The sequence below is a fragment of the Mercenaria mercenaria genome, chromosome 4 (genome assembly GCF_021730395.1).
Source record: "Mercenaria mercenaria strain notata chromosome 4, MADL_Memer_1, whole genome shotgun sequence".
Taxonomy (NCBI): Eukaryota; Metazoa; Mollusca; class Bivalvia; order Venerida; family Veneridae; genus Mercenaria; species Mercenaria mercenaria.
The window spans coordinates 18,307,533-18,451,711 of NC_069364.1; the positions used below are offsets into that span (position 1 = coordinate 18,307,533).

Below are 144,179 nucleotides of genomic sequence, written 5' to 3' on the forward strand. Positions count from 1 at the left end.
TCTCACTCTGTCCCTCTGGTCAGATCGCTCAATGTGTCTGTACTAGTAGATGATGAATTTCGCGCACTGTGTGGCTGCGTTTGCTATATGTAAAGCGCCTTTAAACGTGTTTATCATGAAAAGGGCGCTATATGAATCTGGTATAATAATAATAATAATAATAGTAGGTGTTTAAAGGTTTCTCCATGTTTACTTCTAGTGGCCCCTAAACAAAGTTGTGCGAACACCTTATAATGGTGCTACGGACCCAGTTTGATGAAATTAAGCGGTTCGTGAGAAAACGTTGCTTAATGTTTATATATTTTTAGATCTAGCACCCCTAAAAGGAAAAGGGAACATGTGCGCCCTTCCCCTCCTGCCCTTTGAACGAAATTCGGAGAGAACCTTACATTAATGTTACAGACCATGTATTGCTGAAAATCCATCAGGCAGTTCATGAGAAAAAATCGATTAAAGGCTTTCATATTTTTAGCTTTAGTGGCCTCTAAAAGGGCCAAAACTCCTCCATTTGAACAGCTCGAGAGAGGACCTTATTATGACGCTACAGACGGACTAGCAGCGCATAAAAGGGGATAAACAATCCCATATGAATATCTTATAATGATGCTACATACCAAGATCTATCAAACATATCATGCGAAGAAGTTGTTTAAATACTTTTTTTTATTAGTTGCCTTGAATAAATTTGGGACAGTGTCTTAAAATGATGTCTCAGACCAAGTGTGATGAGAATCCATTCAGAACTCTTTTAGAAGTATTTCTATTTTAAGCTCTAGCAGCCCATAAAAAGCAAAATGGTCCCAAATAGATAAACTTTGGGGAAGACATAGTTACAAAACTACAGACCAACAGAAGTTGTTTACAGCTGTTTTTTTAATTTAGCTCTAGTGGCCAAGCACACCCATTTGAACAAACTTGAGAGATTAACTGACAAAGCTTGATGAAGATCCATCAAGCGGTTCATAAGATAGTCTTTTAAATGTTTTTTTCTCTCTCTAGTTTTTCCTCCAGTGGCCCCTAAAAGGGACCAAACGCCTCCATTGAACTTGAGAGAGGAACTTATAAATGATGCTACATACCAAGTTTGATGAAGAGCCATCCGGCGGTTCATGAGCAGTCGTTTAAATATATTTTATTTTTTTTTTAGCTCTAACATACCCTATAAGAGGCTAAGCATCCCCATTTTAATAAATTTGGGAGAGGATCTTATAATGATGCTACATTACAAATTTGATGAAGATACATCGGTTCATCAGAGGTATTTTTGTTTTTAGCTCTACCGGCCCTGATAAGGGACCAAGTTCCCCATCCCCGCCATTTTGAATCAAAATGGAAGAGGACTTTATGATAATTTGGGCTAATTCTAACTTATAGTTGCAGAGAGGATGTTTAAGTTAACATGTTGACATCGGACGCCGGACTATCCACCTATACTTAAACTTGGGAGAAGACCTTATAATGATTCTATAGACCAAGATTGGTGAAGATTCAGGAGAAGTCTTTCAAAGGCATTTCTATTTTAGCTTTAGTGGCCCCTACAATGGGCCAAGTGCCCCCATTTGAACAAAATAGTACCTTATAATGATACTACAGGCCAAGTTTGATGAAGATCCTTTAGGCGGTTCATGAGAAGTTTTAATTTTAGCTCCAGCGGCCACGTAAAGGAGCCAAGTGCTCCATTTGAACAAATATGGGAGAGGACCTTCTATTGATGTTACAGGCCAAGTCTGATGAAGATCCTTCCAGTGGTTTATGAGAAGAAGTCGTTTAATGGTATTTCTAATTTTTGCTCTAGCGGCACAAAAAGGGCCTATTTGAACAAATTTGGGAGAGGACCTTATAATGATGCTGCAGACCAAGTTTAATGAATATCTGTGAAGCGGTTCATTAGAAGAATTCTTTAAAGTTTTTTCTATCGTAGCTCTTGCGACCCCTGAAAGGGGCAAATCTGAACCATTTGAAGAAACTTGATAGGGGTCCATGCCCGGATGCTTTTTGACCAAGTTTGGTGTAATTCTTACCTGTAGTTTCAGAGGAGAAGATTTTTAAGTAAAAATGTTGATGTAGGACGATGGACGCCGGACCAACCACCTATACTAATAGCTGACTCTGAACTAAGTCCAGGTGAGCTAAAAATGCCGAAATAGAGTTATGGAACCTGTGGCATACAGGTCAGCTCATCACAAGTGTCAATCCATTCCCAGTAATGGGTACTGAGATACCAGTTAATGTGTAAATGAGGTAGATCATTATCAATATTTTTCTATGATTTTTTTTTCGACCTCAGGTGCCCCATTTTTGAATTTGACATAGATTTAATAACGGAATATTATGACAAAGTTTTATAAAGATCATGCAGAAAATGTGACCTCTAGAGAGTTTTTTCCAATAATTTGACCTAGTGACGTAAGTTTAAAAGGCTTGGCCTAAATTTCATACAGACATTCTAATAATGTTTTGTGAAAATAAGGTAGAAAATGTGGCCTCCAGTGTTAACAAGGTTTCTTATGCTTTGACCTAGTGACCTAGTTTATGATTCCAGGTAACCAAGTTTTGAACTTTTGAACTTGACCTATTTTTCATGGAGACAAACATTCTGACAACTTTTTTATGAAAAGCAAATGGAAAATGTGATCTTTCTAGTGTTCATAACGTTTTTGTGATTTGACCTAGTGACCTCATGTTAACCAGTTTTGAACTTAACCTAAAGCTGATAGAGACAAACATTCTGACAATTTTTATGAAGATCGAATGGAAAATATGGCCTCTACAATATTAACAAGGTTGTTCTATGAACTGACCTAGTGACCTAGTTTTTGCATCAGGTTCTCCAATTTTAAACTTATTCTGTATTTCATTGGGACAAACATTCTGATAAATATCTATTATGATCAAGTAGACAATGTGGCCTCTAGAGCGTTAACAACGTCTTTCTATAATTTGACCTAGTGACCTTATTAAACAACTCAGGTAACCCAGTTTCAAAGTTGACTCAGACTTCATAGAAAAACTCTGTGCCAAACATTTATGAAAATGAAGTTAGAAAATGTAGCCTCCGAATGTTATCAAGATTTTCTATTGACCTTGTGACCTAGATTTTGATCTAAGATGACCCGGAAACGAACTCGTGCGAGGTTTTATTGAGAGTACATTCTGACCATGTTTCATTACGATCTGGCCAAAATTGTGACTTCTAGTGTAAACAGTAAAAATCTCGATGACGGACGACGCACGATAGACGCCGGATGACCTTTGACCAACTGACCCCAAAAGCAATAGGGGTCATCTACTGACCACGGGCAATCATACTGTGCAGTTTGACGTCTGTATGCTTTAGTGTTCTCCAGTTTACCATCGGAAACCTTTTTCAGTCTAAACCTTGACATTTGCATTTGACCTATTGATCCCAAAAACAATACTGACCACAGCAATCATCCTGGGAAGTTTGACGACTGTTGGCTAAAGCGTTCTCCATTTATCCATCTGAAACCGTTTGGAGTTTCAAAGTTACTGCGACCTTGACCTTTGACCAACATAGGGATCGTCTACTGACCACAGGCAACCATCCTATCAAATTTGACACTTGTAGGCATTAGCATTCTCCAGCTGCCGATCGGAAACTGTTTTCAGTGTCAAGGGCCTTGACCTTTGACCTACTAATCCCAAAAACAACAGGGGTCATCTAATGACCACGGGCAATCATCGTATGAAATTTGACACCTGTAGGCCTTAGCGTTCTTTAGTTATCAATCGCAAACCGTTTTCAGTTTCAAGTTCACTGCGAACTTGACCTTTGCCCAACTGACCCCAAAATCAATAGAGTTCCTGTAATTACCGCAGGCAATTCTCCTGTAAGGTTTGATGCCTGTAGGCCGTAGTGTTCTTCAGTTATCAATCGGAAACGAAACGGACAGGTGGACGAACTTTCTAACGAACGGGCCTTTTTCCGGGTATTTCTTTTGTTATAAAATACCCAATAAGCTGCACAGAATAAATAGAATTTACCGTTATCTATTGTCCTAAGTACCAAACAAATGTTCTCTCGTTAGCTCAGACGGACGGACAGATAGACGGTAAGACTATTATATGCCGCCCCAATGGAGGAGCATAAAAAATGCTCATTAGACAAGGGGCACAATTTTGTAACAAGAGGACCATGATGGTCCTGAATCGCTCACCTATCCCCACAAGACCCAGTGTTGAACTGAGTATGACGTCGTTATTTCTATTATTTGACATAGTGACCTAGTTTTTGAGCACATGTGACCTAGATATCATCAAGATAAAAAATTCTGACCAATTTTCATGAAGATCCATTGAAAAATATGGCCTCTAGAGAGGTCACAAGCTTTTTCTATTATTTGACTAATGACCTAGTTTTTGAAGGCACGTGACCCACTTTTAAACTTGACCTAGATATCATCAAGGTGAACATTCTCACCAATTTTCAAGAAGATCTCATGAAAAATGGCCTCTAGAGAGGTCACAAGGTTTTTCTATTTTCGACCTACTGACCTAGTTTTTGACCGCACATGACCCAGTTACGAACCTGACCTAGATATCATCAGCTGAATATTCTCACCAGTTTTCATGAAGATCCATTGAGAAATATGGCCTCTAGAGAGGTCACAAGGTTTTTCTATTTTTAGACCTACTGACCTAGTTTTTGACCCCACGTGACCCAGTTTCGAACCTGACCTAGATATCATCAAGGTGAACATTCTGACCAATATTCATGAAGATCTCATGAAAAATATGGCCTCTAGAGAGGTCACAAGGTTTTTCTATTTTTAGATCTACTGACCTAGTTTTTAACCCCACGTGACCCAGTTTCGAACTTGATCTAGATATCATCAAGGTAAACATTCTGACCAATTTTCCTGAAGATCCATTGAAAAATATGGCCTCTAGAGAGGTCACAAGGTTTTTCTATTTTTAGACCTACTGACCTAGTTTTTGACCGCACGTGACCCAGTTTCGAACTTGACCTAGATATCATCAAGGTGAACATTCTGACCAATTTTCATGAAGATCCATTGAGAAATATGGCCTCTAGAGAGGTCACAAGGTTTTTCTATTTTTAGACCTACTGACCTAGTTTTTGATCCAACATGACCCAGTATTGAACTTGACCTAGATATCATTAAGGTGAACATTCTGACCAACATTCATGAAGATCTCATGAAAATATGGCCTCTAGAGAGGTCACAAGGTTTTCCTATTTTAGATCTACTGACCTAGTTTTTACCCCCACGTGACCCAGTTTCGAACTTGACCTAGATATCATCAAGGTGAACATTCTGACCAATTTTCATTAAGATCCATTGAGAAATATGGCCTCTAGAGAGGTCAAAAGGTTTTTCTATTTTTAGACCTAATGACCTAGTTTTTGACCCCACCTGACCCAGTTTCGAACTTGACCTAGATATCATCAAGGTGAACATTCTAAACAATATTCATGAAGATCTCATGAAAAATATGGCCTCTAGAGAGGTCACAAGGTTTTTCTATTTTTAGACCTACTGACCTAGTTTTTGACCCCACGTGACCCAGTTTCGAACTTGACCTAGATATCATCAAGGTGAACATTCTGACCAATTTTCATGAAGATCTTGTGAAATATATGGCCTCTAGAGAAGTCACAAGGTTTTTCTATTTTTAGACCTACTGACCTAGTTTTTGATGGCACGTAACCCAGTTTCGAACTTGACCTAGATATCATCAAGGTGAACATTCTGACCAACTTTCATAAAGATCCCATGAAAAATGTGACCTCTAGAGTGGTCACAAGCAAAAGTTTACGGACGGACGGACGCACGCACGCACGCACGCACGGACGGACGGACGACGGACGACGGACGCCGCGCGATCACAAAAGCTCACCTTGTCACTTTGTGACAGGTGAGCTAAAAATGCAAAACAGAGTTATGGAACCTAAGCAATGCATGTCAGCTCATTACTGTGTGTTAAGTTTCAATCTATTCTCATCAGTGGGTACTGAGTAACCAGCTAAAAAACAAAAACTTAACAAAATCGGGACAACACCAATGACGCCACTGAAAGGATGAGTGCAATAGCTCTACCTCTTCGGATTGTTGGGCTAAAAATTAAGACAAGAGGTCCAAAATGGCCTAAGTCGCTCACTTAAAGAAAACCTTAACTATCTGATTTTACTTCTAACTGCGTTTGGTGAAAATCCTTTGAGCTGTTCATTTAAAAAAAGTTATTTAAAGGTTTTTTTTCTATATTTTGCTGTCACACACTAAAAACGCATAATCATCAGAAGAAATCATTTAAAGGTATTTCTATTTTGACTCTAGTGGCCCCTAACATGTCCCAAGTGCCCAAATTTGAACAAGTTCGGCATAATACCTCATAAATATGTTACAGACCAAGTCTGATGAAGATCCACCAAGCGGTTCATGAGAAGAAGTCATGTAAAGGCATTTCTATTTTTAAATCTAGCGACTCATAAAAGGGGTCAAGCACCCCACAATTGAAAAAAAACTGTTTTGGAGAGGACCTTATAATGATGCTGCGGATCAAGTTTGATAAAGATCCATTCAGTGGTTCATGAGAAGTAGTCGTTAAAAGATATTTTTATTTTTAGCCTTAGCGGCCCCTAAAAGTTGCCAACTACCACATGTAAATAAAGTTGACAGAGGCCTTTTTAATGATCCTAAGACCAAGTTTGCTAAAAAACAATCCAGCCTTTAATGAGAAGAAATCGTTTAAAGGTATTTCCAATTTCAGCTCCAGAGGCCCCTAAAATCAAATTGGGAGAGGATGGCATAATGATTCTACAGGCCAAGATTGATGATCCATTAAGTGGTACGTGAGTTTTTATAGGCATTTCTATTTCTAGCTCTAGTGGCCCCAAAAAGTGGCCAAGTGCACCCAGGACTCTAAATATCAGGACTCTAGATTATATACTTTTAGAGATAAGTACAACACAAAATTAGGGAAGAAGCATTACAAACATACACACAAGCACAAAAACAGAGACACTCATATACTGATGGACAGACAAGGGTGTAAAATTATTTTTTGAACCATCCTACAAGTTTTCAACGCAATATATGTAACGGGTTTTGTGAAATTGTCATTTTTGTGAATTTTCAATGGCTTTAAAAAAATCTTTAAAATGCTAATTTCTTCAAGGTCAAGGTTGCTAGAGGTCCAGGTCTCACCATGGGTACGAAAAATGACTTAATCATTCTACAAGGTTTCAAAGCAATATATATAACAGTTTTTGAAAAATTTTCATTTTTGTGAATTTTCAAAGGCATCAAAAATTCTAAACAAGAGCACCACAATCGGAGCAATATACGCCCGAAGGTATGACCTTTGACCCCTAAGTATGACCTTGACCTTGTAGCTAGCCATCCAGAACATCCGCTCTGCACATCGTCTTGATGTGGTGAACATTTGTGTCAAGTTTCTTTAAAATCCTTCAAGGGTTTCAAGAGTTTCAGAGCGATGACCTTTGACCCCTAAGTGTGACCTTGAAGCGAGCCATCCAGAACATGCGCTCTGCACGTCGTCTCGATGTGGTGAACATTTGTGTCAAGTTTCTTTGAAATCCTTCAAGGGGGTCAAGAATTACAGAGCGGATACGAAACACACTCATATGACCTTTGACCCCTACGTGTGACCTTGATCTTGAAGCGTGCCATCCAGAACATGCGCTCCTCACGTCGTCCTGATGTGGTGAACAATTGTGTCAAGTTCCTTTGAAATCATTCAAGGGGTTCAAGAGTTACAGAGCGGACACGAAATTGCTAACGGACAGACGGACACTGGGGTATAACATAATACGTCCCTTCGGGCCTATAATATGTTTTCTCCAAGGTCACGGTCACTAGGGGCCCAGGACTCACCATGGGGGTGTAAAATTAGTTTCTTAATCCGCCTACAAGGTTTAAAAGAGTAACAGTTTTTTTAGTTATTCCCAATTGTTGACGCCATCGCTGGACGTAACTTCCACTAAAGCTTTTTTTCATTTTAGACCTAGCGGCCCCTACAATGGGCCGAATGCCCCCATTTGAACAAATTTGGGAAAGGACATTCATGATAATGATGCTACAAGCCATTTAAATGTATTTTTAATTTTAGCTCTTGTGGTCCCTAAAAGGGGCCAACTGCCCCCATTTGAACAGAATTTGGAGTGGACCTTTTAATGATGCTACAGACCAACTTGATGAAGATCCATCTAGCTGTTCATGAGAAGCCATTTAAGAGTATTTCTAATTTTAGCTCTAGCGGCCCTTAAAAGGGGCCAAGTGCCTCCTTTTGAATAAAACTGGAAGACGACCTTATAATGATGTTACAGACCATGTTTTATGACGATGAATCGATCAGTTCATGAAAAGAAGTTTTTTTAATTTAATTTTAATTTCTATTTTTAACTCTAGTGGCCCCAAAAAGTGACCAAGTGCCCTTATTTGAACAAATCTAGGAGAGGACCATATAATGATGATACAGACCAAGTCTGATGAAGATCCATCTAGCGATTCCTGAGAAGAACCCATTTAAAGGTATTTCTAAATTAGCTCTAGCGGCCTTTAAAAGGGGACAAGTGCATACATTTGAACAAAATCGGGAGAGGGACTTATAATGATGCTACAGACCAAGTTTGATGAAGACACATCCAGCAGTCCATGAAAAGAAGTTCTTTAAAGGTTTTTTGTATTATTAGCTCAGGTGGCCCCTAAAAGGGGCCAAGGTGAATCATTTGAACAAACTTGATTGAGGTCCATGCCAGGATGCTACTGACAAAGTTTGGTGTAATTCTGAATAGCAGTTTCAGAACAGATGTTCGAGTAAAATTGTTGACGCAGCATATAGACTATCCACCTATACTAATAGCTCACCCTGAACAAAGTTCAGAACTGATGAGCTAAAAAGATCCTTATTTTTTGCCACTAAGTCTGATGAAATCCAACATGTAGTTCATGACAAGTCGTTTTAAAGGTTTTTCTATTTTAAGCTGCCTTAATTCAGGCCAAGTGCCCCCATTTCAACAAACTTACAGGATATTATGCTGATACTACACAAGTTTGATGATCTATCAAGCGGTTCAAGAGAAGCCGTTTAAAAAACTGTCTATTTTTACCACTAGCAGGCCATAAAGAAGCCAATCATCCCCTTTGAACTCGTGTAAGAGGATCTTATGAAGATGCTACAGACCAAGTTTGATTAAGACCCATCTGGCAGTTCACAAGAAGTTCTAATTTTAGCTCTAGCAGTCCCTACAAGAGGTCAATTTCCTCCATTTGAACAACACTAGGAAGGGACCTTATAATGATGCTACAGACCAGTTCAAGAGAAGAAGTCATTCAAAGGAGTTTTTTTCTATTCTCAGCTCTAGTGGCCCCTACAAACTTGACAAGAGGACCTTGCCAGGATGCTACTCACTACATTTGCTGTAATTCTGACCAGCAGTTTCAGAGATGATATTTATGTAAATAGTGGATGATGGACGCCAGACCATTAAGTGCTCCTTAACACAAATGGGCTTCGAGGAGAACTTTGATCAATACCCACCAATCTATTATAAGTCATGGCGTATTTCTTTTATAGTCAAACAATATAAATAAATATGATAATACAAACTTGTAAGCAACTATCGAGAGAGCACATTTCAACGACTCAAAACTACATAGGCATATCAAAAACAAACAATGCTAATTTTTAGAACTTTAATAAAGACAAAAAAGTCGAACAGCACTTCTTTATGCGAACTTTTACAAATTATAAACAGACTGACCATAAGACAAGAACATATGCATAATGACGAGTGTTATCTTTCCAGACATGACATCACTTATAGCATAATTATATCCACCATGTAACTGCAGTTTACATAAACTTCCCAGCATGAAATTAATATCATTAATAATAACATTATCAAAAACAATTTGAAAAAGAAAAACAACAAGTTTTAATCTGTCAACCCTATATTTTTCCATCATGGACACCTCCATGTTATGGAATAGTTTACTGCCAACAATAAGGGCGACAAGACTCTAATAAGTCATCAAAAACATCTAAAGTCGTTAACTTTATGATCAAGAAAAAAACATTATATGCATATATATACAGAACTACAGAGTGTCTGTAGGAGAGGTGTACAGAGGAGACTGGTGCCCGCACTCCCTGTGGCTGCGCCGTTATATGTTACCATGTTACTTCTTAACAACGCAATAATAAATTTTCTTATTACCTTGTGTTGGGGCTGTGAAGCTCCTAGTCAAATACTTTTTGTGATACATGTGGCACAAACTTTTAAGTCCTTAGTACATTACGTTTGACTAAGTCAAGGGCCATAACTCTGGTCTTTTGAAGTTGAGTACAAAAAATCTAAAACAAAACTCCAGGTGAACCCTAAGTCAAATCCTCTCTCGATACATGCGTCAAAAACTTTCAAGCCCTTTAACTGTAGTTTTATTAAGTCAAGGGTCATAACTCTGGTCTGGCTGAGTAAAACCATAAACAAGATCTAAGGTGCACAACTACACATTGTTGAAAAACAACCTTATATTCATTCATGACTCCAGGTCAAATACTTGACAACTTTTAGCCCCAATGTGCATATATTTGACTATGTCAAGGGCTGTAACTCTGATCTTACTGAGTGAAATCCCAGAAAAAAACCCAGATGCACAATTTTACATGCTTTTAACAATCCTTCAAAGTAACATGATAAAAGGTCAAATACTTTTTGAGGTATGCACAACACAAATCTGGGCATACACCTGGACAGACGGACAGACAAAGGTAAACTTTAAGCACTCTGCATTCCAAAGTTTTGGGGCCCACATAAACATTAATTTTGTGTGTTTGTTAGAACAACTTCACACTCTAACTACACAATAATATTTTCCAGTTTAAACAGATACTTTTTGCATGATAAAAACATCAAAAGAATACATTTAAAAAATACTTTCGTAATTACAGAAGAAAATGTAATTAAATGATTACATGTATTATGCACACACAAAAATATACTTTGCTGTCAAATTAATATAACATATATGCACCAATATTTTTGTACATATTAACAATGGAATATTTTATTTCAAACAATTTACATTTTAACAGAAAATTAATGCCTTATTGGACAAGAGACCAACTTTTTAAGTCATTTGGGTAAACCTTTTAATTCCCTTATCTCTAAATTAAAGTACAAATATAGACTATAAACAAAATAATTACAACTTCAGAACTGTCATAGCATAATTGAAATGAGTTAATTGATATTCTTTAATTGGATTCATTCATCAGTTTTTTGAATCAATAATTATGGAAGCTGTATTACCATGACATTGCTTGGAACAAGAACAGTGAAAGTTCAAATAAAATGAAACATCATTCACAGAGTTTTTCCCCACTGACATAACAGATAGTTAGCTTCTGCTAAGACTAAATACCAAATGGATTATTTCAGAAAAAGTTTTCAGACTGTTGGAGGTAAATCTATAATTCATACTGTGTCAATGAACTCATATTGTGTCAATGAACTAGCTTTTCTTTTGCGCAATAAAAATGAATGAAAATAAACAAAGAACGATCAGTTTTGCCTTGTTCTGCATTCCAACCAAGTGATTTCAAGGACAAAAATAGTCACACGATATCAAATATCACCGTCTGTGCGACAAGTCATGTTTATTTCATGATTTCACATTGTAAATATATTGTTTATCATGATATTCTAAATTCCAAATACAGGACCATTAGAAATAAGTTAACAAAGACCTAAAAATCTGATAAAATCCTAAGTATTTAAAAACTGATCTTGCAGGAATTAACTTCTCATTTCTCAACTTGTTTCTTATCAGTCTGTATTTATGATATATAGAATATAATTTACAAGTATATCATTTAAGCACAGAGCTCTATATAAATCAAGTAGCATTTCCTTATTAACTGTCAGAAAAAATACATTGAGGAAATAAAAATAAAAGCAAGTTATCACAATTTATTACATATATGATATACTACTGTAATTTTTTAAAGGTTCTAGCCCATACTTTTGGTTAGAGTTTTTCAACATTTTCATTTCCACCAAGTCTGGCATAGAATACATACACAGCACTGAAAAATGATACTGTGAGTGAAAATAAAGAGTTAAATATTGGGTTCACTCAAATCACCTGTTCACAATATATTTGGTTATTTATTAGGATACCTTGCAAATATCATGTATAAAAAAGTTTGTATTGTTGATCACATTTTTAAGTACTTATGAGATACTTTTTTCCCAGTAAATGTGCGAAAGAGTCGCTTTAATATTCATTGTGGACTAATTATCCTTGGTTTTTGTGGCTGTGTTAATCATTCAAATGAAATACAGGCGAGTAAGCAGATTTTCCATTTATATTTTTATTTTAAAGCAAATGTCTGATCAAGTGGCCAAGAGCATCAGATAAAGAACTGTATTTGAAAAGTGGACAACCGCAATGTCATTAATGTTAATAACAGATGCAACAAATATATTTTACATAATTAGAAATAAACAATGACAGCACTATTCTGTAAAAATTCAATTTTGCAAAAAAATGAACAAGAAAAAAATGCACCAATACTAATTTCCCTTAAAATACCTCCGACAAAAACTAACTGACACATAATAATTACATAATTATATTCAAATGAAAAAAAAAAACAAAAACAACAAAATGCAAGAGGTTAATGTAAATTTACCCAAAGCACTTGCATACATAAAATATAGATTTCTCACTCTTGACAGAATAAACTGTCAGCTTGAAATATACATGCAAAATGTGTCATCTGCCCTAGTTTTTACTTATATATCTAACGTTTAACAATACAAGCAGAGTATATAGTCAATAACTCTTATTTACTTGCTTAATTGTACTTTTTTTATTTATTTTAACTTGAATGTGGAGAAAGCTTGAAGATTTTATGAATCACTCAAGTCCACTTTGTGAAATAACCAATTCTTGTGCCAAACAAGAAGGCATGTACTAGCTCCACAGCAGGGTTTAAACTCGCCATGTCCAGGTTGACCGACTGGCTGGTAAGTTATTCACTGCACCTATCCACACAATGCAGTGCTACCTGACAGACTTTTACTAGTTTGTACTAATTTATTTTAGCGCGCTTCTAATAAAGCTTGAAGCCAATCTGAACGATTGATTCTGCCTTTGCGACCAGTGTAGATCAATATCAGACTGCACATCATGATCTACACCGTTTGCTATTCAGTCAGTGTCTTTTTGATAAGCTTCCCTTTTAACCTTTAATGGTACTGTCCAAACTGGAAGATGGGCAAGTTCATTATAGAAATTTAGCAGGGTAAGGATTAATAGAACTGACAGGATGATTTTATAACAGACAAACAGAGTGCCCTCAGAGTTCCAGACCAGACTGCATAATCTTTGCAATGACTCACCAAAACATTACTCACTGGGTTTCCAATAGGGTTCCGGCATTCAATAATATGTTAGGATATTTTCTATCTAGACTTTCAGTTAATACTTTTTACTTTTTTTTCCAATAACTATCTTGACAATTTTTTTTTTAATTACATATGGAATTCTGACTGAAACAGTAATTAATACAAAATGTCATTATGTCATGTGAAACTAGAAATACTAAATGAAAGTGCACATGAAATAAACATGTATTTTGTCTCACACTCCTATTAAACTAACATTTGCCAAATAAAGTAAGCCTAAATTAAGCTATGAATTCAACAAGTCACATGTTCAAATGTTTATATTAACTGATTTCAAGTCCAGTCTAAATTTAACCCAAACGAAAACTTAAAATAGCAATGCCGACAAAAGACGGCATATCATATTTTGGTGTACGAACACAAAGAAATAGCTCAAGTTCAAAACATGGTATTATTTTGTACTTAAATGCAAGGCCAGCATGGAAATAGTGTCTGACTAAGTCCATTAGTGGCAGAGTGATAACTTTTGACTGTCCCGGTTTTGTTTAGAGAGATAACAACTATAAAAAATATCAAATTAATCACTAAGCCATCTAAATAACCTGAATGAGTAAAAGTGCATATTTAACTGCACAAATATTTTCAATGTCTAAATAAAACGTTTTGTATGTCAGCTATTCAATTACATATTCTAAATGTCAAAAGAAATGATCAAAAGCTGGTTTTGAAAAGCGTTTTTCAAAAAACTGTGACACGGCATTGCTCAATCGCATACTGCGAACAGTACATGTATAAAAAGATAACTGTATTCCATATCCAGAAATAAACTCTCCTATCCCAACCTAATAAATAATTTGCTTTTGGCCTAAAAGCAAAACTTGATCTTCAAACAAGAACTTTTTTTTTTGCAATGGCCTTGTACAAGTTTGACACCTGTACAAAAATGTAACTGGTAAACAGTTGTCAAGTTCAAGGCCAGATGATAACATTTAGCTGTAAACATGCCAAGTTACAGCTATATTTTTGTCTCCTCAGCATTTTGGGAAGCTTTTCAACAAGCTAATATAAAAAAAACAACATTGCAGCAGACAAATTTAGTTGTAAATATAAATATTTATGAGAATTTGATACCTAAATTCATCAATATATTTAGACATCCAGCCAGAATTCAGAAACAGGAAAAATAGGTTTAACTTAAACTGGTAATAAATACCTTTCAAAAGCAGAGAAAAAAAACTACATAATTTATTATTCTAAATCCATAAAATTAATGTCAAATATCTCGGCAAGGACTAGAAAAAAAAACAGTTGGTTTGTCGTGCAATGTCACTGAACGTCACCTATCATGACAGCTGCAGGAACATTTTATCCTTGTCTTGTAAGGGTAATATCATAAATGTACCTATATTGCGACATAAATTCACACCAATACTTATCTGTGTTAAAACTTAGCTAGCGAAATAACACTCCCGATATTGATTCTACTGTCCTTGAACTAGATATTTTGTCCGGTTTGAGGATACAAAAACACTTGTTATCACTTCATTGACAAGGACCTATATTCACAGGCATCACACTATTAAGATTTTCTCTTTTTTTCTTTTAAAATTCATTTTACATCCGTTTTCATGATTTAGGTTACATTTTCACTGTACAGTAAAATGGAATATACATGTAGTGATCATCCACATATTTTTATAAAGAAATTCTTAATCATATGTAAAATTTGTAAAAAAAATGTCAAGATTTAACTAAGAAGCTTTTAAATATGGACCCACTCTTGAACAATTTTGTTAACACCTGTTTTTTCTAGTAATAATGCTGTGCATAAGCAGAGAGGGTATCTTGGATTTCTTGATCAAGTAGCAATTTCCTCTCATAATACAGTGGTGGGGACAATGTTTATAATGGTATCGAGACAATTTGTGAATACACTCAGGGAACTAATATGTAAACTATGTACTGGTTTTCAGACACTCTAGCTACTACTGACTGGATAGTCCAATTAGTTGATTGTGTCAAAGAACATATTCGAAAGTCAATGTGTTATTTCTTTCATCTTGGTTTTTTTCTTATTCCAAATTCAAACAACTTTTCCATTTAATTTTCTATCCATCATGTTTCAGTAATAACGCACCTAGGAAAGCATGCTGATTAAAACAAGAGCTGTCTCCATAGGATGACATATGCCCCTGATGGCACTTTGAATGAGTAGTTATGGCCGATGTTAAGAGTTTAGGACCTTTGACCTATGGAGCTGGGTCTTGCGCGCGACACGTCGTCTGACTGTGCCACACATTCATGCGTAGTTATTTTAAAATCCATGCATGAATGACAAAGATATGGACCGGACACGCCCATCAATGCACTATCATGAAAAATGACCTTTAACGTCTAAGTGTGACCTTGACCTTTGAGCTACGGACCTGGGTCTTGCGCGCGACACGTCGTCTTACTGTGGTACACATTCATGCCAAGTTATTTGAAAATCCATCCATGGTTGACAAAGATATGGACCGGACACGCCCATCAATGCACTATCCTTTAATGTCTAAGTGTGACCTTGACCTTTGAGCTACGGACCTGGGTCTTGCGCGCGACACGTCGTCTTACTGTGGTACACATTCATGCCAAGTTATTTGAAAATCCATCCATCGATGACAAAGATATGGACCGGACACGCCCATCAATGCACTATCCTTTAATGTCTAAGTGTGACCTTGACCTTTGAGCTACGGACCTGGGTCTTGCGCGCGACACGTCGTCTTACTGTGGTACACATTCATGCAAAGTTATTTGAAAATCCATCCATCGATAACAAAGATATGGACCGGACACGCCCATCAATGCACTGTCCTTTAATGTCTAAGTGTGACCTTGACCTTTGAGCTACGGACCTGGGTCTTGCGCGCGACACGTCGTCTTACTGTGGTACACATTCATGCCAAGTTATTTGAAAATCCATCCATCGATGACAAAGATATGGACCGGACACGAAAATTGCGGACAGACTGACAGACTGACAGACCGACAGACGGTTCAAAAACTATATGCCTCCCTTCGGGGGCATAAAAAAACAGTTTCCAGCTGTTAATGACACAAGTGACAACCATTGCGTGGAATTAAATGGTTCTCATCATAAATATTGAATTTGTGTCACGATCAATAGAAGGTAAGTATACGTCTGAAGTGATCTGACAGTGTTTACTGTGGCCTATCAAAACAATGTAATACAATGCAATAAAAACAGAAATATACACTAAATTGTCATGCAGGGCCTCAAAATAGTGCACTGGTTTTATCCCATTCAAATCAGTAAATTTCGAAAAGCAAGTATAATTACTGCATCACAGGATGGATATCTTTAAAATATGAAATCAGATAGCAGGATTTCCTGCAGAAAAAAAAAAATTAACAACAGCTTATACTAGGCCTATTAAAGGCACAACTTTAACAACTCAGACTGACTACCTGTTCTGAAAGTGCAAATTTATTCTACCTTTAGGATTATAGTAGACTAGCCACTAGACTGGTAATAAGAACTTGTCTCAAAAATTGAACTTTTATTCTATGTAATACTAATAGTGACAAATGCCAGTCTATTTTAGAGATTTTCTCATGATACTGAATATAGACTGGCTGCATTCACGAAGTTAAAAGGATAATAAATCACAGTATAGGAGCTAGTCTAGGTTTACAATAATTTAAGTTGCCATACAACACTTTAAATGAAATTTTACTTGCTAAATTCTCGAAAAGCTTATACCTTTTAATATAAAGTATGTATATAAACGTATATTTTTTTGGACAGATGTTTTAAAACTCTAAACAGATAAAAAAAAACCTTATTACATAGCTTATGACAATACAAAGATACCAGCAAATAAAGGGAATAAATCTCTTAATTTTTTAACAAAGTTTACAGCTAAGGGCATGTGAACCCCCTATACCCCAAAATTCCACTGTTTAAGAAAAGTGTTGTCATCAGGACATAAGTTTTGTTTTATATTTGTCTATATACTTATAAAAACCTTTCAAGATTTTTGGACTGCTTCACTGCGACTCTTTGAGCTTCACAAAATGAAAAAACTATTAATTCTGTTTTAAAAACAAAACAAACTGACAGTAAACAAACTAGGTATTTCATTGACTGATATACTGCTGTATTGTTTAGATACCTACATTCAATGGAATTTATTTTATTTATAAGGAAGTAAACAACAAGAAGTTTCAATTACTTGAAGAGTCCATCTTAAACACTGCTAAATAACTTATCTATAATTAACTTTTCATCATGAACTACTAACATTATATTCTGTTATCAGACTGTGAGACCTACTCTTAAGTGTTTAGAATACAAGGAAACTTTGACATATAACACAACATGGAGTAGAATGAATTTACAGGATTACAGTTATAAAATACTATATTAATTCAATGCACCAAATTTGCAGAAATCTGCAATAATACATAACTTACAAAAGCATATAAAGCATAGTCAAATTTTAAAAAAAGTATGAACATCTATTGAAAGAAAAAGGGAGACCAAACTATTTTCAACCAATGGCATATGACAGTTAATGCAAAAATGATTCAACAAAACAAACTTCTGTACATCCTTGAATGAAATGTTCCCTTACGTAGTGATTTCCTTGAGACACTTCTCATTATCACATTTATTCTTCACTTATCAAACATATGGTCAGATATGGTCAAATATAGTTTAAAAGCAGTAAGGTTATGTAAAAAGCTGCACAGAAAATATCACTGCATATGTAGTTGCCCTATAAAGTAACTTAGTGGATATATATGCTATGCTTTAATTCCATATAGACATCTTCATGGCAAAGGTTTCGCAAAGAGGTCGAATGAAATGGTAGTCATACGCCTTGCAATACGGACATGGTATCATATGGCTGTACTCACTGAAGTATGGTAGACCACTTGCTACATCCACGACAGCACGTCGGCAATGCTTGCAGGAAAGACGTTTCTGACAGCAGGGCATTGCAGCAAAAATATCGTATGAATACATCGACCCCAACAGGAGGGAGCTGCCATCCCATTTACGTTTGCAAGCCACACAACGCACATCATTGCCTCCCTCTAGACAAGAAACGCAGACAGCGTTGATATACTGAAGGCGACCATCTGAAATGACTTGAAGTGCTTGATTGTCATAAGCCTGAGGTGACAAGAATAAAGTTCCATCTACTAATGGGTAACGATCGAAAACACACAACTCATTCTTGCACAATAGACAGCGGAGTGATGTGATTTTGTATGAACTCAAGTGGTTAAGAACGAATGAATGAACATCATCGTTTCCATTCAACGCATCATCCTCCATCTTTATATGATACGGATTCTGCTTGTGCTTTGGAAGAATGCTGAAGGCTGACAAATCACAGCGTTTTGCAAACATACCCATCAATGTCCCATTTAGTGGACTGTTATCAGGACTGGACACCGGCTCTGAAAAGTTGAACTTTGACTTGTTCACTGGTCGTATAACTACGGAATTCTGCGGAGACGGAGGCACTGGTGAATCAGAACCTGAGGTTACAGATGAGGCAGAATTTGGTGGACTACTTCCAGTACTGCTTATACTGTTAGCACGTAGACGTTCATCATTGCGGTTGTTTATGATAGTTATACTAGGGCTAGCCTTTCGTATATGAATAGCATTTCCATTTATAGCATCTGCGTTGTCAAATCTGCCGTTTGTGACAGCACCATTAATCTTCAAGTTAGCAATATTAGTGTTCGCATTTGTGTTATTATTACCAGATGGTCTTCTCTCACGCGGAACAACAGTGCCCGTATTCAGCTCTGGTTTGCTGGTAGGAGACTTTTTCTTATGTTTCTTTTTACCAGCTGCATTATCCACGACAAGCGGAGGTATATAATCCAAATCCTTTCTCAGATGCCCTTTACTACAGTTGCAATCGCATGCTTTGAATGCAAGGTCATATCCTTTCTTTGTCCACAAGTTTTGCAATCGTTGTTTCTCACTCCAACTACGTGCACGGCCGCACGAGCGCAGATAGGCCAGCACGCTTTCCTCGAACGATTCGAAACAACTTTTATGCATCCAGTTCCCTTCAGTACAAGCTTCATTGTTACAAACAACGCGAACTGCATCCATTACATTCTCGGTATCTATCATTTCCTCCTTAACTGGGCAAATTCCAGGAAAACTACATTTCTGCATACGCTGGACATTCTGGCCTTGCCGCGGAGCGTGGTTATCAAGATTTGCCTGCACGTTGTTGTTTGTGTCCGCCCTGGTCGCATTGCTGCGATTGTTCTTCGCATGCTTTTGGTGAGGCATGGTAGAAAATATCCACAAACAACAGTTCCAACCTTTCGAATAAGTTGTCACTGAAAATTTCACTAAATATAAGCCTTTTATATTGCATACATGCGTTGAATCCCGGCGAAATGTTTGTTATGTTTTGCTCATTCAATGACTGAACATATCGAGCTTTCTGATTGGATGTATTCTGGAGCAATGTCGTAATGTCAATTCTGATTGGTCAATGGATAACCCTGACCTTGAGGTCAGGAACTTTTATTATGATAATAAGCGCGAGCGGTGAAGTTGTTTACTACGATTTAAAGTAGGTCGATGGTGTAGAATTTGTTTATAATTTAAGGTAAATTTTTATTGATAACATGTACATTTTTAATGAGGATCCGTTACTTATATTAACAACGTAATAGATTAGAACACAAACTTGCAAAAGTGCAACCGGCCTAAATAATTCGGAGGCGCTCTAGGGGTGCACAATGAACTTTCAGAAAAAAAATATTTAGGATTATTATGGGGCTTGCATTTTGATAAATGTGATAAAATACATGTACGCCAAAAATACGTTTTAAACTAACTCACTTGTATGTGATTTATTGTGTCATAAATTCATTCTTGCGATATCTCTTTAAACTATTATTAATGGGCTTTCCAATTAATGCCAAAAAAAAAATGAAGCTTTTATTCAATCACCAAACCTTAATTGATTATATATAAAGATATTGATTTATGACTTCTTTATATATCGGGATATCGTACAGTACAATTAAACGTGACAATAAATATCATTTTTTACGAATTTTATATTACTCTTAAAGGCACCATATAGAACTATTGTCACTGACATCCTGTACGCCATATGCAAGAAATATACAGTGTATGTATACAGTTAAACATGTATCAAGCAGCCAGCCGAAGGTGCGATACAGTCTGGCTGCTTAGACAAGTGGATGCTTAACACAAATTAAGATTAGAACACATAGTTAATTTGGGAAGTTGAAGTTAGCTTGCTGCTTAATGTATGCAAGTGGCTGCTAAATACAGACGGCTGTTAAAGCAGGTTCGGCTGTAGATTTTATTTCATCAAAATGTATTAATTCTTTTTAATGTATCAGTAATTCATTCATTGATGTCAGTTAAAGAGATCTAGAATAATCATTTACCTTTTCAATAATATCCTGTATTTGAAAGACCCGGCTTATACTAGTGTTTGATATTATCAGGGTGATGTATTATTTCACAAGTAAACTGTCAGTTACGATTCTGTTTCTTATTAATTCTTAATTTATTATCAATTCCTGGCAAAAATCAAGAACTTGCGTCTAGAGTTAGGTAAATCATGAAATAGTCTAAACTGAAATACGCATTAGGTTTGGAATGAATTACACGTTAATATACTTAATGCATGATAAAATATCAGTGACTGCAAAACTATAGGCTTGAATTACAAACCAGGGGTTTTACAAACCGCACCTACCATACTTCATTGACCTTACAAGCTTATATGTTTGTTCAATTTTTTGTCATCTTTATAAATCATTTATTGACATTAGAAAATACGTCTACAGTTAAAGTGATATCAAGAGGTATATTAAAACAATAGCGTGTTATTGTATCATAAAATAGGAGATCACAAAACAAAACAAAAAAGAAAGGTAAAGTTCTTTGCACAAGTTCAACTAATTTAATAAATCTGTCAGAATAGAAAAGTTACATCGTGACGTTCATGTTGTTTTGGTAGACTCTATGAATTTCATAAATTTGGTACAAATGAAAGCTGCTTGTTCGAATGGAATCCTTGCCAGTTTGGCAGAAGTTTTAACAGTCTTACTTAAAACATGAGGAAAGGCAGTAAGTACAGTGTATCTAATTTAGCATTGGTTTGTTTGTAATTAGAAGCATTTTGATCAGCTGTGTGGTTGAAAACATGCCTCTTTTTTGATATCGGGTAACTATATACTTTTGCGACCGGTATCTAGTTTAATTTAAAATTAGATATAAAATGTGTCAAGGTAATATTACAAGTCTGTCAACAAATGTACAACCCTTCAAGTAATAATAAGCATATCCACAAATAATAGCCACTGATGGGCAAAAAGAAGAAAAGAAAAAAGTTCAGCAATATTTAAAGTGCTCGATTCCGCTGTTCTAATAGTTTTTTTTTTAAAGAAACCCAAATAGCACCGTCAAGTAAGGTCTTTCATGTGCCACCTCAAAATATCGCGATATTTTTATGTAAACGCTGCATTTTTTTTTATCAGACACGGTGTGTGAACTTGGAGTTTTGTTTGAATAAACCCTTGTTCTAGATTTCTTCCTTTACCTTGACTTTGGTTGCAATTAAGGCCGTAGCGGTTCAAGATTTGTGTGCGTTAATATTAGAATTATCTAAATATTGATCTGTAAAACTTTGTGATTTTTACATCGGATATTGTCGTAAGTAACTCTTCCTTTATTCCCCATCATTAAATGTTCATTTTTCGCTGTAAAGAACGCAGAATTTCAAGATTTGATTGTTTCCGTTGCTGCGGTTATTTATAGGAGTTTCAGTTTTGATGAATATGGGAAGCCGTTCTGGACGTAAATGTGCAATGCTTTCTCTAGTGTAATTAGAATACATCAGTTCGCAACTTCGCACTACCGGTACTTAGTATAAACATTTTCTGTCCACTGTGATGAATTCATAGTTTGAACGAAAATAAACAACAAAGTCAGACTTTATCAAAGGTAAAAAACGATAAAATAGATTATATTTACTGTTCGACATACATTCGGCGTCACAATATTTGTGTAGGCCTACAACTGAGTGTCTCATAAGACTTCCTGGGAATTATTTCAACATTTTTGAATTCAAGTTTGCCAAGGATAGATGCGGCGACATATGTTTCCTTCAACGATTACAAAATGAAGTTCTTACAAATAAATACAGTAAGTTCAGTATTCTCCCCCAGATGTATCCTGGCAGATATTTTGATACTGCGTTGTCCTGTAAATTTTCAATATTTTCTGTTTTCAGCGACTGAAATATTTCATTTATACAAATTAATTCTCTGCTTTAAAAACCACGTAGACACCGCTATATTTCCCCGGTATTATCGCAATTTCGGTCGTGGCCCAGGATAATTTTTTAATAGGTATTACCCAATTTCGCCATTCTGACACTCATTTGTTGGGGACGAAAGTTATTAAATTTTTATTTAAACAATACTCAAGTATTTACATCGCTTGAAAGTAGCTCTTACAAGCTGTACGTTTCTTGCGAACATATTTGATATCAACGTAATATACATGAAAAACAATGGGTAATTCTTTTATTAAGAACCATATAATTGCACGTTTTTAACTTCACAATACTTTTGACAATTTCTTCATATACATGTACTAATAATTTCAGAAAATGTGTCAGTTGGATTGTTCTGTATAAATTAGTTTATTATCTAGTATAAGTGAACCAGTTGTCAAGTAAATGTTATGGTTGTATTACTGACATATCATTGTAGGAATGCGTTCATCTTTATCAGTTATAAATAAAGACCATATTAATATCAATCTACTCGACTGCCACGTAAGCACGTGGTATTCTGTTTCATACGTGCAAACGTTGCCATATCTCGTGTTAGAAATGAGGTAAATACATGGCAGAAATGGCCTTCCATATATTAATGTAAACATTTCATGACCTAGTTTTGTACGAGTGTTATCTCACGTTTACATACTCGGCAAAAATCGATATAGCAAAAATATATATAGAAGTGCGAGGGCGTAGCAGTTAGACAGTATACGTACATCCCCTCGCATATACATATTGCTTATTATTAATATAAGCTGATATGCAATATTAAAATTTGATAAAAGGGACTCTGCACGTCCGCCCGAGATGATATTTAGCGGAGTTTATATGGGCTCTGTATGGGTTTGAGTCCAGTTTTTGGCGAGGTTTAGGCAAGACAATGTCAGTCCAGACAAAATATAAACCGATATACAGGTCAGCTGTTCATATTTTATTTCTCTAAAGGCATGAACTGAAATAAATGAAACTGCATGTAATAACACAAAATTTTAACGGAGAAGTATTAATTATATCAACATCAGTTTAGTTTCAGTGATTCTTTAAATAAATAAGGATCATACTTTTTCTGCAACCACATTAGCCGCAAGGATAAGATATGTAATAAACTTTAAATAGACAGTTTTCATTAAAGGTGGTTAACCAGATTTTGGTCAACTAATGTATTTGACTAATCATTTACACTTTTTTTTGTGTTCTCAATACATGTTATGTTTTCACTGGAAGTATTTTAAAATTTGATTTTCCTATCCTGGTTGCTCAACCAAGATAGCGTTATTTTAGCAAGTATGAATTCAATAAACATATTTTATCTAACATATGAGCCGTGCCATGAGTAAACCAACATAGTGGGTGTGCGACCAGCATGGATCCAGACCAGCCTGCGCATCCGCGCAGTCTGGTCAGGATCGATGCTGTTCGCTTTTAAAGCCTAAGTACTGCAATTAGAGAAACCATTAGCGAACAGCATGGATCCTGACCAGACTGATGCGCAGGCTGGTCTGGATCCATGCTGGTCGCAAACCCACTATGTTGATTTTCGAATGGCGCGGCTCATATGTCTAATGAATGATATGAATTTAAGCACTGTTGTGTTTAAGTTGTCAACGATTTACACTGACAAGTATATATTTTGCCAAAATTCATTAGAAATGCAAGTTTGTGAAATTAATATTACCTCCCTTTGCCTAACCAAAATAATAGCTATACAAGAGGGCCATGATGACCCTGGATCGCTCACCTGAGTAATATGAGCTACATGTTTCAAATGTCAAACTGATGATAAAATGTTAAGAAAGTCAGTAGGTCACATTCATGGTCAATGAAATTCAGTTTTACGATTTGTGTGCAAAACTGTGTATGTCATCAAAATTTCAAGGCTGTATCTAAAAGAAAAGAAAGTAGGTCAGTAGGTCAAGGACACAGTCAAGTGACATCATATTATTTGGGGTCATCAGTTAATTACAATTAAACAGTCTTGGAAATATGATCAGATGATTTTTTAAGTATTTTCCTATATAACTCACATAATAACTAAGTGACCCCAGGGCGGGGCCTCTTTTGATCCCAGGGGCATAATTTGAACAATTTTGGTAGAGGACTACTAGACAATGCATCATACCAAATATCAAAAGCTTGGGTGGTATGGTTTCAGACAAGAATATTTTTAAAGCTTTTTCCTATATATATAAGTCTATATAAAACTTGGGACCCCCAGGGCAGGGCCTCTTTTCACCCAAGGGGTACAATTTGAACAATTTTGGTTGAGGACCATAAGACAATGATACAAACCAAATATCAAAGGTGTTGTGGTTTCAGACAAGAAGATTTTTAAACTTTTTTCCTATATAAGTCCATGTAAAACTTGGGACCCCCGGGGCGGGGCCATATTTGACCCTAGGGGGATAATTTGAACAATCTTTGTAGAGGACCACTAGATGATGCTACATACCAAATATCAAAGCCCTAGGCCATGTGGTTTTGTACAAGAAGATTTTCAAAGTTTTCCCTATATAAGTCTATATAAACCATGTGACCCCCGGGGCGGGGCCATATTTGACCCTAGGGGGATAATTTTAACACTTTTGGTAGAGGACCACTAGATGATGCTACACACCAGATATCAAAGCCAAGTAGGCCCTGTGGTTTTGGACAAGAAGATTTTTAAAGTTTTTCCTTTCGGTTGCCATGGCAACCAGAGTTCTGCATGGAAATCAATGTTAAAGTTAAGCGTAGTTTACCGCAGACCCGTCCGTGCGCTGGGCAAGTTGCAAGGCGCAGTAAAATGTAATTCAACGTAGTACCTCGTACCTATCCGTACTTATTCGCGTCCTGTATTGTTTTGTTTGTTTCCTGTTTCTCATTATTTTTCCCGTACTAAGACGTACTGCTCCGTTGTAATACACCCACAGACTAATCCTATCCGCACCGTACCTCAACGCACGGACATACCCGTATGTGTGACTGCAGCTTTAGGTATTACCTGGCTCGGCCCGATTAAAATATTGGACATTTTGGACTAGAACAGGACAGACCATGCAAGGATTAAAACAAGACTGGAAGTTAAGCTGCATTTTACACGATTGTAAATTTTGTGGCGGGCACCTGCAAGGCGTATATAGTTCAAGTTCGAAATGGGTTATCTGCGGTCCAAAAATAGGTCAGATCAGATTATAGAAAACACTTGTTAATACTAAAGGCCACGTTCTATATACCATTTCAACTCCCGGCCTGGTCTCCTGCTTCACGTATAATGGTTGGCCCGGTGTTCAACGCAGATCTATACCATTTTCTTTCTCCGAACTTAGGTCTGAAAACCAGCTTGGTTATCACTTGTAAAGTGGTTCAAGTAAACTTTTTTAAAGTGCTTAATACTTTTTTATGATCTTAAAGTTTGAGATGATGTGGTATTAAGCCCGTCGGTTGGTTTGTATAGTAGAGTTATACCCCTTGCATTTCAGACGGGCGAGTTATATGCTACTTGCCTTATTTAACTTTTACACTTCTAAAATTTCAGAATTGTCCGTAATGAGTTCAGAATGGTTCAAGAACATGTGCGGGGCCTCACTAGACGACGAGGCGATGCAGAGGGTGCCAAATCCTAAGTTAGAATTAACTACGCACGTTACCATCAAAACAATACAAAGTTTCGGGCTACTGGGAACCATTCTAGTTGGTCCAATTGCTGCAGCTGCGAAGAAGGAAACCAGAAACTGGCCGGGGGTTAAACATAAAATAACCCGTTGTGGAAGAGGGGGCTTATTTTTGGGGGTTGTAATGGGACCTGTGATAACATACATGAAAATCAGAAGCGAAGAAGATTCTTACAAAATATGGGACAGATGTTACAGATTACGTTATAACCGTGGTCAAGTGTTGGTCGACCAAGCTTCGGTAATCGGAGGTGTAGGTGGCGCTGCTGTGGGTGCAGCGACATCAAGCGGTGCTCTATTTGGCGGGCTTGTGGGGATGTCGTCTGGAATTTTGGCGGCGGCGATTGTGAACAACACTATGAAGAAAGAAAAGTGATCCAGTATGTTTTAAATTTCAGACTTACTTCAGATGTCATAATATTATAGAAATGTCATAATGCATTAGTTTTAGATTTAAAATACATACATGTGTATTAGATTAATATAAGAACCCCATCCGAGAAACGAGAAAATATAATGGTGTCCATATTAGGTTAAGATGTCGGAAGAGAGGAAAGAGGTATCGAAACGGTATATAAGCGTCACCCTTTCTGGAACAAGTATGTCAAAATGTGCAATACATTTAGGAGAGGAGCGATTTTTGTACAAAATCATTGAGAAAAATCCTTGCAGATTGTGAAATACCTTCATTTTCAAATTGAAACTATTTTATTCGGAGGATGTGTGCTTCATTTGTGTAATCGCATTTGGTGGAGGCTGCAAAATGATCAACTGTTGGCGTAGAGAATTGTATTGAGAGTTGTCGCTCATTCTATTAAAATGGGACATTGTCAGTAAAACCACAATCCTGTTGTTGTAGATTACTACAATTTTCATTGAAATAAATAGATTCAGTTATTTTTTAAATATAAACATAACGTTATATCAAACAATTTCAGAGACATTTAACGAGAGTATTTCGAAATGTAAAAGAAAATTACCTCCCTTGTTGCATAATTCAAATGTACTTATTTTATATGAATTTGAACAATTATAGCTATGGAATGTTTCAGTGGGTTTGTATTGCATTAACAGTCCAGCCAAATACTAAAATGACCTCTTTGAGCAGCTGCCCTTACTTCGACACTAACCCTATTTTGAACGTATGATTGATATCGAATGTGTACATTCAATATCTTTGTACCGATCCATGCGCATGTTGCACACGATTGCTAGAAATGTACTGATATAAGAATATTTCGTGTTTTCGGGATGGGTCACTTCAAAAGTCAGTACCGTAATTATATAAATATCCTGTTTTTGTAAGACTGTTTTCAGGTTATATTACCATCATTGATATATTACAAACTCCTGAATATTTTTGGAAATATATTACGAGATGTGTGGCGGTCAGTTAGAAATATACTCCAACAACTTTTCTAACTCCACACTTGCTTTTTATATTATTATTTAGATGGAAGTTTGATTATTTAGGTGATCTAAACATAACAGTTGTATGTTAATTAATTCCACCCTTCATTCTTGTGATTCAGCCATATTTTATGAACATCTGTCCAGCATGTTGTGTTTAATTGATCCGATATATGTAATTTATAAGTCTTATGTACATGAAATACAAAATAATCTGAGATATTCATTAGGATTTGATTTTATTGTGATGCATGCGATGTTGACTCATACAGCGACAGATGGCTAGAATGAATCATTGCAAATACGTTCTTTCGCCACAGCTGGAAGAAGTCATTTACACTACATAGACCTGTATAAACATAGTTCATGTGGGTTGGGTCATAATCCCAACCATGAAAACAAACAACAAACGTAATTAAAACGCGGCTCGAAATGAAATACCAAAAGATGAATGAAATTGTTCTTAAGTACAGTAAAATACCACATGCATGCAAGCACAGTTGGGATATTACTTGCGTAATACTATACAAAAAAAAAAAACTACTTCACGCCCCAAGTTACGTAGCACTGAGCTTGCAACTGCTGGATGACCTCGCAGAGGGAAAAATATACAGCCATATGAATATGAGTATTTCAGAGCCTTTAAGTGTATCGCTGGCGTTCCCCAGAATTCAGCAAAGACAAAATATGATTCCGTTCAGTACTGTTAGCTGGACTTTTCTCTAGCTCTGTCTCTCTCTACATTTATGTAGGGATGTGTGTGTGAGGGAGTGGGGATGTGGGGATGGGGGAGAGGGCTTTAAATTCTTTTGCTTTGATCCTCTTGTCAGATTTTCCTGTATCTGTACCGGTGAAGGATCAATTTCTTTTTTCAGAATTTAGCATATAAAGCGCCTTAAGAATATATGTATATATTTTTTTAACAGTTGGTACATGTATATAGTACAGTCTAAACAACTTCTGTTGCCTTTAATACGTATATGCACAGATATATATTAGCTATTGAGGGTTAATATAGCAGTAGGATTTATTAAATCTTTTGGACGGACAGACGGACAGGACGTCAAGTATATGCGCCCAGACTTAACTAGATTTTACCGGTGATATAAGTTTTCACTGAAATTGCAAGAGCGCTGTATCTTTATCTACATGAATACAAAGCCCCAAGTTTATGAGATTTGGCCAAAACTTACAGAAATGTATCACTGAAGTGACCTTGCTCAAAGGTCAAGGTCACAAATCGAGCTCAAATGCCATTTTTCCCCTTTATATTTCGTGTCCGGAGCACGACTTAAAAATGACTTGAAAGTTTGAATATAGGTAGGTGATGATAAGACGATGTACAGCGTGAAACAACCCAAACTACTTGCCCTCCTACCTCCCCGCCTCCAGTAGCCCGACCCCATCCGCCTACCAAAATCACCTTTGATATTCTTGATATTCCGTCACCGCCACCACACAAATCCCCCCTCCCGCCACCCGCCAAACTCATTGTAACAACATTGTATCTGCTATTCAGTATGTAAGAGACATAACTCACTTAAATCCCTGTTAATTTATCTCCCACTTTTCACTTTGTTTCGCATAATTTCATTAATATCTTTTATAGATTTGAAGCTGGGAATTAAAACTTGATGTAATGAAAGGACTGTGTAGATACATTGTAAACTTTACCCTGCTAAATTTCTAAAATGGACTGGTCCATCAATCAATATGGGCAGTACCACTTATTATTCAAAGGAATGTTCATTGAAAATGATTAGTGCATGCAGATCTTGGTCTGCTCTGGTCGCAAAGGCAAAACCTCCTGCCGCCAGCAGGCTAAATCTTATCAGCATTAGTTGCCAAAGAACACCCCCTTTCATTGTTTTTATCTTGTAGGCAGATATTGGCACTTTCTGTTTTACTAGTAACTGGTAGCCTTTAGACAAAAATATAACCCCATATCTTAAATTTTCACAAGCCGTCTGGTGTTGATACGGTGTAAGATGTTCATAACACATTTTTTTCACACTTTTTGGTTCGTACTTATTTTTTACTCCGCACATAGTATTGAAACTCTGAAAGGATTCATGTTAATTAATGGTAGTGAGAGGAAGTTCAGAGCGCAAGTTTCATAATTCTGTCTTGTCTGTCTATTGAGTTATCTCCCTTTTTGTTTTCGTTTAAATAGAGAATTGAATGAAAATGAAATAATAATAGGTTGCATAGATAGGAAGTGAAAAAAACTTATGCATTTGAAATGCGATTAAGTGTAATACATTGTATAAATTTTAAACTTTTAAAGCTACTCGCCCACAGTTGGGTTGAAATATTTCATTTCAACTTGCTATATATACATGACACTGAAAAAAAACGTGGTGAGTGAAAATAGGTCGATGTGAGCCCAACCCTCCCTTTGTTTGTGTTGTTTTGTTGAGTTTAACGTCGCTCCGACGGGTGTCCCTCCGCGTATTATTTCATAACTCATCTTTTTATCTGTACGCACTTACAATGTCACTTAAATATGATACATACATGTAGTTATATTTTGAAAATATCTTGATCTGCCTGGGTTTAATATAGGGCTTCTTATATTTGCTCCTCGTTGCGGTTGATGTGTCAATAAAGATGTATTTGAATACCTGCGTTGATAAGTTATGAAATTTTACCTTCACATTGGAAAGTAATACACCAACAGTAAGTGTTTTCTTCACAATAGTTTTCATTAGTTTTGCACGTAAATGTTGCATTAATTATAGGAGCGAGTTAATTCAGAACAGGTCAGTGACCCCGAGTGTACTGACTCGATACTTTGTCACAGTTTTTGTACGATTTTAAGTTATAGTAGGTGAAGATTATCTGTTTGTTCTAATTTCTTGTTTGGTGTCGTCAAACACGCCAGACATATATCTTAGTTACATTAGACTTACTTTCAAATGCGAAATGTTGGACGACAGACTTTTCAGGTTACTCGATGAGAACATACTTTTCAGGTTACTCGATGAGAAAATAAACCAGGTTTAAATGCCACACATGTATTTACTTTTTAGCTCACCTGAACTTTGTTCAGGGTGAGCTATTAGTATAAGTGGATGGTCTGGAGTCAATCGTCCGTCGTCCATCATCCTGTGTCCTGTGTCTACATTTTTGCTTAAACATCCTCTCCTCTGAAACTACTGGTCAGAATTACAACAAAGTTTAACTTGTTCAGTGGTATGCTCTAAAAACATTTAAAGAACTTCTTTTCATGAACCACTTGATGGATCTTCATCAAACTTGGTCTGTAGCATCATTATAAGGTCCTCTCCCAGTTTTGTTCAAATGGTGACACTTGGCCCATTTTAAGGGTAGAGCTAAAATTAGAAATGCATTTAAAAGACTTCTTCTCATGAACCGCACAATGCATCTTCATCAAACTTAATCTGCAGCATCATTATAAGGTTATATCCTAATTTTGTCCATATGGGGACGATTGGTCCCTTTTAGGGTCTACCAGAGCTAAAATTAGAAATGCCTTTATATGACTCCTTTTTCGTGAACCACTGGACTGATGTCCATCAAACTTGATTTATAGCATCATTATAATGTCCTTCACCAACTTTATACAGTTGGGGGCACTTGGCCCCTTTTAGGGGCAGATAGAGTCAAAAAGTAGAAATAACTTTAGATAGCATCTTCATGAATTGCTTGATGGATCTTCATCAAACCTTGTCTAGAGGGTCCTTTCTCAAATGTGTTCGATTGGGGGCACTTAGCCCCTTTAAGGGTCCACTAGAGCTGAAATTAGAAATACTTTTAAACGACTTCTTCTCAAGAACAGCTAGATGGATCTTCATCAAACTTGGTCTGTAGTCCTCTAAAAATGTATTCGAATGGGAGCTGTTCTTTTAGAGGCCACTGGAGCTAAAAATAAAAATACCTTTAATGACTACTTATCATGAACCGCTGAATGGATCTTCATCGCATTTGGTCTGCAGCATCAGTATAATGTCCTCTTCAAAATTATTTGTTCAATTGCGGTGGGAAAGGGTGGGTGTGGGTGTGGTGGTGGTGGTTGGGGGGTGGGGGGGTGGGCTTGGCCATTTTTAGGATCCGCTAGACTTAAAAAACAGAAATGCTTTTAAATGACTTCTTTTCATGAACCACTTGATGGATCTTCATCAAACTTGATTTGTAGCATTATTGCAAGTTCCTCCAACAAATTGTTCAATTGGAGACACTTGGTCCCTTTTATCAAACCTTGTCTGGAGCATCATTATAAGGTCTTTTACCATGTTTGTTCAGTTGCGGGCTCTTATTTCCTTTTAGGGGCCGCTAGAGCTTAAAATAGAAATACCTTTAAAGTACTTCTTCTCCATGAAGCGCTTGATGTATCTTCATCAGACTTGGTCTGTAACATCATTATAAGGTCTTACACCAAATGTGTTCAAATGGGGTTACTTGGGCTCTTTTAGGGGCCACTAGAGTTAAAATAGAAATATTTTAAATGATTTCTTCTGATGGTTATGCGTTTTTGATGCGTGACAGCAAAATATAAAGAAAAGAACTTTTAAATAACTTTTGTTTTAATGAAAAGTTTAAAGGATTTTCACCAAATTTAGATAGAAGCAAAGTCAGATGGATAAGGTTTTCTTCAAGTGAGCGACTTAGGCCCATTTGGGCCTCTTATGTTAATTTATCAACTATCATTGAGAATTAGGACCTCTCCTAGCCTGACCTGTCTGGTCCGGTCCGGTCCGGTCCAGAATTGAACGGGCTTGTTGGGCCGGACCAGAGATAAGGACATGCTATTGAACCCTTGGGTACCAACCAATCCCTCGGGATTCTGCAGATGTTATAACACGAAAAATCATGCGTTATCCCTACAGTCATGAATAATATAAAACTATTAAATTTGGACATTTCCGATATATTTATGTCTATTCAAACTATGTTACCCACTACATACGTGCAATCCATAGTGAAAGAGCGTCATATATGTCCAAATATATAGAGGATATTTGTTTGTTTCAGTGCGAGATTGAAACATCTTTCACGAGTGAACACCACAATATGCAATATGTTTACGAGTGGCACCACGAGTGAAAATGTAAGATATGTTGTTCATGAGTGAAAGATATTTTGATCTTGCAAGTAAAACAAACACATTTTCTTTTTATTTCATGTTTGACTAACTTTACCCATTTTATAGTTTCTTACCAGTGAAAAGTATATCTGATATTTTTCAAGGAGAAAGTACCAGATATTTTTCACTCTAATAGTTTGATTATTCACTGAAAAACGTGTAATAATGAGCCATATTCTACACATTATATTGCAAATATTACTAGCTGTTTCAGAGAACTGATATAATTTTCCTGGATAAATTGTATTTGTACAAATAATGTTTGATGACCACCAAGTCAAAGCTTACTGTAGGTCATATCTGGATTTATCGATAAGTCCTATCTGGAACACAAGCCCTGTCTGGAATTTACAAAAGAAATATATATAAAATCGGTATTTACTGCAGGTCTTTGTCAGTGATATTAAACGTTCATTTTATGTTCCTTTGTTCATAAAATTTGTTGCATTGGTTTCCAGATGAATAAAAACTGACACGGATTCTGGCAGAATAAACGTCGTCAATATTCCCTGGCTAGTACTAGTACGTTGCTGAAAACTATTTTTTGCTCATTTTAGACTGTGTGAACAACAATATGGGTGGCGAATGGATCAAAAACATGTGTGGCGCAAAGCTGGACGATGAAGCCATGCAAAGGATCGGGCATCCAAAACTAGAGTTATATACACACGTGACTGTAAAAACTGTTCAAAGTTTCGGTTTACTGGGAACCGTTCTAGTTGGACCAATTACGGCTGCAGTTCGACCAGAGACCCGAAACTGGGCAGGGGTCCAAGAGAAAATGACCCGTGCTGGTACGGGCGGGGTAATTCTAGGCGCCGCAATGGGGCCTATATTAACTTATTTAGCAACAAAGAATGAGACAGATGGTTATAAAATATGGGACCGTTGCTATAGACTACGATATAATCGATGTCAAGTGCGGGTTGATCAGTTATCGGTAGTTGGGGCGGCGACTGGCGCGGCAATAGCGTACGGAACGGCTCAAGCCGGCGGTGTTGTGTTTGGAAGTCTCGTCGGGATGTCTGCCGGAATAATATTGGGGGCTTTTTATAACGCGGCATTGGCTTAGTTGTGAAAGCAAAGATGTGTGAACCACAACTAAAACTTATATTTGCTGAGACCCTGGGACCATTCAGCGGTGATGCAAAGAAACGGACTTGCAGCGTTTTAGAAAGACACAATATAGGCAGACATATTTGAAAATAAATTGTTAGATTCGGCAATTATAGTGTTTTATATATTTTTTGTGTGTTTTCAAAACAGTGTTTCTATATTTGTGAAATAAAAATTAGTTTTGTTTCTCGTTGTTTCCGACGTGAAAGGACCGCATGTCACTTGATCTTTATCCTCGGAGCGTACTAACCATTCATTCAAGTCTGACCCTCATTTGACCTTCTTGTTGTGACTCCTTGACTTAGCCTGACCGTGAACTCTGCGTCGGATACAACATAATTCCTCTTGTTTACTATGTTTCATGCATCATAACAAAGAAAATTTATTGAATTTCCCCACGGAAGCCTCGCGTTCAAGGCCATGTTTGTTTTTAATTTTTCGCCGCCGCTTAACATTGGATAGTGGCTAGAAAAATCGATGTTACTTTGTTGGGCAATTTATCAACTGTACAAAAATCGATGTAAAAATTAAATGAGCAATACGGTATTTTCAGCACCACGAATGTGATCGGTGTAGCTAGTTTGAATACAGTGCGCCCTCTCTACAACGGCCCTCTGAACAACAATGCCCTCCTTGCAACAACACTTGCAACCGACTCCAAAACGTGCTTATTGTTCTTTATTTTACCTCTCTACAACAACTCTCCGAACAACAACCAAAATTTCCGTCTCCCAAAAGGTGTTGTTGTAGAGAGGAAGCACTGTATTTTATTGTAGTCTTTCTCCGAAGTAACAGATTTGAATAAAAAATAATCATTTCCGCTGTGCGGAGAAAGATCATAGCGTATTTTTCAGGTACCCTGCAGCTGGACATATAGCCGCTTTTTTGACTAGCCGCAGTGATTTGACAAAACATTTTTTCTCCTTATTGAAATTCTTTATGTATAGTCAACAAATAATCCATTCGGTTTAAATGGTTCTTTAAAATATCCAGAATTTGCCAATAACATATTTTTTAAATGTAATCGGCAACTTTTGAATATTTTAAATCAAAAGCTGCGGGTTATTTGGCGACTATAAATGAAAAGAATTTCAAATGGTCAAATCACGAGTGGTGCTTCATTATCGGGCCGCAGAGTACCAGTGGCGCTACCTTCAGTTAATGGCGTGTACCGTATTGACAGAGCATGCATGCAGCTTTCCGTAGCCTGTATGACAGGAACACGACATTATGCTCGATATTGCCCTAGTTAAGTTCGACCCCGATCTGGAATTAGCCCATGATTGAATAAATATTGGTAGTCCAAAGATTCCATTTAATGTGTGCTCCGCCTAACGGGGTTGGCAAGCAGAATATGAAAGGGTAGTAAAATGGGCTTTAAAATTCTTAATTCTTAGGATGGAGTGTAGGAAAGGGGATTCTAAGAAACAGTATCAAGAAACTTAACAGAAAGAACAAAAGTTTGAAAACAGGGGCCATTACTAAGGATATGTCCCTGCTATTACACTTACTTACTGATTTACAGTCCGTCTCTCGGATGTGACCTTGACCTTTAGCCTACAGACCCAAGAAAGAATATAGATCCTAAAGTAGTGCCAAGTAATGCTATGAATAGGGATTTTCCTCCAGTAGTACTCAACCACCTTTGTATGAAGTTTGAAAGCTTTGTGACTTAATTAGTATGGAAACTATTTTCAGTCTATGGGTCACTGTGACCTTGAAGTTGATATTTGACCCCTAAAACAATAGGGATCCTCATCAAATAGTGCCTACATTTCCTGTAAAGTTTGAAAGCTGTAGCTATTATATTTTCTTCAAGAGTCCGGAAAAAGAAATGTTGACATTCAGACGGACACTATGATTGCCATTACACGGTCTTTTTTTTTTCAAACGGGTGTATAAAAACTGCAATTTGCAAGAAGCTGCATCTGGACAGATTTAGCAAGGCAATGCACTGCATCTAAGAGCTAAAGCTTGTGAAATTCAAGTGGTCTTCATCGCTTATAGGACTTAAATGTTGATCTCTACGAGAGACAAAATGTCTTCTGTGTGAGAGGACTCGAGACGTCCGCAGTCATTCTTCCTCCACCTCTGGTTAAAGTTGGGAAGTTGTCAGGTTCTCGAGATAGAATTCGGACACAGCAACAGATCGACTGCCTTTACGTGCTAAGATTTTTTGTTTGTTTTGGGCTTATGGTTACACCGATACAATTATAGGTCATACGGCGACTTTACAGCTCTTGATGGTGGCGAAAGACTCCAGAAACCTCTCCGTGTATTATTTCGTCACGGGCGAGCAACTGGGTAGTACCACCAACCTTCTGTTGGGATACCCATGAAAAGAGCCTTAAATCCACAACAAACGGACAGAAACCTTTTGTACTTATTCGGGATTTCTGAAAGATGCACGGTTCTCTCGACGATACTCCATAAAAGGTGGTTCATATTAATCAATGAATGCGTTTATCCCGATAATAAAGTGTTTTTTTTTTACCTCCAGAAAAATTAGTGTAAATAGTTGTAAATAATAACAATATTAAACTTTTGTAAACAACAATTTATTTTGACAAGAATTTATGTACAGAAGGTTACTCCACCATAAACAGATGAACATGCATAATTATGCATAGAATAAATACATGTATATATCTGAAACTCAAAGAAGCAATTTCCATATTAATTGTTTTTGTAATCGACGCTTTTCAATGACAAAACATACATTTTAGTGTCAACAAATTGAATTTAATTTACTAGAATTCAGGAAATAAAGCATTAACTGGAAATTGCTTCCTTGAATTTTACATAAAATTAAAACAGAATATTGCCATCAAAACAATATGAGCCGTGCCATGAGAAAACCAACATTGTGGGTTTGCGACCAGCATGGATCCAGACCAGCCTGCGCATCTGCGCAGTCTGGTCAGGATTCATGCTGTTCGCTATCAGTTTCTCTCATTGCAATAGGCTTTGAAAGCGAACAGCATGGATCCTGACCAGACTGTAGATGCGCAGGCTGGTCTGGATCCATGCTGGTCGCAAACCCACTATGTTGGTTTTCTCATGGCGCAGCTCATAATAACAAAAGAATAGAAACATACTATCACAAATTGTAATACTGATAAATCTGTAATGGTTAAAGAATACAGACAAGAATTTTGAAATATGTACCAGATTTTACAAAAGAAAACATTTTAATAGATTCATTAATGATTTCTGAAAACTTCGATACTGCTTTTATATATAAAATCTATTCAATAATCAGCTTTCATAAAGAAGTAAAATGTATTGAGCACTTGAGAAATTACTTATTACCCAAGAATAATTAGTAAATATCAAAATAAAACATATTATTCACAGAACATGTCAAATAACAAAAAGTTAAACCCAAAAATAATATAGCACTTGATACTTTCTTAGTAATCCTGCTATATAGCCTGGCCCTGCATGTTTTTATCCAGTGTCAGTGGTGCTAAAGTGACTGTCATACAGATACAGCTTTCAGTCATGCTCATTCTATGATAAACTGTTTTTCTGTAGTTTCGGATGTAAACAAGTCCTCCAACAATGCGTACAGTCATCATATGGCTAAAGTCTGTTATTTCTTCTCTATATACTGTTAACCACAAATAAATAAACACAACAAAAAAGTTTCATAAAGATCAGCTCAGTTATAAAATATATATTGACTAGGGTTTTTCTCTCTTTCAAAATGAGTTTGTTCACTCACTAATTAATACTGAACTGATCTTATATACTTACCATTTCTAAGACTTTTTGTTATTCCCAAATGTTAATACCAAGTAATATCCCATAGATGCCTTTCTGGCATGAAATAACTTAGTTAAGAGCTACCAAGACTTATTAAGTTTCCATCTTTGGAAATCTACAAGTCTTGGTAGCCCTATGGATAGCCCCAAGCCTTTTTCAAGACTTGATAACTTTGAGTAACTCTTCCATATTCAAGCCTAGGAGATTGCAGTGTTGCAATACGGCCTGAATTGTCTCCCTTCCTGAATTTCCTAGTGTCATCTGGTACATCAAATACTGAAAGGAAAGGTTTTAAGCTGTCATTAAAAATCATAAAATCAGTGAAATAATGATCGAAAGAATTTTCACACCAATAGTTGTACTGTCATTATAGTGAATAAACTTCTGACAACAGAACTGCACGAGGTTGAGATTTCTACACTTGTGTAACCATAGTAACATGATGAGAATGATGACAAAACACTATGTAAGCAACAATACAGGCATCCCTCACCCAAGTTACTCACTCAGCTAGTATCTTCTGTCATTATTCAAAGCAGTAAATGAGCTCTTGATAAAAATTATCGAAAGACTATCAAATGTCTTATGATACTTTATCAACGAGTAGGTGAAACATTTGTACGAGATCTCGACCTACAGTTATACTATACGAATACGAAGTGCTACAAAGACATGGAGCTTACTATCATGTTTACAAAGGTTTAACATCAATGAAAGCCAGTAACATATAAGCATGCATTATTTTTCTATTACAGTACAGTAACTATAAATATGCTATAAATAGTAATGAAATTTCAGTATTAAAGCAAGACTGATCAATGTGTGTGCACACTAAATAACACTCGACAATCAGTGACTACAATATCTAAACAAGAGCACCGCCTATGGGTGCCATCACTTGTCTGCAAGCGCTGAACAATATGTAAGAAAAGAGTTATTATTTCAGATTTTCTAAGTACAAAAAAGGGCCATAAATCTAACATAATGCAGGTTAGAGTTATGGCTCTTGGCCTACATAGTCCCCTAATGATTATAAACATGTGTACAAAGTTTAAATGCTGTAGCTCTTGTAGTTTTTGAGAAAAGTCGGACTTAAACAAAAATTTTAACCAAGAAACCAAAATTTTTTAAGTACAAAAAGGGTCATAAATTTGACTAAATGCAAATCAGAGTTATGGTTCTAGGCTTACACAGTTGCCTTATGAAGATTAACAAGTATGCAAAGTTTCAAAGCTGTAGCTCTTACAGTTTTTTGAGAAAAGGTGGACCTAAACAAAAATTTTAACCAACGCCGACGATCAAGTGACAATACCTCGTAGATTTTTTCCAAAAATCAGATGAGCTAAAAATGCACATTTTGATGTTTCAGATAAACTAATTAATGGAAGAAATATTAAGATTTTACATCTTTCCAGATATTCAGACTGTAAGGCACTGTTTGTACTGCTTTCCGGAACAACTTCTCAATCTGAAAGCACAACAAAACAAGCTTTTTTTTCCAGAAGAAACGTATATTGTCAAATCATGCAATCCTTATGCCAGAACATACATTACACTGTCAATTCATACAGTACCAGAAAATGTTCCTATATCTAAAACAATAGGCAATTTAGCAGCTTTCAAATTAAAAATATCCAAGGTATTAGACCTCTAGTGATGTGTTGTTTCATGGAATATTTCAAATGTTTACAGCTATTGGTAACTCATTCAAGTTTAAAGGAAGCTTTGCAATCCCTTCTCCCTTCCATATAAAACAGGTTTTGTTTCTATGAATCTAATTGGATTTAGAGGAATATAATACCACCCAATCCCCGATTTAGTTTTTCTGCAAATCAAGTAACAAAGAGAACAAGAGGACCATGATGGTCCTGAATCGCTCACCTATCCCCACATGACCCAGTGTTGAACTGAGTATGACGTCATTATTTCTATTATTTGACATAGTGACCTAGTTTTTGAGCACATGTGACCTAGATATCATCAAGATAAAAAATTCTGACCAATTTACATGAAGATCCATTGAAAAATATGGCCTCTAGAGAGGTCACAAGGTTTTTCTATTATTTGACCTAATGGCCTAGTTTTTGAAGGCACGTGACCCACTTTTAAACTTGACCTAGATATCATCAAGGTGAACATTCTCACCAATTTTCATAAAGATCTCGTGAAAAATATGGCCTCTAGAGAGGTCACAAGGTTTTTCTATTTTTCGACCTACTGACCTAGTTTTTAACCGCACATGACCCAGTTACAAACCTGACCTAGATATCATCAAGCTGAACATTCTCACCAATTTTCATGAAGATCCGTTGAGAAATATGGCCTCTAGAGAGGTCACAAGGTTTTTTCTATTTTTAGATCTACTGACCTAGTTTTTAACCCCACGTGACCCAGTTTCAAACTTGACTTAGATATCATCAAGGTGAACATTCTGACCAATAATCATGAAGATCTCATGAAAAATATGGCCTCTAGAGAGGTCACAAGGTTTTTCTATTTTTAGATCTACTGACCTAGTTTTTAACCCCACGTGACCCAGTTTCGAACTTGACCTAGATATCTTCAAGATAAACACTCTGACCAATTTTCATGAACATCCATTGAAAAATATCGCCTCTAGAGAGGTCACAAGGTTTTCCTATTTTTAGACCTACTGACCTAGTTTTTGACCGCACGTGACCCAGTTTCGAACTTGACCTAGATATCATCAAGGTGAACATTCTGACCAATTTTCATGAAGATCCATTGAGAAATATGGCCTCTAGAGAGGTCACAAGGTTTTTCTATTTTTAGATCTACTGACCTAGTTTTTGACCCCACATGACCCAGTTTGGAACTTGACCTAGATATCATCAAGGTGAACATTCTGACCAATATTCATGAAGATCTCATGAAAAATATGGCCTCTAGAGAGGTCACAAGGTTTTTCTATTTTTAGATCTACTGACCTAGTTTTTAACCCCATGTGACCCAGTTTCGAACTTTACCTAGATTTCATCAAGGTGAACATTCTGACCAATTTTCATGAAGATCCATTGAGAAATATGGCCTCTAGAGAGGTCACAAGGTTTTTCTATATTTAGACCTAATGACCTAGTTTTTGACCCTATGTGACCCAGTTTCGAACTTGACCTAGATATCATCAAGGTAAACATTCTGACCAATATTCATGAAGATCTCATGAAAAATATGGCCTCTAGAGAGGTCACAAGGTTTTTCTATTTTTAGACCTACCGACCTAGTTTTTGAAACCACGTGACCCAGTTTCGAACTTGACCTAGATATCATCAAGGTGAACATTCTGACCAATTTTCATGAAGATCTTATGAAATATATGGCCTCTAGAGAGGTCACAAGGTTTTTCTATTTTTAGACCTACTGACCTAGTTTTTGAGGTCACGTGACCCAGTTTCGAACTTGACCTAGATATCATCAAGATGAACATTCTGACCAACTTTCATAAAGATCCCATGAAAAATGTGACCTCTAGAGTGGTCACAAGCAAAAGTTTACGGACGCACGGACGGACACCGCGCGATCACAAAAGCTCACCTTGTCACTTTGTGACAGGTGAGCTAAAAAGTTAACCATACAACAAATATCTTAACACCAACCAGTTTTATTGACCCAAGCAAGTACCACGTATAAAGGCAATTGTAGTTCCATACAGTTTCTAAAATGCTTTTGCAATTTGGAAATAGATTTACCTGGGTGTGTGACCTTTGTCTGATGGCCAAAGTTGTTGCACTGAAATCATAGCAACTAAAACTGTGTTATACTAGTACATTGTATTGTATGCAAATGGCATGGCAGATCAATCTTTCACAAAATTATTTTATATTTTAAATATCAGACGACAAGATTGTTAATATTTCACAATATATGCTGTTCACAGCAAATTAATTTTGATGGAGTATTTAGTCTAGAAATTCTGTTTGTGAGTGAAAACTTTAGAAAATTTAATTTTCTGTGTGTTTGAATGACTTGTCTTTGTAACTTTGACTGAAGACAGACAGAGGAATATATATTTATAGGTAAAGATGGTAAAACTGGTATTACAGTTTCCAGATGTGTGTATTTTGTGTCCCATCACAAAGTAGAGGATAACACAGACTGAGTGCTCTCTGGTCATCTCCATGTCGCAGATATTCCTCACACAACCTGGTATTATACAACATTCAAACAGAGATTTCTTTATCCAAATACAAAACCTGCAACTATTTTTATGTGTTAGCAAAATATTTATACCAATGCAATAAGCCAACATTTAACAAGAGCACTGCCTTGCGGGTGCTGACGCTCATCTGATTTTTTTTGTATAATAGAAATATTGTCCTACCCATGATTTTCTAAGTCTAAAAAGGGCCATCACTCTTGCAAAAAGCAGGATAGAGTTATGTTTCTTGATGTACAGTGTCCACTTATGATTGTGAAAAACTGTTGCAAGTTTTAAAGCAATAGCTTTGATAGTTTATGAGAAAAGTTGACTTAAACATAATATTCAACCAAGAAAATGATTTTTCTAAGTCCAAAAGGGGCAATAATTATTGCAAAAAGCAGGATGGAGTTATGTTGCTTGCTGTACAGGGTCAGGTTATGATGGTGAACAAGAGTTGCAAGTTTTAAAGCAATAGCTTTGATAGTTTAAGAGAAAAAGTTGACCTAAACATAAAACTTAACCAAGAAATCTGATATTTTCTATGTCCAAAAGGGGCCATAAATCTTGCAAAAAGCAGGATGGAGTTATGTTTCTTGCTGTACAGGGTCAGCTTATGATGGTGAACAAGTGTTGCAAGTTTTAAAGGAATAGCTTTGATAGTTTAGGATAAAAGCTGACCTAAACATAAAACTTAACCAAGAAAACTGATTTTCTAAGTCCAAAAGGGGCAATAATTCTTGCAAAAAGCAAGATGGAGTTATGTTTCTTGATGTACAGGGTCTGCTTATGATGGTGAACAAGTATTCCAAGTTTCAAAGCAATAGCTTTGATAGTTTAGGAGAAAAGTTGACCTAAACATAAAACTTAACCAAGAAATCTGATATTTTCTAAGTAAACAAGAGGGCCATGAAGGCCCTGTATCGCTCACCTGACCTATTGACCTAAAGATCATCAAGATCAACATTCTGACCAAGTTTCATTAAGATATGGTCATAAATGTAGCCTCTAAAGTGTTAACTAGCTTTTCCTTTGATTTGACCCGGTGACCTAGTTTTTGCCCCCACATGACCCAGATTCGAACTTGACCTAAAGATCATCAAGATTAACATTCTGATTAAGTTTCATGAAGATACAGTCATAAATCTGGCCTCTAGAGTCTTAACAAGCTTTTCCTTTGATTTGACCTAGTGACCTAGTTTTTTAACACACCTGACCCAGATTTAAACTTGACCTATAGATCATCAAGATTAACATTCTGACCAAGTTTCATTAAGATATGGTCATAAATGTGGCCTCTAAAGTGTTAACTAACTATTCCTTTTATTTGACCCCCGTGACCTAGTTTTTGACCCGACATGACCCAGATTCGAACTTGACCTAAAGACCATCAAGTTTAACATTCTGACTAAGTTTCATGAAGATATAGTCAAAAATGTGGCCTCTAGAGTGTTAACAAGCTTTTCCTTTGATATGACCTAGTGACCTAGTTTTTGACTCCATCTGACCAGATTTAAACTTGACCTAAAGATTATCAAGATTAACATTCTGACCAAGTTTCATTAAGATATGGTCATAAACGTGGCCTCTACAGTGTTAATTAGCTTTTCCTTTGATTTGACCCGGTGACCTAGTTTTTGACCCGACATGACCCAGATTCAAAACTGCCCTAAAGATCATCAAGTTTAACATTCTGACTAAGTTTCATGAAGATATAGTCATAAATGTGGCCTCTAGAGTGTTAACAAGCTTTTCCTTTGATATGACCTAGTGACCTAGTTTTTGACCCCACCTAACCCAGATTTGAACTTGAGCTATAGATCATCAAGATTTGACCAAGTTTCATTAAGGTATGGTCATAAATGTGGCCTCTAGTGTAAACTAGCTTTTCATTTGATTTGGCTTGGTGACCTAGTTTTTTATCCTACATGACCCAGATTCAAACTGGACCTTAAGATCATCAATATTAACAATCTGACCAAGTTTCATGAAGATACAGTCATAAATGCGGCTTCAACAGTGTTAACAAGCTTTTCCTTTGATTTGACCTGGTGACCTAGTTTATGATCCCAGATAACCAAATATCGAACTCGTCCAAGATTTTATTAAGGGTAACATTCTGACCAAGTTTCATTAAGATTGGGCCAAAAATGTGACCTCTAGAGTGTTAACAAGCTTTTTCTTTGATTTGACCTGGTGACCTAGTTTTTGACCCCAGATGACCCAATATCGAACTCGTCCAAGATTTTATTGAGGGTAACATCCTGACCAAGTTTCATTAAGATTGGGCCAAAATTGTGACCTCTAGAGTGTTAACAAGCTTTTCCTTTGATTTGACCTGATGACCTAGTTTTTGACCCCAGATGACTTAATATCGAACTCGTCCAAGATTTTATTGAGGGTAACATTCTGACCAAGTTTCATTAAGATTGGGCCAAAAATGTGACCTCTAGAGTGTTAACAAGCTTTTCCTTTGATTTGACCTGATGACCTAGTTTTTGACCCCAGATGACCCAATATCGAACTCGTCCAAGATTTTATTGAGGGTAACATTCTGACCAAGTTTCATTAAGATTGGGTCAAAAATGTGACCTCTAGAGTGTTAACAGTCAAATTGTTGACGACGGACGGACGGACGGACGGACGACGGACGACGACGGACGCCGGACACAGGGTGATCACTAAAGCTCACCTTTGAGCACTTCGTGCTCAGGTGAGCTAAAAAGGGGCCATAAATCTTGCAAAAACAACAAGATGGAGTTATGTTTCTTGCTATACAGGGTCAGCTTATGATGGTGAACAAGTATTCCAAGTTTCAAAGCAATAGCTTTGATAGTTTAGGAGAAAAGCTGACCTAAACATAAAACTTAACCAGGCAACACCGACGCAGACGCCAACGCCGACAACAGCTCAAGTGATGACAATAACTCATCATTTTTTTTTCAAAAAATCAGATGAGCTAAAAATGCATTACCATATGCACTACCGTAAACATTTGAATATATTATGCCTGTTTTTTACGATTTTTTAAAATTTGTCACGAAGGGGTGCGTACTGATTGATTTTCGTTGCATTATTATATTCAAATGTATGTATTTCCCCAAGATTTTGACATAAGATCGGGGATGCGTAATATACACGCTAGCATAATTTATTTGATTTTTCACGGTAATTTCATGCGTATTATCAATATTATTTGTATAAATTGGTTAGTCAGTTGAAACAACAGCATTCCCGAATTTCTTACTAGTACCAACATGTTCACCAGAAGGAACAGAAGAGTTGCATCCCTTGTATTTGCCATATTCATGCGAAGTTTCATTAAACTCTATACATGATTTACAAATAGAGGGCAAAAAGTAATTTCAGCATTTCAAAATCTAAGATTCATACTTGAAACATTAATTAATATGGGCACATATTCAATGATAAAAGCTCGGAGAATACTTCTGAAAATGACACTATTACCTTAACACTAGTGTGATGTTATTGGGCATCATGTTGACTACACGTTCCAACGTCAATGTCTGTTGCTCCGGTAACAAGTAACATACATAGCCTTCAATCACAGAGTTAACTGGTCTATAGTCTAGCACTGTTTCAATGTTCCAGTGTTCAAGTGGCAACTTCACAGGCATGGTGATTATACATCGATGGAACAAATAGTTCATCTTGCGATGCTCTACAGTTTGCTGTGTAATATTTTGTGCACTATTTTGTAACTGTCTATACTGGAACGCTATATACCTGAAAGTGATGGTACAGTTTGCTATGTTCGTTCTGTATCTGTTTATATTTTCAGTTCAATTAAAGAAGCAGCAAAAATGGACCTAAAGAACTTGACTATTACTTCTTCTTCTAACTTCTGATTCATTCAAATTTTTAACTTTTGTTCATAAATTTTCATTCCTACAAACTGAAAATGGAATAAGATTCAAATGTTAAAATGAAAAACCAAACTAACAAAAAAAAAACCAACATATTTTAGTATTTGGATGATTATGATTGGAATAATCAGAAACAGTAATTTTCTATTGAATAAAATCATTGTCAATCAGATATGTATTATTATATATTCTAACACGACTTGATTCATTTTCCTATTAAACAAAGAAGGCTGAAATTTGTGGGTTATTTTACAACAATTCACTGTTCTGAATAACTTCTGACGTCACAATTAGTACGTCATAGCGTCAAACGGCATAGCGGCACGTTGAAAAAGAAACCAACAAAAAACAGGCAAATATTTGACGAACGTCGTCAAGGATGTACTTAAAAATCCTTGGTAACGTGTTACAAAACACCTTGGTAATGTGTTAGAATCGAAATAATATATCTCATTTAGTGATTTGCTCTGTGCCCTTGTGATATAATTCCTTCGCATCTGAACTCCAAACAATGATTTTATTCAACAACAAATCACTGGATGAGATATATTATTTCTTAAACTTGGGCTGCACCCTTGTGATATAATTTTGTCACATTTCACTCCTGACAATGCCTTTATTCAACAACAGAATAACTGTTTGGGATGTATTATTTCTAAAACAAAGACAGATTCCCGATTTCAAACAATATAATCTAAAAATGTATTTTGAATAAATTTGGTTATTTCTTATTTGTTGTTTTAACTATATTTATATGTAAAATATAAATATCAAATGCATTTGAGGATGATATCAGATATTGTAAAACTGAGAAAATAATGTCAAATAAGGCAACTGTTACAGCCAACCTATAATGCATGCAATATTTTCTTTTATCATTACTGAAAAATAAACTTGAAAGGTGACAAACGATATAAAGAAGCAAGTGAAATACTATAGATTAGTTAATAAGGAATTCTAATACTAGTGTGCTATTTATAGTGATGTACCATCATGACATTACACTTTGCCATTAAATGCTTTTTCCCACTGCATTATAGGAGTTAAATATTGGCATATTTGTTTGGTTGTATATAAGTTAATTTATAGTCGCCACCAGTAACCCATATGGGCAACTCCTCCAGAAGACTGTTAGTAATGTTAGTGGGAGATTGTGCAAGATACAGAAGACGCTCCAATTTCAGAAGCTTCCCTGGTTCTTTAACGTGCCAGGTGTAAAGCACGCATACACGGGACTCTTATCCCAATGTCAGTAACTTTAGTTGGAAGAGCGAGGACTCAAACTCATGACCCCTGTGGTTTCGTAGTCAGACTGTGTTACCACTGGACAACTGCGTCCGCTCTTGGGTAATATTAGAAAAATCCACTTACCTTATATACAACCACTTACCCTGACCATATTTTACCAATATCACAAGCTTTTGTCACAGAACTCAACGCTGTCTCAAACATTTCTACAACAGCTGCATAATTCTTTCGTTGTTCCAAAAATAAACTGAAACACAAACATATGTATGCAAAATATTTTAGATTCCATCCAGATGCTTCAAAAAGCTAAAACTAATCTCTTTATCGATAGAGTACAGCCTGTAAACTTCCTTTGCAAAAATGTAAAGAGGGAAAAAAATTGTACAATTAAGGTGTCACTATTCAGTTAGCCAAGCAAGCTACAGTACCAAATCTTTCTAAAAAAAGTTTTTTTTTCACAGGAAATATTCTAATAAAGGTAAACCAACTTGCCTCTTAATGAAGTTGTAAGGAAAGATATTACCAGTAGTTAAGCCAGATGTCTGTCTGTTGTTCAGAAATGAGGTCTTTTGATACACCTTCTTTAAGTGGTGGTGGTGTGTAACCTAGAGCTACTGTCTGATTCAATAATACACTGAAAACATGAAAAATATTCTGACAATTGTAATCAGTATCCTGGAGTGCACACAGTGGAAATTGTTTGAAAAAAAAAACAACAACACGAGGCTACATAATGTCATAGGTAATAACACATCATATATACTTGTCCTGTTAAAATAATTTCAAGCACAAATTTTTTCATATAATATTTACAGATTCAGAATATTTATACACAAGTCTTATACAGACAGAAGCAGAATAAACTTGTCCGTCCCAAATTTGATTAAATTTAAGATGTGACAAAAGTAATAACTATTGCTCACCAGTAAAGTGAGAGAGGATCAGGTAAAGTTTTGTCATCCAGACTGAAGTATCCCAGTGGACACTGTTCCAGACACGTCATTGTAAACTCAGCATTCTGTAAGTAAAACACCACTTCAAATAATGTATGTCGATAGATATAATGTACACGAAGAACTAGCATAATCCTTGTTCTAGAATATCTTATTAAGAACTACTGATTTACCATAAACTAGAGCTATCACTGAAGGTGATTATTACCCACAGATTCTGCATTGATACAGGGAACGTAAAATACTGTCATAACCTTGTACTACCACTATTTCCTTGACCTTTGACCTACTGATATAGGTAGTGCATTCTCCTGGTCATCTTGATGAGGGTAACAATTGATGTCAGTTTCATGAAAATCATTCCTGCGGTTTATAACATATGGAGTACATGAAATATAGCCATTTGACTTTCGGCCTTCAAGAATGGCCATGAACTTGGACCTGAAAATTCATGTATAGTTGCTTGAAAATCTCTTGAAAAGATTCAGATATAAGCCCCTGGCAAGGCATTATAGACAGATGGACCATAAGACCAAAAGATATGCATGACCCCAATATAGTCCCCATATATTTTGTATTTGGGGATATAACAACAGGAACAACGTCAATGACTTCTCTTTAACACACTGGTAAACTACTTTTCTTTTATAGACCTTTTACTGTCCTTTCTGTTTTCTTGAATAGCAATACTATCAAGTTTTGTTTTTTTAGAATTACAATAATGGGCACTCGGCAATTTCCATGTGATTATGTATTCTCGATTGACAATTCAGCATTCTTCTCATGTAAAGTAGCTACTATAGGCCCAAATAACTCAGTAAAACACGGAAAATGCTGATGTTGCATATGAATAATACGTAATTAGCTGATTATCATTACCAGTTTATTACCTTTATAATTTTCAATATACAACCAGTTGTGGTAAATCTATGAAGTCTATGATAAGAGAGCCAAGTTAAAATTTACACAAAACTTTAGCTAAGGCCTACATACATGAGAGACTCCAAATTGAGCAGCAATACTGAACACTCTGGCAGATAACGGATTCACTTCTAGCGCATCATTGAACACCTGTAATAAAATACAAATATAATGTAAGAGAATCATAATTAAATGCTGAAATTTTTTTAACTGGACAATCAAATTCTACAAATTTACAATTATCTATCATTATTAAAGTCATGTGCATTTCACTGATGGCGAAATTGCAATGAAGTTACACACGTCAGTATCGCAAGAGTTCTCATGTTATTGATAGGAAACCATTTTCAGCCTAAGTTCACAATGACACTAACCTTTGAAATTCTCCGAATAAACAGAATGTAATAGACATCTACTGACTACGAGCAATAATCCCAAAAAAAGTTTGAATGCTCTAAACATACATTCTCCCTCAAGTAATTGTTTGTTTCAAAGCAATTGTTACCTTTGACTAACTGACTCCTAACACAACAGGAGTCACTTACTGACTACATGCAATCATCCTATTAAGATATACAACACAGGCCCAATAATTCTCTGTTTGGAAACCAAACGATCTACTCATGTATAAACAACACAACCAATCAACATCGAAACTACAATATACCCCTTGTTCTGTGAATACACTTGGGACTATTTCTGCAGGCTGGTTAATAGCTGAAAAACGTATGATTGGTTTATCATTCTACATTATGTCTAAGAAAGAAAGTGGAAGAGATATACCTGAATGGTGGCATCTATTTCTCCATTGGCAGCATACAGGTTGGCTACAATCAGCCAGATATCTACCAGTGACTGGTCCTTCTGTAACAGATCTCTGCATACTGACAACATCTCCTCTAATCTGTAAACATACATGTACACATTTATTGTATTTTCATGTATTTCTGAGGGCTATAAATATTTAGTATTAACCCTACTTTTTCAACCAATCACTTGACAAACATTTTCAAAATTTTCAAGATTTATTTATATACAATATCCAAGAATGTTCATATGAGACTGACCTATTTAAAGATGCATGAAATGGTAAAAGGAGCGAGTCAAAAAAGAGGCTATAAATGTGAAATCTTCATCAGTTTTCATAGCCTCTATCCTATATTTTGAATTACATCTTTGAAGTTTTACCACAAAGAAATACCACATGGGCTGCTCATATATTACTGAAGCTCACTGGCTTCATGATAAGCTCAAACTAACACTGGTTAAAGGGAGGTAACTCAAAGTCAAAGTCCTCTACTGCCTTGCCATGAAAAACGGCAAATGATGGTCATTGGAGCATTTATGTGATGAAATTATAAAAACAAATTGATATCTTGCTGCTAAAATATAAACTCCATATCACAATAGTATTAACTAATTATACAGCACTTTTGAAAATGGCAGTGGACCAGGCACCTGGGTAGAACTATCAACCTTTAGTAAGTCACCTGGATAGCGTCCTTACATGAAAAATTCTACACCCCAAGTGAGGGTTCATACCCACAGTGGTGAAGGGCAAGTGATTTTACCTTTAGCCTGCTGGCGGCATGTGATTCTGCCTTTGCGACCAGTGCAGAACAAGATCAGCCTGCACCAGTGGGCAAGCTGATCACGGTCTGCACTGTTCGCTAATCAGTCAGTAAATTTTCAGTGAACATCCCTTCGAATAATAAATGGTACTGCCTAAATTGAATGATGGACCAGTTCATTTTAGGAATTTAGCAGGCTAAAGGTTAAAGTCATCATCCTTAACCACTCGGCCATGGACTGTTTGATGTATCATCAACTAGACGAAACTGTCATCCAACACAACTATGAATTTTACATGAAACTTACTTATTTTGACAATGCAATAGGTGAATGATATTTCTACACAGTATCAAGCCTTCCTGGAGAGCTGCAGCATTTCTTGGTTCCTGGCTTGTTATACAAACACTGACAGCTTCCTGTAGTAGTGCCATCTGCTGGTCCCTTGTAAAACCACCAAGAGGAAGTTTCTTCCAGGGAAGTACCAAATCATTCTGAAATTATCACTCTCCATAATCAGACATATATTATCTGCCTTAAAGCTTGGTATGAAGACCATTACAGCTTTGTAGAACAAGAGCACCACCTGCTGGTACCAATGCTCACCTGTAAGTCCTTGATGTAAGGCAACAAGCAAGAAAAAAGTTATTGTTCTTGGCCATCTTACTCACCTTTTGGTGACAAAATTTTTTTTAGTTTCAAAGCTACAGTTCTTACAGTATTTGAGCAAGGAGGACTTAAACAAAAAAATTATTCAAGAAATTCAAATGTTCTAAGAACAAAAACGGCCATGATTCTTACAAAATGCGTGAGAGAGCTATGGTTCTTAACCTACTTACTCAACTAATGATGATAAACAAGCTATAGCTTTCACAGTTTTTGAGAAATATAGACGCAAACAAAAATGGTAACAAAAACTGAGGATCAGATGACAACAATACCTCAAAGAAATCAAGAATCAGACAAGCTAAAAATGCCACTTGGTGGTCACTTGTAAAACTGCTGTTGATCATCAAATAACACAATATGAAACTAGAAGGAAGTTTCATAAAATTTACATTTATTGTTGTTACATATCATTCAGGTTTCAACATAGGAATAAATTTCCCTTTCACTGTGTTTGGGATTATATCTAGCAACTTCAAGAATTTTGTCAAGACAGCTTATATGACCCAGTTAAGTTCAAGAATTCTTGCATCGCAACTAACTGAAGAACAGACTTCTTCATAAAATGTCTTTTTTTTCAATGTATCACCTTGTTTATTATTTTCCCAGATAAAGCACTATCCCACAATCCATCAGGCAGCTGTTGCCATGACAACACGTGTATGTAGCATAACCATAGAACACAGCGATCCAGCACTGTTAGGTATGACTGACACGATGATTTACCTTCACTCTTCACAAAATAACCCTGCAAGTAGAAATTGATTTTGAAAAGATTTTCAACAATTTTTTTTTCTCGAAATGCAAGGACGTCTGGATATGTGTGAAGTCATAGAAATATTTTAGTACAAAGTCAATATGTAACAGTTCAGTCCCTCAACAGATTCTCAACTTTTTGCCCTACTCTCACCTGTATTTTAGGCAGCATAAAGTTATATCAATAATGACTGAAGAAATCAGCAGTTTTTACCCAGCCAGGGTAAAATGTCCAGGTAAAGTGTCCTTTCACTTCCACATATTCTACATAAATCTGTGGTTCTATCTACCAAAGAGGTAAATCTGTATCTAAAGAGTTTTGTTTAGTGCTGTAACTGCTTTAGTGTTGAAAGCTACTATCTACTGCCAAATTCACAATTATAGTCAATAGGTAAACTACTAAACAGCTGGTGTCCAGTCATATTTTATATTCATTATGTCATAAACCTGAAACAGTTACTGATTTTTTTGGCCAGGTTACATCTTTAATGTACACTGTAATCCTTACCTGTAATATATTTTTAGCATATTGTGATTGACCAGCCATCATGGAGAGATTGGTTTTATATAACATCACCTCCAGCAAGTGATGAGATACTGCAGCATTTATGTTATCTTTGGTCTGTATGGAGCAGAGGTAGTCGACAATCTCACTACATACTTCATTCCTGTCCGTGTACGATACCAGGCTATGTAGATACTGAAAGAAGAAATATTCTAAGATACTGTACACAGGTACATGAAAATGTAATCACCTTTTAGAAGTTTGTATAATTGTGGAACTGTACTAGTCTTCCCTTTACAAGTAATGAAACAATTTTAGTTTTCATGTGAAACTTTATAAAGGGTAAAGAGCTTAATTCAGCTATGCATGATGGAAGTAACTAGATCTTTTGTAGCAGGGAATTGTGAAGATTGTAATTATGTACTGTGCTTTGGGATATTTTTACATGAATTAATCTGCAACCCCTCTTGGAAGTTAAAAATCACACAAACCAAAATTAAGACAAGATATATGAGCCGCGCCATGAGAAAACCAACATAGTGGCTTTGCGACCAGCATGGATCCAGACCAGCATGCGCATCCGTGCAGTCTGGTCAGGATCCATGCTGTTCGCTAACAGTTTCTCTAACTGCTATAGGCTCTGAAAGTGAACAGCATGGATCCTGACCAGACTGCGCGGATGCGCAGGTTGGTCTGGATCCATGCTGGTCGCAAACCCACTATGTTGGTTTTCTCATGGCGCGGCTCATATATGGAATATAATACTAGTGTGTTGATCTGGGTATTTGTATCAAGCTGAGTTGGTTGTTTTACTTTTCATATTGCCCAAGCCCTAGAATTGGTAGTTTCACTGACACGAGCCTGACAAGTCCCAGACAGTGAACCCTTGTCTTCCCTCACTCATGGCAGGTGCCACCAGTAGGTTACCAAGGTGGTTGTAGGTAGGAAATTAAGTAACTTACTGTAACATACAGATATATATTCAAATAGTTAATATTACACAAGTCAAAACATATGATTTTTGGGGTAAATTATCCAAAACCGGACCTTGCAAAACTAGAGCTATCACTAAAGGTGATGAATGTACCCCCCGCATGCACTGACACAGTACATTGCAATTTGACGCACACAAGATTGCATAATTATGTGGACTGTATGTATATAGACTATATGTATACAGTATTGTAACAAAAAACAAAGTCCCATAACAATGCAGAATATTTATCTAAAAGAACGTAATATGCACCATGCACAACTAGGGTTGGTACTGATCACTTGTGTGAAGTTTCATTAAACTGTGTGCAAGGGTTCGGTAGATTAGGCACGCACAAGATTGCATATGCAGACTGTATGTACATAGTATGTTAACAAGAAACAAAGTCCCATAACTCTGCAATTTTTATCGCTGAAAGAACCTAACATGCCCCATGCACAACTACTGTTGTTACTGATCACTTGTGTGAAGTTTCATTAAATTGTGTCAAGGGGATGAGGAGAGATGGTGCGCACAAGATTGTGTCTATGTATATAGTATAGTAACAAAAAAACAAAGTCCCATAACTCTGCAAATTTTTTTTCTGAAAGAACCTAACATGCCCCATGCACAACTACTGTTGTTACTGATCACTTGTGTGAAGTTTCATTAAATTGTGTCAAGGGGATGAGGAGAGGTGGTGCGCACAAGATTGTGTCTATGTATATAGTATAGTAACAAAAAACAAAGTCCCATAACTCTGCAATTTTTTTTTCTGAAAGAACCTAACATGCCCATGCACAACTACTGTTGGTACTGATCACTTGTGTGAAGTTTCATTAATTGTGTCAAGGGGATGAGGAGAGATGGTGCGCACAAGATTGTGTCTACAGACAGACGGACAGACAACCTGAAACCAGTATACCCCCCCTTACAACTTTGTTGTCGGCGGGTACAAATATCCCAAAGCACAGTAGTCCTATCCTCTCACTACTGAATCACTTACCTTCCACCAAATTTCAAAGCTTGGTGCATACTGAAGTGCCATCTGACAGAGATCTGAGAAGTCTGTGGCTTCTTTATGTCTAGCATACAGTGTTAAATACTCTAACCATAATACTGAACTATCTTTATTGGATTCCAGTGCCCTAGCTAACACATTTAGGGCTTCCTCTAAACTTGATTCAGAGGACCTGAAAATAAAATTCATCAAAAGGTTCAGAAAGCAAAATCATTAGAGATAACAGCTTTTGTGTGTCTGGGTTTAGCATTTTTCTTAACAATTTCTTAGTCCTATAAACAACGGTGTATACTTTTGCAGTGAGCACACTGACCAAGTTTATAGTGCTGCATTAGAATATCATGCCTTAATGCATGTGACATGACACAAAACCCAGTCACATACTGACACCAGGCTGACCAGTTCTAGAATTATCCTCTTAATGATGAGCACTAAGCAAGGAAGCTACTAGTACAATTTTTCATGTCTTTGGTACAATGCGATCACTGAAACCCCAATACAGTGTACTAAACCAGACTATTAGTTTATTATGTATTAAAGAATAGATTGTACAAAATTATGTTATACTCATAGGTAAAACTAGGTGAATACAGGCAGCACAGACTTAGGCAACTGTCCTGACTATTATCAAGTGAAACTCTAACATCTAGACAAATGTGGCTGTAAAGAAATATGTTAAATCACTTACAAATGGGAACTATGTAGTTTGTTGTTTGCAAGTTTGAGCCAGAGCTGTGTATCAGTAGGTGAGGCTAGCACCGATGACTCCAAGTCTTGAACCTCTGACCCACCATCTTCAGTATAGAAGTATCTTCTTTCGTCACTCTGTATCACTGTGTCCTCGGGTCTGGACTGAGTATGAGCAAGGAACTGGAATGCTGTAATTACAGACTCATCACTTACAAGCCTTACATGTATATCATACCCTACTCAAGGAGAAATTTTGCATCAGATAGCTCCTCTAGACTTTAACACTTACATATCAGGTGTAAGAGTTTGTGTTGGTCAAACTAAACTGATTTGTGCCTTTAGTATCAAGCACATCAAAAGTTGCAAATGTTCCATAAGCAATATTTAAAATAATTTGAAATAGTCTGTCATATTCAAAAGTGTAAAATAAATAATCCATCACACATCATGAACTGTTATGTCCATTTGTCAACTTTTGTTATCTTTAACCTCCTTTTTGAACAGTATTTCAGCTATACTCAGCAGTCAGTTAACTGTCTAGAGGTTTCCTATGAGTAAAACTTTCTCTCTGCATGTACCTGACACTTTCCTTGCATGAATAGATGTGAAAGACTTTAGATTAATGTCTTGGTAGAATTTTCATGGAAAAAATCTGCCCAACCTAGAGTGAAACTTGTGTCCTCCTAACAGAAAGTTGCTGAGAGAACCAATAAGAATTGGACTTTTATTCAACAAAAATGGCTACATAAAAAATACACACTTGTGACTAGTTTGTTCTATAATGAATTAAGTAGGACTTGCCTTCATTATCTTTGGTGTGTTTGAATGATGGATTTTCAGATTTGGCGAACTGTTTCTCATCCTGTTTAGGCCGAAACAAACGTGGTGTATACAGCATTGTGTGTGGTGGAACTGTTGAATAAATGTTAAAAATATACATTAGAAAACAATAACACGATAACTGTACAATGCAGTTCTGAAATTTTTTCAACAACAATTTAATTATCATATAACTGTCAACCAGATTTCTGGACTTCTAAGTGTTATACACTCAGCTGCCTGAAAACAACTGAACCACTTCCCCACATGAAACACGAATGAGCCGCGCCATGGGAAAATCAACATAGTGGCTTTGTGACCAGCATGGATCCAGACCAGCCTGCGCATCCACGCAATCTGGTCAGAATCCATGCTGTTCGCTAACGGTTTATCTATTTGCAATTCGCTTTGAAAGCGAACAGCATGGATCCTACCCAGACTGCGCTGATGCGCAGGCTGGTCTGGATCCATGCTGGTTGCAAAGCCACTATGTTGGTTTTCTCATGGTGCGGCTAAAATGAAAATGACTCAGACAAAATATCTATGATTTAACTGTATTGCAGAAAACAAGTTTTGTACATACAATTCCTTGATGACATGGCAATACTTTTGAAATCATATGTTAAAGGGTTTTCTGTGTCAATTTGTAAACAATGATGAGTTTCCAGTCGTAAAACTGTTTTTCTACGAATTGCACACAACATTACCAGTACTTACCATGTTTGACATGTTCATTGATTTTACTGACTAACAGCAGGCACATCTGATCTACAGTGAATCTTCCTTTGTTTTGTTTCAGCATATCATCCACATAGTCTCCTAGAAAATGTACAGGTTTCAGATGTCAATATATAGGTCCTTAGAACAAATTTTTTTTTTGCAGAGAAGGCAACATTAAATGTGGTGCTGAATATTGTCAGACTTGAATGTTAAAATATATTATTACAGGGATACAGTATATCAAAGATGTATGTTTTGTTTAACGGCTTTTTCAACAGTACTTCCATTACATCATTTCGGGCAGGAAACCTAGCCAGCATTCCAAGATTTAGATCCAGTACTTATCTGATCTCAGCAAGAAATATCTAATATCTTACTAAAGCTAATGCTTAAACTGAAATAAATACCAGGAATAACATATCCTACCCTAAAAATTCATCTTGTGAAACGTCTAGTTTGTGACTTCCGCACACATCAATTCAGCACTAAGTCTTCATAAATATTATGTTAGTTGTATCATGGATGTATACACCTAGATACTTCTTGAAAAATAATAATTAAAACACATGTATAACATACCCATGACTTTTAAGACTTTCTTTGGAGGCGTGTCTTTCTGTACACCGGCAATAGTTGGACAGTATGAGACAATGTCCAGCAAAATCTCTCTATCCAATGGTAAATACTGTTTTTGGTGTTGCCTAGAATATGATAACATTAGTCCTATAGCTTATACTTTTTATTTTAGGGCGATTGTGAAACAAGTTCTACAACTTATATTGATCACTCTCGACATCTCATTCCTGATGGAATCTATCACCACAGGGGTATGAGAGAAGAGGCCAGTTTCCCTTTAAATGCTGAGTGCCAAGCAAGGGAGCTACTGGTACTATTTTATGTCTTTGGTATGACTTGGCCGGAGATCGTACCCACAAACTCCCGCATTCGAAGTAGGCACTCTACCACTAGGCTATCGAGGCGGTTAGGGTTAGGGTATAACTAAACATTAGTCCTTTATAACTCACGTCAGTTAAAAAACACCATTTTTCTTAACTTGGTCTATGGTTGTTTTACAAGTTGGTATAAATACTTATGAGAACTTATACTTCTCAACATAAAACAGAATCAGAACTGAAAAACACTTCTCTGATAAAATATTCTTTAAGAACATTTGCTAATGGGTGTTAAGCAGTTCATCTCGATACAAAACTCATTTTGTCTCTACAAGGATAAGCCACTTAGAAAGTCTTACCCTTTACATTTTTCATCATTGCACGTCCCCTGCAAATCAAACCTACACAAGACAACCTTTGGCAGAAGTTTGTTTGCGACACATCTGGATATCAAATTCTTACAAGCTTTGGTGCGGAAATAAGGACTAAATCTGTAAATAGAAATAACATATTGCTCATAAATGCATGTTCAATAGAGATAATTTATTTATTTTGTTGGGTTTAACTTTGCACCAACACAAATATAGATGATATGGCGACTTTCAAGTTTTGATGGTGGAGGAAGACCACAGGTGCCCCTTCGTGCATTATTTCATCACAAGCGGGCACGTGGGTAGAACCACCAACCTTCCATAAGCCAGCTGGATGGCTTCCTCACATGAAGAATTCAACGCCCCAGTGAGGCTCGAACCCACATCAATGAGGGGCAAGTGATTTGAAGTCAGCGACCTTAACCACTCTGTCACGGAGGCCACCCTTCAATAGAGATAAAGCTACTGGTACCCAAGTGAAAAATTTTCAAAATCACACCTAGTGTCTTTTAAATAACTTAAAGGGCCAACTTGGCTATAAATTAGCTTCCAGAGTCTTGTGGTTTTCCCTGACATTAATGCCCATTTTATCATAATGTTTATCGCATTTCAATGATCAGCCATTACCAGGTACACACTAAGGCAATAATGCTGGACATGGTTGCTCACTGACCATCTGGGTTCCTCTCAGAGAATATGTTCATGCTCCAATGTGGCATAATTTCCCAAAATGATGAAGAAAAGGCCAGATAGTAATTTATTTACATAACTATAAATGTCAGCGCATATATATATATATATATATATATACAGATGAAGAAAGAATAATATACAATAAATTTACATATATGTAACAATAAATGTATTTACAATAAATTACATATCAAATATTCCCAATGATATGGATTTACTTCATGGAAAGATAATATCAATATACATGTATAATGCATAATAATATACTCTAGAAATATAATAAGCCTAATCAATTAGGGCAAGTGAATGGATAACAACATGGAAACAGTAATAAACCTACAATATAAACCTACACTATTGTAGTTTATTTTGTGTTATAAGTAGTTGCATTACTTCATGTTTTTTTTAGTGTGACACAAATACCGTAACGTCATAATAACGTTAGTGCTGAATAGTTTAATTTGTGCATTTTTATCTTGTTTTTTTTTTTTGTGAATATTTTTTGAGATTCAGAGTTCAACTTTTGTTTTCTCTCAGAGATATTTATACAGCATACATGCTTGGTGTGAAGTTTCAACATGTAACAACACACACCTGATTCCGAAAACTGACCGAATTAATTGCTCTCTTGCAATTCATGCTGGGCGTAATGGCCATTAAATTTCCATGTTATAGCTGTAAGCAGATAACTGATAAAAGTTGCCTGGAGAACCAAGTCGGCCCTTTAACAAAAAAGAACTTAATAAAGAGAGGGAATCAGAAACAACAAATCTAGGAAAACCTGTCCTTACCAAACATAATAACATGTACTAACAAGCAAATTCGATGAACTGGTATCCCTCGCCGAAAGGGTTTGTGGTGAGGAATGGCAAAAAGTTAAGGATGTTACTAAGAAGCAAATAATTTCATTAGTCAAAATCAATATAACAGAAAATGAATGGGGGGAGTGGGGTGGGGAGGGGATGTGACCAAGGCAAGGTGGTGGCCAGGTGTGAGTACACAACTTCCCATGTTTATAATAAATGTTCATGGAAAAGAAGTTTGATGAAATTCTACAAATTGGATTGTTATGTACAAATCTGTAGATTTTTAAACAACTAAAGGGCAATAACTCTAAGGTACATTGACCAATTAAAAAAACAAGAGGGCCAAGATGGCCCTAGGTCGCTCGCCTGGGAAACACATCATAACAGTGTAAGCTTGTTTGACCTAGTGATTTCATGAAACAAATATTCTGGCCAATTTTCATTAAGATTGGACCAAAATTGTGGTCTCTTGAATTCAAATAAGTATTTTCTTAAATATATCCCGCTGACCTAGTTTTTGACCCAAGATGACCCATATTCAAACTTGACCTTGACTTCATCAAGGCAATCATTCTGACGAAATTTCATGAAAATCAATTGAAAAATACAGTCTCTATCGCAAACACAAGATTTTTCTATAATTTGACCTAGTGACCTAGTTTTTGACCCTAGATGACCCATATTCAAATTCGACCTAGATTTTATCAAGGCTATCATTCTGACCAAATTTCATGAAAATCAATTGAAAAATACAGTCTCTATCGCATACACAATTTTTTTCTAGTTTTTGATCCCAGATGACCAATTTTCGAACTTAGCCTAGATTTTATCAAGGTTATAATTCTGACCAAAATTCATGAAGATCAACTGAAAAATACAGCCTCTATCGCATACACAAGCTAAATGTTGACAGACAGACGTCGGATATCGAGCGATCACAAAAACTCACCTGAGCATTGCTCAGGTGAGCTAAAAATGACAGGCCTCATCGAAGTATGTTGGTTCATATTTATTTCAAGTTTCATAAAATTCTACCAGCTTGTTACTCTGAGAATGGCTGCAGACATGAATTTTTCATTAAATCAAGGGCAATAACTCTTAAAGGAAATTGACAAATCAAAAAAAAAACTTGACAGGCACCATCGCAGTATGTTGGTTCATGTTTATGTCAAGTTTCATGAAATTCTACCTGCTAGTTACTGAGAAATGGCTGCGGACGGACATTTTTGGGTATTTTTCATTAAATCAAGGGCAATAACTCCAAGGGAAATTGACCAATCCGAAAAAAAAAACTTGACGGGCATCATCGCAGTATGTTGGTTCATGTTTATTTCAAGTTCCATGAAATTCTACCCACTAGTTACTGAGAAATGGCTGCGGACGGACGCACGGACGTGACGGACGGACAACGCCATTTCAATACCCCACTTCCGATTTCATCGGCAGGTTAAAAAAAAAAACTATGAAAACTGTAACATATGACAAGCGATACAAGCCTTTGTGACCAGTGCAGACCAAGATCAGCTTGCATGTCCATGCAGGTTGATCATGGTCTGCACTGTTTGCTAGTATTCAGTCAGTTAATTTTCAGTGAACACCCCTTTGAATGATAAGTAGTGCTAACCAAATTGACTGATGGACCAGTGCATTTTAGAAATTTAGCAGGGTAAAGGTTAAATCAGTTGTTTGCTTCTTGGCTAATCTGCACATCTCTTCAGTGCAGTGGTATGATTTCAACAGTCACAGCGAGCTGCTATATGGTGTTAAAGGATGACCCTTTACCCTGCTAAATTTCTATAATGAACTTGTCCAGCATTCAATTTGGACTGTACCATTAACTGTTGAAAGGGATGCTTACCAAAACGATACTGACTGAATGGCGAACAGTGTAGATCATGATCTACACTGGTCGGAAAGGCAGAATCAATCGTATCTCGCATGATAAAAGTTAAAATTTAGTTCAATTTACCTGTATGACTTGAAGTGCAGCAGTGGACTTTTATACACAAAGTCTGTTGGCTGTGTGGAAATACTTGACGTGGTTGCTTTGGCAGGTGCTTTATATGCTTGTAAACTTGACAACTAAAAACGTAACACAGAAATAACAGTTGCACTTTTTCTAAAAATTGAAACACCTACCTAAAAGAAATATACACTATTTATTCTGGTATTTAGCTGTTAAGGTGCCCTGAAGAAATGTACGGTTGTTTATTAATATTATCCTTCTAATATTACTTGTATGTTATATTGGCAGTGGAAACTTGTAAATTTCAAATCAATATTTAAGACAAGAGGGCCATGATGGCCCTACATCGCTCACCTGTTATCATTGCACTTGAGGACAAGAAGGTCCTCAGAAAAAATATCTAAGTCCAAAGGACAGGAACAACAAAGGAAAGAAATTTAACCAAAAAGAAAAACAAAATTCTTACAAGGTACAGATATGTCAAAATACACCTAAAAATTGGAGGTACCATCCATGTTGTACCACAGAAAAGTGGTCTCGGTTTTTCCCTACGGCCAATAATAAAAAAGTTACTAAAAATAGTCTATTTATAGTAACGTAAAAGGGACGTAATTCAAAAGAAAATTATTGTAAGTTAACAAAAGAAGGATCTGCCAAATAAATTTGTTAACATAAATGAAATTTCAGATCAGTATCTTCATGAGTTACGGAGATATATCCATTTTAATTTCAAAAATAAAGGGAGGTAATTTGACATAAAATCAGTCCATAGTTATCTACTCTGATTGGCTCGGTCCAACTAATGACAATAATGAAATTTCAAATAAGTCCTGTAAGTACTTACTGATATAAATCCATTCTGACTACAATCAGGGGAGGTAATCAGATATAAAATAACTCTGGAAACTACGAATGGATCTGATTTGTCATGGAATCCAAGATTTATTGTTGTTGAAGATATTTTGGAAGTTTGTATCAAATAAAACCATAAATGAAGTCTCTATATGGCTGCAAAAGCCAAAATAGCCAATTTTGGACATTTAAGGGGCCATAACTCTGGAACCCATGATGGAATCTGTCCAGTTTAAGAAAGGAACCAAGATCTTGTGGTGATACAAGTTGTGTGCAAGTTTGGTTAAAATCAAATCATAAATGAAGTTGCTATTGTGCAGACAAGGTCAAAATAGCTAATTTTGGCCCTTTCAGGGGCCATAACTCTGGAACCCATTAGGGGATCTGGCCGGTTCAATAAAGGAATTGAGATCTTATGGCAACACAAGTTTTGTACAAGTTTGATTAAATTCAAATCATAAATGAAGCTGCTATTGTGCAGACAAGGGCAAAATAGCTAATTCTGGTCCTTTCAGGGGCCATAACTCTGGAACCCATAATGGAATCTGGCCAGTTCAACAAAGGAACCAAGATCTTATGGTGATACAAGTTGTGTGCCAGTTTGGTAAAAATCAAATCATAAATAAAGCTGCTATTGTGCAGACAAGGTCAAAATAGCTGATTTTGGCCCTTTCAGGGGCCATAACTCTGGAACCCATAATGGGATCTGGCCAGTTCAAGAAAGGAACCGAGATCTTATGGTGATACAAGTTGTGTGTAAGTTTGGTTAAAATAAAATCATAAATGAAACCACTATCGTGCAGACAAGAAATTGTTGACGGACGGACGCACGGATGCACACACGACGGACGAAGGGTGATCACAAAAGCTCACCTTGTCACTATGTGACAGGTGAGCTAAAAAGAACTACAAAGCATTTTGACTGTAATACATTAAATTCACAATAAGGGATCTATCACACAGCGAGAATGAAAATGTGTTAATGCTTTGACTAACACTAAAGTATCAAGGTTTTCATAACAAATGTTGCACCATATACAAATAACTCTTTCCACTTGCAGGCTGCATGGTCTAACACATTATGTGATATATCATTTAACAAGAGCTGTCACTAATGGTGACAAATGCCCCCGCAGCACCTTGACCTTTACCCTGGTGACCCTAAGGTCAGTAGGGGTGGTGTACTCAATAAGTACTATCAGCATGTGAAGTTTGAAGGTCCTGGGTGAAGTGGTTCGCATGTAAAGTGCCTTCATGCAAAAAGTTAACGTTGGCCCCTGTCACCTTGACCTTTGACCTGGTGACCCCAAAGTCAGTAGGGGTGGTATACTCAATAGGTACTATCAGCAGGTGAAGTTTGAAGGTACTGGATGCAGTGGTTTGCGAGTAAAGTGCCTTCATGCAAAAAGTTAACGTGACGAACGAACGAACGAACAAACAAACTAACTAACTAACGGACGGACAGTTGAAAACTAATATGACTCCCTTCGGGGGCATAAAAACATACAACAATGTAACAGTACCTGTTGTTGTTTTGGCATCAGTGCTGGATATTCCTTGTTCAGTCTATGACTGACAGAAGAAAGGTGAGAAAATGCCTTCAGATCTTCATCAACACGTTGTTTCTGAAAGTGAAGAAAAACAAATATTTAACCTTTCAAAAGTATATTTCTATTGATCACTAATTTTTTAGCGAGTGTGAGTAGCATAGGTCGAGCTAAAAATGTATGGCAATGTGTAAATTAGTGAAAACATACTTCTAAAGATAAATATGAAAATATCGTATGATAAATCAAATATCGGTAATTTTGTATTGATACAAATATTATATTGATCATTCCAACTGATACACAAGTCCTACAATACAGTTGTATCATGGCAAAAACACAACTCGACAAGTGAAGCTTTAAAAAGAACAAAGAACCAACAAATCTCTTTACCTGAAGTTTCAAAATCCTCAGCAGATTTTTCCCCTCTGGTATTGTTATTTCAAACTGATTGTGAGCACTTTCAGCACTCGTACTTCTTATTAACTCTGCTTTAACTTGCAAATCAGGCTTTGTACTTGGATTTAATTCCAGCAAAGATCTACGTCTCTTTGGTGCATTTTCTTCCGATTCCTTCGTCAGATCTATTGGATCAGATCCCAGCTCTATCTTTTCCAACCTTAATACACTTTTATTCATCCCTAAATCTTTCTTTCCAGAATCAACTTCTGTATTTTCTTTGGTTTCAATCTTTTGCTTGTCTATTTCAGCATGTTTTAACTTCATCTCTCGCAGTTTGATTTCGTATCTTAGTGCCATTATCTTCAAACGTTTTTCCTCTTTAGCTTTCCTGATCATTTCTCTATTTTTTCTCTGTTCTGCTTCTCTAACTTTTCTTTGCTCTTCAAGCAAAGCCTTCTTTTCAAGCAAATTTTGTTTCTTGATAAGAATTTCATTCATATTTCTAGCTATTTTATTGGTTTCTATGACAGAAGAAGACTCTATTTTATTTTCCTCCTTCAAGGAATCCTGGTCTGTGGGAGTATCATGATTTTTTGTTGCTTGTACTGTAGATGTGTTATCAATAGTAACTGTCATGTTCTCTATTATTCTGTGTTTTCCATCAGGCTTGGTCTGCAATAAGATATACAACAATGGTCATAACTCTGGTGTTACTAAAGCAGTCTTGCCCATTACCAAACCTGATCTAGTTCTTGCGGCCATATACATTCTTCGTAAGTTTCATGATATAAAGACTGCTTAACCCTATGCTGTGTAAAAAGTAATATTGTTGAAGGACAGTGACTGTCAGAGGTTGATTATAAAAGCTCACCCTTCAGCACTTTGGATGTGATCAAATACTGTGAAATCATTAATATTCGTGGGGGACTAATTTTCGTGGATTTCGTGGTTGAGTCAATCCACGAAATTTAATCCCAACGAACAAGTAAAATTCCCATTCATTTTATGTTCAAAAGTTGAAATCCACGAATTTATATCCCCACGAAACTGCCGTTTTGACCAAAACCACGAAATTTCATGCCCACGAAATTAAATGATTTTACAGTAAGCTAACAAAACTTTAAGTCCATCTGAGTGTTTTGGATATTTTGCTTCAAAATAATATTGTATGTGCTGGTTATTCAAAAACTCATTTTGATAAACTCTATGTATACTGTAGAATTGCTTCTTTCGCATAAATTTCATGGTTTTGGCCAAAACAGCAATTCTGTCGGAACTGGACTTTTTGCTTTTTGTTTTCGTTGGGTCTAACCTTGCACCGCCACAGTTATAAGCTATACAGAGACTTTCCAGCTTTGATGGTGGAGGAAGACTCCAGGTGCCCCCTCCGTTCATTATTTCATTACAGGCGGACACCTGGGTAGAACCATCAACATTTCATAAGCCAGCTGGATGGCTATCTCACAAGAAGAACTAAACGCCCCGAGTGAGGCCCGAACCCACATCATCGGGGGGTGGGGGAGGGGAGGGGGAAGTGATTTGAAGCCAGCGGCCTTAACCACAACTATGGAGGCCCCTATGTGACTTTTGGATTTCAAATTTTAAAGACAAAAAGAAATGGCAGCTTCATGCCCTTGCTGTGTCTTAATATCCTGCAATAGCATGATCAATAACAACAGCATGGTTTACAATTATCAGCAAGTACTGCTACATATCAATGTGAAAAAACTGTGAACCTGTCAATTTCCTTTCTGATATTTATGTTGCTTTGTATCACTTCATACAGATAGGAAAGTAATGGAAAGAGATTTTTATTGCCTTATCTGCTGATCTCTATCTTTTACATATATAATATTTAGGAGCATAATCAATTATGCATACTGAAATTCATTGCATATATCTAAATTTCAAAAGCCTATTTACACAGATACGCATATAATCTACTGTGCTGGTACGAGCACAGCTGTCCCAATTCCTTACCAGTGCCTGTCTGTTCTCAGACTGTGAAGTGCCTAGAGGCAGATCTGTAGATTGCACAACCCTTTTAGCAGGGGTGAACTGGGCTCCTATCTTGTATTCCGCTCCGTATAGCTCACGTCCTGCTTCTATCAAATTCTTCTGTAAGTTCTCGTACTCTGTCTTTTTCTTCAATAATCTGTCTTTAACCAGTCTGGCCTAAAATATTTATGAAAGAAATATTGTACATTTAGTACGGATTTGTATTAATGCAACTTCCCAGCAATATAAAGGGTAACTGGGTGATTACTAATTCAAAACATAAATAAGAGCTGTGTAAGGACAGAAACTATTCAAAAGCCTTGTCACTAAAAAAAGAGGAACACTGCTGTCAAGTTATAATCAGTCTAGGTGTTTAAGAGGGGATGAACAGTCATATCAGGAAAACTAGCCACACCACTGGAGGTCATGTTATTTAAGAAAATAGAATGATCTGAAGGAATTTGGTACAGGGTCACCCAGAGAACATTGCAGTAACATTATTCTGAAATCTATCCAACAGTTTCAGAGAAGATTTTAAAGTTTTTAGGTTAAACTAGCCCAACTCACGGCGGCCATGCATTTCAACAAAAACTAGAGCTGCTTTTGAGAAAAGTGCATGTCTCCCACAACTGCCTAATCAAAGCCTAATCATCTAGATTGGCATTACTTCTCCGTTATGTATCCGAGTCAACCATGCACCAAGACCTGTATCACTGGCATCAGTATTTTCGGTAATTCAAGGGCCATAATTCCAAAGTGCCTGGGTCAATTTGGCTAGTTATCAAACTTGGCCGAGGACTTACTGGCAAACACATTTTGTTCAAGTTTGGTGAAGATCGGATGAGAAATGTTCGACTTAGAGCGCAGACAAGATTTGTGACAGACAGACAGACATGAGTAAATCAATATGTCTCCCACACAGATTGTCCTTTCAGGTGAAGAGAAAAAGAAGAGTCCTACGGTCACTCCTACCTGTTTTTTGGCTTTTTCTAGATTGTCTTTATTAGCAGTGGCAACTTTCTCAGCCGCAGCTAACTGCTCTGTCAACTGTTTCACCTTTGCTTCAGAGATCTTCACATTTTGTAGATATTTTGATGCCTGGTTCACTAATGTCTTTAGTAAACCTTGGTCCTTGGTAATACTGTCACTGTAATGTAAACACATCATGTTCCTATACATGCTCTATAAACAAGTTTTTCTTAATGACACCTGCACAGTAGTTGTTTGCTATGAGATATTCAGTACCACTTGTCTAAAGAAAGAACACAAGTATAAAAAAATATTTTTTTTAACATTTTCACTTTCATGGCAGTGAAAGCCTTCCATTTTTCAAGACTACTGGTCAAGTACTTCTTGAGATACATGCGACACAAACCTTTAGGCCCTTTATGCATATTTTTTTTATTATGTAACTCTGTTTTCACTGAAGGAAATTCTATACAAAACCTCAGGGGCATCACTTCACATACTGAATAGCAATCCTATGTTTGCCGGCCCTAGATGAAATACTTTTTGAGAAATGCATAATAAAAAATCAGAGGTAAGGTCAAGGACAAACCTTAATCTAAGATTCCACTCCATCTAAAATTTTGACAGAAGGTGGGTCACAAAAATATATCAGTTGGCCTGAAACTAAACAGTCTATCTTTTTTGATTGAGAATTTCAGATGTATCTTTTCTGTTTAATGCATCTGGAATTTCTAAGCCAATGGACATATAATGCAAATAGGCAATTTCTCTGCAATTAAGCTTTCTTTTGTCAAAAGTATTACACATAGTAGATCACATTCCATACTGGCCAGGAAAGCTGAATTCACACAAAATGGATATGATATTATTTCTGGTCCATTACATTAAACATACCTCTGTTTTAGAAGACTTATTTCTTCCTGTCGGACCCTTGATATCAAAGCTTGCCTTCTCTTTACCTCTAAAATTTTTTCAGCATCCATCTTCTTTGGTGACTGACTTCCAGTAGTCTAAAATATAAACATGGAGTTTGAATCAAAGCAGCAGTGGAAAATGTATCTGTTTGAATACCGGTATTAATTATTTTTCAAAACCTTTTAATCCAAGATGCATATACATGTATTGTTCAAATAAATGTACATTATCACAATATTTTTGAACATATCAATTCATTAACATCTTATGCCATTTTTTCACTATTTGTATTGCTAGGACGGCATTGTTAAGTAATGTTGCCCCCAAACATAAATGGTCAATAAAGATTTAGTAAGTTTTAGAAGCATGGATGTATTATAGGTTTAATTGTTTAATGTTTAATTTGTGACCACAAAGGTGGATTAAGAGAAATTCTCAATTCTAACTGAACTAAGTTTATCAGCAGGAATACAGTTTTTGATCCATAGTTTTTCAGCTGTTGATCATAATATATAAATTTAGTCTGTTGGAATTTATATACACATAAAATTAATTATCAATCAACTTAGATGTGTAAAAATATTTAAGCATTTATTTTCAAACCTCTGAAGAGCGTCTAGCTTCTTTAAGGAATGAATCAAGCCCACCCAGTAGTTTTTGTACACCAGATGGCGCTGTCTGCATCTTTTCTTCCTCCTCATCTGAAGAGTCTTCTCCAAGGTTGATAATCACTGGCTTATGGATAGGCAGGTTCTATAGTATGAATTTATATACTAAATATATAAAGTAGCCATTGACAAAGCATTTTGAGAAACGTGCAGATTCAGACACGTAACGTAACAATACTACTAATTTTTATTTTAGTAAGGAATCACAAAATTAATCTAACTTACACAAACCCATTATACATTTATCAAACATTTTTAAATCTTTAAAAGTTAAAGACATAAGGCAGAAACTCTGACCCAACAACAAGCAGGATTGAAACTTGAAATACAATTAACCCACATTCTATGAAGCAATCAATATATTTACTGACCACAAATGCCTAGTTGTCACACAACATTAATAAATATAATGTCACCTTAGCTTAAAAAGTAGATCAATGCTTTTTTATGTCATTTTTACACTGAAGTAATGATATATTTGTCTTTATAGCAGAGATGGCAAATCAAACTTACTCCCATATGAATCCTGCTGTATGTCAGTTTATGTGTAACAGGTTTAGCTGGTTTTACGACTGGTACCGAGCTGGGAGACTGACTTCTAGACAAAGAACTTTCACTCCTGCTTGCATCCTGAAAACAAATTATTTAGAACTTACAATCTGAAAACAAGTGACAGACAAAAATCATCATGATATTTAATAATTAATAAATTATTGTGACAACACCTCTGTGGCGAATCTAGCACCTAATTTTTATGATTGAAACAAGAGCAGTCTGACAGACAGCCATGTTCCCTGCTGTTGTTTTAGTGGAAATGGGGTTACATCAGTGATTAAGAAAGCGTAAGTTAATGGTTTTGAACATCTGCTCATCACCATCTGCTGATAAAACAGAATACTCTATTCAGAAACTGAAAAAAAAATTGTACATAGATATTTTGATACAGTAAGGAGATTGACTTATGGTACTTGGACCATGCCCTCTGCACTTAATCTTACTGCCATCTTTCCTTACATTCAGTTTCATTTCTTTCCCTTCACCAGTTTTAACATTATAGTCCAGACCAAATATTAAGTACCGGTACTCAGTACAAAAGGTAAAATGCTTGAAAAATAATTGTCCAGACAAAAAAAAAATACAAAGACAGCAGTATGATCATTTCTTCTGCACTCTCATTGCCATCTATTATTAAGTCAAGTTCCATTTCCTTGTGGTTTTAAAGTTGTCATCGTGGAAAAAATGTGTGACAATGACAGGGATGGACGGAAGACAGATGACCAGCCACACTACTTTATTATACCCTCTTCCACTTTTAGTGCTGTTGATAACAATTACTGAATACGTATAACCAATATGGTGGCCCTGCTTTGAGTGGGTAAAATTAATTCATGTCACACAGGAAGTTAGTTTTGAAGTCAGCATTTATTCACAGTAGCCAACCAGTTCTCTCAGCATCACTGATACTGATATGCTTTTAACATAAAACAGACTGAAAATGGGATCAAAATATAATATCTATTATTTTAATACAAACCTCCAGCTGTTTTTGTTTCTCTTTCATTTTCTTAACCATTGATTGTAGCAACTGTGCCCTTAACACTGCCTCTTCCTCTTCACCCTGATCAACTTCATTATCAGCCTCAGCTGCTGCAATGGGAAACCTTTCACTACCACTTCCTGGTATATTGTACGCTGATTTTTGAAACTCTTCACTACTATCCAAGTTAGAAACTTCATTATTTCTAGCCTGCCAGTTGTCAGAAAGAGAGGTTGGATTATATCCAGCTAGTTTAAATAGACGTAATTCAGATGAGTTTTGACTACCCAGGTCAGAATTTTCTTGAATACTAGTGGTATGGCTATTATTGTTGAAGTTCAAATACTGCTGATTAGCCTGGTGCCCGGCATCTGATATAACATCCTGGTACCCAGCATCCAATGTAACAGTTTGGTACCCAGCATTTGGTATACCATGTGTATATGGGATATTAACTTCTTCATCGTCTTCTGGTGGAAGTGGAGGTAGGGCTTCACTCGGCAATGGTGGAGGGGAAGGTGGGGGAAGAGGTGGCGTCTCTGACGGAGGCAGGGGTGGATTTGGCGGGGGTTCACATGGCAGCGGTGGAGGGGGAGGTGGTGGAAGAACCGTGACCTGATCTGGAATTACAGATAGTGTATGCTGATCCATTAGCTGGTAGTGACCACTTGGATCCTGAAACACGGTAGGGTTGTAAGGCATCATGGGAATGTGTGAATCTGAGAATGATATCACTGGCGCAGGCAAGTACTGCTGGGGTTGAGCTGACATATGTACAACAGTATCGGAGTATGTTGGCCCTGGTAGAGACCAGCCAGAGGTAGGATCGTACCCATCATATGTTGGTTGAACAGTCTGAAATGAAAAGTGAAAATTTTGAATTCCTGATAAATACTAGAAAATGCTTTTGTAAAAAAGCGCATGTCTCCCCCAATGCAAAGTCCTATAGGCAAGAAGTCAATAGGGGTCAGGAGCGAAAGTCAAAGAGACACTGATGGTTGGCTGCAATAGGGATCATCTACTTGGCATGTCCAGTCATCCCGCTAAATTTCAACACTCGTGGCCTAGTGGTTCTCAAGTCACTGTTCAGGCTCCTGTGACCTTGACCTTTGATCAAGTGACCTCAAAATAAATAGGAGTCATCTACTCTGCATGTCCAATCATCCTATTAAGATTCAACATTGTAGGTCAAGTGGTTCTCAAGTTATTTCCAAAAAATGATTTTACATGAACAGGCCACTGTGACCTTGACCTTTAACAGACTGACCCAAAAATCAATAGGGGTCATCTACTCTGCATGTTCAATCATCCTATTAAGTTTCAACATTCTGGGTCAAGTGGTTCTCAAGTTATTGATCGGACCTGGTTATTAATGTTCAGGCCCCTGTGACCTTGAACTTTAACGGAGTGACCCCAAAAACAATAAGGGTCATTTACTCTGCATGAACAATCATCCTATGAAGTTTCAACATTCTGGGTCGAGAGGTTCACAAGTTATTGATTGGAGATGGTTTAACGTTTTCCATGTTCAGGTCCGTCGCCTTGACCTTTAACAGAGTGACCCTAAAATCGTTAGGGTTCATCTACTCTGCATGACCAATCATCCTACAAAGTTTCATCATTCTGGGTCAAGTGGTTCTCAAGTTACTGACCGGAAATGGTTTTCAATGTTCGGGCCCCTGTGACCTTGACCTTTCACAGAGTGACCCCAAAATCGTTAGGGGTCATCTACTATTTATGACCAATCATCCTATCAAATTTCAACATTCTGGGTCAGGTGGTTCTCTAGTTATTGACTGGAAATGGTTTTCAATGTTCAGGCCCCTGTGCCCTTGACCTTTGATGGAGTGACCCCAAAATCAATAGGGGTCATCTACTCTTCATGACCAATCATCCTATGAAGTTTCAACATTCTGGGTCAAGTGGTTCTCTAGTTATTGATCGGGAATGGTTTTCAATGTTCAGGCCCCTGTGACCTTGACCTTTGACGGAGTGACCCCAAAAACAATAGGGGTCGTTTACTCCAGCAGCCCTACAATCCTATGAAGTTTGAAGGTTCTAGGTCAAATGGTTCTCCAGTTATTGCTCGGAAATGAAGTGTGACATACGGACGGATGGAAGGACAGGGCAAAAACAATATGTCTCCTGGGGGAGACATAATGACATTAATAAGTACTCAACTTTATAGCAAAGACACTAAATTTTACAGTTTGTCAGAAGTAGTAAATTACACGTCACAAAACTTCAAAAAAAAAAAAAAAAAAAAAAAAAAAAAAAAAAGAAGAATTTTAAAAACAGTATAATGTCCCGAAAGAACCCTGAAACATTAATATTCATGGGGAACTATTTTTCATGGATTTCATGATTTAGTCAATCCTTGAAATTAAATCTCAATCAACAAGAAATATCAATCTTTATTTTATGCTCAAAAGATGAAATCCACATGAAAAAGCTCCAAATCTTGAATCTTTGTGCCAGTGAAATTAAATGATTCAAGTCTTTAGTTGATTAGAGAAGAACTGACTTACCGTATACATGGGTTGCATAGCATTGTAAAAGTCCGGTTCAAACTGTAACTCTTCCACTGGGTTCACAGGAACTGTAATACATCAAATATATTATCAATTTTACTTTAATATAAGCAAGAATATGTGCTTGCTTAAAAGCTTTTTGATCTGGCATATATATTTAGACTGATGACTTGAAAACAAGGTGAAAGATACCACTATTAGAAATGTACTTATATCTTAACAAGAGTGTTATGATGGCCACAGATCGCTCACTCGAGTTACACTGCTTGTTTCTGTAGATGGTTCTGCAAGGAAAATGTCTGTTTATTGCAGACTTGGACGTCATGCAAGATTTGAAAGTCATAGTTTCTTGCAGACTTTATCACTCTTGTTTTCCTTCTTTGTTTTGAAGACGAGTAACATACAATTACACAATGTTTTAAGGTGGTGTAATGACTTACCACTGGACTCGGGATCACTATCTATATCCATCTCAACCTCCTCATAGTTGTCCTGGGTTGGTTCTGATTCTGCTCCATCTAAAACTTTCGATGGACTCTACAAAAATAAGAACAAGGAACATGGAAATTCAAAGAAAACCAGGTTTTTCAAACAGTTTCTATATTTAGTCACTGTGACCTTGATCTGACAGTGACCTTGATCCTAGTGACCGCAAAAGCAATCACCCAGCCTTTCAGTCAAATTAAACTACCTCTGAACTATGTTCCACTGCAATATCACATTCCTAATCATACTAGAGTTATTGAACCAAAATCATTTTTCTATTTTTACATATTTTGTAAATAACAACGACCCAAAATATACTGAGCAGCTTGTTCTTCAACATAAAAGCTTGTTATACACCAAATCTGGTGACAGTATGTCAACCGTACCAAAAGTTATAAACTGGAAGCTACATTTTTTGATGATCCAGTGAACAAGAAAAAATCTTTTTCATTTTATGTTCAAAAGTTGAAATCGTTTCGGCCAAACCATGAAATTCTGTGCCCACAAAATTGAAAGATTTTACAATACCTCAATTCAAACTAAAGTTATATTCGTCTATTTTTGGTAACAGGCTAACTCCACTGGCACCATAATTTATGGAATCCTCATCCTGGTGTTACTATAAGCTACCTATAGCCTAAGTTTCATTTGAATATCTCACCCCAAACTTAGATTTACTGCCCAATGATACATACAAATTCTAATAACCAGGTTTTCAATTTTGAAAAACAAGAGGACCATGATGGTCCTGAATCGCTCACCTGTCCCCACATGACCCAGTTTTGAACTGAATATGACGTCATTTTTTTCTATTATCTGACACAGTCACCTAGTTTTTGAGCTCATGTGACCTAGTTTTGAACCTGACCTAGATATCATCAAGATAAAAATTCTGACCAATTTTCATGAAGATCCATTGAAAAATATGGCCTCTAGAGAGGTCACAAGGTTTTTGAATTATTTGACCTACTGACCTAGTTATTGATGACACGTGACCCAGTTTCGAACTTGACCTAGATATCATCGAGGTAAACATTCTGACTTATTTTCATGAAGATCCGTTTAAAAGTATGGCCTCTAGAGAGGTCAGAAGGTTTATCAATTTTTAGACCTACTGACCTAGTTTTTGATCACAGTTGACCCAGTTTCGAGCTCGACCTAGATATCATCAAGATGAACATTCAGACCAATTTTCATACAGATCCCATGAAAAACATGGCCTCTAGAGAGGTCACAAGGTTTTTGTATTATTTGACCTACTGACCTAGTTATTGATGGCATGTGACCCAGTTTTAAACTTGACCTACATATCATCAAGGTGAACATTCTGACCAATTTTCATGAAGATCCATTCAATAGTATGGCTTCTAGAGAGGTCACAAGGTTTTTCTATTTTTACCTACTGACCTAGTTTTTGACTGCAGTTGACCCAGTTTCGAACTTGACCTAGATATCATCAAGGTGAACATTCTGACCAATTTTCATGAAGATCCATTCAATAGTATGGCTTCTAGAGAGGTCACAAGGTTTTTCTATTTTTAGACCTACTGACCTAGTTTTTGAACACAGTTGACCCAGTTTCGAACTTGACCTAGATATCATCAAGATGAACATTCAGACCAATTTTCATACAGATCCCATGAAAAATATGGCCTCTAGAGAGGTCACAAGGTTTTTGTATTATTTGACCTACTGACCTAGTTATTGACGGCATATGACCCAGTTTTAAACTTGACCTAGATATCATCACGGTGAAAATTCTGACCAATTTTCATGAAGATCCATTCAATAGTATGGCTTCTAGAGAGGTCACAACATTTTTCTATTTTTAGACCTATTGACCTAGTTTTTCACCGCAGTTGACCAAGTTTCGAACCTGACCTAGATATCATCAAGATGAACATTCAGACCAACTTTCATACAGATCCCATGAAAAATATGGCCTCTAGAGAGGTCACAAGGTTTTTGTATTATTTGACCTACTGACCTAGTTATTGACGGCACATGACCCAGTTTTGAACTTGACCTAGATATTATCAAGGTAAACATCCTGACCAACTTTCATGAAGATCCATTGAAAAGTATGGCCTCTAGAGAGGTCACAAGGTTTTTCTGTTTTTAGACCTACTGACCTAGTTTTGGACCGCATGTGACCCAGTTTCGAACTTGACCTAGATATCATCAAGATGAACATTCTGACCAATTTTCATAAAGATCCCATGAAAAATGTGACCTCTAGAGTGGTCACAAGCAAAAGTTTACACACGCACGGATGGACGACGGACGCTGCGCGATCACAAAAGCTCACCTCACCTTGAGCTAAAAACAAAAGAAACAGAGAATTTTTTTTAACCATACTACTGAATATTCCAGAATAATAGACAATGAAACATGTTGTTGTGTCATTTGTATGATAAATTACACTGCAATCAGACGGATAAATATAGTTCTTTTGTGATAAACGTTTTACGCCAATACTGTAAAATTAATGATATCCTAGAGGGATTAATTTTCAAGCTTTAATTGTTTTGCAAGAATTTCTGGTAAAAGCTCTGGAAAAATTTACACCTTTAAATAAATAAAGATTCTTTGGTGAAGCAAAAATATCAAGATATTAGAAGTTCACAGAAGGGCAAACTACCTTGATATCTTGAGCTCTTTTTTCAGATTCTTTCGATAAGTTATTCTCCAGAATGGACAGAAGTCTTGCAATCTTCTCCTCTGGGTCATCCAAGCTGAGAATTTTCTGTATGTCATTTTTGTCTCCAATGTAATCCTTACGATCTGATGAAATACGTCTAGAGTCATTACGCTCCCCTTGACTGGTTGACCTTGATCTTCCACTGCTTAGATCTGACCTTGATTGATACCCATTTTGTCTACTTCTAGGGGGTGGAATGGTTCGCCTTGATGTCCTGTCTTCTGTCTTATATGAAGAAGGTCTCCGAGGCTGGAATGTGCTTGTCTTGTATGATCTCAGAGCAGGGGTTCTAGCTCGTAAAAGCCTTGAACGTCTCTGAACTCTCTCTGAAATGTTAAAACATATGTTGAGCTGTAAGTATTCACAGGGTTAAAAACATTATTTCATGATTTCTGTACAATGTTGCATTATATCTTGGTAATTTCACCTTTTCAATCAGTTACTAACTTGATGCCCTGTCAGAGAGATTACCCCATGCAATTTTACTAGTATGTATACTCTTGAATGTTACTGATTTGCAGCCAGGCAGGCATCTTTTAGGGGCTCTTTATCCCACAGGTTGTGCCTCATTTCATATCAATATTTCACACTTATCTGTCTACAGCAGCCTTCCTGTCAGCTAAACTAAGAGGAATGACTATAATGCCTCACACAGTTTGAATTGTTCAAATAACTTAACTTACCATCACTACCATTTCTGCTTCTGTTTTGTGATTTTGACACATTTCGTCTACTTGACTGTCTCTCTGTTTGTCTTGGGGTCACCTTATCAAGTGATGGTCTTGTAAATGTTTTACTAGATTTATCACTTTGCTGAAATACAGCAAAACTATATATTTATAAGATAAAACTACAAGTAACTACTTGTTCTAGTACAAATGTAACAATGGGGCCTCCGTGGCCAAATGGTTCAGAATGCTGACTTTAAATCACTTGCCCCTCACCGATGTGGGTTTGAGCCTCACTCGGGGTGTTGAATACTTTATGTGAGGAAGCTATCCAGCTGGCGTACGGAAGGTTGGTGGTTCCACCCAAGTGCCTGCTCGTGATGAAACAAAAAAACCCAAACAAATATAACAACTAGTAATTCCTGTAAATCTTTCCAACAAAATGTGAAAACATTACACCTGTATGAATCTGACATGCAGTTTTGTCTGGTACAGATCATTCAAAGTCCACATAGTTCAAAATCTAACAAGCAAGGACAGACTTTATCCTCTAAGTATTTCTATGGACAAAATTAAGTCAGTTATTTATTCAGAACATGCAGAAGATATGAGTTACTAGTTTTACCTCTGCCTGACATGTATGTCTGATTAGATTTAGAACCCTGCCAAAGAACATCTACTTGCCTTTCCTCCTCCATGTGAAGAGTTTTCACTTTCCCCGGCCTCTGTTTCTTCAGCCAGTAAAGAAGCTAGGGCATTACGTCTAAGCTCTAACAAATCTAACTCATCATCATCTTCCTCTTCTTCCTTGGCTTCTACATCACCTTGGACTGCTTCTTTTGTCGCTACCTGAAATTATAAACATTGAAAAAATTCCAAGATGTGTCTTTTAACTTCTAGTTTCTTACCTGAATTTGCACTGAAGGACAGACAGATGGATGGACTGACAGACAAGATTGAAACTAAAGGAATCCTGTCTCCACTTGTGGAGAGATAAAAGCCCCATTCAGTGGAATGACCCTAGCACATGAATGAAACATCTGTCTTCAAATGTTTTACTTCGTCTGGCAAGCACACTTGACTGATAAAAGCAGACTTTGATGTGACTTACAAAAAGGTCTCATGTACAACTAGAACACTTAGGAAATACAATCAAGCAAGATCTGTGTTTTTCTCACTGATCGGATATCTGATTTTGCAGATTCTGGCTGAGAACATCAATCTACATGCAAACTGCTTGTTATCATCAATACAGAACATTATACATTAAAAGGTCCATTACTTAACAGTCTGTTATGCTGAAGCTTTAGATACAAGACTTCTGAAGACATAGGAAAAATATTGCCTGTAGATGTAGTTTAATAGTTTATTTGATCTGACTTAATCCTTCCACTTTAACTTTCAACTTAATTAGTACAAGCTGGAAAGCATTCAACCTCTAATCAGAAACCAATGAAGAGTACCTTTACGGTTTCAACTTGTTTCTCATACACAGATGCAGCATCTCCTGTGGCACTTGGACTGGTTTCTGAAGGCACAACACTTTCTTTCTGGACCAATGGTGACGAGACTGTCAAGGTAAAAACATCTTATGTCAGAGTTTCAAGTTTCTCACTCTTGTATAAGAGGGTAAAGTAAATATCACAGGCAGCTTATTTCAGCATATCAAAATTAATGTACATGTTCAACTTTTGGATGTCACCACTCATTACACAAACTACAGTAATGTAGTTTTTAATAACGAAAAAAGACAGTTTCATAATGGAAAATGTTCAAGTCACCGTCTACTGTAACAAGAGCACCGCCTTGCGGGTGCTGACGCTCATCTGATTTTTTTTGTATAATAGAAATATTGTCCTACCCATGATTTTCTAAGACTAAAAAGGGCCATCATTCTTGCAAAAAGCAGGATAGAGTTATGTTTCTTGATGTACAGTGTCCACTTATGATGGTGAAAAACTGTTGCAAGTTTTAAAGCAATAGCTTTGATAATTTATGAGAAAAGTTGACTTAAACATAATACTCAACCAAGAAAATGATTTTCTAAGTCCAAAAGGGGCAATAATTATTGCAAAAAGCAGGATGGAGTTATGTTGCTTGCTGTACAGGGTCAGCTTATGATGGTGAACAAGTGTTGCAAGTTTCAAAGCAATAGCTTTGATAGTTTAAGAGAAAAAGTTGACCTAAACATAAAACTTAACAGAGAAATCTGATATTTTCTAAGTACAAAAGGGGCCATAAATCTTGCAAAAAGCAGGATGGAGTTATGTTTCTTGCTGTACAGGGTCATCTTATGATGGTGAACAAGTGTTGCAAGTTTTAAAGCAATAGCTTTGATAGTTTAGGATAAAAGCTGACCTAAACATAAAACTTAACCAAGAAAACTGATTTTCTAAGTCCAAAAGGGGCAATAATTCTTGCAAAAAGCAAGATAGAGTTATGTTTCTTGATGTACAGGGTCTGCTTATGATGGTAAACAAGTATTCCAAGTTTCAAAGCAATAGCTTTGATAGTTTAGGAGAAAAAATGACCTAAACATAAAACTTAACCAAGAAATCTGATATTTTCTAAGTACAAAAGGGGCCATAAATCTTGCAAAAAGCAAGATGGAGTTATGTTTCTTGCTATACAGGGTCAGCTTATGATGGTGAACAAGTATTCCAAGTTTCAAAGCAATAGCTTTGATAGTTTAGGAGAAAAGCTGACCTAAACATAAAATTTAACCAGGCAACGCCGACGCAGACGCCGACAACCGCTCAAGTGATGACAATAACTCATCATTTTTTTTCAAAAAATCAGATGAGCTAAAAATGGTTAATTTTGCAAAGTGGAATTGTTTGCAATATTTATAAGAGAGATGGCCTTGACATCACGCATCAACATCTGTTTATCTGTTGGCGGGCAAAACAAGTGTTTTTACATTGTGTATGGGATCAGAATTTTTAATTTTTTGTAACTTTTTCGTTCATTTATGGAGTTTAAAAATTCAGAAAGTTTTGAAATGCTTACGATTTTCATATTTTTTATTCAAATATCTTCTGAAAAAGAATAACTGTTTTAAATGACATATGATTTCAATAGTGGCGTAGCGATGCTCCAAACTTTTAGAAAAAACGCTGTAAGTTAAGCGGTCATAATTAATCCATTTTATTTCGAAATAATAATTAAGTTATCAATAAGTTGCTTGTTTTATATCCTTTCCATTGATCAAAAAATTATTGATATCATTTGTTTTTTTAAGAAAGTTTAAGCCGTTAGAAAAACATCACTGTTAACAAAAAAAAAACATGGACGGTTGGCGTTTGCCTACTTGATCTTTGTCTTATCAGTTCTAAAAATAGAATGTACAACGGATTTGTATACAAACACGATCTCTCTTATAAACTCAGTATTTAACCTAATTACACATTATTTCAAATAAGTTACATTCAGATAAGAAAATGCAGTGTTATTTCCACATTGCAAAAAATTATATACAAAATCTTTTGTGTTAAATTTGTATTTTTTTCACAAATATATTCTCAAAAACATTTCAGAATATGCAAAATGTATTCTATCATGCTGCATCCACAATTTTTTGCCATGCAAAATAATAACTTATACAGAAGCTAACTTAAATATATACCATACCAATACTTACTGTACAGGAATATTATATTTTACAGAATTACCTAAGTTAACTGTCCAATGATCTCTGTCTGTACTTTTGTCTGTTTTAGCTTTTTCTACCACTGATATATCTCTATCCTTGGCCACTGCAGTGTCTTTCATCAGTGAAGTCCCCTCCCCATTCTTTAGCTTAACAGTCTCTCCACTAAGATCAGCATTTCTCTCAGATTTACCGATCTCATTCAACAGATCTTCTTGGTGTTTAAGAGAAGCCAGTTGTCCCTGTATGTTTTTATACTCCTGTAGCAATGTCTGAAAGTTGTCCTCTTCTCTTTTGATTTCTTCCTGGTGTTTCTCTCTTGACGACCTCAGTTTTCTGTTGTCCCATACTTGTTGTGTTAAGGCTAAGTTTTCATATGCCTCATACTCAGTACTGAACAGAAACAACTTTTAAACATACAGTGCATACAGCAAAGTGTACATGTAGAACTTCTAATCTAATTTGGTAACAGTAAGACTTTGTAATGACCTTCTGAAATTGCTAATAAACTTTTTATTCAATCTGTCTCTAGCCTAAGTGAAAGCTTTTTAGAAAATAATTTAGAATTACAAAACAACACTTTATGACAACTAATCATAGCTTTTTCCCCAAAGGAAGTGTCCAGCCGTCCAGTAAATGGATGCCTTGCTTGCGTTCTAGACATCCAGTACTGTCCTCTACTGACTCTAGGAGTTTTCTAGGAGTCTGGTTATAAACTAATGACAAGTATAAATGTAAATTAAGTCAGTATTTTAAACATTCACTTATGAACATGTCAGATCTATAATTTAATATTTTTATTTTACATTTAAATTTTTCACCCCATTTCTAAATTTGTTACAATTCCTACTGAAAAATAGTAATTATAAATTCCGTTGAGTTTTAGGTTTGAACTAAGACTAGTATTTACTGCAATCTTAGGCAAACAAAACTTGACGAGTCAAATTAATTTGTTAAAGTACAGTTCATATAAACAAATTGATTACTGGATGCCTAGAAAAACCTTATGGGTTATGCTAGGCCTCCAGTTACCAGATGCCTAGAATGCAGGCTAGGCCTCTGGTTACAGGACGGCTATACACTGCCTAGAATAGACCCAATCATATAACTTGTAAGGATACTCTTCGATGATGGAGACTTTAATGCCAGTTCTACATTGCTAGCTTCAAAATTTCTTCTACTTCGGTTTGAGCCAAGGCTACCATTGTTTTTTATTACAATACATGCTCTGTCTTTTTCTGTTTTGACATGTTGGTTAGAAATAGCCGGGCGCGGCAAAATGTTCCTTGGATTTGGCAACACGCCAACTGATTGCTGTGTTTTGTTATGACTGGGATGTGCAGTAAATTTATGGTAGATATGAGGTCTGCCTAACTTTCCAAAATCGGTACCTCCTGTATGAAAAGTAGTATCGTTTGAAATTCCTGAGGAAATATTTGTTGGTCTGGAAAAACCGAATTTATTTTTGCCATTTTCATCCTCATCTGAAAGTTCGCCTTCCTCTTTCGACTGGTATTTATTCATGATTCTTGTAGTTGGAGATATGGTCCCAAATGATATAAAACTTAATTAACATGTTCACACAATCAAATTAAAGAGAAAACTCGTCAAAAATGTGCAAAAGAGAAAAGATGACGAGCTAGTCTTTCCGGTGTTTTATTAAATGTAACGCTTGTGAGAAAATTATAATAGGCTAGAGACCATCATAGGATGTGAATGTAGGTCAGAGACCACAAATTGAAGGACTTTGGTGAGTTTCAAATATATAATATTTTATTGACAGATGTGTCGGGGGAATGTAAATCAGCTGATTTCTGGCCTACTGTAAAACATTTTCTTACTAATAAGGGCAACATCAAGTATAAAGATATCATTTTACTGGAAAATAATAAATTAATAACAGATCAACAGGAAGTATGTAATGTGTTTAATGATTTTTTCCATTATCGTAGCTAAAAATATAGGTAACAACTCAATTGAAGTAAATGAAAATCATCCAAGTATTGTAGAAATCAAAGAAAACACTTCAATTAAAACTGAATTAACTTTTAAACCTGTAAGTCCTGATTTTATTGATAAGCAAATTGATAAGTTATGCATTAAGAAAGCCACAGGAGCAGATGGTATTTCCTCTAAACTTGTTAAGTTGGCTAAACCTGTTATCTCACATTATATCACTTCCATGGTTAACCAGTCCTTTACAACTTCAGCTTTCCCTGATAGTTGAATGGCACAAGTTACTCCTTTACATAAGAAAAACAGCAATCTTGAGAAAGGCAATTATCGCCCAGTCAGCATCATTCCAGTTGTGTCAAAAATGTTCGAACGTGCAATGAACACCCAAATCCTTGTATTTTTTATCAGCATTTTAATATATATCTTTCTGAATTTAGGCCAAAATTTGGGTGTCAGACAACTTTATTAAGGATCAATGAAGATTGGAAACAAGCGCTCGATGAAAATAAATATGTGGCAGCAGTCTTGATGGACCTGTCTAAGGCGTTTGATTGCCTTCCCCATGACCTGCTGGTTCTTAAATTAAAACAATATGGAGTTAGTGATAGTGCATTAATGCTAATTACAAATTATTTAAGTAATAGAAAGCAATGCATTAAATTGGGTCATTTTAGAGTGCCTCAGGGCTCTATCCTTAGGCCTGTTTTAATCAACATTTTCATTAATTGTATATTCCATTTTGTAAAGAAAAGTAACTTGTATAATTACGCAGATGACAACACACTATCTCATTCGGATCACAACATCAATGAAGTAAAAAATTCTTTAGAACAGGACAGTCTTTCTTTAATACAATGGTTTACTGACAACAAAATGCAGGCAAATCCTGATAAGTTTCAGGCAATAGCTTTAGGACCAAAATCAAACAAAAGTAACCTTTCCATAGATTTAAAAGATACTTCAATTACTTGTGAAGAGGAAGTCAAACTTTTAGGAGTTACAATAGATTTTAGATTAAATTTTAAAACTCATGTTTCAGATATTTGCAAATAGGCTTCTAGTTAACCAGCCCGCCCGCTTAGCTCAGTAGGTAAGAGCGTTGGTCTACGGATCGCGGGGTCGCGAGTTCGATCCTCGGGCGGGGCGTATGTTCTCCGTGACTATTTGATAAACGACATTGTGTCTGAAATCATTAGTCCTCCACCTCTGATTATTCATGTGGGGAAGTTGGCAGTTACTTGCAGAGAACAGGTTTGTACTGGTACAGAATCCAGGAACACTGGTTAGGTTAACTGCCCGCCGTTACATGACTGAAATACTGTTGAAAAACGGCGTTAAACCCAAAACAAACAAACAAACAAACTGTCCCTTAACCTGGCATTTTTGTGGTGAAGTAAATAAAAATAAAATAGAGAAAATTCAAGAAAGAGCTTTATGGTTTATTTACAATGATTATACACCAAGCTATCCATCTCTCCTAACTAAATCCAACCTACCAATTTTAAAAATTAGAAGATTAAGAAGCCCGCCCACTTAGCTCAGTAGGTAAGAGCGTTGGTCTACGGATCGCGGGGTCGCGAGTTCGATCCTCGGGCGGGGCGTATGTTCTCCGTGACTATTTGATAAACGACATTGTGTCTGAAATCATTAGTCCTCCACCTCTGATAATTCATGTGGGGAAGTTGGCAGTTACTTGCGGAGAACAGGTTTGTACTGGTACAGAATCCAGGAACACTGGTTAGGTTAACTGCCCGCCGTTATATGACTGAAATACTGTTGAAAAACGGCGTTAAACCCAAAACAAACAAAACAAAAAAGAAGATTAAGAACTATTGCCTTAGAAACATTTAAAATTATTAACAAACATGCTCCAGTTTATCTTCATGATATGACTATAGTAAAAAATAATTCATATCCTTTTAGGTACAGCAACACTGCAGAGGTTCCGCAAGTTAGAACCACAAGGTATGGCCTGAACACTTTCCGCTCAGCAGCGCCCAGACTTTGGAACTCACTCCCTCAGTACTTCCGTGAGGAAACAAACCTGAGCCAATTCCGGAGTCTGATCAATGCCTGGAGCGGACAGGGTTGCAGATGCTCTTCATGTGCTGTTTTGAGTTAACCTCTGTTACGTGCTTATTTTCATTTTGCTTTTGCTGATTTTATTTTGTTGTGCTTGCTTTTACCTATGCATAGTATTTCTAATTGTATTTTATTACAGAATTTTCTTTGCTATTTTGCTTGTTGTACCAGCATTACTTGTGTTATGCTTTATGTTTGTATGCACGCTATATAATGTTATGTTTTGCTGCAACTATCGAAATGCAGGTGCTAATCAGGTCACCTTGAATCTAATTCAAGCTTATAGGTGTTTTAGTAAATTAGACACACTTGTGCTGTCTTTTATCTCCAGTTATTATCCGATGTTTATCTTAGGCATTTTTAGGCTAGGGTCAAGATTAGCACCAGTACCTCGGCTTCTCTTTATATGTAAATGTGCTATTACATTATGATGTTTTAATAATATGTGTGCAAATGCTTTTTACTCATACTAAAATAGTGTATCAATTGTTATATATTTGTTAAATAAGTCGGTCAATAGCTATTCATAGCTAAAGTTGATTTGTTTTGCCATACCGACAATAAATAAAATTATTCGCGTTTCGAAATTACTTTTCTTGGTAGTTTATCCCAGTACTAGTTTGGTCTGAAGTTTATGCTAGTATATTTGGGCGCTCTTTGTCACGTGAATTTCGTGAAATATTTCGGCGTATAAAAGTGTGAACTGATATTGTTCTCACCACTCGAGGTTTATGATTGGCAGCAAACAGTCTGTAATTCAGTATGAATGATTCAGAAAATACAAACAAGGATTCGGGACCTGAATGACTTCTTCGATGAATAATTCTATGAATAGAAACAAGAGAAGTGCGAATTTAGAGAAGATTCACAGAGTGAGCTGCAGTATACGACAGGAAAGAGGAAGTTGCTGGCGATTTCGATGACGACAGAAAGATCCAAAGAGCTGAAGAAAGAGTTAGGGTAGGCTCGAGAAGTTTTGAAAGAATCAGACACAGTCGTCTGTCAGTAGTTTTGGACCTGTGGACATTGCTGTAAGTCATTTGAATTTATTTTCATAATGTTGAAATCGCCCCATAGATGACCACAATGTATGCTTTACCATCGATGTTATATAAACACAAGTCCGTTAATCTGCACGTTAAATTCATGAGAACATTTATTACACAGGTTTATAGTTTAGAGCAGAGATCAAGCAATTTGTTATTAATCGTAAACAAATAAGCCTATGTTACGGCGGATTTATCACATACTCCTGATATTGGACTAAAATAAGTATTTAGTCTTTTAATATAGGGTTTGTTGTGTTCATATACGTTTAAAATGCTAACTGGAATGTTCTCTTAGTCTTTTCGAAGCTTTCGGTGCACAGGTGCAGCCAGAGCTCCAATGGCGGGATTACAAACCGGAACTAGATATATCGTCTGCTATGTCTGTGGTATCTTGGGACGATTTGCTCGACAAGCTAGAATCCACAGTTGCAAAGCCACTGACGAAAATCAACATCATTGAGAAGATGATAAGTATTGCTTTTATTCATATTATGCAGACGTTAAATGCCAAGCGAATTTCTGCAAATCTAACTTTGTGTTTCCGTAGCAGAAAACTCAGTGAAAGGCAGACTGAAAATAGTATTTCACATTTTGGAATTAATGCCGATACAGATATCCTATCTGTAATTCACTATGGATATGTTACTCTTTTTATCAAAAAAGCCACCGTCATTTGTTTTTAAAGAATAACAGGTCTGATCTAGAAAATTTAGTGATTTTATTTTTCTGCTGTTAAAGATTTTGTCAAAAAGGCCTTCAAATGCGAGTCCTTTGTCGGTGGAGATTCATCTTAAAAGAAAAGTTTGATTCTAGATTTTAGTGTATTTTAAACAGAGTAGTTTAATTTTATAATGTTAGTGAATTGTATGGACCGTTTTTCTAGTGAGTGCAATAAAAAGTTGCCTCTATACTATTAATGATTTAGGACCTCAGACACGGAGGCTTTCGACGCTTGTTCCGTTTCTTGGAAAATTGGAAACGATTGGTTAGTTCCGCCGGTATTTCTTATACTAAAGTGTTTAAATTTCTTCTTGTTTTGTAAAGCTAGAGGTACATTGGTTGCTCCTTACCGGCCATCTAACCCCCAACCCCACCCTGCGTTTTGCGCACGTTTTGTTTTCAAAAGGTTTCAATCTTTGATTAACCAGAAACATATATATGCATGGGTATTACAAGAATTCTATATTTGATACAGTAAAGTGTAAAACATTGTGGCAAGGATTTTTGACAGTTTGACAGTTAAAGTCTAGTTTGAGATATCCCCCTTGTTAAGTACCGTGGGAATTTTAGATGATTTCATTTTAGCAGATGTAATATCAATTAATATTTATGTATCATCCTTGTGTAAACAATGGTTGAAATACTATTGGTGTGTATATAGAGATGTTATTGAACATTTATATTAAAAAGGTCTGTTACAAATTATAAATCTGATTTAAAGAGACAGTTGATCTATGTGTGTTTCTTACATTACATGCAATATTTACCCGCTGTTGATAATAGATTACTCCATTTGTACAGGTGTATCACTAGTGGTATGCAGTTTTTACATCGTTATAAAGAGTGACAATTTAGTTTCACTTGTCTGCGTCTGTGACAGTGTATATCATATGATATTGAAATAATGCCATTTGTTTGCAGATTTGTTTAATACACACGGAAGATGAGAAACTGTTAAAAGATGAGCAGATATGATTTCACCGTAACTGTTTGCTTGTTGGAGGCAAAGAAAGGTTTACATCTCTTGAATTTAAGAAGTTCCGTGACTGGTGTGAGAAAGTGACGTTACCTGGTTCGCCATTCACTGTGGCATTGTACTTGGTGTCTGTAAGTGATAGCTGTTGCAGTAAGTCAATGTTAAACATGTTTTTTTACTCTATTAATTGGTAATACGTTCTGTCAAATGTACAAAATCCTTGTAACGATGATTGTTTGAAACTGTTTAAATGACTGTAAAAGAATAACTGCCAGAACGGTGGTAAAGAATTCTAATATTATGAAACAGTTTATTGAACATTTCTGAGAGCAGTTCCCAATCTGATTTAAGATTAGATTAATTGTTTATTTATTTATATATAATTTTTTTTTCATTTGCCGGAATTTTAAGAATCAATGAATCACTAAGGATTTCAGAATGTCATTGTTAGATATAGTAATTGAAAGTCAGACACTGTTGTTCTTAGAACGGAAACGTATACCGGACATTCCTCCTGCCTTGTCGCTATCTTAGAAAGATATACACGAAAACCACTTATATCATTTTCTTCAGAATATTTTTTCGTTCAGACATTTTCAAGAAAAAGCTTAATAAACGTATGTTTTGCGACGTGATTCAGACAGCCGCTTTCTTATTCTTCTGTTCATCTTGGTTTAAAACAAAAACTTCAGTTAGATGTTTGGACTTCATTCTTTTCGGTCGGGGGCTGATACTATGGTTGCTAACAGAAGTACTTGTGAGAGGTTGTGGCAGAGATATGGCAGGTGGAAATGTGTCATCAAGAGATGGCTATGTGAAAGACTCTTTGAATGATCGTCTTTTTGTCTCTCATAATTAAGACTTTTAAACATATCAGGTTAAATTGATTGCGTGTATTTTATTTTTCTATATGTTACACTCTTAAAAGGTGCTTGAGACTAATCACTTGAGGTTAAATAAATATGGTAATGTCACACTGGGTTTTATTTACATCGGAATACTGTACTTAGTGTTTTACATGTAACAGAATTATCTATATTATTTAACTTACAGTTGCTGGTAGCGGAATGCTGCAATGTATGCATTACAAGCAGTTGAATGCTGTGTTATGTGCTCTTCTTACAGTGGTATGCTACGTTAGGTTATTTTCAAGAAGCGGAATGCTGCATTAGGTTATCTGCAAGCCGTGGAAGGCTGCGTTATGTGCTCTTCTTACAGTGAAATGCTGTGTTATGTGCTCTTCTTACAGTGGTATGCTGCCTAAGGTTATTTTCAGGTGCGGAATGCTGTTTGCAGCGGAATGCCCGTTAGGTTATGTGCAAGAATGCTGCGTTTCGTGTTTTTCTTGCAGTGGAATACTGTGTTAGGTTATCTTCAGGCAGCGGATTGCTGCGTTATGTGCTTTTCTTGCAGTGGAATGTTGCGTTATGTGCTGTTCTTGCAGTGGAATGCTGCGTTATGTTATCTGCAAGCAGCGGATTACTGCGTTATGTGCCGTTTTTGCAGTGGAATGCTGTATTTGTTTATCTGCAAGCAGCGGTATGCTGTGTTATGTGTTCTTCTTGCAGTGGAATACTCCGTTAGGCTATTTTCAAGCAGTGGAATGCTGCGTTATGTGTTCTTCTTGCAGTGGAATGTTACGTTAGGTTATTTTCAAGCACTGGAATGCTGCGTTATGTGTTCTTCTTGCAGTCGAATGCTGCGTTATGTTATTTTCAAGCAGTGGAATGCTATGTTATGTTATTTTCAAGCAGCGGAATGCTGCGTTGTGTGTTCTTCTTGCAGTGGAATACTCTGTTAGGTTATTTTCAAGCAGTGGAATGCTGCGTTATGCGTTCTTTTTGCAGGAACGCTGTATTAGGTTATTTTAAGAAGTGGAATGCTGATTTATGTGCTCCGTTTGCAGTGGAATATTGCGTTAGGTTATTTTCAAGTAGTGGAACGTGCGCTATGTGTTCTTCTTGCAGTGGAATGCTGTGTTATGTTATTTTCAAGTAGCGGAATGCTGCGTTATGTGTTCTTTTTGCAGTGGAATGCTGTGTTAGGTTATTTTCAAGCAGCGGAATGCTGCGTTATGTGTTCTTTTTGCAATGGAATGCTGTGTTATGTTATTTTCAAGCAGTGGAATGCTGCGTTATGTGTTCTTTTTGCAGTGGAATGTTACGTTAGGTTATTTTCAAGCAGTGGAATGCTGCGTTAGGTGTTCTTCTTGCATTGGAATGCTGTGTTATGTTATTTTCAAGCAGCTGAATGCTGCGTTATGTTATTTTCAAGCAGAGGCATGCTGCGTCATGTGTTCTTCTTGCAGCGGAATGCTGCGTTAGTTTATTTGCAAGCAGTCGAATGCTGCTTTATTTGCTCCTCCTGCAGTGGAATGCTGCGTTAGGTGCTCTTCTTGCGGTGGAGTTTTAAGAAGTGGTATGCTGATTTTTGTGCTCTTCCTGCAGTGGAATGCTGCGTTATGTTATCTGCAAGCAGCGGAATGCTGTGATATGTTATCTTCAAGCAGTGGAATGCTGCGTTATGTGTTATTAATGCTGCGTTAGGTTATTTTCATGCAGCGGAATGCTGCGTTATATGTTTTCTTGCAAAGAAAGGCTGCGTTAGGTTATCTGCAAGCAGTGGAATGCTGCGTTACGTTTTTTGTAAGCAGCGGAATGCTGCGTAATGTTGCTTTATGTGCTCTGCAAGCAGCGGAATGCTGCATTAAGTAATCTGCAAGCAGCGGAATGCTGCGTTATGTGCTCTGCAAGCAGCGGAATGCTGCATTAAGTAATCTGCAAGCAGCGGAATGCTGCGTTATGTGCTCTGCAAGCAGCGGAATGCTGCGTTATGTGCTCTGCAAGCTGCGGAATGCTGCATGATGTTTTCTGAAGGCAATGTATTCCTGCTGATGGGTTTGAGACGATTGGGCTTTGGTGATCTGATCGATGGTCTTTCATAGAAGTGGGGTATTAATGTACAAGGTAACCACGGTAATTAAGTATCGTTAGTAAGTATTTCTTTGTTTTCCATTTACTGCGTCAATAATTTTGATACAGAAGACTGTTAGCATTTTCTCTCTTTGTTATCTCGATATGCTGCCAATTATATACCTTATTCCTACTTTTATTGTTTCTTTTTCGTCTTGTTGAAGGTAATTGAGATTAGAGAATAATTTTATTTACTCACAGCTTTAGCGTGAGTAAATAAAATTATTCGCGTTTCGAAATTACTTTTCTTGGTAGTTTATCCCAGTACTAGTTTGGTCTGAAGTTTATGCTAGTATATTTGGGCGCTCTTTGTCACGTGAATTTCGTGAAATATTTCGGCGTATATAAGTGTGAACTGATATTGTTCTCACCACTCGAGGTTTATGATTGGCAGCAAACAGTCTGTACCCGCCCTCCCTCCCATGATGTATGTTGGTGCTTGTATTTCAGTTATAGCTTGCTTCAATGAAACAAACTGGCCTGAAAATTTCTTGTCTAGAATATTAAGTTTATTTTTTCTTATAAAATAAATGCTGTTTTTGGTTTATGTTTACTATTCTACACAGGTTATGTTAAGTTTTGAATATATATAATGTGTGTTTGTTTTTTCTAAGTAAATCACTCCGATTGTTAGTTGTAAAGCTACAATTTTGGTTGCATCTGTTTGGTTCTGGTGATGTTTTTTCTAATAAAATCTTAAACACCAGATAAAATTAGAGATTTTATTAATTATTCACGCCTGTGTTTTACGCAAACTTGAAACATTTATCTTAACAACATGATTAAATTTACTTTTAGTCTCGTTTCAGTTCAAATTTACCCGGATACTAGATCGCTTGGAACCATACGAAGAACATTAAATCGATTGTTGAAATATGAATTTACTTCGCGAACAATTGTACACTTTTATGCTGCCAATTATATACCTTATTCCTACTTTTATTGTTTCTTTTTTGTCTTGTTGAAGGTAATTGAGATTAGAGAATAATTGATTTACTCACAGCTTTAGCGTGAGTAAATAAATTTTGTATTGTATTGTATTGTATTGTAATAGCTTGCAAGATAATAAAATTGTAAGTCGGTCCCATCATTTGAGATCCTCTGACTTTATCGCTGTTTTGCCTATGAGATATGTCAGTTCTGAGGTATGAGATTTCTTGCACGTCTGTTGAATAAAAGGTCTGGAATGTCAAAATTGGACACAAGTTGAGTGTTTATAGAAGATGTAGTTGAAGGCATTTTTAAATCAACAGTCGTGATGATCAATAACTAGGTTCATTTACATCATATAATTGTTACTTATAACATAGCGATAACAACAGAGTAATCCAAATGAAAGGACGTACTTATTTAATCTGGTTCCCTGTCCAATATTGGTTCCCATTCAAAGATCATTCAGCATAGATGTAACACAGTCTCTGTAAGAATTGTTTCCAGTAACAAAACGGGCACCCCTGCGTTGCACTTTTTCCAATGCCAGAATGTCTTGTTTGTAATAGGGGTCCCATACCGAGAAAGAGTACTCGAGATGTGGTCAAACAAACGACGTAAATGCTTTCTGTTTCACTTCCTGGTTGCAATTGCAATAGAGATGTCGTCGTAAAAGGTTGAATATTTTGTTAGCTTTGCCAGTAATACTGTTTATGTGGTGTTTCCAAGTTAGATCTGAGGTGAGTTCAACTCCGAGATAGGGATGGGAATCTACCTTCTGGAGGATGTTGCCATTGATGTTATAGCTAGTTTCAATGTAGTTCTGTTTCCTGGTAATCTTTAGTAGATGACAATTAGCCGCGTTTAAGTTTATGAGCCAGGTGTGAGACATTCGACCAGAGAATCCAGATCTTGCTGAAGTTGTAACATATTACTAATGCTGTTGATGGTACGGTACAGCAAGCCGTCATCGGCAAATATCTTAATAATAGTCAGAGGTGATACTTTATCAGCTATGTCGTTTACATAAAGCAGAAACATCAGAGGCCCTAACACTGTGCCCAGAGGAACCCCTGAGATAACTGGCGCATCAGAGGATGAAGAGCCGTACAGTGCAACTGGATGCAGTGGTCGAGAGGGCTAAGACGCTTTCCTACGGAGGTGAAGGCCCCTGGTTCGAATCCTGGCTACTCCCATTGCGGTGTGTCCTTGGGCAAGGCACTTTATCACGATTGCCTCAGTCGACCCAGCTGTAAAATGGGTACCAGCCAATTGCTGGGGGTAAGGTTTAATTGGTTTTGACTGCTCTTAAAATAGGGACGCTCAAAAGCTCTACAGAGCTTATGTTAATTGTTTCACAAAGCGACGGTAAATAAAATCGCAAATATTTATGACAAATGACGATGTAGGAAATGAACTTAACAATGACAACCAGATAGACATGGCCATTTTAGATTTTTCGAAAGCTTTTGATAAGGTTTCACACGGCAGATTATCCCACAAGTTAGAATATTATGGAATACAGGGCAACACTCGGACATGTATTGACTCATTTCTCAATGATAGGAAACAATAAATAGTGGTTGATAATGCAACATCAGAGATAACAATGGTTACATCTTGAGTGCCTCAAGGAACTGTTCGCATCCCGACGTTATTCTTGATATATATTAACGATATCGCATATGACATCACACCAATCATACGTTTAATTGCTGACGACTGTGTCGTTTACCGGGTAATCAAAACTATTTCTGACAGCCATCTATTGCAACAAGATCTACGCAAACTTGAACATCGGAGTGACATCTGGCAAATGGAGTTAATGTGAAAAAGTGTGCCATCATGCAATTCTCAACATCAAAGAAAAAGCTCTATGAATATAAAATGATAAGAGAAACACTTAAAGCAGTAGAACACCATCCCTACTTAGGAGTAGAACTGACCAACATGCTGTTCAAAGTATAACTTACATATCGACAACATCACAAAGAAGTCATCAAGTGTTCTTGGGTTCCTTAGACGGAATCTTAGATATTGTCCGCCAAAAGTGAAATAAAAAGCACGCACCAGTCTAGTGAGACCTAAATAAGAATATGCGTCAACAATCTGGAACCCCCATCAAAAGACTCAAACAAATTGAACAGGTACTACAACGAAATGCAGCTTGCTGGGTAACGAACCAACCGTATAGTAGACTCAGTCCAACCAGCGTGACTCCAATCCTCCAAAAACTACAATGGCCGTCACTAGAACAGCACAGGACGTGGTCAGATGTTACTTTAATGTACAACGTTGTGAATGGACGTATAGCAGTACCAGTCAATTATCATCCTGAATTCGCACACCTTATATCCACACGGGGAAGTCATTGTCTAAAGTTTATTCCATATCCAACTAGAATAATTGTGTACAGATATTCTTTTTTCCCCAAGAACTGTGATTGCCTGGAACTTTCTACCAGAAGCCTGTGTAACTTCTGTAAGCTTGGGCGCCTTCAAATCAGCAGTCCAATTTGTACCATCTGCACAATTCTAAAAAGTGGACACTGGATATACAGTGTATATACATTTTAGTCAGTTGGACTATTTTAAAGGTGCATGGGTGAACATCATGATATATGGACAGCTAGTTGTAACACAAATGCTGCGAAATGTATATAGATTTATGAATGGTTGCCGACGCGTTTCACCCTACATCGGATGTACAGTCTCCTTGCTATAGATGTCTACGTTGTGGATGTTGGCAAGAAACCACATTGAAGTTGAAGATGAAGTACTAAGATTTAAAACATAGATATAGATTAGTTGGTTACAGTTGCCAGCCTCTTAATGAATAGAATCAAACTGGGGCTGGACTGTATGTATAGGGGGAGACCATTCCAGGAACGAATTGTTCTTGGAAAAAAGGAGTTTGAATGGTACTGCGTATGAGACTGTGGGATCAAGCAATTCTGGTTCCTTGTAGGTGTGAGATGGTTATGGTCAACTGCAATTAGACTTACTTTACTTTAAAATTTTATTTTAAGGGACATTTTGATACGGCGTTGTTCAAGGGATCGCCAGTTGAGATCTTTAAGCATTTAGGTGACACTGCCTGTTTGACCATAGTTGTAACATACGTATCGAGCTGCAGATCGTTGTACTCCTTCAATTTTGTATGTGAGGGATTTGTGCCAAGGGTGTCATATAGAAGAACTGTATTCAAGCTGTAGGCGGACATAGGTGTTGTAAGCTGTTTCTTTTACTTTTCTGTTGTTTTTTTTTTGATGAATCGAAGTGAATTATTTGCTTTTGATGTGATGTCATCAATATGTTTTGACCAACTGAGATCTTTTATTAGTGTGACGCTCAGGTATTTAGCAGCTTCTGTAGTTTTAGTGCTATATTATGGAGTGTATAATTGCAGATGATAGGTTTTTTTTTTCTTTCGAGTAATCCTCAATACCTCACACTTATCCGAATTGAACTCCACTGACCAGTCCTTTACCCAGGCTTCTAGGGAATGGAAATCATTTTGTAGGGATTGGGAATCGAGGGAGGATTTAACCGTCAGATAGACGTGTCATCTGCAAAAAGCGTGATTTACTTTTGATGGACTCTGGGAGGTCATTTATGTAGGCTATGTAAGTGTATACCTTGGAATTGTCCGTTGTGATTGGTCAGTCATGTAAACAAACCCAAGAAGTGATATTTTAAGATTGCATTTACAGTATTTCATTATACTTTTTGAAAAAACTTGCTACATAAATACGTATATTAAAAAAACGAATCAAACGAATTTCTCCCGCAATACCAACGATGTAAACAAGGGGTCATCTTATTCACACGAAAATTACTTAAATAAAATATCACTATTCATATGTTTTTCGTCCAATATTTTGTGTAACTAAGATAATTCTTGAAAAAAATGTGATTAGATATACATGTTTCGATTAATGGAAGGCCGAACACGCCATAATGTTATGATGGAAGTCTATGGGAAAACAATTGGTGGTCTCTAACCTGCAGACTGTCCTGCAGAAAAGATGAAATATTGCGATACATTTCACTTTTTTAACATATGCCTATCGCAAACATTTTTGCTGCACTTTATACCAACGTCAGCCTATAAAAGATCAGAAAGATTTGTATGCATATATTATAAATAAGTATTCAATGACGAAGAGCTTACAAGGTTTTAATTTCAAGACATAAAAAGGCAAAGTTACTAACTTTATTTCTAACAAACTATTCCCGCAAGTAAAAGGAATAAACGGCATCAAGAAACCTCAAATGCAATTTAAGAATGTTTTATAGTCCTCATGTCAAAACACGTTTTAAATAAATATTTATTTAATATTCTTAAAGTTTCGATGTAGATCTACTTACTTGTGAAAATTATGTACATATGAAAGAAGATCAGCTGGAATCCAAAATCAGATTAAAACCATTACAAATATCAGACCATCTTAATCTGGAATACTTCGATGTATAGTAAGGAAGGAAGAAACCTGCTTGTATGTCCTCTCGTCTGGGCACCGGATTGTATTCAGAAACTGTTATGTCCGCAAAATGGTGTACGATACGGTACATCATAGTAGACTTTTGTGCTGTCTTCATGTTGAAAGATCTGCACCACACTTGAAGTACTGCGCGCAGAATCGCTGTGATGCCACTTCTTGGGATTAGTCGCCTGTGACAAAGCCTGCAGCTTTACAATGAACTGCTCCCTATTTGGACGTGTTAAGCACGGCACATATCATATTAATTAACCTAGACATGACCCATGGAGTTGACGCATATTTTAACTGTGGTCGTACTAAGGATTTGTAGCATTTGACCTTGAGTTCTTTTGGCACACAAAGCGGTTTCCTTCTAGGAGCACTATGGTGTTGTTAGCCTTCTCTGCTATTGAGTCTATGCATGGGTTCCACGACAACTTTCTGCCTACTGTGATACTGAGGTACATTGATTTTTAGGTCAGTTACTGTTGTTTGTCATGGCATGAACAACTGGCAGGAAAGAAATCCTCTTGTCATGGTTAGAGGACATTTGCCACTCATATTCTCACTGCTGTAAATGTCTTAATCAGCCTGCAACTGTTTGGAGTCCTCCTATCAATAAGAGCTTATGAATCAGTATAGCATGTGGTGAATTGCACAGTGCTAACCTTATTTCCTCGTGGAACGCCGGGAAGGAAGTTAGACCTTCAAGGTTCCATCTGTAAACGAAGGAATCTGCTCGTCAATTTCCATGTCTTGTCTCTTACATCATAATGATGAAAATATGAAACACAAAAACATTAATGTGGGATCTTGTATTAAGACTTTACCGAAGCTAAGGAGTGCAAGATCCAACTGCTGATTGTTCATGTTGTTGATAAGACTTGATGCGATGTCATGGGATAAAACGACGGGTTGTATTTCGCAGTACCTTTTCTTACAAAGGCCTTGCTGTCTGGATTTTTGTCAAAGACGGACATCGGATGAATATGGACAACGTCTTCCTGGGATTAACATTATATGGATATTAGAAATACCGGCCTGTTGTTCGATGGTGAGATGATTTTGTGTGACGACAAATGCATCTTTCCAGTCACCTGGAGTGTGCTCTTGGTTCAGTGATGCTTGAAATATAATTAGTAGAAGGGGCGACAATGTGTGTTATTTCCTTAAGAAACCGTGATGAAATCTGGTTTGGTCTTGTAGTTTTAAAGTGCTTAAGACTTTGCCACGTATATTGATGGATGAGGCGGTATGGATTTTGCTTGTTCCTAGTTATGGCATACATGTCTTGTTCTCGCTTGTAAATGTGAAAACTGGCACTTTCTATGGGACCCGAGTATGTTGTGTTATCCTTCTTCAGCGGATAAACTCCAGTGCCATCACAATTCTTGTTCTTGATAAAGGACTCACTTTTCTTTGCGGCCTACCATGTGACTGGTATTCTCATTATACGTTGTCTGAAAAGTCGACTGTATGCGGCGATATCTATCCTTCAGGAAACTTGTTAGTCTAACCTTCTTGTATGCCCTTCGTTTTCTCCTTTGATAGCCTGTGGATCTTGCGGACTAAATCATGAAGTGGTCATCTTTTTGAAGGTTTTGTGATGTGATGATCTAAAAGCATTTCTTTTTGAATTTGGTTCCAAGGATGTTTATTGGAGAGATAAGCTATGAAGACATAAAATATGCAGACATCTATAAGTATGCCATCCGTGACACTGGTTCTGACACTCCGTGACACTGGTTCTGACACTCGTTTAAAGAAATATAAGCCTTTGCTTGGTTCCTGTTTGCAAGGTATGATGTTTGTATCTATAAGAACGATGTCGTGATAGCCTGAACAAGGTAGAGGAGAGTTCTTGGTGACGAAAGGAGGACGCTTTGTCAAGATAATGTATTAATAGTGTCTATTAATGCCTGCTTAATTGGGATAGGATAGCTTATACCATTAACATTATACCAGGTTTTTTGAAATCTCTTTAACTTTCAAAATGTTGGTATGTTGTGTGTAGTTGCCAAAATTTATCTCAATTTTTAATGAGTTCGGAAATTGTACGTACCTTTAGTTTGAATATATGCATTGACTCTACTGCTGATCGAAGTATAGAGGACAACAGTAAGGACAAAAAAATTCAGTTGGAATAGCCACGTTCCTACAACACAGCCTCCCTAAAACGAAACCCTATAGTATTGTATGTACGGAAAGTAAATGATTGATAGTTACACAACGTACCTAGACAAACTGGAGCAATTAGCTAAGACAAAATATACAAATAAAGGACCACAGTGGGGCGCCACCCTGGAACTGTCAGCGGAAATACACCACTGAACAGTTTAACCGATCAGTGTTGCCCTTCAACTCTCTCTCTCTTAAACCCCACCATGTTCCAAATTTCAGGACAGTGTAAACAAAATGTAACCTGATGGTGTGTGTGTATGTGTTTAACGTCTTTTTCAACAATTTTTCAGTCATATAAACGACGACCATAACATGGCAAAGATAAAGAGGGTTGAGGGGACGTATGACAAACAACTTAACAACAGCGGCTACCAAGTAGTTTATTATGCGAACATATGTTACATGTAATGTAAACCATAAAACATAATACATCATATATCGGATATCATTATAATAATCTACAAAATGCATCTGAAGGTGTCGGATTATATCAATATGATGCGAGACATGTCGCTTAGAAGCTCCTGGACCAAAACATTAATTGTATAGAACAAATAGTTACTTATAGGTATTTGTATCATGTATATACTACTAAATAGTGATACATTGTATCGTCATCTTTGAATATGGATCAGTGTGGAAAAAGTGATTTTAAAGCATGTAAAATGCCATATAATCAAATTTTGAAGTCTGAAAGAACTTTGATAATGAGCTGACTATATTTAGTGACTCCTTACGTATTCTAAATGCCTGCCAGGTATAAATGTTTACTTTCTACGACATTGTTTCTGTCAAAAAGAGCCTTTGGCCTATCATCATAACCAAACAATTGGCAATCTTTGAGCACAAAATCATGAAGTCTTTCCATATCTTCAAGAGGTACTGTTCTGTATGCCTGTTGTAATGCTTCTTGTCGCTGTAATTTAACCGCAGTTTTGTTTACTTTAACTTCCAAAGCATTAGATACAGCTCTCATCATCTTTTCTACATTCAAGGTTTTAACATCTTTCTGCTTAAAAGGAAGAGGGATATCCTTCGACAGATATCCTCTGATCTGAAAGTCACTCCACACCCTTAGTACTAAATTATAAAAAGGATACTTAAAATTGCCTTTTAAGGATTTCCATGAATTAAATAGCCTACCTACGAGACTTCGAGCGGTATCTAAAACAGTTTCTTTTTCAAAGTCACCAAAATTAATATTAAAATCAGAGAAAGTGTTTCTCCACTTATCAAAAAGATACTCAGCGTCTTCTTTAAATGTTTCTAGATGTCCAATATAGTCATATGGAAGACCACAAGGGTCACATTTCTCATGCATTGGTTTAAAATGTGTATTAATTGTTTCATTATTGTCTTTCTGATTCAAAATGTATTTTACAAATTCTGCAAATTTTACATCATGGCCATACGTTAGACTTTCTTTTGACGGATTTTTTCTTATTGTTGTAACAACTTTCTTTCCATGTGATCTCCAGAAAGATAGATTAGGATTATATAATTTATGTTCATAACCTGAAAACAGTCGGCTATATGGATCTCGTACAAATATGAAGGAATTTACACCTTTCAAAAACTCCCCCATCTCTTTTCTTTCCATTCTACTTCTATATGTCTCGAAATGTTTTAGTTTCACATCTCCTAATCTTAATTCAAAAGGAGATACATGTATGTTATTACCTCCTGTAGCCAGGACTGTTAGTGTGCGTTTCCAAAATGTTGTTCCAACTTTTGTTATTGCACAGTAGAGAATAGAATGTTTTCTCTCCACCCAAACGGAGTCTTGTATTTTCTCTGGATCTAACCTTGTATGCTGTGGGGTGTTTTGATCTGTGCAAGCTTGGTTTAGTTTGAGTCTATATTCCAGGTTTTTGCGTTCAAGCCGCAGCGTATGTATATGTTTCTGCAAACAAAAATTTAAAAAATAAGATTGAAACAACATGCATTTAGTTTTTACAAACTTGACAAACATGATAAATGGCCCAGGAGTAAGCTTCTAGCTTGTATTGAACTCTCTTTCCGTAATCTTACCACGGTGTAATAAATCTCATTTCTCATAATGACTCTGTTGTGTGTGCTGTTGTTTCAGTCTATATTTCATATGATATGCACAATCTCTCTAACATTGTTTCAATATTCCATAGCTGAATAACAAAAATAGATACAAACCTGAAGTTCTACGTTATTGGTACTTGGTCTGGATTTTAATGGTGTGACGAACATTTCTGTTCCTTGAGATGTGTCTTTGTTAAACGCATGAAACACAAGAAAAAACATTACTAAGAAAGAGGTGCGTTATACAAGGAATTTCACTTTGTCTAATATTCTACTGACCAGTGCTATATTTATAAATAACTGTTCAGTCCCTAACAATGTTTCATTTACTTGGTTAAGATAAATGACATTTGCACAGTACATGTATCAACATTTTTGAACTAAGCGAGCTAAATTAAAAATTAGTCGTTTTAGTGTATTAAACAATAGTAGTAAAATTCACTAAAATGAGCTCCAATGTAATCTTAAAATAAGCAAGCAAAAGAAAAAAATGTCATTACCTTTATACATCACTATTATTGTTATAGTTAGTACAATCAGAAATACACCGTATAATTTTATAGGTTCCATCTCTAATGACGTTGTAATGATTCTGTATTTCACGCCTCTAAGTTTACTTAAAAGGCCAGTATATATATAAGGAGTGTTTCTTGTCACCAAGTACAAATCAAGAATTGTCTGCATAAACAAGAGCTGTCTCCATAGGATGACATATGCCCCCGATGGCACTTTGAATGAGTAGTTATGGCCGATGTTAGAGTTTAGGACCTTTGACCTACGGAGCTGGGTCTTGCGCGCGACACGTCGTCTTACTGTGCCACACATTCATGCGTAGTTATTTTAAAATCCATGCATGAATGACAAAGATATGGACCGGACACGCCCATCAATGCACTATCATGAAAAATGACCTTTAACGTCTACGTGTGACCTTGACCTTTGAGCTACGGACCTGGGTATTGCGCGCGACACGTCGTCTTACTGTGGTACACATTCATGCCAAGTTATTTGAAAATCCATCAATCGATGACAAAGATATGGACCGGACACGCCCATCAATGCACTATCCTTTAATGTCTAAGTGTGACCTTGACCTTTGAGCTACGGACCTGGGTCTTGCGCGCGACACGTCGTCTTACTGTGGTACACATTCATGCCAAGTTATTTGAAAATCCATCCATCGATGACAAAGATATGGACCGGACACGCCCATCAATGCACTATCCTTTAATGTCTAAGTGTGACCTTGACCTTTGAGCTACGGACCTGGGTATTGCGCGCGACACGTCGTCTTACTGTGGTACACATTCATGCCAAGTTATTTGAAAATCCATCCATCGATGACAAAGATATGGACCGGACACGCCCATCAATGCACTCTCCTTTAATGTCTAAGTGTGACCTTGACCTTTGAGCTACGGACCTGGGTCTTGCGCGCGACACGTCGTCTTACTGTGGTACACATTCATGCCAAGTTATTTGAAAATCCATCCATCGATGACAAAGATATGGACCGGACACGAAAATTGCGGACAGACTGACAGACAGACCGACAGACGGACAAACGGTTCAAAAACTATATGCCTCCCTTGGGGGCATTAAAATCTGAAGACGATTGTATATACATTTTTTACTTATTTGGACCCAGCATTGTTACATGTTCTTGTCCTTTGTGATTATGGAGTCCATTCAATATATCTGCATAAAAGAATTCGGCTTAGGTTACGACCCAACTGTTTTGAGACATACTATATGTTTAGTGTTCAAACCGTTTACAGTTGGACACTACGCTTCCCTCTTTGATTGCGTCTGACGGAAGAGGAGGAGGACTCTATGATAAACAGTTTTAAATCCCACCAGGACTGAACTGTTTTGATATCTGTCGTCAGGCGTGTTTCGTCGGGCTCTTAAGGGTGTTTCTCTTGATGCTCTATCTTCTGCAAAGGCATTGAGTACATACGTTTTTAGTTCTTAAGGGTTGCTTTTTATATAATTATACAGGAGCATTTTTGTGTTTACATGTCATGTATTTTTGTTTCCATTACGCGTGTTAGAGATTCACCTGGCGGGGATTAATTTTACTGTCCCGTGTCTTTAGAACATGGTGGGGGTAAAAATGAGGCTGGGTGCGTACCATAAACCGGTTTAAGCTCCCCAGTGGTGTTTTTGCAACTGACCGTTCTAAAGCGGTGCCCCACTGTGTTCCTTTATTTGTTCATTTTGTCCTAGTGTGTCTGCTTTGTGTGAGAGTATGTGTTTGTGCGTTTACTTTGTGTGAGTGTGTGTGTGAGTATGTTTGGTTGTGTACGCGTCCGCATGCTGGGTTAACGTTTGTTGAGGCTGCGATTTTGGAACGTGGCATTCCCTGTTTGATATTTGTCCTTGTTTTTTTTAGGACGGTGCGATATACCGGCGGGAGGGGTATTTTACATTTCATCACCAAAATTAATTGATTCAGTCTAACCGAGTCTTTTATATTTTTTTTTCTTGGTTCATTCTATTCTTGCAGAGCATTTTCTTATCGACTCTATTTTACTCCCTTGATTTGCTGATGTTGTGTGGAAGAGCGCATGAATTTAAAAACTATATTGAGTATCAACCGTTAGAATTTATTGAATGTTCACCTAAATATGTCGCTTGTTATCGTCTTTTTTTATTTCATCATAACCCCACAAACCAAATTGATTACTGATAACATCCGTCCAAGATTCAAAAAATCAAACTCAGTAACTACTGACTAAAGCGAACAAAATACCAAAAGAAATCTTTGCCTTTATTTTTCCAAACAATCTTGGACTTTTTGATGATGCACATTATTGGCTAACCATACTTAAAGATTCTCAAATACCTGATAGATAAATTGACTAGGATATAAATTGTTAAATAACAAACAGATACAGGCCTATTTCTACGCGCACTGTTGAACTCGTTTATACAAATGGCTGTGAGCTTTTTCGTCTATATAACATTTCAGTCCAATTTCACTTTCTTCACCTACATTTTGTATGAAAATAAGTAAGTAAAATTTGATATTTTCTCCTGTCTAGTTAGTTATCATGGCTTATTGTACAAACAAATGTTTTAGTTCGGCCTAACAGTAAACACATAATGAATCCAGAGTAATGAAAATGTCATAGAAACACCTCTGCCGGATTACATCGCATCAACGTGTCTACCGCAGTAAAATCCCTCATATTTCATATTGATATTGACGAAAGAAAAAATAAGTAAATCATTTGATATACAAATGTATATCAACAAAGGCCGAACTGTAAAATGTGTAAAGCTAGAAATTGAAAAGTAATTTCGGTATTGAAGCTTAACACCATTCTAAGTCCTTGCTGAATGTATTTGATTGGCATGTTCACATTTCCATTTTGAAGGATGAGATAGGAAGAGATGTGAGTACATATAATCAAAGAAGCAGATAACTTAACTTTTTTTTCGCTTTCACCCTCAGTTTGAAAATGAATCTTTATTCTGAAAAAGTTCCCAAGAGTCTCCATTAATTAATCGTTAGATATTCTCATCTAGAGCTAAGAATATTACTTAAGCTGCTTAATCCGGAACTATAAAACGTGAAAGGTGTTGCACATTCCATTGCATCGATTAACAGTACCCGCCCGCTTAGCTCAGTAGGTAAAGCGTTGGTCTACGGATCGCGGGGTCGCGAGTTCGATCCTCGGGCGGGGCGTATGTTCTCTGTGACTATTTGATAAACGATATTGTGTCTGAAATCATTAGTCCTCCACCTCTAATTCATGTGGGGAAGTAGTACAGTTACTTGTAGGGAACAGGTTTGTACTGGTACAGAATCCAGGTACACTGGTTAGGTTAACTGCCCGCCGTTACATGACTGAAATACTGTTGAAAAACGGCGTTAAACCCAGAACAAACAAACAAATCAATCAATAGTGCATGCTATTATTTAGCGCGTTTTCGATCTAAAATATTTATAGACTTTATTAAAAACTATTATATGAGATTTCTCGAGTCCAATGTTATTATCAGAATTTTATCCACCAGACACGTAGAACTACAAGAAACATATCAAAATGAATGATTTCCGAATGTGAGTGTACGGTACGGTACGGGGGCGGTGCAGAGATTAGGAACGACAGGTATTTTCGTCGTAAGTCCACAGGTGCCAGACACATAACCAAATATTTTACTTAATAGACCTATATATGTATATAATAGACTTAAGGTACCCAACGGAACAAAAACATTTTGCTGAACAAACAAGAACACTGTTGTAAGAATCGATCAGATCATGGTTTTCTCTTTGTGGTCGCCAATTGAAGGCATCAATGCAAGCGTTAACACTTTTTATTTCATTAAAATCCCTCAAAAAGCAAAGAAATGATGAAAAGTTTCACTAAATACCTCGATTGCCAATCCATGTCGTTTTCGACGTCCATTCTATACATGTATACAAACACGATTTCTGATCGATTCCTACGAGATAAACAAGAAACGGCTAAAACTTCCACATACTTTCAATAATTGAACTCTTTTCCTGTCAATCTGCGAAGAATTAACTGAACAAAAGCCCTCTACAAACATTATTCATCTTCTTTTTGTTCCGTTTGGTACCTTAAGTCTGTTATATACATATATAGGTCTATTAAGTAAAATATTTGGTTATGTGTCTGGCACCTGTGCGTAAGTCTGTTTTGCTACATGCATAAGAAAGTGTTTTCAAATTCAAAGGAGATTATTTTTCCCTTGTTCCTCCTTCTGTTTGCTAAATGGAAATGTGTTTTTATTTTTCGGTGAGTTAATATTGAATCACACATTCTTCAATACATATAGATCTATCTGCATAATTTCAGGACTGGTCAGGCTTTTGACATCCAGAATGTCCATATAAATTTAAACTGTATTGGAAAGATTTCAGGCTTTGAAATGTAGACTTTAAGCCTTTAATTTTGTTCTACAACTGAATCCTAGGTATGAATACAATATTGACAGAACATCTGTACTTTTATGGTTAGCATATGATGAAAACATATCTGATACCAAAGTTGATATTCGTAAGAAGAAACGTATGGATTCTATGGAAGCCCTGGAGGGACAATTGATTTCCGTACTTCCCACTTCTTACTTCTAACTTCCACACTTCCACACTTCTGACTTCCAACTTCCTGACTTTCGACTTCTGATTTCCAACTTCCACACTTCTTACTTCCTTCTTCTAACTTCCGCACTTCTGACTTCTAACTTCCGCACTTCTGACTTCTAACTTCCGCACTTCTAACTTCCAACTTCCTGACTTTCGACTTCCGATTTCCAGCTTCCACACTTCTTACTTCCGACTTCTTGACTTCTTACTTCCCTCTTCTAACTTCCGCACTTGTGACTTCTTACTGCCTTACTTTCGACTTCTGATTTCCAACTTCCACACTTCTTACTTCCGATTTCTTGATTTCTTACTTCCGCCTTCTGACTTCTAACTTCCACACTTCTCTCTTCCAACTTCTTGACTTCCTAATTCCTACTTCTAACTTCCGCACTTCTGACTTTTAACTTCCACACTTCTGACTTCCAACTTCCTGACTTTCAACTTCTGATTTCCAACTTCCACACTTCTTACTTCCGACTTCTTGAGTCAGGAAGTACGGGGGCGGTGCAGAGATTAGGAACGACATGTATTTTCGTCGTAAGTCTGTTTTGCTACATGCACAAGAAAGTGTTTCATGTGGTTCTGGGACGATCTATGTATGAAAAGAATTGGAACCACTGCTTTACCCTTGCATGATCGTAAGAGGCGACTAATAGGGTCTTAACACTTGGTTTTGCTGTAACTCTGTGATTCCAGCAGGTATGCAAATTTTGATTCCATACCTCGTGTTTTATTTCGATGTAAATGAGATGTGAAACCAAAATGTGTAGTCCCGTTTGGCGCCATATAACCTATACTGTGTTGGTGTGCCGTAAAACCCAAATAAATAAATAAATAAATTCAAATTCAAAGGAGGTTATTTTTCCTTTGTTCCTCCTTCGGTTTGCTAAATGGAAATGTGTTTTTATTTTTCGGTGAGTTAATATTGAATCACACATTCTTCAATACATATAGATCTACCTGCATAATTTCAGGACTGGTCAGGCTTTTGACATCCAGAATGTCCATATAAATTTAAACTGTAATGGAAAGATTTCAGGCTTTAAAATGTAGACTTTAAGCCTTTTGTTCTACAACTGAATCCTAGGTATGAATACAATATTGACAAAATATCTGTACTTTTATGGTTAGCATATGATGAAAACATATCTGATACCAAAGTCGATATTCGTATAAAGAAACGTATGGATTCTATGGAAGCCCTGGAGGGACAATTGATTTCCGTACTTCCCACTTCTTACTTCTAACTTTTGCACTTCTCACTTCCAACTTCTTGACTTCCAACTTCCTACTTCTAACTTCCGCACTTCTGACTTCTAACTTCCACACTTCTCACTTCCAACTTCCTGACTTTCGACTTCTGATTTCTAACTTCCACACTTCTTACTTCCGACTTCTTGACTAATTATTTCTAACTTCCGCACTTCTAACTTCCAACTTCCTGATATTCGACTTCTGATTTCCAACTTCCACACTTCTTACTTCCGACTTCTTGACTTCTTACTTCCCTCTTCTAACTTCCGCACTTCTGACTTCTTACTTCCTGATTTTCGACTTCTGATTTCCAACTTCCACACTTCTTACTTCCGACTTCTTGAATTCTTACTTCCCTCTTCTAACTTTCGCACTTCTGACTTCTAACTTCCACACTTCCGACTCCAACTTCCTGACTTCCAACTTCCGCACTTCTGACTTCCAACTTTCCCTCTTTGGAAGTCGGAAGTAAGAAGTGTGGAAATTGGAAGTCGGAAGTAAGAAGTCAGGAAGTTGGAAGTCAGAAGTGCGTAAGTCAGAAGTTCAGAAGTAAGAAGAAGGAAGTAAGAAGTCAAGAAGTCGGAAGTAAGAAGTGTGGAAGTTGGAAATCAGAAGTCGAAAGTCAGGAAGTTGGAAGTCAGAAGTGTGGAAGTTAGAAGTCAGAAGTGCAGAAGTTAGAAGTAGGAAGTCAAGAAGTTGGAAGTGAGAAGTGCAAAAGTTAGAAGTCAAAAGTGTGGAAGTACGGAAATCAATTGTCCCTCCAGGGCTTCCATAGGATTCTCTAAACAGAAGTTGAGCCTCTAAGTAACAAACAATTTTTTCTCAGCTTATTGGTACAATAAATATGTATTGCCATTTTGTCTGCCAAGAAAAGTTAAACACACATTCTTAAACAATCATTCTTATTCGATACAGGAACAGAACAGATGAAGATGCGATTACAGGGCACATTTATAGTTGTGAGACAAGAAGCCATTCTTGAAGACCTCGTGGACTTGTACAAAGACATGATGAGTGTGACTCGCCCTGTTAAAACGACCTACCTAGGAGAAGGAGGGCAATACATGGGTTGGACAACGAGGAATGTTTTTACATCAGTTTTGGGCTAGTGTTTTCAGAATGTAATTTAAAGGCGAGGTGAAATCTTGGCTTTGTCAGACCCTGACATGAAAGCTGATGTAAACACACCAATGGAGGATGTCTTAAATTCTTACCAGAATCTGAAAGCGATCTGCTGGAGCCAGTGGTAGTTCGAAGACAGCTAGAGCTGTTCTTCACTTTGCACGGTATGCCTATGCTACCAACAAGAGGGACCCTCTCTAAGTGTCTTCTAAACCTAACCCAGGTTAAATTTGGACAATCCAGTGACATACCTTTGGTTGATGGGAAAAGGTTTAACGCCATTTCCTCTTTCTGAAAGACAAAACGCAAAATGTCTTGCACAGATTTCTGTCTGCATTTCAGCCTGACAAAGACTAGCATGCTGTTGGGCCTTTCCAGTTCAACACAGTTTAATCCGCAGCAAGAAGTTGCACTATATTACCTCATAGCTTTAATAAGGGTTTTTGGTGTGTGTGTGTGGGAAGGGGAAGGGGGAGGGGTCAACTCCGACATTTTCTGCCGTTGGTGACAGGGACCGAAATTATGCAAGAGTCGCTGTCCATAACCTTTAATTCGGTTTACGATGGTCATTCTAAACATAATGACAATTGTGCGCTACCGTAGTTGAAACTCGTGTTGATGAAAATGACTTCTTTATAATCCTGAAAACTATCGTACCGTTTCGGAGATTTAGTTTTTCTTATACACTTAGCAAAGTACATATGAGCCATGCCATGGGAAAACCAACATAGTGGGTATGCTGTTCGCTAACAGTTTCTCCAATTCCAATAGGCTTTAAAGGCGAACAGCATGGAGCCTGACCAGACTGCGCGGATGCGCAGGCTGGTCTGGATCCATGCTGGTCGCAAACCCACTATGTTGGTTTTCCCATGGCACGGCTCATATATGTAGCTATGAAAAGCAAACAAAACGTTGAAATTAGAGCGTACATAAAACTACGTAACGTTGTTCTTTAGAAATACCTATGAGGCAGATAGTCAGTGAACTGCATACTTCATATGGGAAGTCTGCAGTATCAGAGAAAACTTTTTGTAGGTTGGTAGGTAAATCTTAAAATGGTCAGGCACTGGTCAGCAGTGACGTCAAAGAACATTGCTGCTCACTGATGAAGACGTCAGATACACGGTGTCTGAGGTAGCGTCTTTTCTTGGTATGTCAAAAGGGAGAACTCATGAGATTTTCACCTAGCGCTTGGGTTTAAGAAAGGTTTGTGCCCGATGGGTGCCTCACATGTTTACGTAGGAGCAAAAAGCCAATAAGGTCCAATTCTCAAATCTAGATGATAGCTTCTAACAGGAGATGAGACCTGGATATACTTTAGGAGCCACGGCGTCGCATTAACAACAAACAGTGGCTGCGAAAAAGGTGCCCGTAGACCAGTAATTGCAAAAAGAACTGAAAGTGTATTGCATCTCCTTTAATTGTAATAATTCCTACACTTCCTACACTCGCAGGAAAGACAGTCACATTTAAGTTTTACAGAGAAAAAGTACTGAAAGCATTTGAACGAAAAAAACAAAACAAAAAAGCCTCCAAGGACTGGGCTTTCTGATCTGCAGTTGATCCATGACATCGCTGCGGCTCACAAAAGTGCCATCGTTCAGGTGGTTCTTTTTGTGAGATGAAAAAATGGTAAAATTCACTAATTCGCTAATTGACCAGATGTAAGTCCTTATGACGTTTTTCTCTTTCCAAGGCTGAAAGAAGATGCTGGATGAGCGCAAATATTTATCGAGTAAAGCACTTAGGAGGGGTATGTATCAATTGCTTAAGACCATGCCAAGAGGAGACTACTCTGCAGTGTTCACCTTTTCGATTTCTTGACAGTCGAGGCGGATACTTTGAAGGCATAAACTAAATTTGGAGTCTGTACACAGACTGTGTACCATATTCCAGCAAGATTGTCATTAGTTTTAAAATGGCTGTCGTATGTTGCAGCTCGGCGCCTTATGGCACACGCGTGTGGAAATGTTTTGGAACAACCCCTATATACTAGTAAAGTAATACAAATTATATGATCAGCATTGAGAAATATACAGTTGTTCGTTTGGGGAATAGTAATAAGCCCATAATGGCGCAATATTTCCGCTACAAAAGTCGTGCTTATTTCTTTATACAAATCTATAAATTGTACGTAACTATGTGTTCCATAATCTCAACTGGCGTGGCTGTGTTCTTTACCAGCGTATCTTATACACCTGAAATCACCCAAACTAGGTACCTGTTGTGCATTTTGAACTCACTGCATATGTTTTAAGACATCAAATAAATCTGAAGCATACTTATAACAGTATGCATGCCAATGGATCATCAATCTTTACAATCTCGTTCTATTTATCTCTACTATAAAATTGTTGTAAAACATATTTCATTTAATTTTCAAATTCTACGGTCTGATTTTCAACATTAGAAAGTAAGGGGGTAAATACACATTGTATAAGTTGAATTGTTTGTTTGTTAGTAAGTGGATTATTGAGATATCACAGTGAAAATTTATCTGTTTCTTTTGAAAGATTTTACACTAAAACAAACAAATAATGCTGTGAATGTTCTCTTGCATGTATTCATATAAATCCAGCTTTTATGTAGGCCTTGCATAGGGGTTAACATTTGAATTTTATAGAAATAAAATGTTCAAAATTGTGATACCTTAATTAGACGATGAGATATCCGTTAAGTATGAAATCAATGCATAATGAAGTATGCATACTTTTGTTTAATGCTTCGAATAGGTCGCATTGTTCAACAAACGCATCGTCAGTGTTTGAAACTGGTGTGGTTTATAACTTATCAAATAATCAATACCTATGAGTGGTTTATTGCCTGGTTTATCATGGATAAGAGTTTAGACGTACAGATTGAACAAGGGCGATAGCGCGGGTGGTTAAATATCTAAGAACCTGAACGCTGAACCATGGTACATTAGACAGTAAAGCATATTGAAATATTAGGATGAAAATTATGCTGGACTTCATTAATCCGATAAGTAATGAACCGTAGATTCACTTGGGAACGAATAAATTTGGTTTGTAGGAGTTATACCTGAGGTAAACATAAATAGAATTAATGTAAACTTCTAGTTTACCGGTCGTCGCAAAAGCGGTGGCCTTATATATTTTGGGGTTTTGAAACTGTCGTAAGAGGAGCGGTCATTCCTGGAATCATAAATAAATATTTCAATTTGAAAAGAAGAATTATCAATCAAGTTCAGTTTTGTCAGCGCAACGTCTCAATGCTTTAACTGATTCAAATAAGGATTATCAGCAGTCGCGTTTAGTACATATTGTTTGATATAATGAGAAATCAAAGCGATTTCTTTGTCTTTTCCAAATATCTGTTTACAATAAGCAGAATAATACAATGACATTACAAATATGTAAGGTCAACTTAGATTAATGTTTTAACTAACTATATCTATTTATCACTGTGTGCAGGAAATTGTAAGAAGTATAATGTGCAACTATAACTCATAAGAAGTTTATGTACAACTATAACTCATAAGAAGTTTATGTACAACTAAAACTCATAAGACGTTTATGTGCAACTATAACTCATAAGAAGTTTATGTACAACTATAACTCATAAGACGTTTATGTGCAACTATAACTCATAAGACGTTTATGTACAACTATAACTCATAAGACGTTTATGTGCAACTATAACTCATAAGACGTTTATGTACAACTATAACTCATAAGAAGTTTATGTGCAACTATAACTCATAAGACGTTTATGTGCAACTATAACTCATAAGACGTTTATGTGCAACTATAACTCATAAGACGTTTATGTACAACTATATCTCATAAGACATTTATGTGCAACTATAACTCATAAGACGTTTATGTACAACTATTACTCATAAGAAGTTTATGTACAACTATAACTCATAAGACGTTTGTGTGCAACTATAACTCATAAGAAGTTTATGTACAACCATAACTCATAAGACGTTTATGTACAACTATAACTCGTAATTATTTTGAAACAATTAAATACTAACTGCTTATGGCAAAAGTTGTTTTACCATTATTGCTGTTTGTCTTTGTTTTGTTTTTTTTGCAATGTATATTTTTTTTCTCTCTTAGATCTAATTTATTTAAAGGTATACTAGAGTCAAATTTTATATTTCATACATGTAGGGCTAAACACAGTATCAAAGTGTACTACCACTCTAAAATAACTTTTTCTAACAATCGATTGTTACTGTATGCATTCCATTATGAATGTAAGTCTACATACACAATAAATTTATATTTTGAATACATTTGATAAGAATTTTCTACATTAGAATTAAATATTTACAGAATTAATATTTCAGTGAAAAAATGGCATTGGATATCTTTAACTATATTAAATATTTCCTACACATGAATACTTGTGCCCCCTTCACCCTCTGCATTGTGACTGTTGTTTATCAAACAATATGCGACAGGCGGTTTGTACCGCATTCACTTGATACCGGTATTGTATTTAATTATTTAATGCAGGCTGATAGAAACTGGATATTAACCACATCTGTGACAAGGGCCGATTAATAATAACACAGATTTAACGGCAAGATTTTGAATCGTTTCAACGCAAATTATTCAGCTTAGTTCTTTTTAATCAATACAATAGATCTATAATTAAACATAATACAATACAATACAAAGCAATGCTAATGCAATGAAATGCAACGCAACGCCACCCAAATGCACCGCAACACAACACAACACAAATATAACACAACACAACACAACACAACACAACATGACACGAAACGATACGATACGATAGAATATATTCAACATTAGATCTACTCGCCCACAGTTGGGGTCAATCGTTACATGTCCAGTTCCAACAAGTTTGGCATAGAATATGTATGTATATGTCCGGGAAATAATGAAATGAGCTGAAAAGTGTTAGATATTGATAAAAAAACAAGAAGAATGTTGATTCCTCCTTTATTTCGAAGGTGTCGCAACGATATACTCCTTTCTGCACAATTACTTTTGTTATTATTGGCACACATTGCAAAAGTATTATGCTATTTTGTCCATAAGTTTGTTCCACTGTCACTTTGACAGTATCCGTATGTTATAGATTTTGGAGAGAAAAATGTCCGTCTAAAATGTGTGAAATTCACGCATTAAAACATTATATACAGTATTTATAGCTATGAATTAACATAATAATGTGAAGTTCGGGCAACATTTAATGCATTTTCAGAAGAGTAAATATTAACAAACGATATGCATGAACAGAATAACAATTTTATGATCTTACATCTTTCATCATAGCGCATGATGTACTTTTTGCTTGCCTTGCGAAGTATACAGATTTTGCAAGGTTGCATATAATCTTATTTGAACTAAATGACACAAAATACATAGCTGCAAAGATTGTGGGCTGTTTCGTGTAATCAGGTACTTAACATGTGTGAAAAGTAGACGTTTTGCTAAGTTATAATTATGAAAAGTTATTTAATATTTTACTAGACATTTGTAAATAGTGTTCATAAACATTGCGTACGGTCGGACGCCAGGGTAAAACCATCGACTTTCCGCAGGCTGTATAAATGGCTTCCTCGCATCAGCAAAGACATGATGGACAGAGAGTCCGAATGACTGGTACTGGTATTAATAAATGTTCCCCCTACATATAAATGTTTAACATTTTAATTATCAAACCATACAAAAGAACAAACGAGAAACAAAACATTGAATACAGATTCATAATTATGAAATGGATAAAAATAATTATTTTTGAGCAACTGGACAGCCTTAAACGTCTACGCCCCTGTAAAGGTTTAGACAGTAAAGAAAGATAGATAGATACTAGTAGCCTTAACAATTTTCCAGTCATTGCAATGTCCACAAACTCGTTCATAAACTTTAAAGTTGTCCTTCCGATATTGGTATGCTCCCAACCAGCAACCGAGCACTAAAAAATCTGAATCGTCTGCTTACCTGAGACAATATGACAAAGTTCATTGCGAGATTAAAAATGCATTTCTACAGAAAAAGGCCTTTCATTCTTTGTCCGCTGATGCAATGACTGAGGTATCTAATAAGGCCATATATCATTCGCAAGTGTTTATATATTCGAAAAAGAAAAAAAATACGAAGTTGCATATGTGTATTAAACACGTTATAGTTAAATAAAATCAGTGAACGGCTGTACCAAATCTGTTTGTGAGGTTTAGATCTAGTTGATGGCTGTCTTTTTTATTTCTTTTTATCAATATATAGAAACTGTCGAACTGATATGATGAATTCATCTTCAACCGTCACAACCTAACAAAAAACACACAACAAAACCGAGACATTTATCGACATCAAACCGTTACTTTATTAGGCATCAGACCATTCCTCGTGATACAAAGTACATCCCTTATCCCTTGTCTCCAATTTCATTCAGAGTCAGAACCACGCCAAACATGGCTTTAAAGAGGTCGAGTAACTGAGTAGTTACTAATGAAGTTTCGGCATGTTCATTTTTATTTTTATATGTATGTTGTAGTATGTTTCAAAAATGTCCTAGGCTGTTATTAGGCCATTTTGGTTCATAAATGCATTTACCTATTTCTTGTTTTAAACTTTTCACATTTTGACATTTTCTTAATTCTGTTATATTTAGTGCGCGTGCCGACGAATACAGCTCAAGTTTCGTCAGATATGTGTCCATGAAATTGTTACCCTGTTATGCGAATAGTTTACTATTGGACAATATAACAGATATGCGCTTGGCGTTGGTTTGCACCATGTGGACCAGCCAGTATTTGATAGGACACGTTGCTGGTTGCAATGTTTTATTGTTACGCACGAGAAAGGCCCTAAATTTGTGTATTTTATTGCCGTCTCGTGATATCTCTGAATACGATTCATCTGCTTGCGACTTCTAAATCCGATAGTAATAAAGCCAGAAACATCAAACAACAGACAGTCAACTGATCTAAGGCCACGTCTTCGCATCGTATTATCTCACTGATGCGCTAACAAATCTACAGGGCGAAGATGCGAAACAACGATGACCCTAAAAGAACAGAGTAGTCTGCTATGCGTGCCTGGCTGTTGTATGCACTATATTTTAATTGTTAAAGGCACGTATGAGATATTAAATCATTATTGTAAAACACAATATGTATTAAAATTTTATTACCAGTATATGAACTCATTAGATAAATCCTCAATATGTATATATATATATATACACTTAACAAAATTCCTAATTGGTCAGTTTATATTGTATTACTATTTTGTTAATAATGCATGTATTTACAAGAAATTTCACATACCGACATTTGAATAGGTACTGCAACTAATTATTAACATCCAGTTTACATCGGCCTGCATCACGGCCAGCGTAACCGCATTAGGCGTTTTGGCCAATATTGCATATTTTGCACGTGCAGGGCATGCGCGCCAATATGCACTTGTTAGTGAACATTTTTGGCATTACTGACGAAAGTCCTACTAGAAAAACACATATCATTGTGAAATTGACACAAGAGCAAAGCGCCCGGGCTGTCGGAATTTTACAACAAAACTCAAAATCGGTCACTTCAAAGTATTGTCCTTGTGTTAAATTTTGCCAAAAGAGCGCGGATGGTAGATAACCAACGACTGAAGGTTCTTGTAAACGGAAATAAGACTTAAAATGGAAATAACCATCAAAGTGACAGCTACAAACAAATTATATCAAAATTCTTTTTAAATTGCAAAAATAATTACACACGTGTCGTAAATGTGTCCCGGCTAGCAACATTCCGACAGCTCGATCACGTTGCTTTTGTGTCAATTTCACCATGATATGTGTTTTTCTAGTAGGACTTTCGTCAGTAATGCCAAAAGTGTAAACGAACACGTGCATGTTGGTGCACATGCCCTGCACGTGCAAAATATGTAATGTTAGTCAAAACGCCTAATACGGTTACTTTGGCTGTGAGTCGTCAAAAATAAATCAATAATTAGCTGCAGTACCTATTCAGGTGTCGGTATGTGAACTTTCGTTTGAATACATGCATTATTAACAAAATAGTAATACAATATAAACTGACCAATTAGGAATTTTGTTGAGTGTATATCCACGGTGAGGATGCGTACACCGAATATTGCCACCAAGTGACGAGGTATTTTCCGAAAACGTGATTATTTTTCGTCAACAAGGTAAGTAAAATCCCGATTTACTATTGTATTTTACTAATACTGAAGAAAAGATCATTACTTTTCATAACTAGATATTATGTATATGCTTTCACAAGCGTAAAATGGGTCAATCTTAAGTAGAAATGCTAAAATTTTTGATAAAATGACAAGTTTATCATTTGATAAATGCATGCCGTAAAAACATTTGTCCCGATACCATAACCTGTTTGCATTGTGGGGAAAATCTGATTTATTTAGTCACATACAAAGAAAAAATGTGCACAATTTCAGCTTTGTAAATGTTCAAATTACGCAGAAATCGGTGATAAATGAGCGTCGATGGTGTACTGTGTATTGAGTTTTCAAAGTAATATTTGTAATGTGTATTGCAGTTTGGTGTACTGAGTATTGATATTGAAAAATGTGCATGTTTTCAGCATTTATGGTCATAAAATAGACGGGACATGTAATTCCGTTTGCCTAAATGATGGAATGTCTTTTTCTGTTTGCAGATGAAATTAGACTTCACAGTGAAATTATCAAGCACCAGTTTGAACACTGATATTACAACTTACAATTACCAATAGTTACTTCGAGAAACTGTCTAAAGACTAGCCACTGCCGAGTAAAGATCCAGTCACAAGTTCAGCCGTGAATTTAAGTTTTATATTAATGGAACATAGGATATAATGACGACAAGTGTGGAAAAGGTCTCACCTTATATGAAGAGCAAGCATGAAAATATGTTATCTTTTCGCTTTCATACTACAAAGAGACATAAACCTTGGTAAATAGACGACCTTTATCGATTATGGTGTCAATAGTTCAAAGGTCAATATGGTAGGGGCTTTGAACTTTTAAAGTTGTTTCTCCTTAATAACCATAGACTCATTTAACGTAGAACCTTCGAACTTGTTTCACTTGCAATTTTCTTAAATAATATAGTCAAAGTTATTTTATTAGTTTAAATGCATTATTCTGAAAGGTAATAAGCTCACCACTTGCTTCATACGAAACAAAATGGGTGTCATATGCACTGAGCAATTTGTGTTAAAAGTAGGAGGAAACAGTGCCATGTGTTGTTATTCTTGAAAGTATTTTGCACAGTTCATTTGCAAGTTGTATGTCATTTCTATGCAAACAATTCGTTATCACTTTTATGTGGTCACATTCCCTGTTGACCAAAATTGTATATCTATTGTCAAGGTCAACTTCGAACTATAAAAAACGATCAGGCACTCACCTGAAGATCATTTTTTTCATGTATTCAAACTGTTGAATCTCAAATGTTTATGATCTTTGGTTTAAACATATTTATTCCCAACAATATACATAACTATATTTATATACTAACATTACAAGTACAGTTGGTGGAAAGGATTAGAACGAAAGACAAATCTTATAGAGTTCTTCTACTATCTTATTATTATCTTTGCTATTTTATGAATTTGTGTTTACGTTTCAAGTTTGTTTAATAAAAATTTTAATGTACATGACTTTTTGTTCTTTATCAAAGTAAAACATGACTTTTACAATATTACTTGGTGGTAAAATAAATCTGTCACAACAGAACCTATTTCAGTATCAATGCCAAATCTTATGTGGAAGTAATGTACACTCATCACATTTATGCAGTAACTTGCTGCTTCTTTTAATGTCAATAGGTATTCGTCTGTCTTGCTTTTCTCTTCCCTCTTCCCTCTTAATTTAACGTCAGAAATGCGGTCTCTGTTATGCAAGAAGTTGTATAATTGTAAAATCAGTGGAAGAGTTATAAGCCTGTTTTTCAAAACAACTTGTAGTCTTCACTACACCTCATATTAACTCTGTGTAACATTGAAAGTTTTATGTACACCGCCGTGTATGTGTCTCTAGATTATATTTTTGTACTGGTAGCATGTGTAAATGTTGAGTTCTGCTAGATGGCGAGGTAGGTAGCATACATTTCAACTGCCGTCAATGAACAGGCTACTCACCATTTGTCCAAATCAAAGGTTTCTTTCTGTTGCAAATTGGTCTCTTTTGTAAGCGGGTTCCTTTTTGAAACAAGTATGTTGATATTTTCTGAATCAACAGGTTTTTTTTCTGCTTTTTTTCTCTGCATATGTCTGGTGCTGTCTTGTAATTAACATTTTTGCCGTTTTGGTCTCTAGCGTACTATAATATTCTCGTCATTTTGGGTGGTGTTCAACAAAATGATATACAATGGCCTTAAATTCGTTCGTCGAGCCAGCCATAAACACACATAAACAAGTTGAATCTGCAACGAAAAAAATCACAATATAGTATTTATAAGTAGGGCCGGGCTTTCTGCTAGATATTGAGAGTAAGTCTTAGTGGCATCCCAATGCAAAATTATAAAAGATACCTTTAACTGTTTTTGAGATAATTCGTGTAAAATCAACTTAATCAATGCTCAATGGAAGAATAGAAAATATATATACATTTACAACTGCTAAACGTAACAAAACATATTGCACTATGGTGACTGAGAGTTACGTTTAGAGCTTATTACATGAATTACAACAGAGTAAACGCTATAAATATCAATGTAAAACATCACGTATCTTCAGGGCTAAATAGATTACTGTTTTGTACTTTGGAAAGGAAATGATAATGTACATTTTGTAAGATTAATTCTATAAAACTTAGCGATAATGTAAACAATACACAGTACAGTAAAATGTGATACAAGTCAATACTCAGTACATATATTTGCAATACACAGTACACCATCGACGCTCATTTATCATCGATTTCTCCATCATTTGAACATTTACAAAGCTGAAATTTTGCACATATTTTCTTTGTATGTAACTAAATAAATCATACGATTCAGAATTTTTATCACAAGACAATAAGTGACGATACCGGGAGAAATGTGTCCCCGACCTGCATTTATCAGATGATAAAGATGTCATTTTATCACAAATTTTAGCGTTTCCTCATAAGATTGACTCATTTTACGCTTGTAAGAGCATATACACAGTATCTAGTTATTAAAAACAATGATCTTTTCTTCTATACAAGTATAACACAATAGTAAATAGGTGTTTTACTTACCTTGTTGACGAAAAATAAACACGTTTTCGAAAAATACCTTATCACTAAATGGCAATATCCGGTATACGCATCCTCACTGTGTATATGTTTGTCTAATTAAACGTTGTGAATGGCTCTAATTAGTGTCTGGCAATTGAAGCATTTGGAATTTTTACTGTATTAATTAATGAATATAGAAGAGCCATTATAAGGAAATTGAACTGGAAAGTGAAGTTAACAGCAAACGCTTACCATGAGTCATTTTTCACCTATAAAATTTTGTCACGATCTGTGAAAACTATAATAATTATCTTTCCATTCTTCATAGGGATTGCTTCTGTAAGTATCTTGAAAGGGCGTTGTAGTGTGTAACATTACTATAAATTCTATATGAAAAGCTGTGCTTGAAATTATTTTGTTCAGCTCATTATCATTGAAGTCACGTAAGTATTGCTTTTGTTTTAGTTTATTGTTGGAAGTAAGGGTACCGAAACTCGGTTTTAAGACATAAGAATGGTTCCTTTCCAATGGGTAAAGAAAAATATTAGGCTGAATCGTAGCGTTACTATTTCTAAGAAGACGGTTTAATTGATTCTGAGGATGCATAAATCCATTACAGACCTTTTTTCGTAACGTAATTACAAACAAGTACTTTACAATTATATTAAAACAATCGTTTTTCTCATACAACACAATACAGGCAAAAATAGTGACTAAAATAAAGTTATTCGAAAAAAACAAAACAAAAAACAACTTTAATGATAATTATAAGCTTAAAGAGTAATTCCAGTGCCTGGAGAAAAGCTGCATTTGTTACTTACGTTACTTTGAAACTATCGTTTTAGATACATTTTCAAAAAAGTTCCTCGAAAAATTTGGTGGAAGTGGATATAGTTGCCGCCTTGTCCGTCCGTCCGTTCGTCTGTCTGTCCCGAAATCTTTGTCCGAATAAATCCTCCAGCAGCTTTCAAGGGATTTGACCCAAACTTCTAGAATTGTATCACTATGAACGCATGTTTTCAGAACATTAGAGTATACCTTTACAGAATAATATATATTTTCCATTACTGATAAAAGCCCTGTCCGAATAACTCCTCTTACAGTTTTCAGTGGATCTGGCCTAAACTTTCAGAGATATATATTACTATGAAGAGAACTTGCGCATATTTTTCTGACATATATGTACCGTACCTGTTTCAGGAGTTATTGCCTTTTGACGTTATTCTGCTATAATTTCTTAACAATTTTCAAGGGACTTGGCCCAAACACAGTACTGTATTGCTGTTATCGTACGATACACATACCACATACACCTGAATAAACGCTCTCACTTCCCTAATAAACGCGTGTGCGTGCATGTGTGTGTGTCTGTGAGTGTGTGAGTGAATCTGGTGAGGGAGTGTTGCCTCAGCGTATACTGATATATGAATATGAAAGTCAAATCTATATTTCATGAGCGAGTGACTGAGGTATTTAGTTCAGTCAATCACATCCCATTAACAATTACAATAATTAAGCAAATGAAGAATATACATGCGCCTATATGAAACATTTGTTGACGTATAACTTTAATTTACAATAACGACAAAATCCACCAGTATATGGTGACTATGATAAGAACACCAACCATTGTAAATCACAGACAGCCCAGTGTTGTCTATATCAAAGTAATCGTCTTGTTTTTATCAAGTAATAAATCATCTTGTCAACATATTCATATACAAATAAGGCAAACGTTCTTATTCTGAAAATGACTCCCTTCCTTCTGTCTATGTTCTAACAATATCATAGCATAACTATACTTTATGCGAAAATAATAATTGACATATGGATTACTTTCACAGTAATAAACTTTGCACATATATCACACTATATATAGTACATAGTAAGATAAAACTGAGCAACAGCTGCTAATCAGTCTAACCAGATACAACTTTAAAATGTGACTAGAATACACAACATCAAATTGATCTAAATATTTTTAGATCGTAATTAAAAAAAAGAAAATCCTGTATTAACTTCACATGGGCTAAGATTGTCGCGACTGATTCCATTAGCAGTTGTTTCTCAGTAGTAGTAAAAGGAAATCACTTGAAATAGATAGATATTATTTACACAGATAAAACTGTCTTTGTAATATTAAAAAAACAGGTTTGGGCTAATACTCTAGTTAAAACGACAGAAGTAAAAAAGGGTTTTCATTTTTTATCAGCATTACTCTTGTCAATAAAATTTGTTACTATGGCCTTACTCTGATATCATTGTACATACTACATTCAAGCAAAACATGGCTCTCATTTTCAATTACATTGATAAAACGGACAGATCCTTCTTTCTATAGGTAAACCTTCATATCTCCCTGACTCAATTCGGAGCAGAGCAACTCCGCATCTAAATTTACACAGTGCTGTTCTATGCGAATTTGGTAGTATCATATAGTACAATACATCTCAACACAAAACTCTTTTTTAAACTAAAGTTACAGTATGTTCGAAGTTTGTTACCACCTCTACCGGAGTTTCCTTGAACAGCCTTAATACTATTATTCCACTCGTTATATGTCTTTTAAACATAGCTTCCCCAGTATGCTTGACAATACCATATTTAGATATTGATGCGGTAAAATCAGAGTACTGGGCTAACCCATAATGATTTAGATGTTTTCTAACAAAGTAGAACCAGTTCTATGTATAAACACCTCTCTCCTGATAAACGCTTCAGTCTTGTCTTTTTATAATAACCAAATTAAGAAGTAACTGTTTTGTGATTTTAATTTATAGCTATATTTACTTACGCAAACTATAAAAAAAATGCAATGGGCATCTAAATAAATGCCCCGTTTGCAAAATGCATATGCAGCTACAAAATGGAATGATTACGTATATAACAACTCACTCCTATGTTTACTAATTTTTCGTATGTGAAAATAATACTGTGCCATATAAAGTTACTTTTCTTTGGAACGTATTTCATTGGATGCGTCATCTGGGTTTTAAACAACCGAGTGAAAACAAAAAAACTGCACAGGATTTAACATATTTCACAGCCAATCAAATTTCCATTTGAATGATTCATATTTTTCGGGGGTACCTCTTGGGAATGGCCAGCAAAACGTTCTTCAAATTTAGCCATAAATAACGAAGCAAAACAAGGGGGCTCAAAATAAATCATCAAATAGTGTACTGGTGTATAATTTAAATTCTAAATTTCATTACAAGATCCGGAGACGAGCGAGACTTAAGTGGAAAGAGAAAAGGATAACGGATTTAATGGCAAAAGTTCCAAACTATCCAGTCCTCCTGAAGGGCAAAACACCACAAGAAGTTGCTGACTATTACGACCACTGGGCTGAAAATTTTAACCTTTACCCTGCTGAATTTCTAAAATGGACTGGTCCATCATTCAATTTGGGCAACACCATTTATTATTCAAAGGGGTGTTTGCTGAAAATTTACTGACTGAACAGCGAACAGTGCAGACCATGATCAGACTGCACGGATGTGCAGGCTGATCTTGGTCTGCACTGGTCGCAAAGGCAGAAATATTTGCCGCCAGCAGGCTAAAGGTTAAATATGACCAGGTATCAATTATCAATAAAATTGACACAATTTATTCAACTCAAGCTTTTTCTTATACATTGTATTATATGAACTATATGTATTAGAAATAAATAAAATTTTACATTTTCTCAACTCATGAATATATTGCATCTGGTGTGCACTCAGCAAAAACTGTTTTGATCATACATCTTCATTAAATTAGTATTCATTTTATTTCGTGCCTTTTTAAATCTTTAAAATTAATCTTACCCATTTAACTCGTGCAAATTTGTGCCGTTCGGGCAATAAGGCACATTCTTATGTGCTATTTTATTATATAAATGTATTTTGCTTTTTTTGTCTTCGTAGATGCCAGGATATGCTAACTCTTTGCCAGGGTCCAGGAATGTGCCAGTGACAAGTTATTAGCACATTTTGCCTTTGTCGCATCAGAACACAAGTAATTTTGCACAATGATTTGCCCTTAATTGCTCGTCGTATTTTGAACATTTTTGACAGACATCCTAGTTAATGACACTAGTAAAACAAGACAATGTAAAGCATTTCATGAAGATTGCTGCGAACATGGCTACTCGTGGGTTAGTGAATTGTTCATGGTTGTATAAATAGAATACTGCCTTTCAGTAACACTGTTTTATTAGTTCATAAATAAGCTAAGTACTTTATGAAACAATATATTTAAACAAATAACAAAAATACCTTAAAGCATGTGCAGCAAATTGTGCATATTTATGTCATTTTATGCAGAAATGATACAGAAATTTCAAGTGCATAAGAAGGCGTAAATTAGTCTTCAATATCACCTGGCTTGCAAAAAAAAAACTTGGCCAAATAATTTAGTTCTATTGCTGACCGACATATACATTTTATTAACCGTTTTTCAAGTAGAAATATAACAGTTCCTTCTACTCTCTCCTGCATTCACTGGTGAAACCGGTCTACAAATAGTTTCCTAATTGTGCTGAAAAGGTCACTTTTTGTTTTAAAAGGCTACAAAATAACATTGCTACACACTGTTTCAAATTGCCTTAATGGCTGACAACCAAATCGAAACATCTATTACAACAACAGATAGTCATCGAGGTCATAGTCATTTTAGCTAAATACCAGGTTTATTTACTTGCTACAGATCCACGCATCCAAAGCTAAATTGTTACAGCGAAAAATAAATGGGTAATGAAGTCATAAACATTATTTAAATATCTTTAATAACGCCATGTAAAGGGAAATAACGGATGACTCGCATTCTTTACAGGACTTAAAGTCGAATACATACAACGGTCCAAAATATATTGCTGACGAGGTGGCTGCTTGTTTCCCAGAGAACAGAAACAAATAAAGATTATTGACATTGCCTGTGGAACTGGTTTCGTTGGAGAAAAGGTAAATAAATATTGCTGCTAAGTCATTTACTGTGAGATAACTCATTATTTGCGTAGCACGATAACTGCAATATCTTACAACCAATATTGTCGTATACACTACGTTGGAAAAGACTTACACAGATATACATGTTCAATTTGAAAAAGGCAGACATAATCTCATTTTGATTTCATTACATCAACAACAAAATACTTCACTCAACAACTTAACTTTTGCTGCATTTATTTTCAAAGTGGTTTCCGGTACTAGCAAACACTTATCAATAAAAAATCTTACTTCAGTTGGCAGTTGATGGCTTTACATTTATCGACGGCCTCGACCCTTCTAATGGAATGCTGTCACAATGCAAGGACAAAGGCCTCTATAATAAACTGTACAAAGAATTCTGTGGTGATACAACCCTACCAATTGATAATGGTATGTTTCTCCGTTTCCTCTCACTAAAAGTTTGTCGATAAAATCCTTTTGTTATATCTTCCAAGTAATTTCTTAATATTCATTTGGACTAGATATTTTTCCTCGTCACCAAGCCTTTAATTCCACTGTTTGTTGAGAGACCCCCCGTTAACCTTTTTTTATTTTATTTTTGTACATTTATATCAAACTTAAAACATTTTTATTTTGAGTAATAAAAATACATTTCACAACATAAGATATCATAAATCATTCCTAATCAATAGTACAATTTATTGTACAAATATTTATTTTTTAGAACAGTTCCTTTTCATTTCGTTACTTTACAGATGTCTACGACTGTTCAGTAGTGTCAGGAGGGTTTGGCGAGGGTCAGATTCCTTGTTCTGGGATACTCGAGATGATTCGTATAGTAAAACCAGGTAATTATAGATATACAATAACCATTGAGTCTCAGTGTTGTCTTGTCGAAGCATTAATTCTTACTGGTAACTCTCTGTGGAATTTTAATCGCGCTGTTATTCATTATTCCACATTTCAACTTGCATGAGCTATAATCGAAACGGTATACTATGATATGAGGGAAACAGAATGCACTAGAAGCTATTGTTGAAGATAATGTTGCAACTCTGCAACTATACTGTGCGGGTCCGTCGTCCGTAACGAATAATTTAGGAATAAAATAAAACACTTACTTACTACCATCGTTTCATATTTCTACAGACTGATTTGCTGGAACGGTTCGACATTAAGTAACATGGGTGTTGAATATACAGCAATGTATCTGTTACCTGACAAAAAACTCAAGAAAAAACATAATTAGATAAACTATTGGATGAGAATTTTTAATGATAATATTGGTTAGTGTTACTAATATACATTATGAGGTAGTGCACAAATATTCATGACATTGTGTTTAATGTCACACTGACACAACTTAGGCCATATGGCGGATATTGGTAGTGAAGAACTATCCCAGGTGCCCCTCTAGGCATTGTTTTGGCATGGGTGGTCACCTGGGTTGAACTACCGACTAAGCCAGCTGGATAGCTTCCTCATTTGGTTAGCCTTCGTTTTTCGGTAACTGATTGCTAAAGTCTCCATATTCTTACATACAGTGTACATAGTTTGCTTCCTAATATATTTTACTTTCTTTTCTCAAAATTTATATTTAAACAATGTGCCTTTTTTGACCTGTCTAAAAATTAAAACAGTAAATTCTAGCTGTGACCTTTTCAGAAGGACTGATCTTAATTGCAATGAGAAAAGAATATCTGGACTATATAGGAGAATACGTCGACAGGCTGGAACCTCTCTTCGAAAAACTCGTAAAAGAAAACAAAATTCAAATGGTTGAACGGCGTCAAGTGAAAAGATATTCCTTTGACAACGATGGTCTTCTATTTAAAATTAAAGTAATGTAGAATGGTGCTTAAATACATGATGTATTTAGATATTTAAGTTTGCTAAAGTATTTCATTTAACTACTACATTTTGTGCCAGGGGAACTATAATCACTGAAATTAAATGAATGTTGATACATTTTATGTCTCGCCTACTGTACTTTTGATGCAAGCAAACTGCCGTTATCTTATAATGTCTGATGTATGTATTTTATAGTCGTTATTTACATCAGTATACAGCATTTGGGGAATAAAATTTGGATATTTGTGCTGTATATGTTATTTTTTCGCAAGTGACCTGGCCTGGGCTCGTCAAAAGTTGAGTTCATCAGACCGGGTCAGGACAGAAATTTGAACATACTCCTCTGTTGCACAAATGGCAAACAAGTTCTAAATAGAAAAGTATGTTCATTAACAACATTGAAAGATGCAACACTGTTAACGCCTACCCTCCCTGTCCCAACTCATAGCCATATCTCATGATTTTATTTTCATTTGAAAGAAAACCAAAAAAACAAGTCGCATTAAATGTAATAATTTCAGTAACCGAAACTGTATACGAATAGATTTAAGTGAGCAAACCTTATTTATTTATTTATTTGGATTTTACGGCGCACCAACACAGTATAGGTTATATGGCGCCAAACAGGACTACACATTTTGCTTTCACATCTCATTTACATTGAAATAAAAACATGAGATGTGTAATCAAAATTTGCATAAACCTTGAACAAATTAACACAAAGGTTAAAAAAGTTACTTTTTCTAAATTGAACAAAACAGTGGTACTTGTACTCAAACAAATTTAAAACATTTATGTGTTTTAGAGACTTTTTATAGAAAATGAGTGAAAATATGATATTTCTTAACTTTATTTACTTGATATTTCTTTAAGGAATTTCTAATATATTTTTAGAAGGTATGCCCAAATTCCATAGCTGTACTTCAGGTAACGTTTAAGACATTGGGCAAAACACTAAGTCACAAGTGTTGCGGTAGAAGTGTTCCGAAATGATCAATCATGAAAGAATATATCATAAAACAAAATTAACTTTGGCTTTTCAATAATTTATAATTAAAATGATATTAAAAAAGTGTCCAACTTTCACATTTTAACATATGAACAATTACTATTTCTTAACACAAAAAGTCGTATAAACAGAAATGTGCATTAGGCTTAAAATGAAATAATCCAGAGTTGGTCGATCTAGTATTTTAAGAAAAATGTTTTAGATATGTTAAAGCAAAACTGGTGCAAATGTATAAACGAAAACGTGGAACACTAGATATGTATAGATGTTGCAAATTATTACACTTTAAACACAAAAGTACTCTAACTACTTAATTTTAGACTATCATGAATCAGCGAATGAAGCAGTTCGATATTCTGGAAATACAATAACTAGAAATATAGAACAGAACAGAACATAATTTTATTTCAGTAACTTATACATACATAGTATCTCGTTACATACATACAATTTTATATAATTATTTCATGGTCACGTGATAAACACATACAATGTTTACGTAAAGAAAAAAAAGTAAAGAAAAGAAACATATTGTAATCACAGTTTGTAAATGGAGAATAGACTTTCACATTTAACAGATGTTGTTCTATTATAACTGCACGACATGATATCATACGTTGTAAATATTTTATAAGTTGTACAGTACAATATAACACACTGACCAACTTATTACAAATATCTTATACATGCATTTATTAGACTGACTGTAAAGTCAATTGCACTAAAGTTGAATCAAACATAAATAGTATATGGGTCGAAATAATTAATTGACATATGAAATTGAGTTAAATGTAAAACGAACCGTATGTACCACATATGCAGAGGTGCCAAGCCGCCAGGAGAGGATCGCATTCAGACCATCTTCATGGCAGCACACCCTGTGTCGCGCAGTGAGCAACATATGAGTGTCCCCTACCCCACGGCGCTGTCCACCGTAGGTGTAGTTTCCCCATGGTTGACAACTCGGCAAACGTTTTACAGTACCAACTGGAGCGATTCGTTTCTCTGTTTGACGGCTAAACTAATAAATTTACCTAAATTAACAAGAACAGATTTATTGTTTGACTGTAACAATTCAACTAATTTGTACATACTTGGTCTGGTATAATAATAACGTTTGATAAATTTTCGGCGAAGTTCATTGTAACTAGAACATACTAAAATAAAGTGATATTCATCTTCTACCTCCACTAAGTTACATAACTGACATAGTCTTTCACAGCGCTGTATTCTATTACGCCCTATCTGCCAGTTTCTATGCGTAGACTATGTGCTGATATTCGTATTCTACTAATATTCTTACGGATAGATTTACAAACAATAGTTCTAAGATAGTATTCCATGCAAAATTGTGGTTCAATATACTTATACAAAGTGTTCAATACTTGGTTAGATTCTAAATCTGAAAACCATTTTTGTTTAAAACAATCTATAACTCTTTGCTTAAAAACAGGTATAAATGTATTGCTATTGACATTAAACGGGTTCTCCCAAATGTCAGAAAAACCAAAATCATTCAGTAGATTTTTTTACATCTAGCGCCCAATTTTTTACACCACGTGAACTATTATCTAATGCATTTAGATATATTTCCCTTAATATAACATTGTCGGTTTGCAGTATCTTAAATCAGTACTTAACAATTTGTACATACCTATTAATATAAAGTGGGTATCTACCCAATTCACCATAAACAGCAGCATTGCTTGCACTTTGTTTAACACCCAAAAGTGTTTTACAAAACTTTAGGTGAACTCTTTCGAGGTCTTTTGACTTTGTAAAACCCCACACTGGACAAGTATAATTCAATATTGAACCAACAAATGAATCAAACAACTGCAATGCTATGTAAGGATCTAAAAAGAAATTTATTCATATTACTTAATAACACGTTCATAGCTTTTAAACCTTTTCCTTCTAAGCATTGGTTATTAAGGACGAAAGATCCAGTATAGTTAAAAACCACGCCTAAGTAATAGAAGTCGTTGGCAACTTCAATAGGTTCACCATTATAAAACCATTTTTCACCCGCTCTGACGGGTCCCCTTTTACGAAATACAATAATTTTTGTTTTTGCAGTATTAACTTCAAGACCCCACATATTACAATATTCATATAATGTATTTAAAGACTGTTGTAAATCTTCATGGGATCTGCCAACAATTACCATATCATCCGCAAATAGTAAAATAATAATACACAATTCATAAAGAGTAAGACCACAGTCTGACCTATTTTGTAAAAACAATTCAAGGTCTTCTAAAAATAAGGCGAATAGTGCTAGCGAATTATTTTGTCCTTGTCTTAAACCAATTGATATATTAAAAAAGTCAGAGTAAGAATTACAATGTTTAACACATGACTTCACAACTGAATACATAGCTTTGAATATATTTAGTATTTTCCCATCAAGGCCAATATACGAGAATGTTTTATCAGAATAGGGCTATATAAGACGAATGTCATTTTGTAATAATGTGTTAATTTTGCGAGAATAAAAGACAACATATTCAAAAGCAAATAATTGCCGTAGGCCAAATGTTTTGAAATATAGACCTTCTCAATACTGATAATTATGATGTTTTCAGAAAATTATCCAAGAGCATTTATTATGCATTACAGAATCCTTTGATTTTAAACATTTGTATACTTAACGTCGTAGTATTTATATGTTATTTCCGTGTATAATTGTATATTTACATATAAGACTAATCCACAATAACATAATATATTTCATCCGAACATGTTTAGTCTTAACGTAGTTTGTATAAAATCACTTGACAAGCTACATTTGTTTGTGTTTGTACTGTATGTATAAAACAGAAAAGACAAAAGAGGGACATAGTCTTCAAGCAATCAGCGGTCTTGTTGTGTGGAAAGCCTGATTAAAAAATAGTATCAGATACGTTCGGTAACGATTTCAATTGAATATCTGGGTCCCAAAAATCACCCTAAAACTCGAATTTTCAACAGGTCCTGACCTGGAGAAAAATGCCGATTTTCAAGGGTCCAGTTTCGGTGCGTGTCTTTTAAAGTAGGTCAGTGCTTGGTCATCTAGGACCATCCTAGCATGAATTGCATACAAAATATCCGAGTCCCAAAAATGACCCCAAAATTCGACTTTTCAACAGGTCCCGACCTGGAGAGAAATGCCGATTTTCAAGGGTCCAGTTTAGGCCGTTTCGGTGCGTATTTTTTAAAGTAGGACAGTGCTTGGTCATCTAGGACCATCCTAGCATGAATTGCATGCAAAATATCCGGGTCCCAAAAATCACCCCAAAACTCGTATTTTCAACAGGTACCGACCTGGAGAGAAATGCCGTTTTTCAAGGGTCCAGTTTCGGAGCGTATTTTTTAAAGCAGGTCAGTGCTTGGTTATCTAGGACCATCCTAGCATGAATTGCATGCAAAATATCCGGGTCCCAAAATCACCCCAAAACTCGAATTTTCAACAGGTCCCGACCTGGAGAGAAATGCCGAATTTCAAGGGTCCAGTTTCGGGCCGTTCTGGTGCGTATTTTGTAAAGTAGGTCAGTGATTGGTCATCTAGGACCATCCAAGCATGAATTGCATACAAAATATCCGAGTCCCAAAAATGACCCCAAAACTCTAATTTCCAACAGGCTCCGACCTGGAGAGAAATGCCGATTTTCAAGGGTCCAGTTTCGGGCCGTTTCTTTGCGTATCTTTTAAAGTAGGCCAGTGCTTGGTCATCTAGGACCATCCTAGCATGAATTGCATGCAAAATGTCCGGGTCCCAAAAATCACCCCAAAACTTCAATTTTCAACAGGTCCAGACCTGGAGTGAAATGCCGATTTTCAAGGGTCAAGTCTCGGTACGTGTCTTTTAAAGTAGGTCAGTGCTTGGTCATCTAGGCCCATCCTAGCATGAATTGCATGCAAAATATCCGTGTCCCAAAAATCACCCCAAAACTCGAATTTTCAACAGGTCCCGACCTGGAGAGAAATGCCGATTTTCAAGAATCCCGTCTCGGTGCGTGTCTTTTAAAGCAGGTCAGTGCTAGGTCATCTAGGACCATCGTAGCATGAATTGCATACAAAATATCCGAGTCCCAAAAATGACCCGAAAACTCTAATTTCCAACAGGTCCCGACCTGGAGAGAAATGCCGAATTTCAAGGGTCCAGTTTCGGGCCGTTTTGGTGCGTTTTTTTAAAGTAGGTCAGTGCTAGGTCATCCAGAACCATCCTAGCATGAATTGCATGCAAAATATCCGGGTCCCAAAAATCACCCCAAAACTCGAATTTTCAACAGGTCCCGACCTGGAGAGAAATGCCGAATTTCAAGGGTCCAATTTCGGGCCGTTTCGGTGCGTATTTTTTAAAGTTGGTCAGTGATTGGTCATCTAGGACCATCCTAGCATGAATTGCATGCAAAATATCCGGGTCCCAGAAATCACCCCAAAACTCGTATTTTCAACAGGGCCCTCCCTGGAGAGAAATTCCGATTTTCAAGAGTCCGGTTTCGGGCCGTTTCGGTGCGTAAATTTTAAAGTAGGTCAGTGCTTGATCATCTAGGACCATCCTAGCATGAATTGCATGCAAAATATCCGGGTCCCAAAAATCACCCCAATATTCGAATTTTCAACAGTTCCCGAAATGGAGAGAAATGCAGATTTTCAAGGGTCCAGTTTCGGGTCGTATTCTTCAAAGAAAGTCAGTGCTTGGTTATCTAGGACCATCATAGCATGAATTGCATGCAAAATATCCGGGTCCCAAAAATCACCCTAAAACTCGAATTTTCAACAGGTCCCGATCTGGAGAGAAATGCCGATTTTCAAGGGTCCAGTTTCGGGCCGTTTCGGTGCGTATTTTGTAAAGTAGGTCAGTGCTTGGTCATCTAGGACCATTCTAGCATGAATTGCATACAAAATATCCGGGTCCCAAAAATCACCCCAAAACTCGAATTTTCAACAGGACATGACCTGGAGAGAAATGCCGATTTTCAAGGATCCAGTTTCGGGCCGTTTCGGTGCGTATTTTTTAAAGTAGTTTAATGCTTGGTCATCTAGAACCATCCTAGCATGAATTGCATGCAAAATATCCGGGTCCCAAAAATCACCCTAAAACTCGAATTTTCAACAGGTCCCGACCTGGAGATAAATGCCGATTTTCAAGGGTCCAGTTTCGGGTCTTTTTTAATTTGCGTATCTTTTAAAGTAGGCCAGTGCTTGGTCATCTAGGACCATCCTAGCATGAATTGCATGCAAAATATCCGGGTCCCAAAAAATCACCACAATATTCGAATTTTCAACAGGTCCCGACCTGGAGAGAAATGCCGATTTTCAAGGGTCCAGTCTCGGTGCGTGTCTTTTAAAGTAGGTCAGTGCTTGGTCATGTAGGACCATCCTAGCATGAATTGCATACAAAATGTCCAAGTCCATAAAATGACCCGAAAAATCTAATTTCCAACAGGTCCCGACCTGGAGAGAAATGCCGATTTTCAAGGGTCCAGTTTCGGGCCGTTTCGGTGCGTATTTTTAAAGTAGGACAGTGCTTGGTCATCTAGGACCATCCTAGCATGAACTGCATGCAAAATATCCGGGTCCCAAAAATCACCCCAAAACTCGTAATTTTCAAACAGGGCCCTCCCTGGAGAGAATACCGATTTTCAAGAGCCCAGTTTCGGGACGTTTCGGTGCGTAAATTTTAAAGTAGGTCAGTGCTTGATCATCTAGGACCATCCTAGCATGAATTGCATGCAAAATATCCGGGTCCCAAAAATCAACCCAAAACTCGTATTTTCAACAGGGCCCGACCTGGAGAGAAATGCCGATTTTCAAGAGCCCAGTTTCGGGCCGTTTCGGTGCGTAAATTTTAAAGTAGGTCAGTGCTTGATCATCTAGGACCATCCTAGCATGAATTGCATGCAAAATATCCGGGTCCCAAAAATCACCACAATATTCGAATTTTCAACAGGTCCCGACCTGGAGAGAAATGCCGATTTTCAAGGGTCCAGTCTCGGTGTGTGTCTTTTAAAGTAGGTCAGTGCTTGGTCATGTAGGACCATCCTAGCATGAATTGCATACAAAATGTCCAAGTCCATAAAATGACCCGAAAAATCTAATTTCCAACAGGTCCCGAACTGGAGAGAAATGCCGATTTTCAAGGGTCCAGTTTCGGGCCGTTTCGGTGCGTATTTTTTAAAGTAGGTCAGTGCTTGGTCATCTAGGACCATCCTAGCATGAATTGCATGCAAAATATCCGGGTCCCAAAAATCACCCCAAAACTCGAATTTTCAACAGGGCCCTCCCTGGAGAGAAATACCGATTTTCAAGAGCCCAGTTTCGGGACGTTTCGGTGCGTAAATTTTAAAGTAGGTCAGTGCTTGATCATCTAGGACCATCCTAGCATGAATTGCATGCAAAATATCCGGGTCCCAAAAATCACCCCAATACTCGAATTTTCCGCAGGTCCCGACCTGGAGAGAAATGCCGATTTTCAAGGGTCCAGTTTCGGGCCGTTTCGGTGCGTATTTTTTAAAGTAGGTCAGTGCTTGGTCATCTAGGACCATCCTAGCATGAATTGCATGCAAAATATCCTGGTGCCAAAAATCACCACAATATTCGAATTTTCAACAGGTCCCGACCTGGAGAGAAATGCCGATTTTCAAGGGTCCAGTCTCGGTGCGTGTCTTTTAAAGTAGGTCAGTGCTTGGTCATGTAGGACCATCCTAGCATGAATTGCATACAAAATGTCCAAGTCCATAAAATGACCCGAAAAATCTAATTTCCAACAGGTCCCGACCTGGAGAGAAATGCCGATTTTCAAGGGTCCAGTTTCGGGCCGTTTCGGTGCGTATTTTTTAAAGTAGGTCAGTGCTTGGTCATCTAGGACCATCCTAGCATGAATTGCATGCAAAATATCCGGGTCCCAAAAATCACCCCAAAACTCGTATTTTCAACAGGGCCCTCCCTGGAGAGAAATACCGATTTTCAAGAGCCCAGTTTCGGGACGTTTCGGTGCGTAAGTTTTAAAGTAGGTCAGTGCTTGATCATCTAGGACCATCCTAGCATGAATTGCATGCAAAATATCCGGGTCCCAAAAATCAACCCAAAACTCGTATTTTCAACAGGGCCCGACCTGGAGAGAAATGCCGATTTTCAAGGGCCCAGTTTCGGGCCGTTTCGGTGCGTATTTTTTAAAGTAGGTCAGTGCTTGGTCATCTAGGACCATCCTAGCATGAATTGCATGCAAAATATCCGGGTCCCAAAAATCACCCCAAAACTCGAATTTTCCGCAGGTCCCGACCTGGAGAGAAATGCCGATTTTCAAGGGTCCAGTCTCGGTGCGTGTCTTTTAAAGTAGGTCAGTGCTTGGTCATGTAGGACCATCCTGGCATGAATTGCATACAAAATGTCCAAGTCCATAAAATGACCCGAAAAATCTAATTTCCAACAGGTCCCGACCTGGAGAGAAATGCCGATTTTCAAGGGTCCAGTTTCGGGCCGTTTCGGTGCGTATTTTTTAAAGTAGGTCAGTGCTTGGTCATCTAGGACCATCCTAGCATGAATTGCATGCAAAATATCCGGGTCCCAAAAATCACCCCAAAACTCGAATTTTCAACAGGGCCCTCCCTGGAGAGAAATACCGATTTTCAAGAGCCCAGTTTCGGGACGTTTCGGTGCGTAAATTTTAAAGTAGGTCAGTGCTTGATCATCGAGGACCATCCTAGCATGAATTGCATGCAAAATATCCGGGTCCCAAAAATCAACCCAAAACTCGTATTTTCAACAGGGCCCGACCTGGAGAGAAATGCCGATTTTCAAGAGCCCAGTTTCGGGCCGTTTCGGTGCGTAAATTTTAAAGTAGGTCAGTGCTTGATCATCTAGGACCATCCTAGCATGAATTGCATGCAAAATATCCGGGTCCCAAAAATCACCCCAATATTCGAATTTTCAACAGTTCCCGAAATCGAGAGAAATGCCGATTTTCAAGGGTCCAGTTTCGGGCCGTTTCGGTGCGTATTTTTTAAAGTAGGTCAGTGCTTGGTCATCTAGGACCATCCTAGCATGAATTGCATGCAAAATATCCGGGTCCCAAAAATCACCCCAAAACTCGAATTTTCAACAGGACCTGACCTGGAGAGAAATGCCTATTTTCAAGGGTCCTGTTTCGGGCCATTTCGGTGCGTAGTTTTTAAAGTAGTTTAATGCTTGGTCATCTAGAACCATCCAAGCATGAATTGCATGCAAAATATCCGGGTCACAAAAATCACCCTAAAACTCGAATTTTCAACAGGTCCCGACCTGGAGAGAAATGCCGATTTTGAAGGGTCAAGTTTCGGGCCTTTTTTTATTTGCGTATCTTTTAAAGTAGGCCAGTGCTTGGTCATCTAGGACCATCCTAGAATGAATTGCATGCAAAATGTCCGGGTCCCAAAAAATCACCCCAATATTCGAATTTTCAACAGGTTCCTACCTGGAGAGAAATGCCGATTTTCAAGGGTCCAGTCTCGGTGCGTATTTTTTAAAGTAGGTCAGTGCTTGGTCATCTAGGACCATCCTAGCATGAATTGCATGCAAAATATCCGGGTCCCAAAAATCACCCCAAAACTCGAATTTTCAACAGGTCCCGAACTGGAGAGAAATGCAGATTTTCAAGGGTCCAGTTTCGGGCCGTTTCGGTGCGTATTTTTTAAAGTAGGTCAGTGCTTGGTCATCTAGGACCATCCTAGCATGAATTGCATGCAAAATATCCGGGTCCCAAAAATCACCCCAAAACTCGAATTTTCCGCAGGTCCCGACCTGGAGAGAAATGCCGATTTTCAAGGGTCCAGTTTCGGGCCGTTTCGGTGCGTAGTTTTTAAAGTAGGTCAGTGCTTGGTCATCTAGGACCATCCTAGCATGAATTGCATGCAAAATATCCGGGTCCCAAAAATCACCCCAAAACTCGAATTTTCCGCAGGTCCCGACCTGGAGAGAAATGCCGATTTTCAAGGGTCCAGTTTCGGGCCGTTTCGGTGCGTATTTTTTAAAGTAGGTCAGTGCTTGGTCATCTAGGACCATCCTAGCATGAATTGCATGCAAAATATCCGGGTCCCAAAAATCACCCCAAAACTCGAATTTTCCGCAGGTCCCGACCTGGAGAGAAATGCCGATTTTCAAGGGTCCAGTTTCGGGCCTTTTTTTGTTTGCGTATCTTTTAAAGTAGGCCAGTGCTTGGTCATCTAGGACCATCCTAGCATGAATTGCATGCAAAATGTCCGGGTCCCAAAAAATCACCACAATATTCGAATTTTCAACAGGTCCCGACCTGGAGAGAAATGCCGATTTTCAAGGGTCCAGTCTCGGTGCGTGTCTTTTAAAGTAGGTCAGTGCTTGGTCATGTAGGACCATCCTAGCATGAATTGCATACAAAATGTCCGAGTCCATAAAATTACCCCAAAAATCTAACTTCCAACAGGTCCCGACCTGGAGAGAAATGCCAAATTTCAAGGGTCCAGTTTCGGGCCGTTTCGGTGCGTATTTTTTAAAGTAGGTCAGTGCTTGGTCATCTAGGACCATCCTAGCATGAATTGCATGCAAAATATCCGGGTCCCAAAAATCACCCCAAAACTCGTATTTTCAACAGGGCCCGACCTGGAGAGAAATGCCGATTTTCAAGAGCCCAGTTTCGGGCCGTTTCGATGCGTAAATTTTAAAGTAGGCCAGTGCTTGATCATCTAGGACCATCCTAGCATGAATTGCATGCAAAATATCCGGGTCCCAAAAATCACCCCAATATTCGAATTTTCAACAGTTCCCGAAATCGAGAGAAATGCCGATTTTCAAGGGTCCAGTTTCGGGCCGTTTCGGTGCGTAATTTTGAAAGTAGGTCAGTGCTTGGTCATCTAGGACCTTCCTAGCATGAACTGCATGCAAAATATCCGGGTCCCAAAAATCATCCCAAAACTTCAATTTTCAACAGGACCTGACCTGGAGAGAAATGCCGATTTTCAAGGGTCCTGTTTCAGGCCGTTTCGGTGCGTAGTTTTTAAAGTAGTTTAATGCTTGGTCATCTAGAACCATCCTAGCATGAATTGCATGCAAAATATCCGGGTCCCAAAAATCACCCTAAAACTCGAATTTTCAACAGGTCCCGACCTGGAGAGAAATGCCGATTTTGAAGGGTCAAGTTTCGGGCCTTTTTTTATTTGCGTATCTTTTAAAGTAGGCCAGTGCTTGGTCATCTAGGACCATCCTAGCATGAATTGCATGCAAAATGTCCGGGTCCCAAAGAATCACCCCAATATTCGAATTTTCAACAGGTCCTGACCTGGAGAGAAATGCCGATTTTCAAGGGTCCAGTCTCGGTGCGTATTTTTGAAAGTAGGTCAGTGCTTGGTCATCTAGGACCATCCTAGCATGAATTGCATGCAAAATATCCGGGTCCCAAAAATCACCCCAAAACTCGAATTTTCCGCAGGTCCCGACCTGGAGAGAAATGCCGATTTTCAAGGGTCCAGTTTCGGGCCGTTTCGGTGCGTATTTTTTAAAGTAGGTCAGTGCTTGGTCATCTAGGACCATCCTAGCATGAATTGCATGCAAAATATCCGGGTCCCAAAAATCACCCCAAAACTCGAATTTTCCGCAGGTCCCGACCTGGAGAGAAATGCCGATTTTCAAGGGTCCAGTTTCGGGCCGTTTCGGTGCGTATTTTTTAAAGTAGGTCAGTGCTTGGTCATCTAGGACCTTCCTAGCATGAACTGCATGCAAAATATCCGGGTCCCAAAAATCATCCCAAAACTCGAATTTCTCACAGGTCCCGACCTGGAGAGAAATGGCGATTTTCAAGGGTCCAGTTTCGGGCCGTTTCGGTGCGTATTTTTTAAAGTAGGTCAGTGTTTGGTCATCTAGGACCATCCTAGCATGAATTGCATGCAAAATATCCGGGTCCCAAAAATTACCCCAAAACTCGAATTTTCATCAGGTCCCAACCTGGAGAGCAATGCCGATTTTCAAGGGTCCAGTTTCGGGCCGTTTCGGTGCGTATTTTTTAAAGTAGGTCAGTGCTTGGTCATCTAGGACCATCCTAGCATGAATTGCATGCAAAATATCCGGGTCCCAAAAATCACCCCAAAACTCGAATTTTCCGCAGGTCCCGACCTGGAGAGAAATGCCGATTTTCAAGGGTCCAGTTTCCCAGCAAACACACAACGTTAAGACAACGTTGTGTTTTAGTTGTATGTTAGTTGTGTTATTTTACAACGTTGTGACAACGTTGTAACAACGTTGAGAACTATTCAAAGTAGTGATTTGAAATGTATAGGAGAAAGCCCTATGCAAGCAATGTGTGAATGTACTGAAAAGACCCTATAAAAAGACACACTGAGTTTTTATCTGAATCTTGTAAAATCTACAACGTTAGTACAACGTTGTGCAAACGTTGGGCTACAACGTTGTGTACGTAACAGTGCTGTAACGTTGTCACAACGTTGTTAAGGGAACGTTGTCACAACGTTTTACTCAAGTTTGAATCACAACGTTGTTAAGGTAACGTTATATTACGTTTTTACAATGTTGCCAATTTTCAGTGAAAGAGTAGTTATGAAGTATATTCAAAACTGACAGTTGCCTAGAAAAGCCTGCCTACTAGTGGAGCTACCGAGGTCGCCTGCTCAGCAGCTGTCAACTGCTTCATACACGAACTGCTTTGCTACTCCCTTAATACTAATTTTTTTTGCTCGATTGTGAAGAATAAAGCTTTGAGTCCGTACCCGGGGAAAAAACCTTCGTTGGAATGGCGTTTAATGAGGACATTAACTGTCATGACCCATTATTAGGGTTCAAACCCCGTCTCCGTGGTAAGCACCCGGGCACCTTGTCTCCAAAAACCACCACTCCCCCTTCTGCCGCAAAACATTGCCAATTAAAATAGGTAATTTGTACAGCATATGCTATATGCAGGTCAAGAATTTTCTCCTTTTTTTATAGATATTCTGTAAATATATGTACAATCCATATAATCTGAAGTCCAAAGATTTTTCAGTATAATCTTTATAGACTGGTTGTATGAAGACTGTTAAAATTACAATTTAAATCATAACTGCAAGTTAAATAAAATTTTTTTCACTCATTATATTTCATGTAGATCTAATTAAAAACATAGAAATTTTTTTATACAGATGGATCACTTTATTTTTTTCACTTTTTTCCAAAAATTCAAAGTTGTCAATATTGACGAAAATCACACAAAGAAACCTTCATATGCATTCTAATTTTTAACCCTGCAGTTTTGACTAAACTGTAATTCAGATATCGATACATGAATCAAATACACCAAATCTTTAATTAAATTATTGACTGAAAGATTTTTTTAAATTTTCGGATAGAATTGAGCCCCTTCTAAAGAGCAGTTCAGCTCAAAGGAGAAAATATAACTGTACAAGTTCCCGAATATTACTGCGGAGTGTCAATTTTTAGAAGAATATGCCCCCGGCCCCCCACCCCACCCCGCCCTATCATACCTGGGACCTACGCTTAAGCAAATTATGTATTTATGAGGTACATCAGAAATACTGATGACCTGAACTTCAAACTTCTGAAAAATAAGCTTGTTTCTTGAAATAAATTAGGTTATTTTAGTGTCAATATTTTGTTGTTGTTGTTGTTGTTGTAGAAATTTCATTATGTAAGCTGACTTCGTAGCGATAGGTTCGAATCTATATTTTGGCATTTACAATTTCGTTTTTTTTAAATTTTAAAGTTGTCGAATATACTGTAATATCATTGAACTTAAATATTTTTTCGTAAATTTACTTTGAGTATCTCCTTCTTAAAAAGAAACGTTAATTCGGATATACTGAGACCTGAATATTCATGCGCGCCGATGTTTACAAAAGGAATGTCCAGTATTTTTGGTGTCTTTCGGTGAAACTTTTACACATTAGAACAACTAAATAAAATCCCCTTTTTCATTAACTATCGATATATCTGGTATTTTACGTAAGACCGAGGTAAGTACTATAAATTACTCTGATCTATCTTGATATTTCTTAAATTTCCCATTTTGGCGCAAATTTAATTTATCCCAAGATTTGGGCCAAGTCAAGATTTTGTTGCAGTCAAATAACCTACATAGGGTGTTCTTTAAACAGCAACATGAAATTTATTCAGAAAAAAACCCTAAAGTAAGTTTCTGTAAAGAAAAAAAAGAATGCAAATTGCTGCCCTACCCCACCGACTTCTGTTAAACAGAAACTTTCCATATAATATTCAGCACTGGAAAAGGTAAGTTTTATTTACCGTCGCTTGGTAAAACAATTAACATAAGCTCTCTAGAGCTTTTCTGCGACCCTATATTAAGAACAGTTAAAACCAATTATACCTCACCCCTTGCAATTTGCTGGTACCCATTTACAGCTGGGTCGACAGAGGCAATCGTGATAAAAGTGCCTTGCCCAAGGACACCGCAGTGGGAGTAGCCAGGATTCGAACCAGGGGCCTTCACTTCCGTAGGAAAGCGTCTTAGCCCTTTCGACCAATGCGTCCGCAACTATTTAATTTCTGTTTCGAAGTCTTTCAGTGCTTTCCCCCCGGATCTACTTTCAGATTATTTTTACAGCACAACAGCACAATGTTATTTTATTCTACAGACAATAAAATAAATATTGATTTGATTTTTAAGTGCTGTGTGGCGGCCATAAAAAAGTTGCCCCCAACTTCATTTCAGTGTTGATATATTTTCAGGTCCTTCGGGATCATTGATTTCAACTCATTACTGATTTAGATTTGAAGTTTGAATACTGCTTAAGCGGGTGATAGGGGGCGTGGGCAGTGTTGCATTATCCATAACGCTCATGAACAGACTCAATCAAACTGAGTCGGGAAATTTTCACTGTTTGTTAAAATTGTTTTTTTCTCGGTGCTTCCAAGGGATCTACTTTCAGATTATATTTAAATTTTTAAAACTATTTAAGTATTAAATCAGAGCTTCAGATAAGCTGCGTACTTATGAAAATAAATTTTCAGAAAACCTGATTGAATTAATAAAATTAACACAAGGATGTGTCTAGCCGCCCGGGGTTTCCGAATGCCTATCTGAGATTTAGCCGATCGGAGACCCCTTTACCAGAGGGCTAGCAAATCCTCAAGGTTTTTCAAAAACCATCCGGTAATAGTTTTTCCTGATGAATAAGTAATGATACCAGTTATTTACTGAAAAATATAGATGTCGATACTTGCTGCAAACAAAACTGTGTGAATACATACTACAGATTTACTTTTAATCGTGCATGTAGATACGAAGTTTGGGCATGTCATACTAAGGTCATATTATAGACTCATTCTAGGTGAAATCTAAGTCTTTTTCCCTTTGTAATCTTCAGGCCTTTTTACATGGAGAGTGGCGAATCCCCTCAAATGGTATGATCCTCATGCCAAGTGGACAGGAGAGGTCATACAAATGCATGTAAATACCGAAGCTTGCATGTCAATTCTGGGTGCATCAAACATAGTAAACTAATTCAAGTCTGAAAGCTATCTCATTTTCCCTTTTGGGTCAATCCTCAGAACCTGTTTCCCATGGAGAGGTGGCAGATACCTTAAATGGTTCGATCCTCATGCCAAGTAGGACAGGAGAGGGGGTACATATGTATGTAGATACCAAGACTTGCATAATGTAAATACTAAGTACGTCATACATAGTAAAACCAATTCAATCTGGAAATATCTCATGTTTCTTTGTCAATCCTCAAGCCTGTTTACATGGAGAGGTGGTGAATACCTTAATTTGGGTCCAATCCTCATGCCAAGTAGGACAGGAGAGGTGGTACAAATACATGTAGATACCAATATTTGCATGTCACTACTTAGTATTTCATTGTAAACTAAATTCAAGTCTGAAAGCTACAGTAAAACCATTTAAATCTGGAAGATATCTCGTGTTTCTTTGTCAATCCTCAGGCCTGTTTACATGGAGAGGTGGCGAATACCTTAATTGGTCCGATCCTCATGCCAAGTAGGACAGGAGAGGTGTACAAATGCTGTAGAACCAACATTTGCATGTTACTACTTAGTATATCATAGAAAACAAATTCAATCTGAAAGCTATAGTAAAACCAATTCAAATCTGGAAGATATCTCATGTTTTTTTTTGTAAAATCCTCAGGCCTGTTTACATGGAGAGGTGGGAATCCTTCATTGGTCCGATCCTCATGCCAAGTAGGACAGGAGAGTGGTACAAATCATGAGATACCAAGTTTTGCATGTCGCTACTTAGTATGTCATAGTAAACTAATTCAAGTCTGAAAGCTTATTACATGTTTCTTTTGCCCAATCCTCGGCCTGTTTACATGGAGAGGTGGCGAATACAATGTACCGTAAATGTATGTTTCCCTTGTGCAAAGTAGGACTGAGAAAGGTGGTACAAATGCATGTAGATACCAAGACTTGCATGATTAAATACTTAAGTACTTCATACATATATAGTAAAACTAATTAATTTATTTAGGTTTAACGGCACACCCAACACAGTAATAGGTTAAAAATACCAATTTAATTCAAATCTAAAAGCTATCTCATGTTTCTTTGTCAATCCTCAGGCCTGTTTACATGGAGAGGTGGCAAATACCTTAAATGGTTCGATCCTCATGCCAAGTAGGACAGGAGAGGTGGTACAAATGCATGTAGATACCAAGATTTGCAGGATGTAAATACCTAAGTTTGTCATACGTCATAAAAACCAACTCAAATCTGAAAGATATCTGTTTTTTCTTTGTCAATCCTCAGGCCTGTTTACATGGAGAGGTGGCAAATACCTTAAATGGTTCATCCTCATGCCAATTAGGACAGGAGAGGTGGTACAATCATGTAATACCAAACTTGCAGGATGTAAATACCTAAGTTTGTCATACGTCGTAAAATCAATTCAAATCTAAAAGATATCTCGTGTTTCTTTGTCAATCCTCAGGCCTGTTTACATGAGAGGTGCCCGATTACCTTAAATGTTACGATCCTCATGCCAAGTAGGATAGATTAGGAGATGTGGTACAAATCATGTAGATACCAAGACTTGCATGATGTAAATATTTAAGTATGTCATACATAGTAAAACCAATTCAAATCTGAAAGCTATCTCATGTTTCTTTGTCAATCTTCAGGCCTGTTGACCGGAGAGGGGGGCGAATACCTTAATTGGTATGATCCTCAAGTCAAGTGAGACATGAGACATGATATAAATCATGTAAGATACCAATTTTTTGCATGATGTAAATTCTTAAGTACGTCATACCTAGAGATCTAGTATCATGGCTATATATTGAAGTCGCATCAGTCTGTCCATCTACAGTTAGGTCCCTAAACTGCTCTCTAAATTTTCAAAAAATTTTTAAACATGCACATCACCATCATGAGCGCAAGGAAAACGTGCATTTACATGTAACTTTGACCTTTCACCTTGACTTGAGATATTTTTTAAAAGTCATTTGTCTTCAGAAAATAAGCAATTTAGGTGCCGTACGATATGAAGGTATTCATCACCTTCAGTGATAGCTCTAGTTTTTTAAATTTTTGAAGATTTAATGACTGAAATTGAATCATTTGATCCCAAATAATGGCATAAAAAGTTTATTAAATGAGTACTGTCTTGTTCTTATAATGCGATCTACTTTTGTCAATACGATTGCTGTAGAACTGATTGGACCTACATATTTACAACAGTTTAACTGTTTTGTTTCCTTTTTACAGTCCCAATATTATTGCAGTTGGGTAGAAAAGATGTTGACACCACATGTCGTCGATGATGAGTTTTACAGGATCAAAATAAGTTTGGTAAATTGTATTCCTGAAAGGAACAAAAGGAGAAAGAAACTGGAAGACCTGCTGCCTATCCGCAGGCCAAGCGGCTGCAGACCCAATTGAGTAAGTCTGTATACTGTTACAGTGTGGGATAAATTTGTTTTAACTGTCCAGAGAAAGAGGAAGGTAGCTTGGAAATTAAAAAAAAAAGCATGTTTAGAATATTGATAACATAAATCATCATCATTGACAGGTGGTTTTTTTAGGACATTCAGAAAAGAAAAACTCAGCTGGGCCTCCTTTTCTCAAACCATTTTTCAGTCTAAATTTGTTGTTTTATCTAAAACATCATAATCAATCGGGAATCCATTTAAATAGCTTTTTTTAAATCGCATTTGTTGTTTCATTAATAGAATATAAGATTTAAATTAACATACATGTGGCAGGCGCCTAATGTGGATGCCTTTTTTGTGATAACGGCAATTTGATTACAACTTTTACACCACTGTAATGATTTTTTTTTCAGATGCTCTTATGAAAACTCATAAGACCCGTAACAAAAAAAGGAAGCTGAGGATGCTGTTTTTAAAACATGTTCCATTCAAAAATGGTGGATTGAAATTTAAGGTAGACTTAGATTCTATTGCTTTTCTATTGTCCAGTGTTTGATGCTTTTTGGATAAGTCAGAAAATTTACAACATTAAAACAGCACTTGCTTTGGAAGGGCAAACTGACTTAGGGTACAGTTAAATGTATCTAAAGATCAGTGTAACTTGAGCTCTTGATAATCTTCAGCTTTTTCTTCTTTATTTTTGGTGTTGCACAAAAAGGCCAGCATAATTTGGATTCAGGTTTTAAATGCAGGATTCAGGGTGGTTGAACTGATATAAATTAAAGGAAACAAATCTTCATCCCTTTAAAATTGCTTAAAAAAATAAATTTAAGTTTCAGAAACAATTTAAACAAATAATGTGTCTTTGCTCCAGAATCATTCTGTCATTGACTTTTGTTTTAAAACAAGTTTCTTTATATTAATGAATTATATTAAAACAAAAACATTCAATATTATTACAGAAAGGTGTGACGGTGCGGCTACTGCAGGCAGGGAGGATTTGACGTCACCAGAGGATTTGGAGAATACTGTAAGTCTTTAATGTGGACTTGCGTGTGATTTAAGTTTT

General features: G+C 36.6%; 4 protein-coding genes and 2 long non-coding RNA genes across 7 annotated transcripts; 3 read left to right on the forward strand and 3 right to left on the reverse strand.

Moving 5' to 3' along the window:
• Positions 1-9,687: 9,687 nt before the first annotated feature.
• Positions 9,688-19,889, reverse strand: LOC123551102 (headcase protein-like). The gene has a single exon (XM_045339804.2). The coding sequence runs from the start codon at positions 19,755-19,757 to the stop codon at positions 18,243-18,245; it is 1,515 nt and encodes a 504-aa protein (XP_045195739.2). The 5' UTR covers positions 19,758-19,889; the 3' UTR covers positions 9,688-18,242.
• Positions 19,890-20,774: 885 nt separating this feature from the next.
• Positions 20,775-27,504, forward strand: LOC123551103 (uncharacterized). The gene is made up of 2 exons (XM_053540592.1): positions 20,775-20,796; positions 26,321-27,504. The coding sequence occupies exon 2, from the start codon at positions 26,332-26,334 to the stop codon at positions 26,830-26,832; it is 501 nt and encodes a 166-aa protein (XP_053396567.1). The 5' UTR covers positions 20,775-20,796; positions 26,321-26,331; the 3' UTR covers positions 26,833-27,504.
• A 2,867-nt stretch (positions 27,505-30,371) lies between these two features.
• Positions 30,372-34,275, forward strand: LOC123551104 (uncharacterized). The gene is made up of 2 exons (XR_006686344.2): positions 30,372-30,545; positions 33,531-34,275. It is a non-coding gene; the product is annotated as an uncharacterized LOC123551104 (long non-coding RNA).
• Positions 34,276-36,625: 2,350 nt separating this feature from the next.
• LOC123551105 (zinc finger C3H1 domain-containing protein-like) lies at positions 36,626-82,066 on the reverse strand. The gene is made up of 36 exons (XM_045339806.2): positions 81,515-82,066; positions 80,416-80,742; positions 78,208-78,314; positions 77,429-77,593; positions 76,760-76,889; positions 76,017-76,402; positions 73,330-73,426; positions 72,887-72,957; positions 70,356-71,213; positions 69,335-69,451; positions 68,757-68,906; positions 68,133-68,248; positions 67,242-67,416; positions 66,252-66,446; positions 64,263-64,943; positions 63,846-63,947; positions 61,474-61,586; positions 57,994-58,125; positions 57,321-57,442; positions 56,739-56,840; positions 56,004-56,114; positions 55,201-55,390; positions 54,498-54,684; positions 52,522-52,713; positions 51,847-52,005; positions 50,901-51,085; positions 49,806-49,926; positions 49,095-49,172; positions 48,072-48,166; positions 47,672-47,782; positions 47,291-47,395; positions 45,482-45,760; positions 41,917-42,018; positions 41,565-41,604; positions 39,263-39,325; positions 36,626-38,133 (listed from the first exon to the last, which is right to left on the reverse strand). The coding sequence occupies exons 1-36, from the start codon at positions 81,915-81,917 to the stop codon at positions 38,014-38,016; spliced, it is 6,687 nt and encodes a 2,228-aa protein (XP_045195741.2). The 5' UTR covers positions 81,918-82,066; the 3' UTR covers positions 36,626-38,013.
• Positions 82,067-98,109: 16,043 nt separating this feature from the next.
• Positions 98,110-100,425, reverse strand: LOC123553238 (carbohydrate sulfotransferase 11-like). 2 transcript variants are annotated; one of them, XM_045342986.2, is made up of 4 exons: positions 100,298-100,425; positions 99,912-99,985; positions 99,423-99,645; positions 98,520-98,658 (listed from the first exon to the last, which is right to left on the reverse strand). In XM_045342986.2, exons 1-4 carry the CDS (start codon positions 100,365-100,367, stop codon positions 98,615-98,617), a joined length of 411 nt encoding a protein of 136 aa, XP_045198921.1. In that variant the 5' UTR covers positions 100,368-100,425; the 3' UTR covers positions 98,520-98,614. The 2 variants fall into 2 exon arrangements, with proteins under 2 accessions (XP_045198920.1, XP_045198921.1); XM_045342985.2 differs by having other exon boundaries at positions 98,110-99,645.
• A 21,244-nt stretch (positions 100,426-121,669) lies between these two features.
• LOC123552701 (uncharacterized) lies at positions 121,670-123,822 on the forward strand. Its single transcript, XR_008370800.1, has 3 exons — positions 121,670-122,468; positions 123,285-123,412; positions 123,694-123,822. It is a non-coding gene; the product is annotated as an uncharacterized LOC123552701 (long non-coding RNA).
• The last annotated feature ends 20,357 nt before the right edge of the window (positions 123,823-144,179 follow it).

What these genes read in the sequence shown, in the direction of transcription:
- LOC123553238 (XM_045342985.2), bottom strand. Translation starts at nt 100,367, where the DNA reads ATGGAACCTATAAAATTATACGGTGTATTTCTGATTGTACTAACTATA. An exon ending in AATAATAGTGATGTATAAAG is followed by an intron (nt 99,986 to 100,297) that starts GTAATGACATTT and finishes CGTTTAACAAAG; the next exon opens with ACACATCTCAAGGAACAGAA. An exon ending in CCAATAACGTAGAACTTCAG is followed by an intron (nt 99,646 to 99,911) that starts GTTTGTATCTAT and finishes TTTTGTTTGCAG; the next exon opens with AAACATATACATACGCTGCG.
- LOC123551103 (XM_053540592.1), top strand. Translation starts at nt 26,332, where the DNA reads ATGAGTTCAGAATGGTTCAAGAACATGTGCGGGGCCTCACTAGACGAC.
- LOC123551105 (XM_045339806.2), bottom strand. Translation starts at nt 81,917, where the DNA reads ATGAATAAATACCAGTCGAAAGAGGAAGGCGAACTTTCAGATGAGGAT. An exon ending in CTTCACATGGAGGAGGAAAG is followed by an intron (nt 76,890 to 77,428) that starts GCAAGTAGATGT and finishes GCTGTATTTCAG; the next exon opens with CAAAGTGATAAATCTAGTAA. An exon ending in GACATCTGGCTTAACTACTG is followed by an intron (nt 47,396 to 47,671) that starts GTAATATCTTTC and finishes TTTGTGTTTCAG; the next exon opens with TTTATTTTTGGAACAACGAA.
- LOC123551102 (XM_045339804.2), bottom strand. Translation starts at nt 19,757, where the DNA reads ATGCCTCACCAAAAGCATGCGAAGAACAATCGCAGCAATGCGACCAGG.